This window comes from Oncorhynchus mykiss, chromosome 21 (genome assembly GCF_013265735.2).
Source record: "Oncorhynchus mykiss isolate Arlee chromosome 21, USDA_OmykA_1.1, whole genome shotgun sequence".
In the NCBI taxonomy this organism is placed as follows: Eukaryota; Metazoa; Chordata; class Actinopteri; order Salmoniformes; family Salmonidae; genus Oncorhynchus; species Oncorhynchus mykiss.
Genome location: NC_048585.1, coordinates 38955847 through 39079746, shown reverse-complemented (window position 1 = coordinate 39079746; position 123900 = coordinate 38955847). Strand labels below are relative to the sequence as shown.

At 42.7% G+C, this 123900-nt stretch overlaps 4 protein-coding genes across 16 annotated transcripts; 1 reads left to right on the top strand and 3 right to left on the bottom strand.

The window, feature by feature from the left end:
• The first annotated feature begins 20122 nt into the window (after positions 1 to 20122).
• On the top strand, positions 20123 to 45251 carry LOC110500358 (P2Y purinoceptor 3). 3 transcript variants are annotated; one of them, XM_021577685.2, is made up of 8 exons: positions 20123 to 20673; positions 31816 to 32152; positions 33609 to 33787; positions 35266 to 35359; positions 35512 to 35664; positions 35911 to 36028; positions 36759 to 36835; positions 43091 to 43470. In XM_021577685.2, exons 2-8 carry the CDS (start codon positions 31883 to 31885, stop codon positions 43103 to 43105), a joined length of 906 nt encoding a protein of 301 aa, XP_021433360.1. In that variant the 5' UTR covers positions 20123 to 20673; positions 31816 to 31882; the 3' UTR covers positions 43106 to 43470. The 3 variants fall into 3 exon arrangements, with proteins under 3 accessions (XP_021433360.1, XP_021433359.1, XP_021433358.2); XM_021577684.2 differs by lacking the exon at positions 43091 to 43470 and having other exon boundaries at positions 20129 to 20673; positions 36759 to 38001; XM_021577683.2 differs by lacking the exons at positions 20123 to 20673; positions 31816 to 32152; positions 33609 to 33787; ... (2 more) ...; positions 35911 to 36028; positions 36759 to 36835 and adding an exon at positions 38352 to 38738 and having other exon boundaries at positions 43091 to 45251.
• Positions 45252 to 56882: 11631 nt separating this feature from the next.
• Positions 56883 to 76009, bottom strand: zgc:92664 (uncharacterized protein LOC436695 homolog). Of its 10 annotated transcripts, none has more exons than XR_002470092.2 (7): positions 75670 to 76009; positions 71946 to 72040; positions 71420 to 71521; positions 70813 to 71036; positions 70440 to 70547; positions 67697 to 67858; positions 56883 to 58193 (listed from the first exon to the last, which is right to left on the bottom strand). XR_002470092.2 is itself a non-coding variant. In XM_021577678.2 (6 exons), exons 1-6 carry the CDS (start codon positions 75688 to 75690, stop codon positions 58153 to 58155), a joined length of 591 nt encoding a protein of 196 aa, XP_021433353.2. In that variant the 5' UTR covers positions 75691 to 76009; the 3' UTR covers positions 56883 to 58152. The 10 variants fall into 10 exon arrangements, 6 of the variants coding, with proteins under 6 accessions (XP_021433353.2, XP_021433354.2, XP_036813679.1 ...); XR_002470093.2 differs by having other exon boundaries at positions 70440 to 70544; XR_002470094.2 differs by lacking the exon at positions 71420 to 71521.
• A 17504-nt stretch (positions 76010 to 93513) lies between these two features.
• Positions 93514 to 110364, bottom strand: alox12 (arachidonate 12-lipoxygenase). The gene is made up of 14 exons (XM_021577673.2): positions 109952 to 110364; positions 107148 to 107303; positions 106832 to 107033; positions 104141 to 104222; positions 103872 to 103994; positions 101707 to 101813; positions 99576 to 99748; positions 95963 to 96106; positions 95598 to 95801; positions 95429 to 95515; positions 95071 to 95240; positions 94416 to 94638; positions 94140 to 94310; positions 93514 to 93906 (listed from the first exon to the last, which is right to left on the bottom strand). The coding sequence occupies exons 2-14, from the start codon at positions 107292 to 107294 to the stop codon at positions 93727 to 93729; spliced, it is 2013 nt and encodes a 670-aa protein (XP_021433348.2). The 5' UTR covers positions 107295 to 107303; positions 109952 to 110364; the 3' UTR covers positions 93514 to 93726.
• A 1505-nt stretch (positions 110365 to 111869) lies between these two features.
• Positions 111870 to 123608, bottom strand: LOC110500354 (proline-, glutamic acid- and leucine-rich protein 1-like). 2 transcript variants are annotated; one of them, XM_036957782.1, is made up of 6 exons: positions 123262 to 123608; positions 122899 to 123055; positions 122627 to 122682; positions 121093 to 121319; positions 114384 to 115057; positions 111870 to 114106 (listed from the first exon to the last, which is right to left on the bottom strand). In XM_036957782.1, the coding sequence occupies exons 5-6, from the start codon at positions 115023 to 115025 to the stop codon at positions 114053 to 114055; spliced, it is 696 nt and encodes a 231-aa protein (XP_036813677.1). In that variant the 5' UTR covers positions 115026 to 115057; positions 121093 to 121319; positions 122627 to 122682; positions 122899 to 123055; positions 123262 to 123608; the 3' UTR covers positions 111870 to 114052. The 2 variants fall into 2 exon arrangements, with proteins under 2 accessions (XP_036813677.1, XP_021433349.2); XM_021577674.2 differs by lacking the exons at positions 121093 to 121319; positions 122627 to 122682; positions 122899 to 123055; positions 123262 to 123608 and having other exon boundaries at positions 114384 to 115605.
• Positions 123609 to 123900: the final 292 nt, after the last annotated feature.

Below are 123900 nucleotides of genomic sequence, written 5' to 3'. Positions count from 1 at the left end.
CTAGACCTCATCTGAATCTGGTAATGAATGGTGTGGCTGTTGAACAAGTTGAGGAGACTAAATTACTTGGCGTTACTTTAGATTGAATCTATATGTTTTGACCAATGGTTGTAAAGTTGGGGAGAGGTTTGGCCGTAATAAAAAGATGCTCTGCTATTTTGACACAACACTCCAAAAAGCAAGTTCTGCAGGTTCTAGTTTTATCTAATCTTGATTATTGTCCAGTCGTGTGGTCCAGTGCTGCAAGGAAAGACCTAGTTAAGCAGCAGCTAGCCCAGAACAGAGTGGAACATTTTGCTCTTATTTGTAATCAGAGGGCTGTTTTCTCTGCTACCGCATGGCAAGCGGTACCGGAGCGCCAAAACCTTTTGAGGATCTGGGGACCCATGCCAAATCTTTTCAGTCTCCTGAGGGGGAAAAGTTTTTGTCGTGCCCTCTTCACGACTGTCTTGGTATGTTTGGACCATGATAGTGGACACCAAGGAACTTGAAACTCTCGACCCGCTCCACTACAGCCCCGTCAATGTTAATGGGGGCCTGTTCGGCCTACCTTTTCCTGTAGTCCACAATCAGCTCCTTTGTCTTGCTCACATTGAGGGAGAGGTTGTTGGCCTGGCACCACACTGCCAGTTCTCTGACCTCCTCCCTATAGGCCATCTCATCGTTCTCTGTGATCAGACCTACCACTGTTGTGTCGTCAGCAAACTTAATGATGGTGTTGTAGTAGTGTTTGGCCACGCAATGGAGAATACAGGAGGGGACTAAGTACAGAATCAGCGTGGCAGACGTGCTGTTGCCTACTCTTACCACCTGGGGGAGGCCCGTCAGGAAGTCCAGGATCCAGTTGCAGAGGGAGGTGTTTAGTCCCAGAATCCTTAGCTTAGTGATGAGCTTCGTGGGCACTATGGTGTTGAACGCTGAGCTGTAGTCAATGAACAGCATTCTCACATAAGTGTTCCTTTTGTCCAGGTGGGAAAGGGCAGTGTGGAGTGCGATTGAGATTGCGTCATCTGTGGATCTGTAGGGGCGGTATGCGAATTGGAGTGGGTCTAGGGTGTCTAGGAGGATGCTGGTGATGTGTGCCATGACCAGCCTTTCAAAGCACTTCATGGCTACCGACATGAGTGCCACGGGGCAGTAATCATTTAGGCAGGTTACCTTCGCTTCTTTGGGCACAGGGACTATAGTGGTCCGCTTGAAACTTGTAGGTATTACAGACTCGGTCAGGGAGAGGTTGAAAATGTCAGTGAAGACACTTGACAGTTGGTCCGTGTATGCTTTGAGTACACGTCCTGGTAATCCGTCTGGCCCAGTGTATGCATTGATATGTAGGCTACGTGTTCCTTTTTAAAACATTTATGTAGTTCTGTCCTTGAGCTGTTCTTGTCTATTGATGTTCTGTATTATGTCATTCTGTATTATGTTTCATGTTTAGCGAGGACCCCAGGAAGAGTAGCTGCTGCTTTTGCAACAGCTAATGGGGATCCTAATAAAATACCATCACTCTTCTTCTGGTCAAATACCCGTACACAGCCTGGAGATGTGTTGGGTCATTGTCCGTCCTGTTGAAAAACAAATGATAGTCCCACTAAGCGCAAACCAGATAGGATGGCGTATTGCTGCAGAATGCTGTGGTAGCCATGCTGGTTACGTGTGCCTTGAATTCTAAATAAATCACCAACAGTGTCACCAGCAAAGCACCCCCACACCAGCACATCTCCTCCTCCATGCTTCACGGTGGGAACTACACATGTGGAGATCATCCGTTCAACTACTCTGCATCTCACAAAGACATGCCAGTTGGAACCAAAAATCTCAAATTTGGACTCATCAGACCAAAGGACAGATTTCCACTGGTCTAATCTCCATTGCGTGTGTTTCTTGTCCCAATCAAGTCTCTTCTTATTATTATTGGTGTCCTTTAATAGTGATTTATTTGCAGCAATTCGACCATGAAAGCCTGATTCACACAGTCTCCTCTGAACCAGTGGATTTATTTGGGCTGCAATTGTTAAGGTTGGTAACTCTAATGAGCTTATCCTCTGCAGCAGAGGTAACTCTGGGTCTTCCTTTCCTGTGGCAGTCCTCATGAGAGCAAGTTTCATCATGGCACTTGATGGTTTTTGTGACTGCACTTGAAGAAACTTTCAATGTTCCTGAAATTTTCAAGATTGACTGAACTTCATGTCTTAAAGTAACGATGGACTGTCGTTTCTCTTTGCTTATTTGAGCTGTATTTGACATAATATCGACTTGGTCTTTCACCAAATCGGGCTATCTTCTGTATACCACCCCTACCTTGTCACATCACAACTGATTGGCTCAAACGCATTAAGAAGGAAAGAAATTCCACAAATGAACTTCTAACAAGGCACACCTTTTAATTGAAATGCATTCCAGGTGACTACCTCATGAAGCTGGTTGAGAGAATGCCAAGAGTGTGCAAAGCTGTCGTCAAGGCAAACAGTGGTTACTTTGAAGAATCTCAAATATAAAATATATTTTGATTTGTTTCACACTTTTTTGGTTACTACATGATTCCATGTGTTATTTCATAGTTTTGATGTCTCCACTATTATTCTAAAGTGTAGAAAATAGTAAAAATAATAATAATCTGGAATGAGTAGGTGTGTCCAAAATGTTGACTGATACTGTATATAATCCATGTCTCGATTGTCTCAAGGCTTAAAAAGCCTTCTTGAACCTGTCCAATCCCCTCCAAATACACTGTTTGAAGTGGATTTAATAGGTGACATCGATACAGGATCATAGCTTTCACCTGGATTCATCTGGTCAGTCTATGCCATGGAAAGAGCAGGTTTCCCTAAAGTTTTATACACTCAGTGTAGGGCTGGGCGACATGGCAAATAAATAATCACGATATATAGGTTTTCATTCGATAACGATAATTATCACAATATTAATCAAATAATGTTTAAAAGGTAAACCCTTACAAGTTATGAGCAAGAAATAAAAACATTTAAAATAAAATAGTGCAAGTCAATATGCATTATAACTGTTAGCCTAATGGCACATCACAGTTTATGTTGGGGTAGTTGTTGTCTTACAAGTTACAAGCAAGAAAGACAAGTCTGTCTACTGTCTCTAGCTTTAATTATAATTATCACAATTTTAATCAAATCATGTTTAAAAGGTTCATTTCTGCTTCAGACCCAAGGCTGCCTGAACAAACCAAAGGCTTTAATGTGTCTTATTTATTGTCAGAAGTAGAAGAACTCACAAATAACATTAACTCCACTTGTTTAACACGTTAAACAAGAAATTAAAAAACAAATAGTGCAAGTCAACATACATTATAACTGTTAGACTAATGGTGCATCACAGTTGAAGTTGGGGTAGTTGTCTTACGGTACAAGCAAGAAAGACAAGTCTGTCTACGGTCTTTAAAGCTGCCCTATGGCAGGTCACCATATTGCCACCTGTGCTAAAAACACACTCTGAAAGGGAGCTGGTTGCAGGAATGCACAGGTAGCGCTTTGCCAGGTGGCTGACTTCGGGAAAGTTTTTTTGGTGGATCTTCCACCAGTCCAGTGGATTGGTTTCACTCTCAGCATCAGGAGACTGAAGGTAGCAGCTGAGTCCCTTTTCTACCAGCTGGATTTCAGTAAGACCTGTTGTGGTGGAGCATGGCTTTTTGAAAAAACTGCCCAGTGACTTTCTCTTTTCAGCTGGCAGTTGTGGTGAAGCAGCAGCATCGTCTCCCTGTGCTGGGCTTGGGTTTTCATGTCCCTCTGAGACCGCTCTTGCTTTTATGTGGCCCACCTTCTCCTCTTTGATGTAATGTGTTTTAAACCGAGGGTTGACCAACAAGGCTACGTCCAGGAGGTCATCTGTGGCTAGGTCATCATATTTCTCATTCAGATAGTCCATGACTACCATTTTGATGGTTTGGGTGAGCTCTGTTTCACCATCATCAGGTTTCATGACCTCTGTATTGAACAGGTGTCATACTGTATTCAGGTAAGACACACTGGCACAAGACTCACCAGACAGAGCATCTGTGAATTCGAGGAGTGGGGTCAATGCCTGGTTGATGGACTCAAGAACATCTATATCTGTATAGGCGGGAGCTAAGTGCCGGGGTCTTCTTGTAACTGGACAAGACCTGTGAAATGTCTTTCTCCTGCTCCATTACTCTTTGCACCATCTTTTGATGTGATCCCCACCTGGTAGGCGACTCTGTCACCAACTTGTGCTGGGGTAGGTTGTGTTCTTTTTGAACAACTGCCAGGTCTCTCTTCTTTTTCCACCAATAGGAAAAGGCACCTACCGCTTTCTTACACACTCCAATTGCTCGATCTAGCCGTTTGTCTCTACCTACTCTCTCTTAGAGAAATCAAGAGATTTTTAATAAAATGTTAAAATAACAATAATCGCTTCAGTTATGTACAAATGTAATATTTAACTTAATCAGTTGATGAAAGAAAATGCACATTTAGTTTAATCTAACCAATCACTTCAATATACACAAGTGACAAGGTTACTTACCATTGGCCAAGTGCAGACGATGTCCAAAACAGGTTCGCACCACTACCTGTTGTAATGCTGACGTGTCTGTTTTGACTTGTCAATGAGCCCCTCTGCTATAGCTTCACTCGTGTGGTTGTCGGGAGAGTATGATGTTTGAATGGATTTATTTAGAAGATTCCACTCTTTGTCAATATAGTGGATAGTGACGCTAATATAAGGCTCTGATGTGCGACTAGACCACAGATCGGTAGTAGTAGCAAAATACCTCAAATCTGTCTTGAGCCTTTTCTCAACTTTTTCCCTACACTCGGTGTAGAGTTTAGGCAGTGCGGTGTGAGAGAAATGTTTGTGGCCAGGGAGTACGTACCGGAGGTCAATTAAATTGATAAGCCTCTTGAAACTTTCCTTTTCGACTGTGCTAATTGGTAGCATGGCCTTAGCAATGCAATGCACAATAGCACTTATGTCTTTGTGTTTTTTCGATGTTTGCTTGTAAGGGCATAAACTCTGTCAGTGTTGACTGCTTCTGGCAAACATCCCTAGATTGGCTGGTGCTTGAGGAGCGTTTATCAATAACGTGGCGCAAACTCAAAAATTCTGCACGTTCCAAAGAGTGATTTTGCTTCAAATGGTGAAAAAGGTTTGTCGTATTACTAGACTTGGTAGCCACCTGTCTACGGCACAATTGCTCTGCTCTTTGTTGGACTTCAAAAAGCCAAACCACTTCCAAATAACTGAAACAGTTGAACCCTTTTTATCAATAATTTCTTGGTTGGAAGCTGCTCCTTCTCCATGGCTATCACTGCCACTGTTTTTGCCTACGTCACTCATTTTTCGTGCTTAATAGTGGCTACTCCATCACCCAAGGTGCTAAGTGTTTTTTAGTGGGCGTATACCTCTCCACGTGCATATTGTCACTTCTCCGCGGGTTCCTGCTGCGTCACAGTGGTGAAATGGACTGCTGCACCTAATTATTCTATATCGACATTATCGAAATTGTATACAAACGTTTTTATATCATTATTGAGGGAAGTAATTACCTCGATAATTATTGATATTGATTCAGCGCCCAGCCCTAATTCAGTGTATATTTATTTTGACACAGTGACTGTGTGTGGAGCAAGAGGTAACCCTTTGGCCAACAGCCTTTACAAAAACTGCTGGTTGTCATATACAGTTGAAGTCGGAAGTTTACATACACCTTAGCCAAATACATTTAAACTCAGTTTTTCACAATTCCTGACATTTAATCCAAGTAAAAATTCCCTGTTTTAGGTCAGTTAGGATCACCACTTTATTTTAAGAAAGTGAAATGTCAGAATAATAGAGAGAATTATTTATTTCATCTTTGATTTCTTTCATCACATTCCCAGTGGGTCTGACATTTACATACACTCAATTCGTATTTGATAGCATTGCCTTTAAATTATTTAACTTGGGTCAAACATTTCAGGTAGCCTTCCACAAGCTTCCCACAATAAGTTTGGTGAATTTTGGCCCATTCCTCCTGACAGAGCTGGTGTAACTGAGTCAGGTTTGTAGGCCTCCTTGCTCACACACGCTTTTTCAGTTCTGCCCACAAATTTTCTATAGGGTTGAGGTCAGGGATTTGTGATGGCCACTCCAATACCTTGACTTTGTTGTCATTAAGCCATTTTTCCACAAAGTATGCTTGGGGTCATTGTTCATTTGGAAGACCCATTTGCTATCAAGTTTTAACTTCCTGACTGATGTCTTGAGATGTTGCTTCAATATATCCACATAATTTAACTTCCTCATGATGCCATCTATTTTGTGAAGTACACCAGTCCCTCCTGCAGCAAAGCACCCCCACAACATGATGCTGCTACCCATGCTTCACGGTTGGGATGGTGTTCTTCGGCTTGCAAGCATCCCCCTTTTCCCTCCAAACATAACAATGGTCATTATGGCCAAACAGTTCTATTTTTGTTTCATCAGACCAGAGGACATTTCTCCAAAAAGTATGATCTTTGTCGTTTGCAGCTGCAAACCGTAGCCTGACTTTTTTGTTTTTGGGCAGTGCCTTCTTGCCGTGCGGCCTTTCAGGTTATGTTGATATTGGACTCGTTTTACTGTGGATATAGATATTTTGGTACATGTTTCCTCCAGCATCTTCACAAGGTCCTTTGCTGTTGTTCTGGGATGGATTTGCACTTTTCGTACTTTTCTAAAGTACGTTCATCTCTAGGAGACAGAACGCGTCTCCTTCCTGAGTGGTAGCGTGGTCCCATGGTGTTTATACTTGTGTACTGTTGTTTGTACAGATGAACGTGGTAACTTCAGGTGTTTGGAAATTGCTCCCAAGGATGAACCAGACTTGTGGAGGTCAACAATTTTGTTTTCTGAGGTCTTGGCTGATTCTTTTGATTTTCTCATAATGTCAAGCAAAGAGGCACTGAGTTTGAAGGTAGGCCTTGAAATACATCCACAGGTACACTGCCAATTGACTAAAATTGTCAATTAGCCTATCAGAAGCTTCTAAAGCCATGACATAATTTTCTGGAATTTTCCAAGCTGTTTAAAGGCACAGTCATCTTAGTGTATGTAAACTTCTGACCCACTGGAATTGTCATACAGTGAATTATAAGTGAAATAATCTGTCTGTAAACAATTGTTGGAAAAAAGTTTGTGTCATGCGCAAAGTAGATGTCCTAACCGACTTGCCAAAGCTATAGTTTGTTAACAAGAAATTTGTGGAGTGGTTGAAAAACGAGTTTTAATGACTCCAACCTAAGTGTATGTAAACTTCCAACATCAAATGTTTGTCATGGCACCATCAGGGTATCCCCACAAGAGATAGGAAGCTCACCTGCCTGCTCTTCCCCTTCAGACTTCAGACAGGCCGGCTCGGAAGCAGGAACTACTTCTGTCAGAGTATATTATAATATCTTTGTCAGGAACAAGTCAGTTCTCTGTTTGCCCTGCGAGGTGTGACAGAGTATATACGAAAATTGCATTTACCACTTATTGCTTAGCTAATAAAAAATACATAGCATAGGTGACTCATTGTCATATTTATCCTGATACCAGATTCGATTGACGCAACCCTAACACTAGTCGTAGTGCTAGCTAGCCAGCTAGTAGTAGTGCTAGCTAGACAGCTAGTGCAAGCAAACTTTATTCAGTTGTTGTTGAGTTTGTTCTATTGGCATGCTAACTTCAATAATAAGTTCTGCATCTTAGCTATTTGTATCTTCCTGTCACACACAGACTAAGTCTTTCTTTGTGCTGCCAACCTAGCATGTAAACACACTCCTGTGAATATTATATGAGGAGTTGTGTACTTCCGGGTATGAACAAAACAAAAACATATTTTTTTAAATACTTTTTGTTGTTATTTGTTTTCCATTATTCCATGTCCAATTTTGACAGAATAAATGAGAAAAAAAGTTGTTTTTCAAATTCAGAAACAAAAATAAAAATAGTAGCCGTTTTCCTTTTTGACTCAGAAATCTAAACTTACACGGACCAGTAATGATTTGTAATTTAAGCATTTCCATTTGATTTTTAAAATGTCAGCATTGTACTGGATAGTACCATGGAAATGAAATATCAAACACACTTTGTTATTTATTTTTCAAATTGGCAGACATTATGCATACTCAATTATGAAAATGATATTTTTTTTGCATTTCAATTAGAATTTTGCCACAAAATGCATACCAAATTTAGGGAAACTTGCTATTGATTTTTGATTTGGCCACTTGCATTTCCAATTGAGTTTCGGCAGCAAAATGCTTCCATACACACCATCCTAGTCCAGAGAAACAAATCCAGATGTGATGGGCAGAGCCGAGGTTTAGGAGCTTTACAGCTTTCTCTACCACTGCTTGAAGGAGACAGACAAGTGTGTGACCTGGGGGGTCAGAAGGGTGTACACCCCCCTGAACAACTTACCTAGCAACTGCCCTAGCAACTCATTTGGGCAAGTTCACACAAGTCAGAGAGAGATTGAGAAGATGGTTTATGGTACACCTGGCCTAAAATCTCAGGCTCTTTTTCTGGGGGATGGGGAGTAGAGTGTGCAACTTGAAAGGGTTGTGAGGTAAAGGGAATTCATAATACTCACTCTCCCTCTGTTTCTCTCTCTCTCTCTCTCTCCCTTTCTTTACTTTCACTCTCTCTCCTCTCTCTCTTTCCATCTTACCTGTCATACAGAGTCATATCATATTATATGTATATTATATTGAATCATTCATATATTTACAGAGGATAATTTATCAGGAGAAAATACCAAGTAAATGTCAAAGGCGGTTGTGGTGTATTGGTTTGGCCACAAGAGTGGAGTGTAAGCACACAGAATTGAGTATGACTTCGGGAATTGCCCATATCTTTAGGCATATAAATGGGCTGCACTGTGTGTGTTCCTCTCGTGTCATGTGTGGGTTCACACACACAAAACATTGTAAATCATCTCCATTACCATAGACATGGAAAGTAGAGGTGCTGCACCCTCTGAATAATATATATTTTTTAATGTTTTGTATAATTCTTTCACAATGGTAGTGCACTGTGCCTTTACTAGTCCTGTATTAGTGACCAATATAGCAGTCTATAACAGGCAATTCATTATTTTTAGTGCTTTTTTGTTCAATAAAAAAGTAGTGCACTGGGGCTTTACTAGACTTAATTAGCAGACAGATATACAAATTGATTTGATGAAACATTGAATTTGGCCTTACTGCTATAAGCCCATAGAAACACTTTGAAAAACAGATTCATATGTGGAAAACTAGATAGTCAAAAAATGTGTCAAAAGGAAGTATGTTTTGAAGTGTCTGTCCTATATCTGAGAGATACAAGAAAACTCCCTGTATACCTTTGACGTAGAAATTCCCTATTCACTTCCATTAATTTTTTGGGAGAAAAAAAAAAAACACAGAACACCATCGTGTTTGTGAGAGTCTAATCTTTCCATATATGGGTCATATTAGTGTGTAGCCCAAACCGTTCAGACGTTTTTGTGAGAAGTCCGATTTTCAGGATGACTCCTGGTCTGACAAACACCGCTGTAGCTCTGCCACCTTCCACCGCAGATGAGGAAGGCCAATACTGACAGATGCAGTAGATTGAGATGCAGCCCATGCAAAAACACAGATATCTCTAGCTTATACCGTGTTCATGTGCTAGTCAGAACTAGGAAACACTTGCTAACTGTTTGTAGTTATACACGTGCTATGTACCAGTTAGCATGTCGGAAATTTCAGAATGTCTTTTTTATACTTTTACCCCTTTTTCTCCCCAATTGGTAGTTACAGTCTTGTCCCATCGCTGCAACTCCCCTAAGGACTCGGGAGAGGCGAAGGTCGAGAGCCGTGTGTCCTCCGAAACACAACCCTGCCAAGCCACACTGCTTCTTAACACATTGCTTGCTTAATCCAATGTCAGAGAAAACACCATCCAACTGGAGACCGGAGTCAAATTGCAGGTGCCCAGCCTGCCACAAGGAGTCACTAGAGTGCAATGGGACAAGGAAATCCCAGCCAGCCAAACCCTTCCCTAACCCACCTCATGGGTCTCTCAGTCACAGTCGGCTGTGACACAGCCTGGAATTGAACCCAGGGCTGTATTTTTACGAGCAATGTGGCATATAACAGACAGATTTGTATTTTTTAATTATATTTTTTAATGCTAATTCAATTTTGACCCAATTTTTTTCTGAAATTCATCCAACCCGGCAAAAACTGGTTGAATCAATGTTGTTTCCACATCATTTCAACCAAATAAATCTAAGCGATGTGAATTAACTGATTGGATTTGGAAAAAGTAATCAATGTAAGGACATTTAAAAAAATGCTCACCCAGCTTTCAACCTAAATTAAATGAAATGGTGACATTTGTTGTTGATTTCATGTAGAATTCACGCTAGTTGACAACTCAACCGAATATAAATCAAAACTAGACGTTGAATGGACATTTTTGCCCAGTGGGATACTTATTAATAAAAGGTTAATCAAATACAACCATGGACTGATTCCTTGTTGAGATTCAATTGGGCATTTGCGCTGAGTTGCAATCTTAAAGCAAAAGCAATGAGGAAACAGTAGGTGGTTGTATTTTATTAACGTTTTATCAAAAAGTATGGTTTTTCAGCAAACAAAGAAAGGTACGCAACAGGGGCCAAACATAGGTACAGTAGCTTGCGAAAGTATACACCTCCCCTGGCATTTTTCCTATTTTGTTGCCTGACAAACTGGATTTAGAATGGATTTTTTGGGGGTTTGTATCATTTGACTTACACAAAATGACTACCACTTTGAAGATGCAAAATATTTTTTATTGTGAAACAAACAAGAAATAAGACAAAAAAACAGAACTTGAGCGTGCATAACTATTCACCCCCCAAAGTCAATACTTTGTAGAGCCACCTTTTGCAGCAATTACAGCTGCAAGTCTCTTGGGGGATTTCTCTATAAGCTTGGCACATCTAGCCACTGGGATTTTTTCCCATTCTTCAAGGCAAAACTGCTCCAGCTCCTTCAAGTTGGATGAGTTCCGCTGGTGTACAGCAATATTTAAGTCATACCACAGATTCTCAATTGGATTGAGGTCTGGGCTTTGACTAGGCCATTCCAAGACATTTAAATGTTTCCCCTTAAACCACTCGAGTGTTTAGGTCTCAAATCTCTGGAAGACTGAAACAGGTTTCCCTCAAGGATTTCCCTGTATTTAGCACCGTCCATCATTCCTTCAACTCTGACCAGTTTCCCAGTTCCTGCCGATGTAAAACATCCCCACAGCATGATGCTGCCACCACCATGCTTCACTGTGGAGATGATGTTCTCGGGGTGATGAGAGTTGTTGGATTTGCGCCAGACATAGCGCTTTCCTTGATGGCCAAAAAGCTCAATTTTAGTCTCATCTGACCAGAGTACCTTCTTCCATATGTTTGGGGAGTCTCCCACATGCCTTTAACTAAGCTTGATGCCCTCAATCTCACACAAATTATCAATGAACCTACCAGGTACAACCCCAAATCAGTAAACACGGGCACCCTCATAGATGTCATCCTAACCAATTCGCCCTCCAAATATACCTCTGCTGTTTTCAATCAAGATATCAGCGATCACTGCCTCATTGCCTGCATCCGTAATGGGTCTGCGACCAAACGACCACCCTTCATCACTGTCAAACGCTCCCTGAAACACTTCTGCGAGCAGGCCTTTCAAATCGACCTGGCCGGGGTATCCTGGAATGACATTGACCTCATCCTGTCAGTAGATGATGCCTGGCTATTCTTTAAAAGTGCCTTCCTCGCCATCTTAAATAAGCATGCCCCTCTCAAAACTTATAGAACTAGGAATAGATATAGTCCTTGGTTCACTCCAGACCACTATAATTGAGAATTTCAATAAGCATCTCTCTACGGCTGGCCATGCTTTCCACATGGCTACCCCTACCCCGGTCAACTGCCTGGCACCCTCCACAGCAACCTGCAGAAGCCCCCACCATTTCTCCTTTACCCAAATCCAGATAGCTGATGTTCTGAAAGAGCTGCAAAATCTGGACCCCTACAAATCAGCCGGGCTAGACAATCTGGACCCTCTCTTTCTAAAATGATCTGACGAAATTGTTGCAACCCCTATTACTAGCCTGTTCAACCTCTCTTTCGTATCGTCTGAGATTCCCAAAGACTGGAAAGCTGCCGCGGTCATCCCCCTCTTCAAAGGGGGTGACACTCTAGACCCAAACTGCTACAGACCTATATCTATCCTACCCTGTCTTTCTAAGGTCTTCGAAAGCCAAGTTAAAACAGATTACTGACCATTTCGAATCCCACCATACCTTCTCCGCTATGCAATCTGGTTTCAGAGTTGGTCATGGGTGCACCTCAGCCACGCTCAAGGTTCTAAACGACATCATAACCGCCATCGATAAGAGACATTACTGTGCAGCCGTATTCATCGACCTGGCCAAGGCTTTCGACTCTGTCAATCACAACATTCTTATTGGCAGACTCGACAGCCTTGGTTTCTCAAATGATTGCCTCGCCTAGTTTACCAACTACCTCTCTGATAGAGTTCAGTGTGTCAAATCGGAGAGCCTGTTGTCCGGACCTCTGACAGTCTCTATGGGTGTGCCACAGGGTTCAATTCTCGGGCCGACTTTCTTTTCTGTATAAATCAATGATGTTGCTCTTGCTGCTGGTGATTCTCTGATCCACCTCTACGCAGACGACACCATTCTGTATACCTCTGGCCCCTCCTTGGACACTGTGTTAACTAACTTCCAGACGAGCTTCAATGCCATGCAACTCTCCTTCCGTGGCCTCCAACTGCTCTTAAACGCAAGTAAAACTAAATGCATGCTATTCAATCGATCACTGCCCGCACCTGCTCGACCGTCCAGCATCACTACTCTGGACGGCTACGACTTAGAATATGTGGACAACTACAAATACCTGGGTGTCTGGTTAGACTGTAAACTCTCCTTCCAGACTCACATTAAGCTTCTCCAATCCAAAATTAAATCTAGAATCGGCTTCCTATATTGCAACAAAGCATCCTTCACTCATGCTGCCAAACATACCCTCGTAAAACTGACCATCCTACCGATCCTCGACTTCGGTGATGTCATCTATAAAATAGCCTCCAACACTCTACTCAACAAACTGGATGCAGTCTATCACAGTGCCATCCGTTTTGTCACCAAAGCCCCATACACTACCCACCATTGCGACCTGTACGCTCTCGTTTGTTGGCCCTCGCTTCATACTCGTCGCCAAACCCACTGGCTACAGGTTATGTACAAGTCTCTGCAAGGTAAAGCCCCGCCTTATCTCAGCTCACTGGTCACCATAGCAGCACACACTCGTAGCACGCACTCCAGCAGGTATATCTCACTGGTCACCCACAAAGCCAATTCCTCCTTTGGTCGTCTTTCCTTCCAGTTCTCTGCTGCCCATGACTGGAACGAATTGCAAAAATCTCTGAAGCTGGAGACTCACATCTCCCTCACTAGCTTTAAGCACCAGCTGTCAGAGCAACTTACAGATCACTGCACCTGTACATAGCCCATCTATCTACCTACCTCATCCCCATACTGGTATTTATTTATTTTGCTCCTTTGCACCCCAGTATCTCTACCTGCACATTCACCTTCTCCCAATCTACCATTCCAGTCTTTAATTCCTATATTGTAATTACTTCACCACCATGGCCTATTTATTTCCTTAACTTACCTAATTTGCACTCACTGTATATAGACTTTTTGTTTTCTTTTGTTCTACTGTATTATTGACTGTATGTTTTCTTTATTCCATGTGTAACTCTGTGTTGTGTCAAATTGCTAAGCTTTATCTTGGCCAGGTCGCAGTTGCAAATGAGAACTTGTTCTCAACTATCCTACCTGGTTAAATAAAGGTGAAATAAATAAAATAAACATTTATTTTCTTTAAGCAATGGCTTTTTTTCTGGCCACTCTTCTGTAAAGCCCAGCTCTGTGGAGTGTACGGCTTAAAGTGGTCCTATGGACAGATAGGAGTATCTCCACTGTGGAGCTTTGCAGCTCCTTCAGGGTTATCTTTGGTCTCTTTGTTGCCTCTCTGATGTAGAGGCTTCATAGCAAAGGGGGTGAATACATATGTACGCACCACTTTTCATTTTTGTTTGGTTTTTTTGAATATTTGGAAACAAGTAATTTTTTTCATTTCACTCCACCAATTTGGACTATTTTCTGTATGTCCATTACATGAAATCCAAATAATACTTTTGCAAGACACTGTACATGGTAAGGGCTTAAGAATTTACATTTTTGTAGTATCGACGCATAGCGACTCGAAGGAGAACTCATAGCAAGTCGGAGGTTAATTTCAAAAACTAGATGGAGGCAAACTTTCACAATGCATATGTAATTGTTAATAGTAGGCCTACAGTAAATATCCTACCTAAAATGTCAAACTATTTTGGGGCTACAGTAGGCCTAGGCCATAGCTGTAGTTTCAATATTTTTTTCTGAGTGTGTTGTTGAGTACCTCTGTCAAATATTGAGTGGCGCAGCAGTATAAGGCACTGCATCTCAGTGCAAGAGATATCACTACAGTACCTGGTTCAAATCCAGGCTGTATTACATCTGCCTGTGATTGGGAGTCCCATAGGGCGGCACACAATTGGCCCAGTGTGGTTTGGCTGGAGTAGAATGTCATTGTAAATAACAATTTGTTCTTAACTGACTTTCTAGTTAAATAAATACATATCAATTTGTTGGACTTTCTGGCGTGACTTCTTGATTAGTATTCTGCCACCAGCACAAATTATGACATCATGATGGTAATGAGGAAACCTTCAAAATAAAAACATTGCAAAATAAATATTATTTTAATAAGTGGTGACTTTTAATGTGTCAACAAGAAAAGGCAATAAGTAATTTATGAAAACAATTGTAAAATATGGTTAAGATTTTTTTGGGAAGACCAATAATGACAAAAAACTATGTTGACACTGGTATGTTGAGAATATTGGGCTGTAGAGAGAACCTTTTTAACTGTCTCAGCTGAGTGGGATGGAAAATACTCAGTATGGTCTCTACTAACCAAATATGGTTTGTTTTTGAGAGGGACTGTGTCGCACAGCCTGCTGCTGGCTTTTCACAGGGCCCCTTCATTCCCCACACCCTCCATAGCCCACCAATGCAATACCTTGTAATAGACTGTACATCACAGGAGGCTGCTGGGGGGAGAACGGCCCATAATAATGGCTGGAATGGAGCAAATGGAATGGAAACCATGTGTTTGATATATTTGTTACCATCCCGCCTACTCATTCCAGTCATTACCACCAGCCCGTTCTCCCCAATTAAGGTGCCACCAACCTCCTGTGCTGTACATGGGATACATATTGGCTTGAAGAGAGAAAACGTTTCTACCTGTCTCAGCTAACGTGGGGTGGCAGATACTCAGTAGGGTCTCTACTAACCAAATATGGTTAGTAGAGAGCACCCCCCCTATCCACATCGATGGGACAGTCGTGGAGAGGGTAGTAAGTTAAGTTCCTCGGCGTACACATCACGGACAAACTGAATTGGTCCACCCACACAGACAGCGTCGTGAAGAAGGCGCAGCAGCGCCTCTTCAACCTCAGGAGGCTGAAGTAATTCGGCTTGTCACCAAAAGCTCTCACAAACTTATACAGATGCACAATCGCATCCTGTCGGGCTGTATCACCGCCTAGTAGGGCAACTGCTCCGCCCACTACCGTAAGGCTCTCCAGAGGGTAGTGAGGTCTGCACAACGCATCACCGGGGGCAAACTACCTGCCCTCCAGGACACCGAAACCACCCGATGTCACAGGAAGGCCATAAAGATCATCAAGGACAACAACCACCCGAGCCACTGCCTGTTCACCCCACTATCATCCAGAAGGCGAGGTCAGTACAGGTGCATCAAAGCAGGGACCGAGAGACTGAAAAACAGCTTCTATCTCAAGGCCATCAGACTGTTAAACAGCCACCACTAACATTGAGTGGCTGCTGCCAACACACTGACTCAACTCCAGCCACTTTAATAATGGAAATTGATGTAAAATATATCACTAGCCGCTTTAAACAATGCTACTTAATATAATGTTTAATACCCTACATTACTCATCTCATATGTATATACTGTACTCGATACCATCTACTGCATCTTGCCTATGCCGTTCTGTACCATCACTCATTCATGTATCTTTATGTACATATTCTTTATCCCTTTACACTTGTGTATAAGGTAGTCGTTTCGGAATTGTTAGGTTAGATTACTCGTTGGTTATTACTGCATTGTCGGAACTAGAAATACAAGCATTTCGCTACACTCGCATTAACATCTGCTAACCATGTGTATGTGACAAATACATTTTATTTTGATTTGATTTGGTTTTGGAGGGGGACTGTGTCGAACGGCCTGCTTCCGGCTATATACAGAAGGGCAAAAAAGTATTTAGTCAGCCACCAATTGTGCAAGTTCTCCCACTTAAAAAGATGAGACAGGCCTATAATTTTCATCATAGGTACACTTCAACTATGACAGACAAAAGTAGAAAAAAAATCCAGAAAATCACATTGAAGGATTTTTTATGAATTTATTTGCAAATTATGGTGGAAAATAAGTATTTGGTCAATAACAAAAGTTTCTCAATAGTTTGTTATATACCCTTTGTTGGCAATAACAGAGGTCAAACGTTTTCTGTAAGTCTTCACAAGGTTTTCACACACTGTTGCTGGTATTTTGGCCCATTCCTCCATGCAGATCTCCTCTAGAGCAGTGATGTTTTGGGGCTGTTGCTGGGCAACACGGACTTTCAACTCCCTCCAAAGATGTTCTATGGGGTTGAGATCTGGAGTCTGGCTAGGCCACTCCAGGACCTTGAAATGCTTCTTACGAAGCCACTCCTTCGTTGCCCGGGTGGTGTGTTTGGGATCATTGTCATGCTGAAAGACCCAGCCACGTTTCATCTTCAATGCCCTTGCTGATGGAAGGAGGTTTTCACTCAAAATCTCACGATACATGGCCCCATTCATTCTTTCCTTTACACGGATCAGTCGTCCTGGTCCCTTTGCAGAAAAACAGCCCCAAAGCATGATGTTTCTACCCCCATGCTTCACAGTAGGTATGGTGTTCTTTGGATGCAACTCAGCATTCTTTGTCCTCCAAACACGAGTTGAGTATTTACTAAAAAGTTATATTTTGGTTTCATCTGACCATATGACATTCTCCCAATCTTCTTCTGGATCATCCAAATGCTCTCTAGCAAACTTCAGATGGGCCTGGACATGTACTGGCTTAAGCAGGGGGACACGTCTGGCACTGCAGGATTTGAGTCCCTGGCGGCGTAGTGTGTTACCGATGGTAGGCTTTGTTTCTTAGGTCCCAGCTCTCTGCAGGTCATTCACTAGGTCCCCCTGTGTGGTTCTGGGATTTTTGCTCACCTTTCTTGTGATCATTTTGACCCCATGGGGTGAGATCTTGCATGGAGCCCCAGATCGAGGGAGATTATCAGTGGTCTTGTATGTCTTCAATTTCCTAATAATTGCTCCCACAGTTGATTTCTTCAAACCAAGCTGCTTACCTATTGCAGATTCAGTCTTCCCAGCCTGGTGCAGGTCTACAATTTTGTTTCTGGTGTCCTTTGACAGCTCTTTGGTCTTGGCCATAGTGGAGTTTGGAGTGTGACTGTTTGAGGTTGTGGACAGGAGTCTTTTATACTGATAAGTTCAAACAGGTGCCATTAATAAAGGTAACGAGTGGAGGACAGAGGAGCCTCTTAAAGAAGAAGTTACAGGTCTGTGAGAGCCAGAAATCTTGCTTGTTTGTAGGTGACCAAATACTTATTTTCCACCATAATTTGCAAATAAATTCATTAAAAGTCCTACAAAGTGATTTTCTGGATTTTTTGTCATCAGTGCCCCCATTTAAGAAAACAGTCAGAGGGTAGCAGTTGTGGTGTTTATGAGTGCTTGTTCTCTAAAGCAGGCTTATTAAAGGGAAATTTGAATATGCTTTTTCACAAAGGCAAGGGAGACTATTTTCCCTGAGTTATCGGTGAGGAAATGACTTATTTGAAAGAATTTAAGATTTTAAGCTTGAATGACACAGCAGACTAATCAAATGAATCTATAGGATTAATAATTCAATGATATTTAAATATAAATGTGTTATTCACTTAATGTAGTGGTGGGAACTGATATGGATAGTTAGATATGATATTAATATTGTTTGATATCGATAAGGCATATCATGATATTGGTTTATTCTTCTTAAACTGTGTAAAAAGGCATACATGCCTGTTCCTGCATGCACAAAGCAAACCTCTCACAGAAATTCTCACAGGCTGCTTACCATACTTAAAATTAAAAAACAATTAAAAAAATATATATATATTATATATATATATATATATATATATTTTAAACATGCTGCCTACCATACTTAATTGCCTGCTGGTGGGCCATCAACTGTGGGTGGCCTTCCCATTGTATTAAAACTGGTTATGTAGGTTAATGCCACCAGAACACACCTGGCCCAATGGGAATTCTGCAAGTAGTTGTCTGGACTTTACAGAAAAGTGAACGGTCACACAGTTGCAATGTATATTCTACAAACCGATTTGATTTCAATATCGAATCGAAAAATGCAACTGATATCAAAATGATTGGCACCCTTTATAAAGATGAGCAAAAAAATACTTTTAAAAATAACTAATACAAATAGAGATATATTGTATGGTCAAATGTTTTTGAAAATGATATTTTTTTATTGGGGAATGGTTTAAGATTTCCCCCCAATGTGTTCTCCAATCTCATAAAACATTTTCTAAAAAAAAGTCTCCATTATGCTCGCAAGGTGACGTATTGAAAACAAGTGTCAAAAATGTTGACCCCTATCTTTTTTTGAAGAAAAACAAAATGATCTCTTTATCTGAGCAATTGTATTAGCATAAAATAACTGTCCCATTTATTTTGTATACAATATAGCTCAATATTTGGATTATTTATTTTATTCTTTTTTTGCTAATCTTTATGAAGCGTGACAATACTTTTTGACCTGACTCAACATGTTCCATATCAGTGCCCATCACTCATTTTATGGATTTATTCAATGAGTGATTCAAATGACTGAGTGTATCATAGTGTCAGAGCAGGCATTTTTAATTGACACATTTCATGGAATGGGTGATTGAAATCAATGAATGCATCATAGAGTATGTCAAATGAATTTCTAAGCCGATACATTTCATGAAAAGTGGGGACTGAAATGAATGTATCATAGTGTGTTAGACCTTGAATTAACTGACATTTTATGAAATTGGTGAATGTAGTAAATGAATGTGGTTCAACCTGCACTGTTTATTTTAAGTAGTTGAAATACTTAGGGTTGTTGACAGGGTTAATCTTTACTATTTTCAGACCAATACTTAATATACAGCCCAAAATGTCTTTGGTGATTCAAATACAGTATATTGCATTGTGGCCAATGGAATGGGCGAAGTAGACAGTGCTGCAGGGTATTTAGATCACAGTCCCCCATGAAATAACACCATACATAGATTCTACAGACCCTAATGAGTAATCCCAACCCCACTTTTACCCGGCACATAGAATAGTTTTTTCTCCACAAGCCAATGTGTCTTTTATAGGCCTACAGTGTATTGCATTGGGACCAATGGAATAGGTGGAGTGGAGTGCTGCTGGGTATTTAGACCGCAGTCCAAGAAATAACCCCATATAGATTCTACAGCCTTCACTGAGTATTCCCAGCCCCACTTTTACATCTGCACATAATCATTTTTGCTCTACAACCCAATATTGTGAACATACCAGTCTGAACATAGACTTTTTGATAGTGATCTTAAAATGTTTTTAGAAGCACATTTGTAATTGTTTCCATAAATTATGTATTGCATTTGCTTATAAGCACAATACAAATGGATTCTAATGTAATATCTTTTGAATGAGTTATCCACATTGCAAGGTTTAGAAATGCAGGCTTTTATTTTTAAGGATTACTGATTACCATACAGAGTGACGTTATTATTTGTGCTGCTGGCAGAATACTAGTCCCAAATACTACTAACACAAGGGGGAACATAACTTTATTTAGGCTTACTAACATCGTGAATTGTATTCTTAGTAATCATCTCCCTATCAATCAGAATTAAAACTTACAGAATCAAATCCTACTTTCTTCTACCATTTGAATTTCAGTAGTCTGTTAGAAAACTGAAATATGACACCTGGCAATTTTCGTTACTTATTCAGCCCGTCTCTCTCCACCCCTCCTCTCTGTGTCCCTACTGAAAAGCCGTGAAATTCCTGAAGGTTTACGCTTTTGTTTCGATTGTTTTGGCGCAAGAATTCGTGGATTTCTTGGAGATGCTCGGCTACTAACCAGCTATAACATTAGGCTACTAAAGTACATTTGCCACTGGTTGTAACTTCAAAGCCGCGTAAACAAGCTTCCCATAATCTTGCAGTTCAACACCCTTCTCCCGTTACAGTGAGCGAGAAGTTGAGATAAAGGAACCGGGAATGAAAAAAAGTGTGGAAACTCAGGAAGAAGGAAGAAGAATAAAGAGAAACTAGGAAGAGTTTTCGCTCAAGGAAGAGAGAAAGTTATGTGGACACAAGAATCCTCTCCCCCGGTTTGACAGCGCAAGAAGCTGTGATTTCTACTCCCCTGGGAAATTGGTAAGCGATTCCAAATAGCTATTGGGTTACACGATCAACCACTGACTAACTAAACATTATGCATATAGGCTACAACTATTGATACGTGTCACGTGTTTGTTTTACTTCGCTTCTTCTCTAGGCTACCTCTTGGGCCTATTATCACTATATAGGCTACTGTTATTATAGCGTACATCAATCAGTCTTAAACACTTTTCCCTAACAGCGTTTACGTAACTGTCTTTATTTTCTATTTCAATTATATTCTGCAGTCTGTCTTGATCTATACACATTTCAGAGTGCAGTTTGGATAGCCACACAGATAGACCCACTGGTAACTGAGGCTGTAAGTTACTTACACTGGTACATTAAAATTGAAACGCTCTATAATCTGTTTCCAGGCATTCCATGTGTTACCTTACTGTTTAACAAAAACATAAACTTTCTGAAACTCTCTCCTCTCTTTTGAACTCTTAACTTCAAGTCGTCCCAAAATATAATCATTTGAATAATGTGGATAGCCTCTTTAAAGTAAACTGTTCTCCCTGCATATAATTGAAGTCGAAGGCCTACCAGTGCTTAATTTTAGCCGGAACAGGATCACCTCCGTTTTGGGCTGTTTTATTCCGGAACGTATTTGGCCGGATCCGGTACCTCTTGTGTCATGAAAAATAAGTAACTTTTTGCGATGTAAAACATATAATAAAAGCGTTCAAAGTTCATTCGAGTTCCCTCTTCGTTAATCATAGCGCAAAGGGGTCTGGAGGAGCTGAGGCACTGTCATGTGTCAGTTGTGCAGAGGTGAGGACGGAGTCAGGCGCAGGACACAGAACTGAGTAAAATAACGTACTTTACTCGGCCAAATAAATACATGCAAGGATAACAATCCCTAACACAAAATACTAACACAAGACCAGGAACAATCACGCACAAAACATAATGAGAACCAGAGGGTTAAATAGGGAAATAATAATAACGTAATGGGAACCAGGTGTGTACAATCAAGACATAACAAATTTTAAAAAAGAAACATGGATCTGTGGCAGCGAGAAAGCCGGTGAGGACGACCACCGAACGCCGCCCGAACAAGAAGAGGCACCAACTTCGGCGGAAGTCGTGACAGGCACCCATGATCAGTGGTGTAAAAAGTACCTAGGAAAAAATACTTATAAGTACTATTTAAACTTCTTACGACTGAAATCCCGTTAACAGGATCGATCTGACAATAGCCAGTGAAAGTGCAGGGCGCCAAATTCAAACAACAGAAATCTCATAATTAAAATTCCTCAAACATACATGTATTATACACCATTTAAAAGATAAAGGTGTTGTTAGTCCCAAAAAGGCTTTATGACGAAAGCAAACCATATGATTATGTTAGGTCAGCACCTAGTCACAGAAAAACAGCAATTTTTCCAGCCAAAGAGAAGAGTCACAAAAAGCAGAAATAGAGATGATGTTCATCAGATAACACTCATAGGACTTCATGTTACACAATACATGTATGTTTTGCTCGATAAAGTTCATATTTATATCCAAAAATCTCAGTTTACATTGGAGCGTTATGTTCAGTAATGTTTTGCTTCCAAAACATCCTGTGATTTTGCAGAGAGCCACATTCATTTACAGAAATACTCATAATAAACATTGATAAAAGATACAAGTGTTACACGTGGAATTATAGATATACTTCTTGTTAATGCAATCGCTGTGTCAGATTTCAAAAAAACTTTATGGAAAAAGCCAACACCATGCAATAATCTGAGTATAGCGCTCAGACACAAAAACAAGCCATACAGATACCCACCATGTTGTGGAGTCAACATTAGTCAGAAATAGCATTATAAATATTAATTTACCTTTGATGATCTTCATCAGAATGCACTCGCAGGAATCCCAGTTCCACAATAAATGTTTGTTTTGTAAAGTCCATAATTTATGTCCAAATACCTCCTTTATGTTCGTGCGTTTAGTTCACAAATTCATGACGCATGAGCACTAGGTCCAGACGAAAAGTCAAAAAGTTCCATTACAGTTCGTAGAAACATGTCAAACGATGTATAGAATTAATCTTTAGGATGTTTTTAACATAAATCTTCAATAATGTTCCAACCGGACAATTCCTTTGTTTTTAGAAATGCAATGGAACGCAGGTCGCTCTCACGGGAGCACGCGAGACTGAGCTCATGGCATTCTGCCAGACCTCTGGTTGAAACAGCTCTCATTCTCTCTTCCTTCACAGTAGAAGCCTCAAACAAAGTCCTAAAGACTGTTGACATCTAGTGGAAGCCTTAGGAAGTGCAATCAGACAACATGTATACTATCTTGGATAGGCAAAGAGTTGAAAAACTACAAACCTCAGATTTTCCACTTCCTGGTTGGATTTTTTTCTCAGGTTTTTGCCTGCCATATGAGTTATGTTATACTCACAGACATCATTCAAACCCGTTTTAGAAACTTCAGATTGTCTTCTATCCAACTAATAATATGCATATCTTAGCTTCTGGGCCTGAGTAGCAGGCAGTTTACTCTGGGCACCTTATTCATCCAAGCTACTCAATACTGCCCCCCCCAGCCATAAGAAGTTAAGTAGTTTTTGGAGTATCAGTACTTTACTATGTATATGTTTGACAACCTTTACTTTTACTTCACTGCATTCCTAAAGAAAATAATGTACACATTTTTGCAATTACATTTACTTTTGATACTTAAGTATATTTAAAACCACATACTTTTAGACTTTCACTCAAGTAGTATTTTACTGGGTGACTTTCACTTGAGTCATTTTCTATTAAGGTATCTTTACTTTTACTCAAGTATGACAATTGTGGGATTTTTCCACCACTGCCCCTGATAAATTGAAATACATTTGCCAAAGTTATAGAATAACTGCTGTCTGTTCAATGAAAATAATGAAATAATTCAGAATAGCCTACTACACCATGAAAATGCCCGTCATTTAGCCACAGTGGTCAATAGCGTCTTTTAAAAAATAGCCTAGCTGTGGATTGTGTGTAGCCCAATAACAATACATATGTAACAGTTTTCTTCTGGGGAAAGAGAGGCGGACCAAAACGCAGCGTGGTTAGTTTTGTGCATCTTTAATAAAGATGAAAGTACAACAATCTACAAAACAAGAAAAAACCAAAACAGTCCTATCTGGTGCCACAAACACAAAGACAGGAACAATCACCCACAAAACCCAACACAAAACAGGCTACCTAAATATGGTTCCCAATCAGAGACAATGACTAACACCTGCCTCTGATTGAGAACCATATCAGGCCAAACATAGAAATAGACAAACCAGACACACAACATAGAATGCCCACCCAGCTCACGTCTTGACCAACACTAAAACAAGGAAAACACACACGAACGATGGTCAGAACGTGACAGTACCCCCCCCCCCCCCCCCCCCCCCCCCCCGGATCCTGGCTGAATGGCGGCTCCGGCAGATCCTGGCTGACTGGCGGATCCTGGCTGAATGGCGGATCCTGGCTGACTGGCAGTTCTGGCAGATCCTGGCCGACTGGCGGCTCTGGCAGATCCTGGCTGACTGGCAGTTCTGGCAGATCCTGGCTGACTGGCAGTTCCTGACTGACTGGCGGCACTCGCGGCTCCTGGCTGACTGGCGGCTCCTGGCTGACTGGCGGCTCCTGGCGGCACTGGCGGCGCTGGGCAGACTGGCGGCGCTGGGCAGACTGGCTGCGCTGGGCAGACTGGCGGCACTGGCGGCGCTGGGCAGACTGGCGGCGCTGGGCAGACCGGCGGCGCTGGCGGCGCTGGGCAGACTTGCGGCGCTGGGCAGACTGGCGGCACTGGCGGCTCTGGGCAGACTGCCGGCGCTGGGCAGACTGGCGGCACTGGCGGCTCCTGGCTGACTGGCGGCTCCTGGCAGTGCTGGACTGAGGAGCTCTGGCGCCTCTGGAATGAGGGGCGGGAGCTCTGGCAGCGCCGGACAGGCGGGAGACTCCGGCTGCGCTGGAGAGGAGGAAGGCTCTGGCCGTGCTGGACTGAGGGGCTCTGGCGCCTCTGGACTGAGGGGCTCTGGCGCCTCTGGACTGAGGGGCAGGAGCTCTGGCAGCACCGGACAGGCGGGAGACTGGCAGCGCTGGACAGAGAAGCTCTGGCGCCTCTGGACTGGGGGGCTCTGGCGCCTCTGGACTGGGGGGCGGAAACTCTGGTAGCGCCGGACAGGCGGGAGCACCTGTGTTGATGGGACGGAGAGACAGCCTGGTGCGGGGTGCCGGCACTGGTGGTACCGGGCTGGGGACACACACCTCAGGGCGAATGTCTTGCATACTACGCCAAATCAACTACTCTCTCTCTTCGCACTCCCCCAATTCTATTAACACCTCGAGTGTCTCCTCATCTCCCATCCGTTCACTCTCCTCCATTCTGTCCAATAACTCCTCGACCCTCTCAGACTCAGCCCTCAGCTTCGCCGATAGCTCCGATAACATCCATGGCTCCTTACGGTAAACAGGGGGAGTTGGCTCAGGTCTGGCTCCTGACTCTGCCACACTCTCCCTGTACCCCCCCAATAAATTTTTGGGGGTGCCTCTCGGGATTCCAGCCGCTCTGCCGTGCTAGCTCCTCATAATGCCGCCTCTCTGCTTTCGCTGCCTCCAGCTCGGCTTTGGGGCGGCAATATTCCCCTGGCTCTGCCCAGGGTCCTTTCCCGTCAAGGATCTCCTCCCAAGTCCATTTCTCCAAATGGTGCAGCCTCTCCCACTGCTGCTGCTGCTGCTGCCTCTGTTGCTTCTCCTGCTGCTGCCTTTGCTGCTGCTCCTGCACCTGTCGCTTCTCCTGCTGCTGCTGATGCTGCTGCCTCTGTTTACCACGCCGCTTGGTCCTTGGTTGGTGGGTGATTCTGTAACGGTTTTCTTCTGGGGAAAGCGAGGCGGATCAAAACGCAGCGTGGTTAGTTTTGTGCATCTTTAATAAAGATGAAAGTACAACAATCTACAAAACAAGAACCGTGAAAAAACCAAAACAGTCCTATCTGGTGCCACAAACACAAAGACAGGAACAATCACCCACAAAACCCAACACAAAACAGGCTACCTAAATATGGTTCCCAATCAGAGACAATGACTAACACCTGCCTCTGATTGAGAACCATATCAGGCCAAACATAGAAATAGACAAACCAGACACACAACATAGAATGCCCACCCAGCTCACATCCTGACCAACACTAAAACAAGGAAAACACACACGAACGATGGTCAGAACGTGACAACATAGCCTAGAGTCAGGAACATGCAGCAAATCTGTCAGTGAACAGCATGCAGACAAAACAGGCCTTTCACAATATTTCAAATACATTTGCGGGAAAACAGGTTGGAAACCAAATGGCTCCTGCTGAAAAGAGAAGTCTCTAATCTGTCTGCTCTAGCCTAACAAAATATTTGATAAACTTCCAAATATTGTTTTACAAAGTAAAACGAGTGAGATATACAGTGTATTCGGAAAGTATTCAGACCCCTTGACTTAAAAAATAAATACAATTACGTTACATACTTATTCTAACATTTATTCAATTGTTTTTTCCCTCATCAATCTAACACACAATACCACATAATATTGGGGTGGCAGGTAGCCTAGTGGTTAGAGTGTTGGGCCAGTAACCGGAAGGTTGCTAGATTGAATCCCAGAGCTGACAACTCTGTCGTTCTGCCCCTGAACAAGGCAGTTTGCCAACTGTTCCTAGGCTGTCATTGTAAATAAGAATGTGTTCTTAACTGACTTGCCTAGGTAAATAAAAAAATAATGACAAGGCAAAAACAGGTTTTAGAATATTTTGCAAATGAATTACAAATATAAAATATAAATATCACATTTACATATGTATTCAAACCTTTTACTCAGTACTTTGTTGAACCACCTTTGGCAGCAATTACAGTCTAGAGGCTTCTTGGGTATGACGCTACAAGCTTGGCACACCTGTATTTGGGGAGTTTCTCCCATTCTTCTCTGCAGATCCTTTCAAGCTCTGTCAGGTTGGTTGGGGAGCGTCAGGTCCCTGTGGCAACCCATCATTCATGGCAGGTGGGGCTTGCCTATTTTGCATGTTATTTTGGCATTAGTACGTGTCACATATCAGTTTGCAAACAATGTAAAAAAAATATATATATATATATATATATATATATATATATATATATATATGTATATCATTGAGTTAATAAAGCCGCATACAAACATTGTCTCTTTTTTGTTTTCTTGAGTAAGCAGCTCCAAAATTCAGGTGTTTCAGCCTAGCTCAGTGCTTTCTGTGGTGGTGGGGCAAGCCAGCAGAAAATAGGAGCATTGCGCCATGATTGGCTCAGTGTTCTGTCACTCATGGGGACACTACTTCACAGGCCAAATCTAAGTCCTTAGTAAGGGTAGACATCGAACATTTAAGCCCTTTGGGTCCTGCTAGAGTTACATTAGAAGAGCCCTTCCAAGAAGGCTCAAGGTCATTGGCCACAGCTAAAATTACGTCAAATCACGTTATATGTACAGTGGCTTTGATTGGACTGATCATGTCAAAATCTTACTTTCAAAATCTTAGCTAGCAGTTATCAACATGAATCAAGTCGGCAATCTACTGACAAATCCTTTTTAATCCTTGTCATATGAAGATAAATAATGAAGAGAAATTATAGATAAAATGTATCGGTGCTCATCGGCCATTGGACATATACATTACACAACAAGTTGGAAATTGCAAATTAAACAATAAGTGGTTTGGAAAGAATCAGTGGCTAACTGCAAGCGTTACAAAGCAACCGTCGCTCGCTCATTAATGTCTTAATCGAAATTACGGATTGCCTCTTATCTGCTTGATGTTCCCTTATGCCATAGTTTGTACATTTCAATTGTCAGTAGAAACCACATTTGTTTAAGCACGTCAGCCATATCAGCTATGTTTTATAAATGCAGTAAATGAGGCTGAATTAACTGTTTCACTGCCAGACAAGGCTCCGCTGATAGCCAGGTGTAGCAGTAGGAAGGTGTTGGGACTGCTGCTGGGACTCTGCTGTTGGGACAGCTTTATGTAGGCCCTAACAGTTTGTGGGAACCGTTTGTCACCGTTATAGTGTAATTAATGTATTGTTTAGTGTTGTGTTGTGTAGTGGCTTTGCTGGCATGCATCCCAACATGTTTTTTTTGTTTTGTCCCACCTAAATGTACATGCTAAAATCGCCACTGGTCTCTACAGAGATGTTTGATCAGGTTCAAGTCCAGGTTCTGGCTGGGACACTCAAGGACATTCAGAGACTTGTCTTGACATTCAGAGACTTGTCTCATTGTTTAGCTGTGTTCTTAGGGTCGTTGTCCTGGTGGAAGGTGAACCTTCGCCCCAGTCTGAGGTTCTGAGCACTCTGGGGCAGGTTTTCATCAAGGATCTCTATGTACTTTGTTTTGTTCATCTTTCACCCTCAATCGTGACTACTCTTCCTTCCGGTCCCTGCCACTGAAAAACATCCCCACAGCATGATGATGCCACCACCATGCTTCACCGTAGGGATGGTGCCAGGTTTCCTCCAGATGGTCGTCCTTCTGGAAGTTTCTCCCATCTCCACAGAGGAACTCTGTCACTCTGTCAGAGTGACCATCGGGTTCTTGGTCACCTCCCTGACCAAGGTCCTACTCCCCCAATTGCTCAGTTTAGCCAGGAAGCCAGCTCTAGAAAGAGTCTTGGTGGTTCCCTCCTTCTTCCATTTAAGAATGATGGAAGCCACTGTGTTCTTGGGGACCTTCAATGCTGCAGAAATGCTTTGGTACCCTTCCCCTGATCTGTGTCTCGACACAATCCTGTCTCGGAGCTCTACAGACAATTTCTTCGACATCATGGCTTGGTTTTTGCTCTGACATGCACTGTCAACTGTGGGACCTGATATAGACAGGTGTGTGCATTTCCAAATCATGTCAAATCAATGGAATTAACCACAAGTGGACTCCAATCAAGTTGTTGAAACATGTTAATGATGATCAATGGAAACAGGATGTAACGGTTTTCTTTGGGTGAAGTAGAGTCGGACCAAACGCAGCGTGGTATTCTTGATACATGTTTAATAAAGACGACAACACGATCAATACAATAACAAGAAACGTATCGAGAAAACCTAACAGCCTATACTGGTGCACATACAAACACAGAGATAGAAACAATCACCCACAAACACACAGTGAAACCCAGGCTACCTAAATATGGTTCCCAATCAGAGACAATGACTAACACCTGCCTCTGATTGAGAACCATATCAGGCCAAACATAGAAATAGACAAACCAGACACACAACATAGAATGCCCACCCAGCTCACGTCCTGACCAACACTAAAACAAGGAAAACACACACGAACGATGGTCAGAACGTGACACAGGATGTACCTGACCTCAATTTCCAATCTCATAGCTAAGGCTCTGAATACTTATGTAAATAAGGCATTTCAGTTCTTTATTTTTAATACATTTGCTAAAATCTCTAAAAACCTGTATTCGATTGGTCATTATGGGCTATTGTGTGTAGATTGATGAAGGAAAAAAATGTCTTGTTCAATTTTAGAAAAAGACTGTAACGTAACAAAATGTGGAAAAAGTCAAGGGGTCTGAATACATTCCGAATGCACTGTAGGCTTTTGGCACGAACGCATCGGCCATCACCGGTGAGTGAGCTGCGCATCATTGGGTGAGTAAGTGAAACTGAATAGCATTTTTAGGACTATAATTTCATCCTCATATTGTAGCCTACAATGTGTGTCTCCACACACATAGGCCTATGCTGTTGATCAAATCAAATCAAATTGTATTAGTCAGATGTGCCGAAGTAGACCTTACAGTGAAACGCGTACTTACGAGCCCCTAACCTACAGTGCAATTTAAAACAATATGGATAAGAATAAGAGATAAAAGTAACAAGTAATTAAAGAGAAGCAGTAAAAATAACAATATATACAGGGGGGTGCCCGGTACAGAGTCAATGTGTGGGGGCACCGGTTAGTTGAGATAGTATGTACATGTAGGTAGAGTTAATTAAAGTGACTATGCATAGATGACAACAGAGAATGGCAGTGGTGTAGAGATGGAATGTAAATAATCTGGGTAGCCATTTGACAAGATGTTCAGGAGTCTTATGGCTTGGGGGTAGAAGCTGTTTAGAAGCCTCTTGGACCTAGACTTGGCGCTCCAGCACCGCTTGCCGTGTGATAGTAGAGAGAAGAGTCTATGACTAGGGTGGCTGAAGTCTTTTAACATTTTCAGGGCCTTCCTCTGACACCGTCTGGTATAGAGATCCTGGGTGGCATGAAGCTTGGCCCCAGTGATGTACTGGGCCGTTCGCACTACCCTCTGTAATGCCTTGCGGTCGGAGGCCGAGCAGTTGCCATACCAGGCAGTGATGTATCCAGTCAGGATGCTCTCGATGGTGCAGCTGTAGAACCTTTTGAGGATCTGAGGACCCATGCCAAATCTTTTCAGTCTTCTGAGAGGGAATAGGTTTTGTCGTGCCCGCTTCATGACTGTCATGGTGTGCTTGGACCATGTCAGTTTGTTTGTGATGTGGACGTGTGGTGGTCGTGCTCGGTCCTCCTTTTCCTGCAATCATCTCCTTTGTCTTGATCACATTGAGGGAGAAGTTGTTGTCCTGGCACCACACGGCCAGGTTTCTGACCTCCCTATAGGTTGTCTCGTTGTTGTCGGTGATCATCGGCAAATTTAATGACGGTGTTGGAGTCGTGCATGGCCGTGCAGTCATGAGTGAACCGTGAGTACAGGAGGAGCACAGTGTTGTTACCTACCCTTACCACCTGGGGGCGGCCCGTCAGGAAGTCCAGGATCCAGTTGCAGAAGGAGTTGTTTAGTCCCAGGGTCCTTAACTTATTGATGAACTTTGAGGGCACTATGGTGTTAAACCCTGTAGTCAATGAATAGCATTCTCACATAGGTATTCCTTTTGTCCAGGTGGGAAAGGGCCGTTTGGAGTGCATTAGAGACTGCATCATCTGTGGATCTGTTGGGGCAGTATGCAAATTGGAGTGGGTCTAGGGTTTCTGGGATAATAATGTTGATGTGAGCCATTACCAGCCTTTCAAAGCACTTCGTGGCTACAGATGTGAGTGCTATGGGTCGGTAGTCATTTAGACAGGTTAACTTAGTATTCTTGGGCACAGGCACTATGGTGGTCGGCTTAAAACATGCTGATATTACAGCCTCGGACAGGGAGAGGTTGAAAATGTCAGTGAAGACACTTGCTAGTTGGTCAGGTCATGCTTGCAGTACACGTCCTGGTAATCCGTCTGGCCCTGCGGCCTTGTGAATGTTGACCTGTCTAAAGGTCTTACTCATATCGGCTGCGGAGAGCATGATCACACAGTCTTCCAGTACAGCTGGTGCTCTCATGCATGTTTCAGTGTTATTTGCCTCGAAGCGAGCATAGAAGTAATTTAGCTCGTCCGGTAGGCTCATGTCACTCGCCAGCTCTCAGCTGTGCTTCCCTTTGTAGTCTGTAATGGTTTGCAGACCTGCCACATCCGACGAGTGTCAGAGCCGGTGTGGTACGACTCGATCTTAGTCCTGTATTGACGCTTTGCCTGTTTGATGGTTCGTCTGAGGGCATAGCGGGATTTCGTATAAGCTTCCGGTTCCGCTCCTTGAAGCGGCAGCTCTAGCCTTTAGCTCAGTGCGGATGCTGCCTGTAATCCATGGTTTCTGGTTGGGTTATGTACGTACGGTCACTGTGGGGACGACGTCATCGATGCACTTATTTATGAAGCCAATGACAGATGCTCCTCAATGCCATTAGAGGAATCCCGGGAACATATTCCAGTCTGTGCTAGCAAAACAGTCCTGTAGCTTAGCATCTGCTTCATCTGACCATTCATCTGATGGATTTAAGGTCATTTTTATTGATCTCAGATTCTCAGTTTGTCAGTGTCAAAGTAGACTGTTATTTCGATCATTTGTATGGTTTTTAAAAAATTCTGCAAATGTCTCCAGTCATGTAAAATTATTTAGAATTGCATGAAATGCGTTTAGAAAATACCACATTTTTCCTGGACCCTAGGCGACTACAATGTTCCCCATGTGTGCAACTTCTGTAAGTGCCTCTACTCTACTGCTTTGTGTTAATTATGTATTAATAGACAACTATATCATCTTTATCTTAGACAACCCTCCAACCCAGAGCGCAGTGAAGTCTACCCACACTGGCACTCTCTCCTACTGACACAAGAGATGGAGGGAGAGAAGGAGAGAGAGAGGGAGCAGGGAGAGGAGAAAGAGAGCGACGAGACGGAGGAAGAGGAGAAACAGAGCGACGAGGCTGAAGAGGAAGATGATGAAGAGGATGATGATGAAGATGCGGAGGGAGCTGCGTTGGTGTGGCAGGAGGGGTCATACGGAGAGGATGACCTGGGCCTACCCATAATGCATTGGGAGGCGCTGAGCCTGCGCATCGCAGAGCTGGAGAAACAGGAAGAGGAGAAGAGAGAGAAGAAAACAAAGGTCAGAGGTCACAGTTGAGTGCTGGGGACAGGTGTTTTTGGACAGGTAGTGGAGAGTAGAGGGGGAAGGGGAGAGGAGTGAGAAGAAAGAACAAAGGTAAAGGGTCATAGTTGAATGCTGTCTGTTACTTATGGATGTGGACAGGTGACACAGTTGTCTATTTATGGGAGAGAAGTGTGCATCTGTCAGGGACACAGTGTTGTACAAAAACATGGTGCCTGAATGCAATGTCAGGCACCTGCTCTATTCAGTGGCTAGTTTTGTGTTGAAAGAGACTACACAGCACTGCAAAACAATATGAACTTTAAAAAAAATCCATTATCATTTTAACCTTTATTTATCCAGGAAGTCCCATTGAGGTCAGAATACCTCTTTTACAAGGGAGACCTGGCCAATAAGGCAGCTCATTAAAAAAACAATTAAACTTACACACAGGAGAGGCTCTCCATAACTTGGTCTGTATAACTTGTGCTACCTACAGTCATGTGAAAAAGCAAGTACACCCCCTGGAAAGTTTGACTTTTTAGGAAGTATTTGGACAGATGGATATGTAATATTCACTTCAACACTATTGACAGATAAAGGTAACCTAATTTAACAAATGAAACTGAAAGATTATACTTTGCCATCATTTATTAATCGAAAGTCAACAGAAATGCAATTCCATAGTGTGGGAAAAATAAGTACACCCCTAGCTTCTGTTGTAGATTAGTTTGTGTTTTGGATCATTGTCCTGTTGCAAGATCCATGTTCGATTCAGCAATATTGATTGTAGCAAGAGAGGCCTGTAGATCCCTTGATGTTACCTTGGGGTATTTAGAGACTTCTATGAGCATCTTTCGTTCAGCTCTTGGGGTGAATTTGGTGGGACAACCTGTCCTAGGTGGATTGCCAGTGGTCTGGAATTTTCTCCATTTGTAGATGATCCGTCGGACAGTGGAACTATGTACTTCGAATTGCTGGGAAATGGATTTGTAACCCCTCCCAGACTCACAGGCATCAATCATCTTTCTTCTGGGGGCCTCGGATAGGTATTTGGATCTTTGCATGATGTGTTACAACACCCATATGGTTAAGACCAAACCAGACCAAGTTTATAATCTTTATGGAAGTCTGGTACGGGCACGACAAAACCCAAGGTACTCTCTAACGATTTCCTAATAATTTGCACCTGTTTTGGTGCCTGATCCTAATTTTAGCCATTTTAGGTGAAGGTAAAGGGAGGGGTGTTCACATTTTTTTCTGCATAACGAAACTGCATTTTGGTTTATTTTAATTGCATAACATTTTCAAAGTACATTTGTTGGTGTGCGATTTGTTAAATTGAGTTCCCTTTATCAATGAAAATAACTCAAATATCCATGTGTCCAAATATGTTTAAAAAATGATTCAAAATAGACCACGTTCCAAAGGGTGTACTTACTTTTTCACGACTGTATATCTGATTCATCTCCAGTCTTCCAGTGTCCTTGAACGAGGTAAGAAATTGTCAGCAAGCCGGCCGGAGGAGAGAGAGAGAGGGAAGACGCTGTCCATGAACCGGCCAGGAGACAGGGAGCAAGGGAAGACTAAGGAGAGCTGGGAGGACAGAGGCGAGGAGGACTGCAATAGCCGCGTGACAGCCCTAACCTCGCGGTACGAAGCACGGTGTAGTCTACGTAACATTGTGTTGTGATAGTGTTGTTAATTATGTACTAATAGTATAGTACCCAGGCTGATAGAATCATGAACAAATCCCACTTCTGACACCAGTGTAATGAAACCAAGGGAGAAGCATAATGTTCGAGGCAAGAAGCGAACTCACATCCTTGTGGTCAATAATCCAAGAAAGAATCCAAGAAAGCTAGCTCCAAGAAAGCTAGCTCCCTGGAGGAGTGGTATCAAATAAAAATAGATTGGTCACATACACATGGTTAGCACATGTTATAGCAAAGTGCTTGTGCTTCTAGTTCCGACAGTGCAGCAATATCTAACAAGTAATCTAACAATTCCACAACAGCTACCTAATACACACAAATCTAAATAAGGGAATGGAATAAGAATATATAAATATAAATATATGGATGAGCAATGACCGAGCGGCATAGGCAAGATGCAATAGATGGTATAAAAACAGTACATACATACACTACCGGTCAACAGTTTTAGAACACATATTCATTCGAGGGTTTTTCTTAATTTTTACTATTTTCAATGAAATAACACATATGGAATCATGTAGAACCAAGAAAGGGTTAAATAAATCAAAATGTATTTTATATTTGAGATTATTCAAATAGCCACCCTTTGCCTTGATGACAGCTTTGCACACTCTTGGCATTCTCTCAACCAGCTTCATGAGGTAGTCACCTGGAATGCATTTCAATTAACAGGTGTGCCTTCTTAAAAGTTAATTTGTGGAATTTCTTTCTTTCTTAATGTGTTTGAGCCAATCAGTTGTGTTGTGACAAGGTAAGGGGGTATACAGAAGTCCATATAATGTCAAGAACAGCTCAAATAAGCAAAGAGAAACGACAGTCCATCATTACTTTAAGATATGAAGGTCAGTCAATTGGTTACTACATGATTCCATGGCTGATGGCATTGAGATATAAGCTGTTTTTCAGTCTCTCGGTCCCAGATTTGATGCACTTGTACAGACCTCACCTTCTGGATGGTAGCGGGTTGAAGAAGGCAGTGGCTCGGGTGGTTGTTGTCCTTGATTATCTTTTTGGCCTTCCTGTGATATCGGGTGCTGTAGATGTCCTGGAGGGCAGGTTGTTTGAACCCGGTAATGCATTGTGCAGACCGCACCACCCTCTGGAGAGCCCTGCGGTCGTGGGCGGTGCAGTTGCCGTACCAATCGGTGATACAGCCTGACAGGATGCTCTCAATTGTGCAACTGTAAAAGTTTGTGAGGGTTTTAGGTGACAAGACAAATTTCTTCAGCCTCTTTTGTGCCTTTTTCACCACACTGTCTGTGTGGGTGGACCATTTCAGTTTGTCCGTGATGTGTACACCGTGATGTGTACGCCGAGGAACTTAAAAACTTTCCACCTTCTCTTGTAATCATGTTTATCAATGCCAGGGTCATTTCACTACTTACTAACCCAAAAAATTGTTTTCCTCATCAGTCTTTCGAATCAGATGAACCTCCAGCTGTGCTTCATCAATGACAGCGGAAGCGAAGAAGAAGATGAGGATACTGGCAAAAAAGTTAGTGTGAAGGTAAGCACACACACTCAAAGGGTAAGGCTGGTCATAGAGTGGTACAGCTAGAGTGATGCAGGATATATCATAGAATTATGAAAGACACTTGTTTTCTTGTATTCCAGATCTCAACCATAATGCCGTTTTTGTTTTGTTTCTGTTCTTTCAAGAATTCCAAAATTGTTGGTAAGAGCGGTTCCAGTGTGCAGGTGCGCCAGCAGCCCAAGTCCCCTGCCCCCCCTGCAGCCAAGAGCAAATCATCAGGCTTCAAGGCTGCACTGAGCGCGCTCAGAAACAAGCTGAGGACCGAGCAGAAACAGGAGGTGAGAGCGGGAGGGAAGGAGGGACCTGAATCCCAAGTCAACTCCTAGCCCCTACCCCCTCTGCACTCCTGTAGTTCTGAATGTATAGGATAGGCACTTGCTTCTCCTTGCCATCTGATACAATCCCATCATATCTACAGGAGTGGCTAGAAAGGAGGTTAATAGTGCTGCCCTTGGGGTTGCACAGTGTTTTGTTATTAGGTGTTATCTTACATTCTGTTCTTCACTCTGTCCACTGTGTCTCAGAGCCCAGCTTGTTGTAATCAGCTGTTGAAGAATAGAAGGCTGGACCGAAGTGACCTGCAAGCCTTCAGTCTCAAAGAGCTCAACGCCCACCAAAACTCTCTCAACAAGGCTATACAAGGTGAGTGGTCACTTAGATACTACACAGGATATATTGCATATTTACACTGAGTGTACAAAACATTGCTCTTTCCATGACATAGACTGACCAGGTGAAAGCTATGATCCCTTATTGATGTCATCGGTTAAATCAACCTCAATCAGTGTAGATGAAGGGGAGAAGACAGGTTAAAGACGGATTTTTAAGCCTTGAGACAAGTGAGACATAGATTGTGTATATGGGCCATTCAGAGGGTGAATGGGCAAGACAAAAGACTTAAGTGCCTTTGAACGGGGTATGGTTTGAGTGTCAAGAACTGCAACGCTGCTGGGTTTTTCACACTAAACAGTTTCCAGAGTGTATGAAGAATGGTCCACCACCCAAAGGACATCCAGCCAACTTCACACAACTGTGGGAAGCATTGGAGTCAACATGGGTCAGCATGGAACGCTTTTGACACCTTGTAGAGTTCATGCCCCGACAAATTGAGACTGTTCTGAGGGCAAAAGCAGGTGCAACTCAATATTAGGAAGGTGTTCCTAATGTTTTGTATACTCAGTGTATATTTTAGATATAGGCTACTTTATATTTCACCTTTTTCATTTATAAGTTATACCAACCTTATTATTTTACCTTTATTTCACCTTTGTCAAATGATCTGTACAACTGCATTTGATCTTACATTTTTTATCTGACATTTTGTTTGTGTGCCCGTGCGCATGTGGGTGTGTCTCTGTGCCTCGCCCATCAGACCTTAGCACAGAGCTGGTGGTTCATCTTCAGACTCGGGACCAGCTGAGGACAGAACAGGATGCTATGCTGCTGGAGGTACAGGACATGACATCACTCTGACATATAGAACCCTGACCAAGATGGCTGCCATTATCAGCACAATCTAGAGCTATGCAGGTCTATGACAAGCCACTCTTGTGTATTATACACTCTATGGACGACACTTTCAGAAGGCCCATCACCATAGAATAATTCGAATCATTCTAAGTTCTACGGTCATCGTCTAATAAAATGGAATCCCGGTGTCAGAGATCAGGTCACAATCCGTCAATGACGGACACCGGTGCTTGAAATTAATGGACGAATCAAATCAATGTGAAGAGACTGCATCACTCCTAAATACCTTTTTGGATTGAATTGCACAGCATTTTGTTTTTATTTCCCAGTGAGCAAAACTGGTTGAAATGACGTCATCACACCCAGTTTCACATTTATTATGACATCATATCAACCGGTTTTGCTCTGTGTTTTTTTTGTGTTTTTATAAAGGGAAACGTGTATGTCTGGCCTGTTAATGTTGTTGTATTGTAGGGTTTTAGGGGGAAAATAACGGTAATATTATAAGGGATTAATAAGCTGCTATTGCTACCCATGGATCAGTCTAGTTCAAATGTCCATTGTCATCCACATGTTGAAATGCAATGATCGTTTGGTAGCACATTATTTGAACTATACGTCATACGGTATCATAACAAATGTCATTGAGCGTTACGACGTGGAGTTTGAATAAAGTGTTACCGATTGTTTTTTATTCTTGTTGCCGGGACACGTTTCATTGTTTGTTTTGATTTTATGTTGCCGGGACACAGCTATGTCTTCTATTCTCGGCGATGTTTTAATGTATGCATGATGATCGTTGAATGAGTCAGTCAGAGAAAGGGGCATTACTAACCAAACAGACACACACACAGTGTAATGCGAGCACTGCTCAACTCAATGACTTGGGTCTACTGAAATAGCAGGAAAAGTAAAGGGTATGGAATACTATATTAACCTGCATACTGTTGTAATATGACAACAATGTAACCTACCAGCCGACCGACAAGATGCCTGACCAAGCCTCACTCGTTTGGTACTGTTGTCATAAAACAGCAACACAAGGAGCATTGGGATTTTGTCCGGGTTACATGAGTTTGACGTCACTGTTGACGTTGTTTTATTCTACAATAATTTTGCATGAAATAAACAGGTTGTCAAGGATACATATTGTGTGTAGGTGTGCTAGTGCTGCTTTGTATGTATGTATGTATGTATGTACCTGTATCTAGAGATGGATTAAGTGTACATGTACAGTAGCTAGTTACATAATGTATTTAGCACAGATGTAAATTGTATACATTGCCGTCTGTGTGTGTGTGTGTGTGTGTGTGTGTGTGTGTGTGTGTGTGTGACTTCAGCCCTGGTTAGAGTTTGTCTTAGCCAAATGTCTAGATCAGCAGAATGGGAGGAAGAGAGGGGGACAGGGGGAGGGAGGGAAAGATAGAGGGACAAGAGGAGAGAGAGGGAGGGAGGGAGGGAGGGAGGGAGGGAGGGAGGGACTGTGTCACACCGACAAAGACACGAGGCATACAGGGATGAGTTAGAGGAGCCAAAAACAGGTAGAAAGGAGACAGACCTGAAGGTGACTCATGTCAAGAGAGAGATAGACTTTCCAACACAGAGTTTCTTGATTGGTCATTTTGTTCTTATATATTCACCATTTTACCCGTGGTCTTCACTGGTATCTTCTTGATTGGTCATTTTGTTCTTATATATTCACCATTTTACCCGTGGTCTTCACTGGTATCTTCTTGATTGGTCATTTTGCTCTTATATATTCACCATTTTACCCGTGGTCTTCACTGGTATCTTCAGTCTTTTCGTTTTTGTTGGACTCTTTTTCTAACTTGGAGAACAGGGATAAAGGAAGAGCGTTTTGAACCACAGCTCATTTCAACAGGTATGTCCTTTATTTTGCTTACAAAGCTCACAGATTGCAGGGATTTAGGTATTTATGCTGTTTACATTTATAGATTTATTACAGTTACATTTATTGCCACTCTCTCTATGTGCCATACTTTCTTATGACAACCAGGAGACCAGTCCTGACACACACACAGTACAACCAGGAGACCAGACCTGACACACACACAGTACAACCAGGAGACCAGACCTGACACACACAGTACAACCAGGAGACCAGTCCTGACACACACAGTACAACCAGGAGACCAGACCTGACACACACAGTACAACCAGGAGACCAGACCTGACACACACAGTACAACCAGGAGACCAGACCTGACACACACAGTACAACCAGGAGACCAGTCCTGACACACACACAGTACAACCAGGAGACCAGACCTGACACACACAGTACAACCAGGAGACCAGACCTGACACACACACAGTACAACAAGGAGGCCAGTCCTGACACACACAGTACAACCAGGAGACCAGACCTGACACACACAGTACAACCAGGAGACCAGACCTGACACACACACAGTACAACCAAGAGACCAGACCTGACACACACAGTACAACCAGGAAACCAGTCGTGACACACACAGTACAACCAGGAGACCAGACCTGACACACACACAGTACAACCAGGAGACCAGACCTGACACACACACAGTACAATCAGGAGACCAGTCCTGACACACACAGTACAACCAGGAGACCAGACCTGACAAACACACAGTACAACCAGGAGACCAGACCTGACACACACACAGTACAGCCAGGAGACCAGTCCTGACACACACAGTACAACCAAGAGACCAGACGTGACACACACAGTACAACCAAGAGACCAGACCTGACACACACACAGTACAACCAGGAGGCCAGTCCTGACACACACACAGTACAACCAGGAGACCAGACCTGACACACACACAGTACAACCAGGAGACCAGTCCTGACACACACAGTACAACCAGGAGACCAGACCTGACAAACACACAGTACAACCAAGAGACCAGACCTGACACACACAGTACAACCAAGAGACCAGACCTGACACACACAGTAAAAATATTCCCCATTTATTTGTATTTATTATGGATCCCCGTTAGTTCTTGCCAAGGCAGCTGCTACTCTTCCTGGGGTTCAGCAAAATTAAGACAGTTACATACAATTAAAACCATTACATTACATTTCACAACAGATTTCACAACACATTAAGTGTGTGCCTTCTCTACTACCACATATCTACAACACAAAATCCATATGTACGGGTGTGTATGTTATTATGTGTGTGTGTACGCGTGTGTCTGTCCCTTCACAGTCCCCGCTGTTCCATAAGGCATAGTTTTATCTGTTTTTTTTATCAGTTTTTACTGCTTGTATAAGTTACTTTATGTGGAATAGAGTTCCATGTAGTCGTGGCTCTGTGTAGTACTGTGCGCCTCCCATAGTCTGTTCTGGACTTGGGCACTGTGAAGAGACCTCTGTTGGCATGTCTTGTGTGGTATGCATGGTTGTCCGAGCTGTGTGCCAGTAGTTTAGACAGACAGCTCGGTGCATTCAACATGTCAATACTTCTCACAAATACAAGTACTGATGAAGTCAATCTCACCTCTACTTTGAGCCAGGAGAGATTGACATGGATATTAATGTTAGCTCTCCATGTACATTTAAGGGCCAGCTGTGCTGCCCTGTTCTGGGCCAATTGTAATTTTCCTAAATCCCTCTTTGTGGCACCTGACCGCACGACCGGACAGTAGTCCAGGTGCGACAAAACAAACTAGGGCCTGTAGGACCTGCCTTGTTGATAGCGTTGTTAATGTGCTTCATTATGGGGCTACTGTTCCATCAACATGTTTTGACCATGACTGTTTTACAATCCAAGGTTACACCAAGCAGTTTACTCTTCTCAACTTGCTCAATTTCCACATGATTTATTACAATATTTAGTTGAGGTTTAGGGTTTAGTGAATGATTCGTCCCAAATACAATGCTTTTACTTTTTGAAAGAATTATTGTAATGTCCCAACTCTCTAAATGCATGGCTCTTATCTATTATATTCAACACTCAGATAAATAGAGTAGTCATGAAGAAGGGATTGAGCTAATTATTTTGAATATTTGTCTTTTGCACCTATGGTGTACATAGGACCTATATTTACCTAAATCCTCTACGTTGAATGTGTGAAGTGATGTTGATTGCACACACTCACAGACATACACACATCATGTGTAGCCCACTCTCACCTGCTTGTGTGTGTGTGTGTATTGGGCGGGCGGGGGGGAGGGGGGGGGGGGGGGGGGGGGGGGGGGTGGTAACTGGGCACGTGCAAAGCACTGGACAAGGGGATAGCAATGTGGTGATGGTACAGTATAATGGGATAGTAGGGCTTGGATGAGTTTGAGTTCAGTCGATGGTGGCCAAATGTGAAGCGACCCACATATGTTCACGAATGACGTACAAGACGAAAGAGGAGAAATACAATGACACACAAGTTAATGAATCAAGAGTATGAAAATGAGGGCAAAGAGGAGGTGGGAATGGGTGGGTGGATGCATATGGAGTCACTGTATGGTGGAGGGGAATGAAACGAAAGATGAACGGGGGGGGGGGGTGGACTGATAGGACAAGGGGAAGTGTAGTTACTGATTGTCGAGTTAATGGAGTGAGAAGAGACTGAATCAGCAGCATATAGTCGTACAGGAGGGCAAAACACACACAGGAGGGCAAACAACACTGGAGATTGTGCAAGGGGCTGGGGGGAGTCACCGGTCAGCAAGGGGGAAGGAGGGAGGGAGAGTACCTTGGGAAGACACCTCATGGTGTATGTTGAATGAAAGAAAGAAATTCAAAAGATGACGATGACCGTTTAGAGCCCTCAAACTCAATGCTGGACCTCAAAGCCATTTCCACTGCATTTTTTTCATTGTTCCTCTTTATTCAGGGACTGATTTAGACCTGGAACACCAGGTATGTGCAATTAACTATCCGGTAGAACAGAAAACCAGCAGGCTCTGAACCTTGTAGGGTAAGAGTTGAACACCCCGGGTTTAGAGTATGCTAAAAGTTATATAATTCCAGACTTCCAGGTAACTGACAAAATAAAGAAAATACCAACATAAATGGTCTTAATAGGTTGTCGGGGCACCACGAGCCAGAACAGCTTCAATGCACCTTGGTATAGATTCTACAAGTGTCTGGAACTCTATTGGAGGGATGGGACAACCTTCTTACACAAGAAATTCCATCATTTTGTGTTTTGTTGACGGTGGTGGAAAATGCTGTCCCAGGCGCAGCTCCAGAATCTCCCATAAGTGTTCAATTGGGTTGAGATCTGGTGACTGAGAGGCTCCTGCCCTGTGGATGGGAGCATTGTCATCCAATAGCTTTGGTAGGCAAAATAATGGTCTGCTAGCATTTTTTCCATGACCCTAAGCATGACGGGATGTTAATTGCTTAATTAACTCAGAAACCACACCTGTGTGGTAGCACCTGCTTTCAATATATACTGAACAAAAATATAAACGTAACATGCAACAATTTCAAAGATTTTTCTGTGTTACAGTTCATATAAGGAAATCGGTCAATTGCAATAAAAGAATTAGGCCCCAATCTATGACTGGGCAGGGGCGCAGCCATGGGTGGGCCTGGGAGGGCATAGGCCCACCCACTTGGGAGCCAGGCCCACTCAATAGGGAGCCAGTCCCTGCCAATCAGAATAAGTTTTTCCCCACAAAAGGGCTTTATTCCAGACAGAAATACTCCTCAGCACCCGCCCCCCCTCCCATCAGACGATCCCACAGGTGAAGAAGTCGGGTGTGGAGGTTGTGGGCTGGTGTGGTTACACGTGGTCTGCGGTTGTGAGGCCAGTTGGATATACTGCCAAATTCTCTAAAATGACATTGGAGGTGGCTTATGGTAGAGAAATTAATTTTGAATTCTCTGGCAACAGCTTTGGTGGACATTCCTGCACTCCCCATGACATTTGCACATACCCTCAAAACTTGACACATTTGTGGCATTGTGTTGTGTGTCAAAACTGCATATTTTAGAGTGGCCATTTATTGTCCCCATGCTGTTTAATCAGCAGGTGTAGATGAAGTGGATGTATTATATTGACAAAGGCTAAAATGCCCACTAAAAAGGATGTAAACAAATGTGGGCATGTTGCGCTTGTATTTGTGTTCAATGTATTTTGTATCCCTCATTTACTCAAATGTTTCTGTTATTTTGGCAGTTACCTGTATATCCATATCAAGTCACTGTACAGTGAAGTATACTATGAAAATTCATTAATATGAGTGATTGTAACAACCCTCTCTCTTTCTTTCCAGGTAAACAGAATTTGAATTGTGAAGACAACATAAGTGAACCTGGGAATTGGATATTCAGAAATCAAACAGAGGCAACCAGAAGGAACAGTAGAATGGGAAGATGAGACATAATCTCAACTGACACGGAAACACCCAAACGTCACCATGACAACAACAACGATGGACGCCCCTGCGCTCAATGATGACATTATTGTTGAAGGAGTACACCACCTCCTTAACTCCTTCTCTGTCAATCCCTCGCTCCCTCCCTCCTGCAGCATCGACGAGTCCTACAAGTACATTTTCCTCCCTCTGTGCTACTCCTTTACCTTCCTCTTCTCAATCTCCCTCAACTTTATCATTCTCTGGCGTTCCTTCAGACGCACCAAGCGTTGGAACGCCTCCCTCATATACATGGTCAACCTAGCCTCGACAGACTTCATGTACGGGTTGTCACTCCCCTTCCTGGTGGCTAGCTATGTGATGCGTGACCAATGGATCTTTGGGGACTACATGTGCCGATTGGTCCGCTTTCTGTTCTATTTCAACCTGTATTGTTCTATATTCTTCCTGACGTGTATATCTGTCCATCGCTACCTGGGGATATGTTACCCTATGAGGACCATCACACTGGAGACTAAGAGAGCGGTCAAGGGGACGTGTGTGTTGGTGTGGGGGGTCGTCTTCGCTCTTACGTGCCCCATATTCCGGTTTGCCCAAACGAGCCACGTGATGAGAGGTGTAGGGGGCGAGGCTATGGCGATTACCAGTAATAACACTGGCACCGTTAGTAGTAACGGTACTGGGGAGGTGGAAACATATCAGAACTGTTGGGACGATGCCATCGATAAGGAGTTCCAAGACTATGTTCCATATGGAATCATCCTACATCTTCTAGGGTTCTTTCTCCCGTTCTCAATCATCGCCTGGTGCTACTCACATGTGGTTCTGACAATATTCCGGACCCTGCGCTCCCAGCCCCAGTCACAGCGAGGCAGAGGAGAGGGGGGAGGAGGAGGTGGAGGTGGAATGAGAGGGAATGGAGCTGGAGTTGTGGGAGGAGGAGGACTTCAGGGAGGAGGAGAGGGGATGTCGATAGTTCTCGGCGCCCACTCTCCATATGCCCACCGACGGCGTAAATCCATCAAGACAATCATCACCATCACACTCCTCTTTGCCCTCTGCTTCTTCCCATTTCATGTCACCAGGACTATCTTCCTCGTCCTGAAAGTGAAGAAAGGTGTCCCGTGCCACACCATGACGATGGTATCCATGTGTTATAAGATCACCCGGCCGCTGGCGTCTTTCAATGCCTGGCTCAACGCACTCCTCTACTTCCTCACCAAGGAAAAAGGGGGTGGCGCCCCCTGTTGCCCACCGCCAGACACTACTGCAGCCAACCAGCATCATGGGCTCCTCTGGCCGCTGAGGAAGCTGGGAAGAGCGGGAGACGAGGAGGAGGGGGGCGACAGGGGCGAGAAGGGGGGCATGATCAATAACAAGGGTAACAACAAAGAGACAAATAAAACGGCTGTACATTTATTCAGAGGGATGACCAAATCCAAGGTCCGATATACTGTGGAATAAGTTCAATTAAATTCGATAGACTTTATTCATTCCGAGGGGATCAATGCTGGCAGGCATAGGATGAGTTGTTGTTGGTGGCGGAAGTATTCTGCATTACATGGATTTCATTCAGAAGCAGGCCTTTGTGAACAGTATAAATGGTTGGGTGCAGAATTCAGGATGTGAAAAGGAACGGTTTGGAGACACAAAGGACATTAGATATGATCATTAGAGATGATCTTACTATCATTGGCAGTATTCAAATGTTGATGAGTAGATATGGATGAGGATTGTGATACTGTACCATAACAAAACAATGATGGACTCTGTTATATAGTTTTTTGTAAAAAAAAAAATTCTCCATGAATTTGTTGAGTTGAAGGAAGTTATACCTCAGGAAAACAAAACTCAGAGACAGATTTGGTATCTGTTATTGTATCTTTTGATGACGGCCCTTGATGAGAACTACATTGGTCTATTTCCTGTTCATCTTGTGTCTGACATTTTGGAAATGTATAAAATATGACTGGATTAAACATGTTTAATGTAACGCTACTGTCCAATGAGATTGTGTTGTTGAATTGTGTGTGTGTGTGTGTGCGCCCACAAGGACAGTAAATCAAGGAAGATTCTCCCACGTGGCCACATTTCCCATGTCCCCATAAGGACAAAGGCTATTTTAAGTTTAGGGGTTAGGTTTAGGGTTAGAGGTGCAATTAGGGTTAAGGTTAGAATTAGGGTTAGAGTAAGGAGTTTGGGTTAGGGCTACATGTTAAGGTTAGGGTAAGCGATAGGGTTAGGTTTAGGGAAAATAGGATTTTGAATGGAAATTAATTGTAGGTCCCTCACGAGGATAGAAGAATAAAATGCATGTGTGTGTGTGCATGTGTGTGAAAAAGAGAGAGTAAAAAATGGTCACGCATTTGTAAACAAATTGGATTAGCAATAATGTTAATAATCTCCCTATTCACCTGAACTCAACCCAAAGGTCAACCTAACTAATGTAGTGCTGAGTGTTTAAACACACACACACAGAGAAAATAAATTGTACAACACCCTAAAATCTGAGAAATACTCTCCACTCATTCACAAAAACAACCTACTTTATTTAACATGGAATGGGGTTGTACATTCTAGAATCTAGACTATAGTGATGTCACAAGCACTTGTCAGGAACTATGGATCCTGCAACCTACTCTACTCTGTCCTTCCGTTTGCTCAAATTATGGTGAGGTGAGACTGACGGACCGTAAAGACCTAAGATTGTTGTTGCCTTTAGTTCTGAGCTCTGGGTAAATTATTAAGCTGTCATTTGGGTTGTGTAAGTACAGAGAATCTGCTGTATTGATGGAAAACTACTTGTGTAAACATATTTTTTTTAATAACATAACATTTCCCTATGGAATTTCCTATGTTGCTGACTATCTAGCCCCTCGATCCACTATGTTCACAAATTCACAACCCCTATTCCATCTCTTTGAAACAGATAAACTTATTGTCATTTGACTCATTACAGGGGCATAACATACAGGCTGTTAGAGGTCTTATACAGGAGCATATACAGTATATATTTATCAGACGTGTTTTTATGACATTTATGTTTTCATTGCTCCTAAAATAAACACAACAGTGCAACTCTCTCTCTCTATCCTGCCCTCTCTCTCTCTCCCCCCTCCACTCTCTGATCCTGGAAAAAAGTATCAACATAGGACGAAGAGCTATTTATTGTCCATCAATTGAGGGAGGTATCTAAGAAACAGGAAAATGTAGCAGGCAGGGTGCCAACTGAAAGGCTTAGTTCCATCTTTGTACACACAGAAAGAGAGAGAGAACTTCGTAATGTTAGTAGCTTACACACTTTTAAGACAGCTATTCTTATCTGAAAATATATCTAATGCATATTACATAGCAGTTAAACAAATAGTTTACCATACGAGTCAAAGTTGTTTTATGTCCTCTAGGGCCTAGACCTACTATATCTCTGGCCTAGTTGAGGAGTGAAATGCATAGGCATACATTGGTGAACTCAAGGGGGCGACAAATCCTCCCATTTCACCCTTTCCCGGCTTGGAAATTCAAAACAAAACCGGTTATGTAATTTCCCGTGCTGCTCTACGACTAGAACAATCTTTGACGGTTATTAAAATTGAACAAAAAAAATAAAATTAAATCATAGGAGCAATTTTAAGCAAAAGTGAATAGCAATATGAATTGGGCTAACTATCACACATCTCATGCATTTTGTTAAAAATTAAAATTCGACCGTTGAAATTTATATTTATTTTTTTCCCCTTTTTCTCCGTGTCACCAGTGTGTGTAGAGCTGTCGAGGCGAGGCGTTGGCGCCATTTTCAAACTTCTGCGGCAAGAGAATGAATGTCTTGGTTGAAAAAGATATTTAACGAATTAATTTATATTTTCTGAATTGCATTTACACGGGGATTTGTTTTGTTTGTTGCATGAATGGTCGTTTCTTCATGGGACTAGGACGTATTTTCTCGTGGTAAGCATTTTTAGCATGCCTTGTTTTACAGGCTAGATAACATTAGTTTCATTTAGCTAATGGTAGCTAAAAAGAAACATGAAAGTTAACTAGCTAACTTACGTTTTCGACTTTTGTGGGCTGTTAGCCAGGAAATATAGCTAACTACATTTAACAATTTCAACCTTCGTCATGTATTTCAAAACACTTTCACTCAATCTCAAAATAGATTAGTAGCTAACCTTATATAGGATGACTAGAAACTCGGCTAAGTTAACAAGCTAGTTAGTTACTACGTTCCTTTGGTGGAATAGCCACGTTTAGTTGACGTCGCTAGCTCGTTTTGAAAGCTTTATGGCAGTTTAACACTGCAGTAAGATTTAGGCGACTTAAAAGTGAATCTCTTTTAACGTTAGCAAAGTACCTTCAGCGATGTAGTTAGCTAAAGTAAATTGATTTAAGGTTACTGTAATCTAACGTTAGCTGCTAACTATTTAATGGTTAGGACAGAGTTATGCTACGTCGGTGTCACACCCCCGTTTCAGTGCGAGTGCCATAGGTTTGCTTCGTGAACCCCTCCCCCAAATCCGTTCATGCAACCCCCCCTCGACAATCTACTCCACCCCCATATGTTCATATCAAATATTCGCTGAACGTTAAAATAAACATAAAACTGATTTGTAAAGTTACAAAATGTTAGCAAACGGTTGAATAAATCGTTTTAAATTGAATTAAGTCTGTAGGGTAAACGGTCAACTGTGGGGGAAATCGCAACGACATTGTCTGAATCAGCATTTTTTTTTGTTGGTCGACCCAACCCCCGTACTGTGCCATCTAGCTAAACACGATACATCATATGAATAGATGAACAGAAAAACATCGACAAATGTTATCTAACGTTACAAAGTTGCATTGACCGATTGTAGATAACTTGAACCATTGTGACTTTTTTTGGTGTGCAATTTATACTAAGTAGCTAACTAGTTCCCTGTAGCTGACTGCCTGTCTTGCTCCTTGCCCTTTAGCTATGTTGCCAAAGTTGATAGCCATCGCGTTACTTTTAGCTAAGATTGCTCTCTGATAAACGATGCTGTTCAACCATCAAGTTTAGTTAAAACCGGAAATAATGTATTAATCGGTGAATAAATAGTACAATTTCTACATCTCACCCTATTCTTGCCATAAGTTCACAATCTAAATATTTTAATGTATTGGTTGATTGATACATTTAGTTTAATTTGTTTAATGAAATGTCTCCAAAATATTTAGAATAATGCATAGGACGAGATGTTGAATAGGTCAATGTAAAAAGATTCATTGAATTGTTACTAGTGAAAACCAGAGACCACCATATCGAACCTTGCATTTGTAACTGCGTCATCGTTGATGCCACGTATTGCACTTGCCACTGTACAATAAAAATGTTTCCTTTGCTCCTTTTCAGAACATCATATAGACCCATTCATTCAACTGCAATCTAGTATAGATTCATATTGTGTGGAGCAAATCATTCATATACTTTCAATGTATTTTCTGGTGCAATTTATGGTAAATAAAAATGAATGCATGTAAATTAATATAAAAATAAGTAATAATATAGTGACCCCAAACTAGGCGCCTAGGTTTTGAAAAAGCATTTACTTCACAATATGCCACCGATTTTGCTGAATGACACACCCTGACCCTACCAAACTTTTTAACCTAAACTCTATTCATGCATATGAGGCATATAAGGCTGATCTAGAATCTGGTATCTGATCAGTAATATTTGCTAAGTGAGGCTCAGATTTCTGTGTACTATAGCTAAAACATCTGCCATCTTCTAACTAGTATGTGTGTGTCATTTTAGCACACAACCTACAGAAATGTACAATCTGACTCATTTGACTTCTGCTAATAAACCACAATATATTCAGTCTATCATGTGGTACTGCTATGAAACAGGTGTTCTTTCAAATAAAGGTTGACTTTTAAATGCATAAAACATTCTATGTATGCAGTGAATGTCTCATATTTTAACATGGCCTCATTTTGAGTTAAGGAAGTCAGACGGTAAAAGACAGCGCATTGCTGTATCATGGCCCCTGTTTAATACACACTTTATTCCCTGGTGAATGTCTAAATAGTTGTAGGTGTCTTTCTCTGAAGCATCTGTCACAGTACATTTTGTCAGGTTTGTGTGCATCATATTTTAAGCTATTTTCATGTTTGAGTGGATTTGGATTGTGTGCTTGGCATGCTGTGGGAAGGATTTTAGACTTTTTCTGAGGTTGGATATAGTGGCTATTATCTGCTTAGCTTACACCCTGTGGCATATACTGGTAGGCTAATAATGACTTTATGTGACTGGATTCATTTGTGCTTGCCAGTTAAATGTGTGGTATTCTTTTAGACTCTATAATGCAGTGTTTCCCAAACTTGGTCCTCGGGGCTCCAAGGGGGTGCATGTTTTTGTTTTTGCCCTAGCGCTACACAGTCTATTAAAATAATCCAAGCTTGATGGTTAGTTGATTATTTGAATCAGCTGTGTAGTGATTGGGCAAAAAACAAAAGTGCACCCCTTGGGGCCCAGAGGACCGAGTTTGGGAAACACTGCTATAATGTAATGATTAAGCTTTTGTACTGGTCCGGGTTGTCTACAGTTACCAGAATAACCAGACAGACGTGCCTATTTAGAGATAGTTGGGCTTTGCCAAGTCAACTTTGAGATGTTTTACTTTAAAATCAGAATGTCTGAATTGTGTGTTAAGTCTAAACATTTATGATGATGGCATTCTAGCTCTTTGTCTTTATTTTCGTGTGTGTGCGAGCGTGTTTGTACGTGCACTCATTTGTGTGGGTGTGTGGGGATGGTTGAGGCCTTCTGTCCCTGGTAAATCTATCTGTAGATCCAAAACTCAATTTTCTCTACTTTGTGTGCTTGCTCTCTTCCTTCTACTCCTCACACTGAACCCAGTCAAATTATTTGATTGCAGCTTTTCTGTTCGAACGATGATGTTGGCCAGAGACCCCAAAGGATTGGAGAGACTCGGATATGCAATTTTTTTGTATTTTTCCCCTGCGTGCTCGTCCTTTTCTTTTCTGTTAATGAGAAATGGCACTCGGGCCAAGCTTGGAAAGTATCGTATCTTATTTTTTTTGTTCGGCTCGGCGACGTTCATTTGTGGTTTGTGGCTAATGCCTTTTTGCTGCGAAAACTCTGAATTGTCGCTGTGGCAAAAACCACCACACAAACGCGCAACGACACTTTCCTTAATTTTTATTTCCCTCGCTCTCTGTGCTTTTCTGCAGTCTAGCCTGTTCCTTCTTTTGCCCCCCACCCCTCCCTTTCTCTCTCCCTCCCTCTCTTTCTCCCTCCGTTGGCGGAGTGAAAGCCTTGGCAAGACAACAAAAAATCGAAGCGAGTGGCGGCTGCTGCTGCTCGCACTGGTGCAGCCCAGACTAGACAAACGTACCCTCGCAAATTAATTTTTTCCCGCCGGGCCTTAACCCCCACAAGCCCCAAAATTCACACCCATCACCCCCGATACCTTGACGACCCCCTGCTTTTTTTCCAGATTTTTCGCACGCTCCGAAAATGACAATTTTTATTGTAGAAAGTGATGCTGAGGGAAAAAGAGTAACGGCTCCCCTTGCCTTTTTATGCCTACTAAGTTCCCCAAGCCTCCTCACTAGCTTCAGCGTAGAGCCGAGAGAGACTGCACACACAGCACAGCACAGCACAGGAGCCTGCCTTGGGGCCTGGTGGAGGTGAATAAGGGGGGAGGGTGGGTAACTGGGACTATGGCTTGGGGTGTAGTAGGCATTTTCTTTTTTTTTTATTTAACCTTTATCCAAAAAGTCCCATTGAGGTCAGAAGACCTCTTTTTACAAGGGAGACCTGAGTGTGGCGTAGGAAGAGATACTGGTGTACTAGGGGGACAAAAGTTTTTTGGGGCAAATTTTAGGACCTGGTTCAGAATACCTCCCCATTAGGAAAGGGAGCACCCAAAGCTTCTTTGACATTTTTTGTTCTTCTTAAATTAGGCTATGTTGTTATTCCCCAAGTGATCATTTCCTTGAGTGATTTTAGTCTCTTTTTTTCTCTTTTTTTTAAAAATTTATTTATTGAGTTATGGGTGAAGTTTAAGCTTGTGTGTGTAGAGAGAGAGAGGGTGTAGAGAGTACATTGGCCTTCAGAGGTGCATCAATATAAGGAGAAATATGCTACTACACACAAGGTGTGGGCTAGATTTAATTTGAAGAGGGTGTTTACATTCTGTTATTGGCCCCTAACCATTCCCCCCTTTTCCCATTATTTTGAACAAGGACCCAAGGTAAGTGAATCCTTTCTTCTTTATTTTCTCCTCTGTTTCAGGTCTTTTAAAATGGCCTCTGGTTTGAATGGAGAGAGACAAGCCTATCCATGTCAGAGAGAAACACTGAAAATGATTTTCTACTACCTCGTATGTCTGTCGCTCTTCCTGCCTCACATTTTCTCATTCTCTCTCCCTTACCCTCCCTCGCTCTTTCTGTCCCTCTGCAACCACTCTTTCTGCCTCGCTCTTTTTCGTTCGTTCTCTCTTGCCCCCCTCCCTCTCTCCCTCCTTACTCATTTTGAATGAGCCTATCTGGCAATATAGAGTAAGAGAGAGAACAAATGCTTGCTGCCTGAGTTCTGACGTGATCATTGGCTTTTTAAAATCTCTAATGAGCTACTCATAATGTCATCCTGCTTTTCCTGAATGAATAATAATAATATCAATGTGGTCGTGTGGCACTCGTCTGAAATAGGCTAGTAGGCTATGTCATTATCTTCTAGTCTTTCCATTGTTTTAATTTTATGAAAATGGTGAATTAGATTGGCATTAATCAATATTGGCTTGGTTTTAGTCTGGTCCTACTAGGACAAATGCTGATTGACCTTGAAATGTTTTTTTCTCTCTTCCACATTGTAGGGTTAAAGTGGTGGTTTTGTTTAAAGTCTTAAAGTATGGCCAATTGGTGTTCATTCTGTTAATATGAATTCATATCAATAATACATTGGTGAAAGGTTTAATTTTGGTCTACTTTATGCCTTGGAAATCCAACTTTTCTAAGTCTAAAAAGTTTATGCGAGACCCCCCCCCCCCCTCTCCTAAAAAACAAATATTGTTCTTACTTGATACAACAACTATCGCAATTTTTACATATTCGTTCATATTTCAGTAATTGGCTTCACTGTCTGTTCCTATTTTGTCTCTTGACTTTCTTTTCACAGATCACAAAACGGATTCCAAATATGCAGGTCTTAATAAAACTAAACCTATTGTCATTTATGTATGAGTTTTCTCTTATCTGTGTTCTGCAACTGGAATCGTGTTAGCATAGCCAGATTTGAGGGCCACATCAGTTCTATTTAAACGGTCAAGTGACTTTTCTGTATCTTGATAACACAAAAAATGTATTTCTTGTCTCAAATGTAAATTCAACTAAACACGTTGTGTGTAAGATTAGCCTTATTTGAGGGCCACATCAGTTCTATTTCAACTGCTAGTGCCAAGAACGGACCCCTTGTAGTCATACAGTCAAGAGGCCTCTTGTGCCTCTTCCCCCTATTTTCATTCCCCTCTCCCTCCTCTCTGAGATGTGTGTGTGTGTGTGTCTTGTGGTTGCTATGTTAGCTGGAGCTCAGGTGCATCGCTGCTCGTGAATGTCAAGGTCACACCTTCTATGGGGGTTCTTTCGCCCTCTTTTTCCTCTATCTTCTATATCTCCCTCCTTTTCCTCTTCTTTTTTTCTCCCTCCTTTCCCATTCTCTCTCCCTCTTTTTCCTCTATCTTCTATATCTCCCTCCTTTTCCTCTTCTTTTTTTCTCCCTCCTTTCCCATTCTCTCTCCCTCTTTTTCCTCTATCTTCTATATCTCCCTCTTTTTCCTCTTCTTTTTTTCTCCCTCCTTTCCCATTCTCTCTCCCTCTTTTCCTTCATTTTCTTTTCACAAACTCTCTCACACACACACACCCGCACAGTCATGTGTGAAGATAATCTTGTCTTGATGACAGTGAGATCCAACAAGTCCCAAATGTTCGATTGGTTACTGCTGCATATAGGGTGATTTATTGTGGTGATGTCTAATTTCTATGATTAGAGTATAATGACATGAATTATTATTTGTTTTAACTGGCCTTTTTTTCTGTTCTGTCAAATCTTTTTTTTTTATGAACTCCTATTCCTGTTTTTACTATTGGGACAGATTTTTAGATGTGGGGAAGTTGTCTTGATGAGAATAACTGACTCCTCATGCTCTATGGTTTAGAATGGGCACTGTTTTCAAAATGGCACAATTTATAACTGTCATTCTACATATTGAGGTAATTGTGTTAATTTCAGCACATTATTTTTGGGGATTCAGTTTGGCAATCTGCAGCACATAATGTATTTTGTTTCGGGGGGTGGGGGGGGGGGATTGTTATTGTTGGCAAAGGGGAAATAAACATTTATATTTTATTTAGTAACCAAAAACCATTTCAAATCATCAGAATTATTTTCAATGTATGAGGATGTTGTCCTGTTTGGCCGTCTTGTATAAATTGTTCTTCTGCGTGAAGCATATCAGTATACCACCTGTAAAACCTAGAAAAGGGGTCAAACAGGCAAAAGGGACAGGCTTTAAATTAAGACTAAGTATTATACCAATAGTTATTTTTATTAAGTATATTTTTACAGACTAGGTTTCTAACATTCTGATACAATGTAGTGTTTGAATAGATACATTTATGCACCTGGTGTAGTTAGTGAACTGTTCAGAAAGTGTCCTCTCTCTACCCCAACTTCTCTTTTTTTCATCATCATCCACCATTTTGTCCACTTGCCCACCATCCATTTTGTGGTCTCAAATACGTGAAGTATATCAAGTTGTATTATAATTGCAGTTTAATTTAAATTCCTATGAATTACATAGAATTGACTTGGTATTGCATTTGCCAAGAAAATCATTTCACCATCTGTCTCTTATTGTTTTCTTAAGAAAGCATAACTATTGTTGTACTACTCACAACTCATGTTTCTAAAACTCTAGAAGCAATTTGCCACCAGAGTGTAAAAATCACATATCTTTAAAATGTTATAGGCCTATATGTAATATCTTGGTTTTGTGTTATTTAAAGAATCTCTTCCACTGAAGTATGAGAGAGAGCGAATCTTGTCAGATTGTTATGTTAATGATCTGTTTTCTTCTTTATCTCCACAGCTCTATACCATGGAGAATCCTCTCTGTCTCGCCATCTCTCCGGGGTACCCTTTAGCAGCACATCATGTTTTGCAGGTATCTAAAAGCAACTCCAAATCATTATGTGCTGCCGCTGGGAGCCCTTGGAATCACTGCAATTCCAAAAGAACACTTCTGCCAGTTCTGCCATTCCGTTTCCAATTCTGACTATCAATGTTCCATTCTGAAGGAGAACTCTCCTTATCTGCACTGGCAGTTTTCAGTGTTAGTTTAACCTGTAATGTTGTCAGCTTATCACTTTTACTGTTGGCTCAATGTCATGTTTTTTGCCCATTTTACAGTGCCAACAGAAAGTATTCATACCCATTGACTTATTCCACATTTTGTTACAGCCTGAATTCATAATGAATTCAATTGATTCTCACCCATCGACACATAGTACCCCATAATGACAGTGAAAGCATGTTTTTAGAAATTTTACCACTTTTAGGGACAATGTCATACAGAAATAGCTAATTTATGTAACTATTCACACCCCTGAGTCAATACATTTTAAAATCACCTTTTGCAGCAATTACAGCTGTCAGTCTTTCTGGGTACGTCTAAGAGCTTTGTACACCTGGATTGTACAAGATTTGCACATTATTCTTAAAAACAAAAAAATGGCTCTCTCAAGTTGGTTGTTGATTGTCATCTTGGTAAGCAACTCCAGTGTATGTTTGGCCTTGTGTTTTAGGTTATTGTCCTGCTGAAAGGTGAATATGTCTCCCAGTGTCTGTTGGAAACTAGGTTTTCCTATTTTCAAGGTTTTGCCTGTGCTAAGCTCTGTTTCTTTTTATCAACAAAAGAAAACTCCTTAGTCTTTGCCAATGACAAGCATGGTGCTTGCAACGCCAGGGCTGGGGGTTCGATTCCCACGGGGACCAGTACAAAAATGTATGCACTCACTACTGTTAGTCGTCCTGGACAGAGTGTCTGCTAAATGATGTAAATGTAACATGATGCAGCCACCACCATGCATGAAAATATGAGGAGTGGTACTTGTTGTTGTTGGATTTATCCCAATCATAATTCTTTGCCACACTTTTTGCAGTTTTACTTTAGTGCCTTATTGCAAACAGGATGCATGTTTTGGAATATTTTTTTCTTCTGTACAGGCTTCCTTCTTTTCAATATCTCATTTAAATTAGTACTGTGGAGTAACTACAATGTTGTTGATCGTCCTCACCTATCACAGCCATTAAGCTCTGTAACCCCACGAAATCTTGAGCGGTTTCCTTCCTCTCCGGCAACTGAGTTTGGAAGGACGCCTGTTTCTTTGTAGTGACTGGTCGTATCACTGCACCACCCAAAGTTCACAATGTTCAAAGGGATATTGCCTGCTTTACTTTTTATTTTTTTTACTCATCTACCAGTGGGTGTGCTTCCTCCCTGGTCTTTGTGGTTGAATCTGTGTTTGAAATTCACCGCTCGACTGGGGGACCTTACATTTATCTGTATGTATGGGTTACAGAGATGAGGTAGTCATTAAAAAAATCACGTTAACACAATTATCCATGCAACTCGTGACTTGTTAAGCACATTTTTACTCCTGAACTTATTTGGGCTTGCCATAAAAGGGGTTTGAACACTTATTGACTCAAGACATTTCAGCTTTTCACTTTGAATGAATAAAAAATAAATAATTATCATTCCACTTTGACATTGCATGGACTCACTGTGTGCAATAGGTGTTTTTTTTTATGACTACCTCATCTCTGTACCCCACACTAAATTATCTGTAAGGTCTCTGTCGAGCAGTGCGTTTGTGTGTAAGCTACTGACGCACAATCTCAATTTGATCCATTTTTAATTCTGGCTGTAACACAACAAAATGTGGAGAAAGTCAAGTGGTGTGAATACTTTCTGAAGCTTTTGGTTTGTTTAATAGTTGCTAGCTTCTTTTGAATATATCACTGAAGGGGGAATTCTTTGTGGTGGGGAGTGAAACGTGTAAAAATATGGCGCCATAAAACACATAAAATGACGGTAAAGACGTAACTTTCAGTTGTCGCAAGCACTTCAACAGTGTGGACGCCAGTCCAGACGGGTGTCTCTTCCTAATGTTGGAGCGAGGCCTTTGGCGTCAGCCAGAAGAGCCTGATGGTCCTACTGACCAGCCAGGCTGTTAGTCTGTAGCCAAGCATACTGTAGGAGGGACCAAGGGGTTTTGGTCTGCCTGGTGGTCCTTCCAATGCGGTGTCTGTGTGACTGAGGCCTGTCAGTCTGCATGGAGGGCTGTCTCCAGACTAAGGCCGAGTGGTCGACCTGGCTGGCCTCCCCTCTAAGTGTGTGTCAGTTGGCCTGGCTGTTGAGCTCTCCTTTAGTCAGCCTGATGGTCTCTCCTCTCCCCAGTGTGTCTGGCGTTAGCAGCACATCATTACTGGTAGCTGCCCCTTCTCTGGGCTGCCAGTATGGCTTGTGCTGCTCCAGTCAGCCACACACTTGTCTACAATACATCTTTATCTACTCCTCAACCTGGAGCTAAAATGGCATCAATTCCTGTTGTGTTCATATTCTGCCATTTTTATTTTACTCAGTTATGTTTTATCAGAAGAAGCCCTGTGTTAGTGCTATTACAGTGGCATATTTTTACTATGTCCATGGCTGTCCCTCATTATGTGTACTATTGAGGGTTGGTGATAATTTGAATATATTACTTCGTTTTATAAAGTTGGGGATATTGTGTAAGCATAAATGGCTGGAAATTGGCCTGATTTCACAGCCCTAGTATTTAATCACTCTAGCAGTTCGAGCTTTGAGCCAGTAACCAAAAGGTTGCTGGTTCAAATACCTAAACCAACAAGGTGAAAAATCTCTGTGCCCTAGTGCAAAGGCACTTAATCCTAATTTGCTCCAGGGGTGTGAGCCATACTAATATGGCTGACACTAAAACATCACTGCACCTATTTGGTGGTTTTTATTTTTACACTTACTGTGCCCACCAGTGTTTAATTGTATAAAATCTAATTTCAATAAAGACTACACATTGAGTGACATGACTCCTGAAAGTTAAATTCTAGTTGGTAATTTGTCAATTTATTCAACATAATTCAGCAAATCGCACAGTTCATTTGATTGTCTTTAGAGTAAGCCTCTATATAAAACTACAAATGTTTGTCAGTAACTTACTGAGAAATATTTCCCCCCAAAATTACATGGGTCATGTTTTGAACAATAAAATAATCCCACTGTTTCAAACAGAAAACGTCACTAAACTAATTCCTGTCCTTTGACACAATTGTGTTCATCTATATTATCCAGTATGCTTTTCAAATACCAGTTTAATTTACTGGTGAGCTCAACACTGGGTTCACAAGTACATGATTCCGGAAACAAGTTTGCAGTTGCATCATTGTCAAATGGGAATTTGCAGGGCCACCTATCCCACATATAGTTGACATAAACCAAGATGACAAAATCTACACACTGTAGTCCTTGGCCATGCAGCTCTGCACATTAGCTTTTTGTGTAGTACAAATCAATCATGTATGAATAAATAAAAATACCATTATTTACATCCAACACATTCCTCATGCAAGAGAAATTTGCACCCCTCATAGGCCTTGGCTAAAAAAAGCAGGGAATAAGGTGCCATTTCAGATGCACCCAGAGATCCGCCAAATCAAATCTGAAGGATCTCGGCTGTTGTCCATAGATGTCGGGGGCTGCGTCTCAAATTGCACTCTAATCCCTATTTAGTGGATTACATTTGACCAGGGTCCATAAGGCTCCAGTCAAAAGTAGTGCACTATGTAGGAAATAGGGTGCTAATGAAAACATCTTGGTCAACGAGAGAGGGGCGGCAGGTCACGAGTTCATAATGAAGCTGGAGTCGAGGTTCAGGTTGTCTGAGAGGAGCAAAGAAAAACATTTTAGTTGGGAAAAAATTGTGGATCTTTCTGGCAAGATTATAGAACTGACTTTCCACAAACTCAGTTATAGCATATTTTCTACAAGATCTAAGGTATATCTTCTTGATCAATTTATGGCATGTTTATTTAGACTTTTCCTATGCAGTTTTTAATTTAGCAGACAAAACTTCATTTAGAATACCTTCCTCACAGGGACAAATATTTTTTCCCCACCTAGTGGGCTTTGGAATTCGAACCAGCAACCTTTCAGTTATTGGCCCAACACTCTTAACTGCTAAGCTACATATGCTGCCCCTCATATAGTAATAGCTTCAAATCCAATTTTATTGGTCACATACACATTTAGCAGATGTTATTGTGGGTGTAGCAAAATGCTTATGCTCCTAACTCCAACAGTGCAGTAGTATCTAAAAACTAATCACAATACACACATCTAAAAGTAAAATAATGTAATTAAGAAATATAAATATTAGATTGGGCAATGTCAGTGGCATTGACTAAAATACAGTACAATATAATACAGTATATACATGAGATGAGTAAAGCAGTATTTAAACATTAAATTGACATGTGTCCCATTAAAGTGGCTAGTGGATTCCAAGTCTATGTATAGGGCAGCAGCCTTTAAGGTGCAGGGCTGTGTAACCGTGTGGAAGCCGGCTAGTGATGGCTATTTAACAGTTGAAGGTTGAAAATCTGCTTCTGTCTTGGTCCCAGCTTTGATGCACCTGTACTGACCTCGCCTTCTGGATGATAGCGGGGTGAACATGCAGTAGCTCGGGTGGTTGATGTCCTTCATGATCTTTTTGGCCTTCCTGTGACATCGGGTACTGTAGGTGTCCTGGAGGGCAGGTAGTTTGCACCCGGTGATGCGTTGGGCAGACCGCACCAACCTCTAGAGAGCGGTGCAGTTGCCATACCAGGTCGTAATACAGCTTGACAGGATGCTCTCAATTGTGCATCTTAAAGTTTGATGGTTTTAGAGGCCAAGCCAAATTTTCTTCAGCCTCCTGAGGTTGAAGAGGCGCTGTTGCGCCTTCACTACATTGTCCGTCTGGGTGGACCATTTCAGATAGTGAGTGATGTGTACGCCGAGGAACTTGAAGCTTTCCAGAGGTGTTTCCTACCATCACCACCTGGGGGCAGCCCGTCAGGGCCCGAGCTTAATGATAAGCTTGGAGTGTACTATGGTGTTGAATGCTGAGTTATAGTCAATGAACAGCATTCTTACATAGGAATTCCTCTTGTTCAGATGGGATAGGGCAGTGCGATTGCATCGTCTGTGGATCTATTGGGGTGGTAAGCAAATTGAAGTTGTTCTAGGGTGTCAGGTAAGGTAGAGGTGATATGATCCTGAACTAGCCTCAAAGCACTTCATGATGACAAGTGAGTGCTATGGTGCGATAACTAAATTACTAAGTTAGCTTTGCTTTTTTTGGGTACAGGAACAGTGGTGGACATCTTGAAGCAAGTGGGGACAGAATGGGATAGGGAGGGATTGAAATTGTCCGTAAACACTAGGGATGCACAATAAAAATAAACAATGATCATATCGGAAATCGGCCGATGTGCAAAGCTGATGTGCATACCTATATAACGTAGGTACATGTAATGACGCCACGTGAAATTTGCCGCTATACGTGCAACACAGCATTCCTAAACTAGCTCACAATGTCTGCTGTGTGGATCGAGCAGTCATTTGAAAGAGTAAGACATTTTCAGCGAGGCAACTCCAATGTGAAATCCATCTACCTACCTCATCCCCATACATTATTTATTTATCTTGCTCCTTTGCACCCCAGTATCTCTACTTGCACATTCATCTTCTGCACATCTACCATTCGTGTTTAATTGCTATATTGTAATTACTTCTCCACCATGGCCTATTTATTGCCTTAACTCCCTTATCTTACCTCATTTGCACTCACTGTATATAGACTTTTTGTTTTCTTTTCTACTGTATTATTGACTTTTGTTTCTTCCATGTGTAACTCTGTGTTGTGGTATGTGTCAAATTGCTATGCTTTATCTTGGCCAGGTCACCGATGCAAATGAGAACTTGTTCTCAACTAGCCTACCTGGTTAAATAAAGGTGAAATAAATGAATAAAGCCAAGATAATGGAATTCATTGCCCTTGACAATCAACAGTTCTCTGTCGTGGGTGATGTTGGCTTTCGCCGACTGGTCGAGCACCGGTACACACTACCAAGCACGCTATTTTTTCAGATGTTGCCCTACTGGAGTTATGCGGTAATAGCGTCACGACATACATACTATGGAAGGTCGTTTGGGTTTTTGTGTGTCAAAAGACTAGCACTGTCAAAGCTGTACAAAAGTCTCCAAACAATCAAATACCGGCCACGAATGATGAGTTTACAATACCGCGTTGGTAACAAAGCATAATTTGCTCAACCGCAACTTCTGGGGTAGCTAGCACCAATACAACCAGCCTGAAAACAATGTTTCATTATTCTTAGCAATGATTTAGGAATCCTTGTAAGTATTAGCTAGGTTGCCACTTGTTGTTTACCTATTTAAATTGAACTTCTGTTCATGAAAATAAATAGCTAGTCAGCAACTTAACCCTGTTGCCCAAAACTAACGTTATAAAGCAGCCAGCTAGCTTCATTTGGCTAGTGAGGCTCGACCGCACCGGGTTGTGACGCTAGCCACATTAGTGGAATGAGGTTTGTCTTCAAAATAAAAGTAATTGACAGTAATGCAAATGAATGCAAATAAATAAAAGTATGGCATAATTATACTAAGGCTAACCGCAAAGTCCACTATTGCAGCTAATCCTTATTGTTGCTAGCTTCACATAGATATCCAGCCACCATTAATCAAATAAGAACTCTTATAAATTAGGGTTATTTTAGACGACACCTAGCTACTGAAACCGATGTCATATCTTTTTTGACACGCAAAGACCCAAACGGCATTCCATAGAAATGCTGGTTGAGAATGAAACGACTAAACAAAAGCAGAGCAAGTAAGTGAAAGAAATAGGTTTCGAGTATGTTTTACTGGTAATGGGGATATACGTAAATGCCAACAAAATAACTTTTTGGTCAGTGTGGTGTGCGTGTAACCTTTATTTAACTAGGCAAGTCAGTTAAGAAATTCTTATTTACAATGACGACGCTGGCAATTGTGCGCCGCACTATGGGACTCCCAATCACGGCCGGATGTGATACAGCCTGGATTCGAACCAGGGACTGTAGTGACACCTCTTGCACTGAGATGCAGTGCCTTAGACCGCTGCGTCCATGTATGTGTGTTAAATAGTTATTCTATAACTTTCTTCAAAGTAATGACTTGGGACGTCAGGTTTGAAATGAAAGCTTCTTTTAGTAATACTACTTGTTCGTGTTACATTAAACAACTTTAGATTCTACAAAACAAAAGAAAGTTGCTAGCGAAAGTCAGGAGAATCACTTGTACATAACTGGCGCGATCTCTCTCTACTTCCTGTCACAAGGCATTCTGGAACTTGCAGTCAAAGCGTAAACCAATACCACAAAAATATGTATGTAGTTGTCTCAATCACCAACACACATTCTAATACAATTACATATGTAAACTGTAAAGAAAAAGTTTAGATACAGCTCAATGAATTAACTTAAACATTAACTCTGTAACCCATTAACGTTAGAACATCCCCCCCCCCCCCCCCGATGACCAACTGTGTTCATCTAAATCTCTAGGCAGTATATCAACTGAATAGGGCTCAACAAAGTCCCTGAAGTAGTACGAACTGAACATGACCTAACTAGGCCATCTCGGCCTGGAAACAGTTCCTCAATCTTTCCTTGTGTTCAGGTTTGTCTGGGTGTGTCATCTTCTCCAATGAGTACGTCGTCACCCACTTTCAGTGGGGTGGGCTGTGGTGTGTCACAGCGGTGTGCTGACTTTAGATCCAGCAAGTAGTCTCTTCGCCAACTGTTCCAGAAGCTGGTCACAAGTCTCTGCCTGTACTTCCATCTGCGTGTCATTTCCTCCTTTGTTTAGCGTTGGGTGTGGAGTGTCAGCTGGAAATGGCTTGGGCGTCAAAGAGGTTAGTATTTTACCCATCAGGAAGTGTGCTGAGGTCAGGGGTTGTGGTTCATCCACTTCATTGTGCATGAAGGTCAGAGGCATAGAATTTAGGATAGCTTCAACCTCTGTCAGGACTGTGCATATCTCTTCAAAGTTGAGTGAAGCTCTCCCAAGAACCTTTCTCAGGGATGTTCTCTGACCTGACGAGTCTTTCCCAGAATCCGCCCCACCAGGCTGCTCGCTCGGCGATGAATCTCCAGGTGATGCCCATTTCTGAGAAGAACGCCAAGAGTTGGGGCTCTTCGATTGCCTTTCCACAGCTCTTTCAAGCCCTGATCAGCTCTCTTGAATGTTTTTGCATAGTCTGAGTAGATTACCTTGCATAATCCTCTCCTTGTGATTCATATTTTTAGAGCTAACAGGAATGTCTCTGACTGATCTGAGACCAGTTCCAAATACACTGCTCTGGTTACAGCACAAGTGAACAGTGCAATGTAGGACTTCTTCACATAACCATTTTCTTTCACAGAGCGGTCCTGCAAAATCCACACCTGTGACTTCGAATGGTGGGGATTCAGTTATTGTCTTTTGGTAAAGGCGCAGTGACCTGCTGTCTGGCTCAGGCATTGAAACTCTTGCCACTGTGCTCTTGACTAGCTGCCTAGCACGCAAGATCCAGTATCGCTCTGATTTGTACTTGAGTGTCTCTTGCTCCAGAATGCATCACCTTCTCATGGTGGTACTGTATCAGCATTTCTGAGTATCTGTACTTGTTGGGCAGAACCCATGGGTGCTGCTCTCTGAATGTGAAGTTGGACTGTTGCAGTCTTCCTCCTACACTGAGTAGTTCGTGTTCGTCCAAGAACGGTTTCAGTTCTCTGATTTTACAGTCATTATTTAGGCTTTTTCCTGCCTTCAGTAGTTTGATCTCCTGTCCGAAACTCTGTTGTTGTGTTACCATGATCCAGTACTTTCTGCATCGAACAGTTCATCAGCAGTCAGTTCACCTTGCATCTTTGTTTGTACGAGCATTGGCTATGAATCTCTTTATCCAGGAGGTGACTCTGAACACTCTTTTCAGTTTGCTGTACCTTTCAAGCTCCAACACAAGTTCAGTGATGTCTGTGCTGTTTGCTGCGAGTTGTACAGTAACCTGGCGACTGGACTTGAGTTCTGTATTTACCTCTTCTGGAACCTTGTTATCATCAAGTCTCCTCGGACTGATTGGGTGATGTCAGAATTCTGGGTCCATTAAACCATAGCTGGCTCTGTGTCAAGTTTCAAACAGTTTGTCATCTTGTAGGGAGGTCGGCTGGATTAGTTTTCCCTTCAATATGTGACAATGACTCTGGATTGGTCAAGGACTGGATCTCTGTCACTCTGTTCGACAAACGGTTTCCATTTCTGAGCTGAGCTGCAAATCCAATGCAGCACAATCATCGAGTCTGTCCACATTTTGATCTGTTTTTCTTCCATTTTCAGTGTGGTCATCAGGTTGTTTGCTAGTCTCACTCCAAATCACAGCTCCCATGAGCTCCAGGCGTGGCAGTGTCATTTTCTTGAGTGGGGCTACCCTGGACTTGGATGCGACTAGACTTGTCGTTGTTTCCCGGTCTTGTGATTCACCTTGCAAGTAAGCTACTGCACCGTAAGCCCTTTCACTTGCATCACAGAACACGTGTAGTTTCAAGGTGTGGCTGTTCTGTGGCCGCATGTCTGTTCTGTACCAACTTGGTATGGCGAGCTGGTGTAACTGGGGTAGTTCTGGACACCACTGTTGCCATTCTCGTGTCAGATCAGGTGGTAATTCTTCGTCCCCTCTCCCACATTTCCTGGAACATGCATTTGATCCTGATGGTGAAGGGGGTCAGAAAACCAAGAGGGTCGAAGATACGTGCAGACAACTGCAGAACACGTTTTCTCTTTTCTTTAGAATGCTCAGTAGCGGCCTGAGGTCAAACAAAGTAATCGGTTTCCGGTCTCCATACTAAACCTAAAACCTTCAGCACTACTTGTTTCTAGCGTCAACGGGTGGTCAGTTGTTGTACTCTTCTCCCATTTTGTTTTCAGTTCAGGAGAGTTGGTCATCCACTTGCAGAGGTCCATGCCTGCAATCGACAGCATTCGCTTTGCAGTTGATGTCACAAGGTAAACCTCTTCAACATTGCGTGAACTTGCAATGAAGTCATCTACATAGTGATTCTCTCAATATCTCTGCAACTTATGGTTGTTCTGTTTCATATTGTTTCAGGTGCTTCCTGATTGTAGCTGCCAGCAAGAATGGATTTGGGGAAGCTCCAAATACCACTTTTCATCCTCAGCACGCGCAGCTCCTCTTCATTTTCTCCCCTTGGTGGGCCTGTGAGCCATAGGAATCTCACGGCGTCTCTCTGCTAGGGATATCCGCAGGAAAGCCTTCTTGATGTCTGCCATGAATGCGATCTCATGTAGTCTGAACTTTATCAGAATGCTGAGCAGATCCGGATTCAGGTTAGGTCCTGTGAGTACAGTCATTGAGGGATGGACAGCCATCTTCATGGGACGAGGAATCAAACACCACTGTTTTGTCATCACCTAATCTTCTCGGAGTACTGCATAGTGAGGTAAGTAGTATTTTACGTTGTCTGCGCTTGATGTGTTGTCTTTGGGAACGTCCTCTGCCATATCCTGTTGTAAGTAGTTCTCTACTACTTCATTGTATCTGCTGTACAACGTCACATCCTTCTTCAGTCTTTTCTTCAGACCGTTTCTTGGCGATTCTATAGTTGTCTTGGAGTACTGGCATTTCTCGTTTCCATGGCAACTCCGCGTGATATCGTCCATCTTTGAAGGCGGTCGTTTCCTCAAACCTCTGTAGAGCCTCGTTTCCCTCTGGGTTCTGTGTTTTCTCGCTTATAATATCCAGACCCAGAATGCATGCAGTTGTTTGGAGACTAGTTTGTCTTCAAGTGGGATGAACATCATGTTGCCTCAGCAACACTTGACATGGACACTGGTCCCTGCACCAACCAACCAAATGTGCTCTCTAAAGCAACCAGCGTCTAAGTCAGTCGCTCCACTCTGCCTGATACTATCTGCCAGTAGTAGTCTGCTCCTATCAGGACAGAGAGTTCAGGATCAGTCATCTCCTGGAAAGTCTGCAAGCTGCAGTCCCTTTCTATTGAGCTCATGTTGAATCTGTTCACCAGGAACCTTCATCACAGCTGTGCACACTTGTGGGGTTTCAATTGCCTCTCTCTTCTGCGGTTTCTTCCAGACATACTCCAAGATTACTTTCACTGTGTTGCGTTGGGACGTTGCTAGAGCAGAGGAGCCAAACGTGTGATGAGTGAGTGAGTGCCTCGTCTGATTACTGGTAGCTTCAAGCCCTTCACAAGGTTTTCATGTATGAAGCTTCTGACTGCCTCCATCTAGTAAGCAACGAGCTATCTTCCTGCCCGATGGGCCTTCTACTCATGCCCTTGCCATTTGTAGCAACAGTGTTCTGTCCATCTGGTTTCATATTCACTGAATGGGGAATAACTGAGGAAACAACAGCATCTGCAGAAACAGTAGGGGGTTGCACCTCACTCTTACCGGTACACACAGCAATGTGATGTCTGCTTCCACATGACACATCTTTGACTTTACAGAACTTTGCTATGCGTTTCTGTCCTAAACATACAAAGAATCTTCCCATTTTCTTTAGTTTCTCTTTTACGTGTAGCAATATTGTGGTCAGGGCAGTTTTCTGATTTGTGTTCTGCACTGTCACAGAATAGACAGTTTTGTTCCTTCTGGCTGGCTGTGTGCATTGCCGCAGCAGATGGCATGTTGGGTCTTTTTGTTTATTTCATCGGAGGAGCATGACTTGTTCCATGGTTTGCCCTCTTTCTGTTGGTTGCATGATCTTGTCATTTGTAGTGCTCTCTCCCTGCTCTGAACCTCCTTCTGACGATCTCAGCCACTTCCGACGATCTCAGCCACTTTCCATTCATCATCTACTCCCCTCTGACGACTATATTCAAGAGCTATGTCCTCTGGAATCATCTGCAGTAAGATTGGGCATAGTAGGCTTCCATAGGTTTCTGACACTACACCCAGTGATTCCAAGCTTCTAATCTGAATTTCACATTCATCTTATAGCTGCCTCAATGCATTTTAGGTCAGGATTTCTTCACAGGAGTGAGATTCAGCAACTTTGACATGTGAGCACTAATCACAAGAGCTTTCCTTCCAAATCTGCTCGAGCAGAGCGATTGCATCATCATAGTTACTGTCTGTTAGCATCAGTCCTGCTATTGCCTTTGCAGCTGGTCCAGTGAGATAGGTAAACTTCTCTTTATTACACAGTGAATCATTGTTGTGAATAGCGGGCTCCAACTCCTGCCACATACTGACATCTCCATAGTATTTCTCAATAATCAACTTTGGTAGCCTTACTGATTGTCTCTGATCTGTTTGAGTTAGCGTCACCCACCCGTGCTGGTAGTGGATTGAGGTCCTGTTTTTTCTTGATCACTCGTTATGCACGGCTCTTCAGCATGATAACGCGCTCTTTGTAATCCTCCGTGCATGCAATCTTCGCTTCCAATCCGTCCAATGGCGTTAACTGTTCAATTCCACGATCAAGATCAAACAAGCTGTCCTCCTTAGCCGATAGAAATTTCAACAATGTACTCAAGTGATCGGTATCCAAATTTGACTGGGTTATTTCCACATCAATCTGATTCAAAATTCGTGTTGTGGCACCTCAAAATGGTACCCCGCTTTCGTCTCATTCTTTCTGCTTCATGCCTCCTCAGCCGCTTCATCCCTACAATCTTTGTCGCAGCTCATACTTTTCCCGGGTTTCGGCACCAAAATATAGAATAACTATCTTCAAAGTAATGACTCGGGACGTCGGGTTTGAAATGAAAGCTTCTTTTAGTAATACTACTTGTTTGCGTTAAATTTAACAACATTAGATTCTACGAAACAATAACAGAAAGTTGCTAGCGAAAGTCAGGATAATCACTTGTACATAACTTGCGCGTTCTCTCTACTTCCTGTCGCAAGGCATTCTGGAACTTGCAGTAAAAGCGTAATCCAATACAACAAAAATATGTATGTAGTTCTCTCAATCGCACAAATTCTAATACAATTACATATGTAAGCTGTAAAGAAAATATCTTTAGATACAGCTCAATTAATTAACTTAAACATTAACTCTGTAACCCATTATAGTTACAATAGTTAACTGTACTAGAATGCTTAAAAGGCCACAAATTGTAAATATTGGTATTGTTTTTTTTTTTTGGCAAGGAAAATATTGGATATCGGTATCGGCCAAAAATGTCATTGGTGTATCACTAGTACAAACACTCCAGCCAGCTGGTCTGTGTGTGCTCTGAGGACGCGGCTAGGGATGCCGTCTGGGGCGGCAGCCTTGCGAGGGTTAACACGCTTAAAATGTCTTACTCACGTCGGCCACAGGGAAGGAGAGCCCACAGTCCTTGGTAACGGGCCGTGTAGGTGGCACTGTTTTATCCTCAAAGCGGGCGAAGGTGTTTAGCTTGACCGGAAACAAGACGATGTCCGCGACATGGCTGGTTTTTCCTTTGTAGTCCGTGATTGTCTGTAGACCCTGCCACATACAGTTGAAGTCTGAAGTTTACATACACCTTGGCCAAATACATTTATACTCAGTTTTTCACAATTTCTGACATTTAATCCTAGTAAAAACTCTGTTTTAGGTCAGTTAGGATCACCACTTTATTTTAAGAAAGTGAAATGTCAGAATAATAGAATTCAGAATTCATTTCAGCTTTTATTTCTTTCATCACCTTCCCAGTGGGTCATACGTTTATATACCCTCAATTCGTTTTTGGTAGCATTGCCCTTAAATTGTTTAACTTGGGTCAAACATTCCAGGTACCCTTCCACAAGCTTCCCACAATAATTTGGGTGAATGTTGGCCCATTCCTCCTGACAGAGCTGGTGTAACTGAGTCAGGTTTGTAGGCCTCCTTGCTAGCACATGCTTTTCCAGTTCTGCCCACAAATGTTCTATAGGACTGAGGTCAGAGCTTTGTGATGCCATTCCAATACCTTGACTTTGTTGTCATTACGCCATTTTTCCACAAAGTATGCTTGGAAGTATGCTTGGGGTCATTGTCCATTTGGACGACCCATTTGCAACCAAGCTTGAACTTCCTGACTCTTGAGATGTTGCTTCAATATATCCACATAATTTAACTTCCTCATGATGCCATCTATTTTGTGAAGTGCACCAGTCCCCTCTGCAGCAAAGCACCCCCACAACATGATGCTGCCACCCCCGTGCTTCACAGTTGGGATGGTGTTCTTCAGTTTGCAAGCATCCCCCCTTTTCCTCCAAACATAACAATGGTCTATATGGCCAAACCATTCTGTTTTTGTTTCATCAGACCAGATGACATTTCTCCAAAAAGTACGATCTTTGTCCCCATGTGCAGTTGCAAACCATAGTCTGGCTTTTTTAATGGTTGATTTGGAGCAATGGCTTCTTCCTTGCTGAGCGGCCTTTCAGGTTATGTCGATATAGGACTCGTTTTACTGTGGATATAGATACTTTTGTACCTGTTGTCTCCCGCATCTTCACAAGGTCTTTTGCTGTTGTTCTGGGATTGATTCGCACTTTTCACACCAAAGTACGTTCATCTCTAGGAGACAGAACGCGTCTCCTTCCTGAGCGGTATGACATCTGCGTGGTCCCATGGTGTTTATACGTGCGTACTATTGTTTGTACAGATGAACGTGGTACCTTCAGGCATTTGGAAATTGCTCCCGAGGATGAACCAGACTTGTGGAGGTCTACAATATTTTTTCTGAGATCTTGGCTGATTTATTTTGATTTTCTCATGATGTCAAGCAGAGGCACTGAGTTTGAAGGTAGGGCTTGAAATACATCCACATCTCCAATTGACTCAAACGATGTCAATTAGTCTATCAGAAGCTTCTAAAGCCATGACATTTTCTGGAATTTTCCAACGTGTTTAAAGGCAGTCAACTTAGTGTATGTTAACTTCTGCCCAACTGGAATTGTGATACAGTGAATTAAGTGAAATAATCTGTCTAAACAATAGTTGGAAAAATTACTTGTCATGCACAAAGTAGATGTCCTAACCGACTTGCCAAAACTATAGTTTGTTAACAAGAATTTTGTTGAGTGGTTGATAAATGAGCTGTAATGAGTCCAATCTAAGTGTATGTAAACTTCCGACTTCAACTGTACGTCTCATTTCTGAGCCGTTGAATTGAGACTCCACTTTGTCTCTGTACTGACGTTTTGCCTGTTTGCCTTACATTTTCCCAGTCACTTGCCATGGTTAAATGCTGTGGTTCGCACTTTCAGTTCTGTGCGAATGCTGCCATCCATCCAGTTTCTGGTTTGAGTAGGTTTTAAGTCACAGTGGGTACAATATCTCCTATACACTTCCTAATGAACTCCGTCATGGTTATCCGTGTATCCGTCAATGTTATTCTCAGAGGCTACCCGGAACATATCCTAGTCCACGTGATCAAAACAATCTTGAAGCATGGATTCCGATTGTTGAATAGACCTTAACACGGGTACTTCTTGCTTGAGTTTCTACCTATAGGAAGGGAGGAGCAAAATGGAGTCGTGATCAGATTTGCCGAAGAATGTGTGGGGGAGGGCCTTGTAGGCATTTCGAAAAGTTGAGTGACAGTGGTCCAAAGTTTTACCAGCGCAAATACTGCAGTCAATGGTCAATGTGTTAGCAAATTTGAGGAAAACGCTACCCAAGTTTGACCAGCGTTTTCCTAAAATTTGCTTTGTTAAAATCACCAGCTACAATAAATATAGTTTCCAGTTTGCATAAAGTCCAGTGTAGTTATTTTAGGACCATTGTGGCATCAGCTTGAGGGGGAATATACAGGGCTGTGATTATGACAGAAGAGAATTCTCTTGGGAGGTAATACGGTCGGCATTTGATTGTAGTATTCTAGGTCGGGTGAACAAAAGGACTTTAGTTTCTGTATGTTAATCACAATCACACCATGAGTGTTTGATCATGAAACATACACCCCCACCTTTCTTCTTCCCGGAGAGTTCTTGATTCCTGTCTTGAAGACCAATAATTATTGGTTTCCCCTCATTCGGGCAATAGCAAAGGCTGTGCATTATCACTAGATAGTAGTCAAAATAAGCCCGTTCTCTCTCACCCTGATCGAAGTTGAGTTTCTTGGAGTTGGATCCCTCTCCCAGTCCCTCTATGTCTACCAGGTCAGAGTTGACGTCAGAGTCATTCAGAGCACTCAGAGTCACATCTGCTGGAACACACAGGCAGGAAGAGCTAAGTATTTTTCTTTATCCTATTGTTTGAAATATAGACAGACTACATATTCACAGTTAAAACTATTCAATTTGATCTGCAAGGACTTGTCTAATTGCATTGCACATATTTTGTTGAGAAATAATCCTTTCAATATTGAGGTAAAAAAAAAAAGCTGAAGGTGGGACTGATTAGAAATCATTACCAAGATGGCAACTACAAAATGTATTGATTGATTCCTTCCTTCATCCATCCCCACTCACCTGCAGACTTCTGTTTCTTCATGGTGGGAATGGCCAGAGTCACATTTCCCTGGACACCTGCCTTCATGACAACCTGTGAGGTCGGCACAGCAATGACAGTTGGGGTTGCCGTGGTGGCCATGGTAACAGCAGTCTTCTTGGCGGTCTTTTTTGGGGAGTCGGTGGAAATGGGCATCCCAGTCTCGTCATAGAGCTTCCTCTTCACTGTACTTTTAATCTGGACCCTTTGGAAAGAGACAAGGTAGGATGAGGTTAGCGGTGGTAATTAAACCAGTAACCTGTCAATTTTTTTTTTTTTAAGTAAACCATCATGAATTGATAGATCTTTAGCACTAGCAGGTGGATAGTACAATGCATGTGTGAGTAAATAGATCTGAATGCGATATTTTAGATCTAGTGATGGTTTAGCTCATCAGGGCTTGTGTCACTGATAGACTATCTTTCTATTGCTTTAGAGCTACCTCTGAAAACATCTCATTGGACACGTCACCCAGACGCGAATGGAGCGAAGTAGAGAGATACAAGGGGTAAGAGACCAAGACCGGGTGAAGGACTACAATGATAGAGGGCCATTAGGAATGAAAAGAGACCGGGGGGGGTGCCTTACACGGTGCGTTCCTTGATAACAGTGCTGAGGGAGTTCAGGTCATCACCAAACCTCACCACGGCCGATCTCAGCTGCCCAATCTCAGTGTCCGTCCACTTAGCTCTGCAACGACACACAGGGCGTTTCAGATCCACTAGACTACATTGCAGTTGCACAGATCTACAAATGACCTAGCGTCCTAAATAATGACACATTATGAATTTGTAGATTAGTCTGGTCAGTTGGTGATCAGCGATTGATGTCCTTGAACGCGGCCAGAGACGAAAAGAGAGTGGACATGGCGTGGGCGGGTGACGAGTGCTTTCTGGTAATAATGACGCAACAGCGTTTCCTCAGAATGACTTCTTGGCAGGGATATTCAAGATGGAGCACATATCATTGTAATGTGTACAGTGTGCTACAAGTGACACAAGCCCAGAAATTAAAGTCATGATCAGTAGACTTCCAAGTTTAGTCTGATTTTAGAACTCTACATAATCGATTCAGATATTTATCTCTATCTGTAACTTGGTGTGTGTATTCTCACCCTGCGGGACTGGAGTCAGCTACGGGGTGCAGTTGCATGGTCAGCTCCCCTAACTTGGTGAAAGCAGCTCCTGCTGCTGAGAAGATCTCCCCAACCTTGAAAATTAAAGCAGAAAACACATAAATCAATACCTTTGAATTATCCTATTTTCTTTTGAGACAGTAGCTAAGGTCTTTCCACATTGTTACGTTAGCCTTATTCCTCATTGTACACACAATACCCCATAATGACAAAGCAAAGACAGGATTAGACATTTTATTTTTTAATAATAACATTTACATACGTATTCAGACCCTTCACACAGTACTTTAGTAAAGCACCTTTGGCAGCGATTACAGCCGAGTCTTCTTGGGTTTGACGCTACAAGCTGTAGTCGAGTTTATCCCATTCTTCTTTGCAGATCCTCTCAAGCACTGTCAGGTTGGATGGTGAGTGTTGCTGCACAGCTATTTTCAGGACTCTCCAGAGATGTTTGGGTTCAAGTCCGGGCTCTGGCTGGTTCACTGAAGGACATTCAGAGACTTGTCCAGAAGCCACTTCTGCGTCTTCGCTGTGTGCTTAGGGTTGTTGTCCTGTTGAAAGGTGAACCGTCACCCCAGTCAGAGGTCCTGAGCAGGTTTTCATCAAGGATCTCTCTGTACTTTGCTCTGTTAATCTTTCCCTCGATCCCGACTAGTCTCCCAGTCCCTGCCGCTGAGAAACATCCCCACAGCATGATGCTGCCACCACCGTGATTCACCGTAGGGATGGTGCCAGGTCTCCTTCAGACGTGACGCTTGGGATTCAGGCCAAATAGTTCAATCATCAGACCAGAGAATCCGGTTTCTCATGGTCTGAGAGTCCTTTAGGTGCCTTTTGGCAAACTCCAAGCGGGCTGTTGTGCCTTTTACTGAAGAGTGGCTTCCGTCTGGCCACTCTTAACAAAGGCCTGGTAGATCCAAACTATTTCCATTTAAGAATGGAGGCCACTGTGTTCATGGGGACCTTCAATGCTGCAGAAATGTTAGAGTACCATTCCCCAGATCTGTGCCAACACAATCCTGTCTTTGAGCTCTACAGACAATTCCTTCGAACTCATGGCTTGGTTTCTTCTCTGACATGCACGGTCAACTGTGGGATCTTATATAGACGGGTGTGTGCCTTTCCAAATCATGTCCAATCAATTGAATTTACCACAGGTGGACATCAATCAAGTTGTAGAAACATCCCAAGGATGATCAATGGAAACAGGATGCACCTGAGGTCAATTTCGAGTCTCATAGCTAAGGGTCTGATTACCTATGTAAATAAAATGGGTTTAAACATTAATTTGCTTTTAAACATTTTTTATATATTTTTTTACTTAACGCTGTATCATTATGGGTTGTGTGTAGATTGATTTTATTTAATCAATTTTAGAATAAGGCTGTAAAGAAACCCAAATGCACTGTATGATCAACTGTATTACAAGGCAATGCCTTGTTGAAAACTTTTACGGACTACAAAGGGAAACCCAGACGCGAGCAGCCCAGTGTACCAGACGAGCTAAATGTCTTATCCTTGCGTCGAGGCCAGCAACACTGAAGCATGCAGAGTGCACCTGTGTGATAACGCTCTCGGTAGCCGATGTGTGCAAAACCGTTAAAAACAGGTCAAGATTCACAAATCCGTGGGGCCAGACGGATTACCAGGATGTGCACTCAATCCATGCGCATACCAACTGAGGTCGACTGATTAATCGGAATGGCCGATTAATTAGGGCCGATTTCAAGTTTTCATAACAATAGGCAAGTCAGTTAAGAACACATTCTTATTTTCAATGACGGCCTAGGAACGGTGGGTTAACCTTGTCAGCTCGGGGGATCCAATCTTGCAACCTTACAGTTAACTAGTCCAACACAATAACGACCTGCCTCTCTCATTGCACTCCACAAGGAGGCCTGTTACGCAAATGCAGTAAGCCAAGGTAAGTTGCTAGCTAGCATTAAACTCATCTTATAAAAAACAATCAATCATAATCACTAGTTAACTACACATGGTTGATGATATTACTAGATATTATCTAGCGTGTCCTGTGTTGCATATAATCTGACTGAGCATACAAGCATACAGTGAGGCAAAAAAGTATTTAGTCAGCCACCAATTGTGCAAGTTCTCCCACTTAAAAAGATGAGGCCTGTAATTTTCATCATAGGTACACTTCAACTATGACAGACAAAATGAGAAAAAAAAAGTCAGAAAATCACATTGTAGGATTTTTAATGCATTTATTTGCAAATTATGTTGGAAAATAAGTAATAACTACCATCAGTAACACACTATGCACTTTTACGTTCTTCTCCAACACTTTGTTTTTGAATTATTTAAACCAAATTGAACATGTTTCATTATCTACTTGAGGCTAAATTGATTTTATTGATGTATTATATTAAGTTAAAATAAGTGTTAATTCAGTATTGTTGTAATTGTCATTATTACAAATAAATGTTTAAAATTTTAATTAAAAAAAATATAAACATATTTTTTTTAATTGGCCGATTAATCGGTATCGGCTGTTTTGGTCCTCCAATAATCGGTATTGGTGTTGAAAAATCATAATTGGTCAACCCCTAGTCCAAACACACCAAGACAGTCTTGAAGAGGGAACAACAAAACGTTTTCCCCCTCAGGCGACTGAATAGATTTGGCATGAGTCCCCAGCTGTAGAACCTTTTGACTGTACCATTGAGAGCATCCTGACCGGTTGCATCACCGCCTGGTATGGCAACTGCTTGGCATCTGACCGCAAGGCCCTAGAGGGTAGTGCATATGGCCCAGTACATCATATGACCCAGTACATCCAGGACCTATATAATAGGCGGTGTCAGAGGAAAGCCCATAAAATTGTCAGACTCCAGTCACAGACTTTTCTCTGCCACCGCACGTCAAGCGATACCAGAGCACCAAGTCCAGAACAAAAAAGCTCCTTAACAGCTTCTACCCCCCAAGCCATAAAACTACTGAACAATTAATCAAATTGTTTTGTACAATGCTGCTACTCACTGTTTATCTATGCATAGTCACTTCACCCCTACCTACCTACCTACCTACCTACATGTACAAATTACCTCAACTAACCCCCACACACTGACTCAGTACCGGTACCCCCTGTATATAGCAGCCTCGTTATTGTTTTGTTGTTACTTTAGTTTGTTTTCTTAGCTCTTCTTGAACTGCACAGTTGGTTAAGGGCGTGTAAGCATTTCACGGTAAGGTCTACGCATGTGACAAAGATTGATTTGTTGGAATAATATCAAAACAGGATTAGTCCATTTTATCCAGCATTGGTGTTTTGTACGGTTGCAATGCCGTAATCTTTATTTTAAGAGATCATTAATGAGGGGTTTTCCTTCATGCAGACAGCGCCTTCGTGTGGTAGCTTCCATACAAAGTAAGTACACATGGAAGTGAGAAAAGTTCATGCATGACATTGACAACATTCAGCCACGTCCTGGGTGCTTGACTTATAACACGAATAATGTTTTTTTTCTTCCTTCAAAAAGTTCAGTTGCCTGGTATAGGAAAGACAGTAAAATGCAAATGTATCTTTGGAATAACCCATGTGAGCTTAAATAGCGGTTACATGGCTGCCATTCGAATTCGCTTGTTAGCTGACGACGTTAGGTAGCTAACATGAGCTAGATTTGTGCAGGACCTAGCTAACAGCAAAATATACGGCTAAAATCAAAACGTGAGAATAACCTACCTTCGTTGAGGCTGAAGTCATTTTTATTTTTGTAGTTGCTGAACAGATGCAGATTTTCCTGTGAATAATGCCGTTTAGAGAAGCTAGGCTTCAGCTACGCTTCAGGTTAGTTAGCCTGCTTGCACTGCAGGCTCAGCGGTTAATACAAATACCAACTTCGTCCACGTCTTACAATATTTATATTTTTGTCTGCAGTCCTCAATTGTTTTCAGTGAGCCTGTGAATTGTGTTAAAACGGATCTTATGTTTTTGTTGTTGCAATAATCAGAAATGTGTAGCTAAAAATAAATGACGTACACAAATGACAATGTGGACAAACGCAAGATTTAACGTGCGCTAATAAATCCCAAATGCTGATTGGTCCAAAATTCACACCACGTGTTTGTGATTCTTCTTTGGTATCACGACGCACATTTTGTTTGTGCATACCACCACCTACTGTGCGGGATTGTGTGGTCGAACATGTTACATATATTTGTTATTCTTCAAAGTAGCCACTCTTTGCCTTGATGACAGCTTTGCACACTCTTGGTATTCTCCCAACCAGCTACACGAGGAATGCTTTTCCAACAGTCTTGAAGGTGTTCCCACAAATCACATTTGAATTGTCACATGCTCACTTACAAGCCCTTAACCAACAAGGCTTTGAGAAGTTAAGTAAAAATAAGTGGGTAGTAAAAAATGGAAATTCAAATTACAAATAATTAAACAGCAGAAGTAAAATAACAATAGTGAGGCTATATACAGGGGGTACCGGTACAGAGTCAATGTGTGCGGGGGCATCGGTTAGTCAAGGTAATTGAGGTAATATGTACATGTAGGTAGAGTTAAAGTGACTATGCACTGATAATGAACAGATAGTAGCAGCAGTGTAAAAAAGGGGTCTGGGTAGCCCTTTGATTTGCTGTTCAGGAGTCTTATGGCTTGGGGGTAGAATCTGTTAAGAAGCCTTTTGGACCTAGACTTGGCGCTCCGGTACCTAGGCCGTGCTGTAGCAAGGAGAACAGTCTATGGCTGGGGTCTTTGACAATTTTTAGGGCCATCCTCCGACACCGCCTGGTATAGAGGTCCTAGGTGGCAGGAAGCTTGGCCCCAGTGATGTACTGGGCAGTACGCACAACCCCCTGTAGTGCCTTGCGGTCGGAGGCCGGGCAGTTGCCATACCAGGCAGTGATGGAACCAGTCAGGATGCTCTCGATGGTGCAGCTGTAGAATCTTTTGAGGATTTGAGGACCCATGCCAAATCTTTTTAGTCTCCTGAGGGGGAATAGATTTTGTCGTGCTCTCTTCATGACTGTCTTAGTGTGTTTGGACCATGATAGTTTGTTGGAGATGTGGACACCAAGGAACTTGAAGGTCTTAGCCCCGTCGATGAGAATGGGGGCGTGCTCGATCCTCTTTTTCCTGTAGTCCACAATCATCTCCTTTGTCTTGATCACGTTGAGGGAGAGGTTGTTGTCCTGGCATCACACGGCCAGGTCTCTGACCTCCTCCCTATAGGCTGTCTCATCGTTGTCGGTGATCAGGCCTACCACTGTTGTGTCATCAGCAAACTTGATGATGGTGTTGGAGTTGTGTTTGGCCATGCAGTCATGAGTGAACAGGGAGTACAGGATGGGACTGAGCACCCACCCCTGAGGGACCCCTGTGTTGAGGATCAGCATGGCGGATGTGTTGTTATCTTCCTCAGAAAGTTCAGAATCCAGTTGCAGAGAGAGTTGTTTTGTCCCATGTTCCTTCAATTAGTGATTAGCTTTGAGGGCACTTTGGTGTTGAACGCTGAGCTGTAGTCAATGAATAACATTTTCACATAGATGTTTCTTTTGTCAAGGTGGGAAAGGGCAGTGTGGAGTGCAATAGAGATTGCGTCATCTGTGGATCTGTTGGTGCGGTATGCAAATTGGAGTGGGTTTAGTGTTTCTGGGATAATGGTGTTGATGTGAGCCATGACCAGCCTTTCATACCTACAGATGTGAGTGCTACGGGTCGGTAGTCATTTAGGCAGGTTATCTTAGTGTTCTTGGGCACAGGGACTATGGTGGTCTGCATGAAACATATTTGGTATTACAGACTCACAGGGAGAGGGTGAAAATGTCAGTGAAGACACCTGCCAGCTGGTCAGCACATGCCCGGAGCACATGTCCTGGTAATCCGCCTGGCCCCGCAGCCTTGTGTATGTTGACCTGTGTAAAGGTCTTACTCACGTCGGCTACGGAGAGCGTGATCACACAGTCGTCCGGAACAGCTGACGCTCTCATGCATGCCTCAGTGTTGCTTGCCTTGAAGCGAGCATAGAAGTGATTTAGCTCTGTTACAGGTGTTTGTTATCAAAGGAAATCTCATTGTGAGGTTTAATTTCCCTTTAGGCTTTTGTTCTGCTCATCACATCCATGTTTGTTTTAGAATAGTCATGTCATCACAGTAAGTCATTTGCAACCTAGCAATAATCAGATTCTCTCCTTAGGCAATGTTAGGTATTTTCTTCACTACACATTCTGCTGTGCTGATAGAGGATGTGCCTTTCAATGAGGAAGACATGCACAACGAGTGAGTGCACACACACACACACTGACTCACAGTGAAAGAATAACTTCAGAAATGTCACACACACGAGATGGAGACATGCACATGGGTGTAATGTAACATAGGGAGGGGAGGATATTTTTAATTTAACTCGGCAAGTCAATTAAGAACAAATTCTTATTTACAATGACGGCCTACTGGGGAACAGTGGGTTATCTTCCTTGTTCAGGGCAGAAGGACATTTTAACTTGTCAGCTCGGGGATTCGATCCAGCAACCTTCCGGTTACTGGCCCAAAGCTCTAGGCTACCTGCTGCCCCAATAGGAGTCAGTCTATGTCTATACAGTAGGGGATGTAGAAAAGAGGGCTCGTCTTTCCTTGATTTCTCACCTCCTGCTCATAACTCATTGGAGAAGGTCAGAGAGGAGGACCAAAAATGTTGAAAAGGACAAGAGGCGAGGAATCAGCGGATGGCGTTTATTGTCATGAATCTTGACCCATAGCAGAACTGAGCATTTTCCGCAATCTTGGCCAGCAGCAGTCAAAATTGGCTCTATAGTAAAAATGTATTAAAACAAAAGTTTGTGCATAAAACTATTCTAACCCTAACTTTTAATTTAAGGTCAGGGTTAGCAGTGTGGTTATGTTTAAAATCTGATTTTATACATTTTTGGCTGTGCCAGCTAGTGACCACTCTGCAGAGCTGCCTCCAGGGAAAGATTCATTACAACAAATGCCAACCTGTGAGGAATCATGGAAAGACAAGTTGAGGTAGAGCCCTACTCTTTTATTTTCTCACCATTTTTCTCCCTCGCAGTCAAAACCCTCCACATATCATCTACGACCTGTACAACCAAGTTGGCTATAACTGTTTCATCGCAGCTGGTTGCAGCTCTCTTTCTGCCAGATCAAACTAAACAAGCGCAAGGAGTTCATGGTGCACTAATATCACCTGCTGGACTGGGCATGCTACTTCTGCAACACAGCAAAACACTGTCTGGAGAAGAAGAGTGGCTTTTTCCGTAAATGTTCTATACTGAGTCTGAATGAATGGTAGCTGTTGTTATTGTCTGGCTGTGTCCTGATTCTCCACACTTATCCCAAAGTGTTCACTTGTACACTCTCCATCATGGATTTAAAAGCATTGGGATTGAGGTGGCAGGTAGCCTAGGAGTTAGAGCGTTGGGCCAGTAACCAGAAGGTTGGTAAATCAAACCCCTGAGTTGACAAGGTACAAATCTGTTGTTCTGCCCCTGAACAAGGAAGTTAACCCACTGTTCCTAGGCAGTCATTGTAAATAAGAATGTGTTCTTAACTGACTTGCCTAGTTAAATAAAACATCTAAGCATTGGCTGGAGGGAGTATCCACTGTTATTAAATCTATGAGAGGGAGTGTGCAAGTGCACACTTTTGGAGAAGGGTGGAGAATCAGGAGACTTTGTCTGTGTATGATTAACAAATCCCTAACACCTTGCTATTATTTATCTACGCAAATTAAATCACCAGTTGTATTATTTCCTAGCTAATGTCTTCAGAACTGGGAATGATAACTACCCTGTTAATTCGCTGTGCCTGTCTTCCCCTCAGGTAAAAAACAAAAATCTCTGTAGAAATGTATCAAATGACAGTTGTATTTGTTTGAAACCAGTTTGAGGCCTTAGCTTGTGTAGTAGATGCAAGGAAGTTTCGTTAGTGTTTTAGAACTTATACTGGCAGCTGTGGCTGTATTGTTTTTTTTTCTACGTTCTTGCCCATTGTGCTGTTGTCCGTGCCCAATAATGTTTGTACCGTGTTTAATGCTGTTACCATGCTTTGTTGTCACGTGTTGATGCCTTGATATGTCTTAGGTCTGTCTTTATGTAGTGTTGTCTCTCTTGTCTTGTCGTGTTTTGTCTCATTTAAAAAAAATCTCATCCCCCGCCCCCGCAGGAGGCCTCTTGGTAGGGCGTCATTGTAAATAAGAATTTGTTCTTAACTGACTTGTCTAGTTGTAAAAAATAAAAATAAATAGTTGAGCGAAGACGAACTGCTGCACAAACACTACAGAAGCTATAGTCTAGAGCAGCGTTCCTTAAAGTGTGGGTCTGGTCGCGGAACTGTTAATTGTGGGTCTTGACGTAAATGTATAATTATTTCATTAATTGGATTAATTTGGCCAAGTGCAACTGCGCTCTCGGTTCTGTGCGCTCTCTGCTCAGTTTGGAGAAGAGGTTGTAGAGGGAGATGCCCATGTGCTTCGCGGTTTACCTGATCTTTTTTCTGCGGTGTTCTTGAAGATCACTCCGCGACCCACACGCTGCAGCGCTGTGGTTCAAACCACTGATTTATTATTCCCGCTCGCCATCACTCACCTCCGTCATGAAATGGACTCATGCTAGCCACAAGTTTTGACTGAGCTCAATCGTCATGAAACGCAAATACCGTGACTGTCTCGTTCATACACACTTTGAGAAATAACGAGGAGCGGGAAAAACAATGTGTTTTGTGTGGGGAAGTGCTTTGTAATGAGTCTCTCGAAACGAGCAAATTAATTAAACGACACGTCCTGACCAAACATCCAGGCACAACATGACCGTAAACACAGGGAGTTATTTCAGAAGAGGGCAGAATGCTTCAGGAAACAGTGCTTCGAAAGTGGAAAAGTCAATTAGCAAGGCATTGTCATTTTATAACCGGCGATAAGCAGAACTGAGGGAGTGCGATCTCTCATAGTAGATGTGTAACGGATGTGAAACGGCTAGCTAGTTAGCGGTGGTGCGCGCTAAATAGCGTTTCAATTGGTGACGTCACTTGCTCTGAGACCTTGAAGTAGTGGTTCCCCTTGCTTTGCAAGGGCCGCGGCTTTTGTGGACCAATGGGTAATGATGCTTTGTGGGTAACTGGTTCGAGCCCGGGTATGGGCGAGGGGACGGACTAAAGTTATACTGTTACAGATGCGAGTTTCACTTTCAAACAATGAACTGGCCTTGTAACGTTACACAGGTAATATCTAACGTTAGCCAAAGCAAGCTAACTAACGTAAACTCGTACATCGCCTTGGTCTGTACAATTGCCCTTATTTTAGCGCCCCAAAAACGTAATACTTCCAGATCAACTGTAATGTCAATACCATTGTAAAAGCACAATTTCTCCCCTTTCCAACAAAATCAATTACATGACCTAAACGCTGCCGTTTCTGCATAAGTCAAGCAGGCAATGAGCCCCGTCGTGTCTTTTTAAAAATGGCGGGTGGGGAAGCGAAACTAATGCGTGATAGTGAGAAGGAGAGGAGATGTGTGGGAACTACTTTTTTTCACTCGATCTGTCCAGCCAATCACCTTGTCGCCTCTAAAATGTAAATACAACTTTAAAGAGTTTATATAATGTGTCATTACATACCTATTTGAAAGTTTGTGTCGAATTTGAATCAGGTTTTTAGGGCGGTGCTAAAGTGATCTTAGAAGTAAACAGCGGCTTTGAGAATGATGATCGCATGCAATGATGACGGAAAAAATGACTATCCCCCCTTACCCAGTCACTGTCCATTTCTTGTTTTTAAAGGATGATAGAAGTGCTACACCTGGTGTAGAGAGATTGTAAGACATAAATAGTTGCATTATGCGTGCTGTACGTTACGAGATGGCACGCCACGATGTAACGGAGGGTCCGTTTTTTCAACTTTTCTCCAATACTATAGTGCCATTACCATGTCGATCAACGCTTGAATAGAAACCTAGTTCACACCCCCGATTTTGACGTCAACACAGTCGCTACAATCCCATCAGTTTTCTTTGTAGCCTCGTTTGAATGTTGCAGTTGCACACATTTGTACGGAATGGGGTGACTTTACGTTAGCTACTGATAGTGCAACCCTAAGAAACAGTACAGATGAAAAATTCAGGCCTACAGTACATTTTACTGTAGAAATTATTATTGCTGTCACAAGTAATACTTTTTATTCTGAACTGGAATAAATTGATTGAAGCAAGATGCTTTTTGAGACAAATACTCGCAGTTCTGATTTGCTGATCTGCAGCAGGAAGCAGTCTCCTGCCTGACTGAGAAAGCAGTAAGATGTTCAGACCCAGTTTGGCACCTCATACCTATATGCAGGTCAGGGTTCTCAAGTACAGAAACGGTGTCAATGCTGAGCATCACCTCAGTGTTGCACTGTCAAAAACTGAGCCCAGAATAGACATGCTTGTTGAAAACTTCAACCAGCCACACACCTCTCATTAGGACTGTGTATATGTGTGTGTTTTCTGGTCTGCATCTTTTGTGATCAATCAGTTTATTCCAGTTCAGAATAAAGAAATAAGTATTTTAATTAAGAGCAACAGTTCCAACCTAGATTTTCTATCAACAATAATTTATATAGTAAGATGTACAGTAGGCCAGGTTTAAAAAAAATCTGTACTGTTACTTAGGGTTGCACGATCAAAAGGCCTGTGTGTGTGTATTCTGTTATTTTTATTTTATTTCACCTTTATTTAACCAGGTAGGCTAGTTGAGAACAAGTTCTCATTTACAACTGCGACCTGGCCAAGATAAAGCATAGCAGTGTGAACAGACAACAACACAGAGTTACACATGGAGTAAACAATAAACAAGTCAATAACACAGTAGAAAAAAAGAAAAAAGAGAGTCTATATACATTGTGTGCAAAAGGCATGAGGGAGGCGAATAATTACAATTTAGCAGATTAACACTGGAGTGATAAATGATCAGATGGTCATGTGCAGGTAGAGATACTGGTGTGCAAAAGAGCAGAAAAGTAAATAAATAAAAACAGTATGGGGATGAAGTAGGTCAATTGGGTGGGCTATTTACCGATGGACTATGTACAGCTGCAGCGATCGGTTAGCTGCTCAGATAGCAGATGTTTAAAGTTGGTGAGGGAGATAAAAGTCTCCAACTTCAGCGATTTTTGCAATTCGTTCCAGTCACAGGCAGCAGAGAACTGGAAGGAAAGGCGGCCAAATGAGGTGTTGGCTTTGGGGATGATCAGTGAGATACACACTGCTGGAGCGCGTGTTGCCATCATGACCAGTGAACTGAGACAAGGCGGAGCTTTACCTAGCATGGACTTGTAGATGACCTGGAGCCAGTGGGTCTGGCGACAAATATGTAGCGAGGGCCAGCCGACTAGAGCATACAGGTCGCAGTGGTGGGTGATATAAGGTGCTTTAGTAACAAAACGGATGGCACTGTGATAAACTGCATCCAGTTTGCTGAGTAGAGTATTGGAAGCTATTTTGTAGATGACATCGCCGAAGTCGAGGATCGGTAGGATAGTCAGTTTTACTAGGGTAAGTTTGGCGGTGTGAGTGAAGGAGGCTTTGTTGCGGAATAGAAAGCCGACTCTAGATTTGATTTTAGATTGGAGAGTTTACAGTCTAGCCAGACACCTAGGTACTTATAGATGTCCACATATTCTAGGTTGGAACCATCCAGGGTGATGATGCTAGTCGAGCGTGCGGGTGCAGGCAGCGAATGGTTGAAAAGCATGCATTTGGTTTTACTAGCATTTAAGAGCAGTTGGAGGCCACGGAAGGAGTGTTGTATGGCATTGAAGCTCGTTTGGAGGTTAGATAGCACAGTGTCCAAGGAAGGGCCAGAAGTATACAGAATGGTGTCATCTGCGTAGAGGTGGATCAGGGAATCGCCCGCAGCAAGAGCAACATTACTGACATATACAGAGAAAAGAGTCGGCCCGAGAATTGAACCCTGTGGCACCCCCATAGAGACTGCCAGAGGACCGGACAACATGCCCTCCGATTTGACACACTGAACTCTGTCTGCAAAGTAGTTGGTGAACCAGGCAAGGCAGTCATTAGATAAACCGAGTCTCCAATTATACATCTGTGTGACGTGATCAATCTGTTTATTCCAGTTCAGAATGAAATTATTTTTGTATTTTAACAGCAACAGTTCCAACCTAGACATGTAAGAGTGTTTTTAATGGGGGAAAATAAACACATACATTTGTGGTTATTTCATTGTTATTTGTTTTTGTATATATTGCATTTTTTTTAGGCATAAGGGCAATGAAATGTTCCAATATTTACGTATAGTTGCATATTTTCCTAAATTTGGGTCCCAGGAAAACACGGAATTTCTCATTTGGGTCCCAGGCTGAAAAAGCTGATGATTATTCAGTCCAAAAAAAGTGTTGTGTTTCCTTTTTCTATTGGCAATCTAACACAAACATTATGGCAGAAGATTTGTTGATAAATGGCTACCTCATGTTCTTAGTTATCGACAAGTATATGTAGTCTACCCAAGTTCGTTGTGGTTTGTCTTTTAGAAGATTGCAAATGGTACACGTCGCCACGGTTATTTTCCCAGTTCCATTGATTTCTATTCTATATCGATGTGAGTGATTTAATTTGCATGCGCTATTGATTACAGTAGAATTAGCTCTTCAATAGCCCTTATTCACATTCCATGATCGAACGATCTAAACACACCAACACATTTGACCATGATGACAGTGTCTCACAGGAGATGTTTAACAAGGTCCCTGGAAGTGGAGACCGTGTCAATGTTTTATCTTATCAATAGATAGATGTTAATGATGGGTCCCAATCTCAATTTATAATTGCCCACTTAACAGGTTATTTGATGAAGATCTGTTGATGCAGTGTTTGGTAATTGTGTTACTGAGACACAATGTATTCCTGTATAGTTAAATGAGCCCCTAGTTAAGAAGACTAGACACTACTATGTTTATTGTTGTTTATGAGTTAATCGATATCCATTAAAAAAATGCACCTGAAAAGTGTTCAGCCTTTGTAACAGTAAATCATTGTTAATTAGGGTGTGAAGCCAGGTCCAGTTGATGGGATAGAGTTCCGTAAACCTACTAACTCGTGTGCTGGTGGAATAAGGTAAGTTGGAGGTTCCCTGAATGAAAAAATGTTATTGTGATTTTTTTATGTTGTATCCAGATAAGCCTTTACAGTGGCATCTTTACAATGTAATGACAAATGTTTGGGACGAAGACAGGGGGGAAATATAGAATCTATAAATCTGTATATGTTAATCCATTTTATTCTTTACTCTTACCTCCCTCAGTAGCTTTAAGCACCAGCTGTCAAGAGCAGCTCACAGATCACTGCACCTGTACATAGCTCATCTGTAAATAGCCCATTCAATCTACCTCATCCCAATACTGTATTTATGTATTTATCTTGCTCCTTTGCACCCCAGTATCTCAACTTGTACATTCATCCTCTGCACACCCTACCATTCCAGTGTTTAATTGCTATATTGTAATTACTTTGCCACCATGGCCTATTTATTGCCTTTACCTCTCTTATCCTACTTCATTTGCACAGGCTGTATATAGATTTTCTTACTGCATTATTGATTGTATGTTTGATTATTCCATGTGTATTTGTCAAACTTCTTTGCTTTATCTTGGCCATGTCGCAGTTGCAAATGAGATCTTGTTCTCAACCAGCCTACCTGGTTAAATAAAGGTGAAAAAAAGATTTGAACTTTCGGGCTTGTGCTGTTTCTGTAAAAGTTACATTAGTATTTGTCATAGTAATCTCTCCAACCTGATGTTAAGGTTTTAAAATGTTTTGCAGAAGTTCTCTCTACAAAGCACTCAATGGATACATGCCTGACATGGGCCTTTTCCGCATCTCAGAAACGTATGCCAACTTTTCTCCACTTACTGCCCCTCTTGTGACAACAATGGAAATGTCAGCTGACGTGCCCTCGTTGAGTCCGCCTTTGGGCCAGTGCAAGCTGGCAGTGTGCTGTCCTATCAACTTCCACAGCCAAAGACCCGTGAAATTGTGAAGATTGCCGATGCCCCTTCTCCACCAATACTTCCATTACTTCCACAGGCTTCAGTCTTCACAGTGTGCTTACGTCCTTAGCCATCAGGAGAAGTTCCACGTCAAGGCATTAGAGACAACCTACGAGATGTTACACAAAGTCGAGGTTGCTACAAGGGAGCAGAGCAGCAGCTCTGAATGGCATCAGCTCAGGAAAATGAGAATAACATCCTCTCGTTTCCGAGAGGTTTGCCATATCCAGGGAGAGATCTCAGCTGACCGCCTAGCTGTTCAAGGGATCTGGTATGCAGACCATGGAGATGAAGAGGGGGCTAGCCATGGAGCCAGTGGCTGTACAGGACTACTGCACACTGGAGAATGTTAACTTCTTTCCGTGTGGCTTCGTAGTGCACCCAGATGCCCTGTGGTTAGGATCCTCTCCAGATGGCATCATATTTGATTCCAGTGTGAGACCACACTTTGGACTCTGAGGTCAAGTGCCAAAATGTACCAAGTTATGTTGACTGCCCTTACCTGAAGATACAGAATGAAGAGCTGATGTCCTTACCTGAAGATACAAAATGGAGAGATGATGTCCTTACCTGACGATGCAGAATGGAGAGCTGAAGTTGAAGAGATCTCATGCTTTCTACTGGCAGGTGTAAGGTCAAATCCTTCTCACAGATTGTAGCTGGTGTGACTTTGTCTGTGCACAGGAGGACATGCTAGTTGAAAGGATATATAAAGATCTACAGGTTTCAAAAACTATAAGAGAGAACGTTGACCACTTGTATTTTTACCACTACTTGCATCAGTGTCTATCTCGCACCTGAATGGATCCCCTGCACGGGTGCAACGTTTAGTGGCTTCATGAAAAATAAGTATTGATGTTCTTGTGAAGAAAACTACAGTAGAATAGATTTGTTTAAACAGTTCAGTTAATCAATTACACATCTCTAACATTGTATTCAATTTTGCATTGTGGCTATTCTGTGTTTACTTGATTTCTTTCCCCTAAACTCATTGCCTAATTAAAGCCAATACAAGCTCTACACAAACTGATATTCGCCACAACACAAATGATTGATACATGTCGTAGATTAACAAATTATTTTGCTGCTAGCAAATAAACACATTTACATTGGCTTGGCCCATGCTCTGACCAAAGGTCCGTTTTGATAGTTGACTAACAGGCACGCCACTGCAAATAATTGGTTGATGGTTCCTGAGATGGTCAGGGGGATGACTCTCAAACAACTTGTGCTCCTTTACTCTGCGAATCATTCTGTCAACATGCACTCTCATCCTGGCAATGGATTGGGTCTCCCCAACCTCATGCGCTGGCATCTGTGAGTGTCTTGACAGAAAGGCTGGCCGGTAGACCTTGCACGGAACAATATCATCTACGAGAAAGCCCTTATCCACCATAATGGCCCTGTCAGGGTTGAGTAAGGAAATAATTAGACTGCTTGACGATCTCCTTGTCACTCACAGATCCAGCATACAACGATGACACAAAAGTGACAGCTCCAAGTTGGCACGACATACTGCCACCAACAACCTTTTTCTGAGCTCTACATCGACCGGGAAACTATGGAAGCTCACAATACCATTACATTTGGAAGGAACTGAACACAGGCACTGAACAATGTTCATTTAGAGTGGCCGCTTGGTAAATGGTGTGTGCATTTTATAAGGTACTTATTTATCAAAATACAAAAATGATCTGAGCATGTGTGACTTTTTTTTAACTAGGCAAGTCAGTGAAGAACAAATTCTTATTTTCAATGATGGCCTAGGAACAGTAGGTTAACTGCCTTGTTTAGGGGTATAACAACAGATTTGGGATTTGATCTTGCAACCTTTCGGTTACTAGTCCAACGCTCTAACCGCTAGGCTACCTGCCACCCCCGACATGTAGGCCTTTGTGTAGGGAGTACTTTATGTTTGGTCTTAAATATTTCAACCAATCTTCAGCATATTGATTATGAACTTAGACATTTGAACTGGTGTTTTGACACTGAGCTATAAGTAAAAAGTTGATGACAACAGGAAGCAGCAACAGTATTTCAAATTATGTTTTAGGAATATCCATTATAGCCATCTTTTAACATTATTTTTCAAAAGTATTCTACTTTATCGCGTAAAAACTGAACGAGGCCAAAAACGTGTTTGATTTATTGATTGTGATGTTATAACTGAAATCGTGAAAATATGTTTCTCTTTGAAACCCATTTGACTTCTCTCCGAATCTAGTGTGCCTTTTTGGACAGTGTTCTTTCGCTCTGCCTTTCCGTGGACCAACTGTTGGTCGGCCATGATACTTTTTTCTCATGTTATAAAATGTGATTGTAAAGAAGTTGATTTGATGAGTTTCTTTACTGCAAAGATGTGATGTAGGCAGTAGTAGCCTACTCGGATCATGTGCATCACTGTATGAAATAGTTTCAGTAAAATTACAACGTTTACAGTAGGCTACAACCATATTATATAAATCTATAGGACAAAGTATGAAGTCCTAGTTACAGAACACATCTTATTACATTATTATAAATAGTACAGGACCCGAATCGCAGTATATTCCCTTGTATTGACCAATCTCTGATGATTTCTATTCTAACTATTGGGGTGCACACCACATTGAGGTCAAATGAGAAGACACCACTCAAGACTACTATTGGGGTGAACCCAACACGTTGAGGTCAAGGGAGAGGAAGCCACTGCAGACTATTGGCATGCACCCAATACTCTGATAGGCCTAAAGGTTAGAGTCATGTAATCTCTCGTTGATATATTATTACGGCCCGGCTCCGCTAGGGAGTTTAGCCCTCTCAGTACAAACTTCAGCACTCCCCGTTTAATTTTATGTTACTATATAAAATGATTGAGTGTCAGGTGGTGTAAAAAAAATATCTCCGCTGTGCTGTGTCCGCACATTGGACGGAGCGCGACGTGTGAAGGGGAGCTATGGAAATCCATTGGGCGGTTAGGTATGACTCCTTTGGATTTCCATAAAAAGCGGGGAAAAACTCAACGGTTCCTACAACACAGGACTAAGACGCGAGGCTACAGGGTTGCACAGAACCCTTTGTCTTCTCTAGCCTCCAAACAAATAGATGCGTTAGCTGACAACATCACGGAAACGATGTGATTCTGGATGTCTTGTCCAGATTGCTAGCAAGAATGCCAAGAAACTGCCATGTGGGGAATCGTAATGGGCTCGTTTCATGTTTTGATACCACGTCTTGCTTGTAGGTGTTTTGACTAATTTCATGTCAATGATGCTAATATGGTTAGAATTCGCTTGCTAGCTAACCAACAACTGTAAGGATGTAGTTGAGAGACAACAAGTGCTCGTTGTGATAATGTGTACATTTATTTTTTAAATAAACATTGCAGAGGAAATATAGCTAATGTAAACCTACATGTTGTCAAAAGTCTAAGCCAAACCCTCCTGTTCTTCCCCGTAGTTGCGCAAGCGTCGCAAAAGCAACGGACCGTCTTTACACCGGAGTCAAAGTGGTCTGCAGTGCGTCGAGAAGTTGAGGTGCGACAGCGAGTTCGAAGCCATTTGGGCGCAGTGTCAGTGGCACGCACCAGGTTCAAGCAAACGAAGACGTTATGTAAGTACAAATCTCCAGCAATAGGTAGTGACCAGTACAGTAGGACAGATGAGAAGAGACTGAGTGTAAACAATTTTCTTCAGCACGTTGTAGTTGGATGCTGTCATTGGTGAAATGTCAGAACGATTCAGCGAGTGCAACAGCCAACTGGCGGAGGCTCTGTGTGCCCTTGACCCAGAGAGCCATGACTTTTTAGATGTGAAAAAGATTAAACCAATGCTGGATCTAAGCAAAACTGATTTGGTGGAAGCTGAGTTTAGTGCCGCTTGCCAGTTTTTGAAGAATGAAATCGCCTGCTCTGGCTCCAATGAGAACAAATGGACCCCACTTGATATCCTGCAATGATTCTCTGGGCCTCTCTCCGCTATGCCGACTGTGCTTGCTGCACTGAAACATGGACTGACTTTTGGGGCGTCCAACTAATTTTCCACTTTTGACAAACGTGTTCAGTAACCTCAGAAGAAGCATGCTACATCCGAGGAAAGCTCAACTCACCCAACTGGCATTTGAGGGGATCATACAAGAAGATTTCGGGGAGAATGGAATGATCGATTACTCAGGAAGTTCCACAGAGCATCAAGGAAGCTGCAACTCTTTTGAAAAGGTAAGATTGAAACAATCGAGTTATAAAAAAAATATCTTAATCTTGCTTTAGTGTGTAGGGCGCTGTCCATGGTGCTGATAGAGCGCTGCGAGATTTCGTGGCATTGAACCTGTCACTGCTTGGTCAAAAACATGTTTTAAACGTTTGAGTTTGTGGTATAGCGTGAAATTAGCAATGCAAGAACCCAAAATGACGCCCCTGGGTATAGCTACCTACCAGTATGTGTCATCATAGAAATAAATATGCTACATTCTATTATGGTTTTCTTGGTTTCCTATTGGTTTTCGTTGATGTATGTAGAACTGTAGGTATTGGAAACGTGTTTATGTTACATGCTGACCAGACCGGACACGTCGCGTGCGCAAGCGTCGCAAAATACATTTAGAAATCCATGTTATTCAATTATTGCACCCACACTGCTCACGGCCAACAAGCGTCTGCGATGCCAAGGGCTAAAATAGAACTCCTTTCTATTTCTGACGTAGATCGTGCTGCAAGTCCTGCCTCTCCCATCTCCTCATTGGTTTATAGAAGGAGGTACCCACGTGGTTATACCCACAGGGTAATTGAAAGACAAACTGTTTTGCCGGTTGTCGTGATAATACTATGAAAGTGTAGATGGATCAAAGATGAAAAAGCCTGGAAGGAGGAGAGATGACTAGAAACGATTCGGTTGGCCGTTTTTATGTGTGGAGGACCTTGTGCATTTCAGGTAAAATAACAACTCAATGTTTATCTCAGGACAAATTAGCTAGTAACAGCAAGCTAGCTAAATAGGACAAATTAGCTAGCAAGTGCAAGCTAACTAGCTAAATTGCCATACATGTTAAATTATTTTTGACCTGTCCCCACATTGTCATTGGTTCAGAGTTTTGCGCACAGCCAGTTTGGGTTCCGTGTTAGGCTGGCATTGTTTAATTAATTACGTGGGTCGGGTTTTATTCACAGAAGTGTATTGTGCCATATCACAACGTGTTGCTGAACTCATGAGCGAGCGGCATGCTGTTCCATGTTTAAAGCGGGCCTATTTATTTGGCAAGACAGCTGGCTGGATCTCACTGTAGTAGGCTATGTTTTGGTTATTTGGATATCCATTCTGATTTTGTTCACTGTTAATGTAACTCGCCTAAATCTGGATTGTTTCATGCCTTTATCGATCTGATATTTTGTTTACCTACCGGTACCGCTGTTTTGTTCTGTTCCATTCTTTCAAATTCACAGTTATGTCGGTATTCTAAGCCAAACTGGTATTCAGTATTTTTGTTTGCATGCATGAAAAACTAGTTTGCATGATTTTGGTAAGACAGCTGTGTGTAAGGCTGCATTCATATAAGGCAATTCACATATTACAAACAGCCTATCTATCTTGTAGCTTATATTCATGACCAAAATGGCCTAGTTGTAGGGCGCTGTCCATTGTGCTGATACAGCACAGCAGAGATTGGCTATTTCAAAAGCACTCAAAGATCTCAGAGCATCTGCATTTGAACTTTGTTTATTGTGGTATAGAATAATTATATATAAGCAGAATTCAATATAATTCCAATGCAAGAATCCCCCCAAAATGTATCCCCCTCACCGATTTCAACTGCTCCCTTAGTCCTGGTGCACAATCTGGATTTAGGTTGAGATAAAGGTTAAGGCAGTGTTTGCTGGAGAACTATAATTGATGGCCTATCCACTGGGCAAAAACATTGAATCAATGTAGTTTCCACATAATTTCAACCCCAAAAATCAATGTGATGACGTGGAAAATGAATTGGATTTGCAAAAAGCGATCAATGTAACGGCATTTAGTCTTTTTTTCACCCAACGTTTAACCTAACTCCAATGACATGGTGAATTTTTGTTGTTGATTTCACGTTGAATTCACGTTAGTTGAGAACTCAACCAATGTACAGAACCAGTCAAAAGTTTGCACACACTTATTCATTCAAGGGTTTTTCTTTATTTTATTTACTATTTTCTACATTGTAGAATAATAGTGAAGACATCAACACTATGAAATAACACATGAAATCTTGTAGTAACCAAAAAAAAGTTAAATAAATCAATATGTTTTATATGAGATTCTTCAAATTAGCCACCCTTTGCCTTGATGATAGCTTTACACACTCTTGACATTCTCTCAACCAGTTTCATGAGGAATGCTTTTCCAACAGTCTTGAAGGAGTTCCCACATATGCTGAGCACTTGTTGGCTGCTTTTTCTTCACTCCAACTCATCCTAAACCATCGTAATTGGGTTGAGGTCGGGTGTTTGTGGAGGCCCGGTTATCTGATGCACCACTCCATCAATCTCATTCTTGGTCAAATAGCCCATACAAAGCCTGGAGGTGTGTTATAGATCATTGTCCTGATAAACAAATTATAGTTCCACTAAGCACAAACCAGATGGGATGGTGTATAGCTGCAGTATGCTGTGGTAGCCATGCTGGTTAAATGTGCCTTGAATTCTAAATAAATCACAGACAGTGTCACCAGTAAAGCACCCCCACACCATCACTCCTCCATGCTTCATGGTGGGAACCACACATGCGGAGATCATCCATTCACCTACTCTGCATCTCACAAAGACATGGCGGTTGGAACCAAAAATCTCAAATTTGGACTCATCAGACCAAAGGACAGATTTCCACTGGTCTAATGTCCATTGCTTGTGTTTCTTGGCCCATGCAAGTCTCTAATTCTCATTGGTGTCCTATAGTGCTGTTTTATTTTGGTAGTAAAATCGACCATGAAGGCCTGATTCACGCAGTCTTCTCTGAACAGTTGCTATTGAGATGCATCTGTTACTTGAACTCTGAAGCATTTATTTGGGCTGCAATTTCTGAGGCTGGTAACTCTAATGAACTTATCCTCTGCAGCAGAGGTAACTGTGTAACTGTGGGTCTTCCTTTCCTGTGGCGGTCTTCATGAGAGCCAGTTTCATCATAACGCTTGATGGTTTTTGCGACTGTACAAACCTTTATGCCGTTTCTCTTTGCTTATTTAAGCTGTTCTTGCCATGATATGGAATTGGTCTTTTACCAAATAGAGCTACCTTCTGTATACCACCCATACCTTGTCACAACACAACTGATTGTCTCAAACACATTAAGAAAGATAGAAATTCCACAGATTAACTTTTAAGAAGGTACACCTGTTAATTGAAATGCATCCCAGGTGACTACCTTATGAAGCTGGTTGAGAGAATGCCAAGAGTGTGCAAAGCTGTCATCAAGGCAAAGGGTTGCTACTTTGAAGTATTTGTTTAACACTTTGTTGGTTACTACATGAATCCATATGTGTTATTTCATAGTTTTTATGTATTTACTATTATTCTACAATGTAGAAAATAGTCAAAGTAAAGAAAAGCCCTTGAATGAGTATGTGTGTCCAAACTTTTGACTGGAACTGTATATCAAAACTAGAAGTTGAACTGATGTCTGTGCCCAGTGGGATGCTCCTCAGCAGGGCCCCGGGGCCCCAAATGCGATTGTCCGGCCCTGCTCCTCAGTTAGTAAAAAAGTAATGGTGATAAGACATTCGGGTCTAATCTATATAGTAATGCTGTTCTCGATGCGACTGGGCAGGAGGAAGAGGTAAGGTAGCTCCAGTCCCTGGTTCTGGCTCAGGATGTGTTCCTCTATATCCTTCAGTTCCTTTCTGAACCTGTCAATCACCTCCTGGGCCTGTGGCTCAGTGAAGTACTGCTCTGGATACTGACCCAATGGGACCTGGAGCAGAGAGGGGGATAGCGGGAGAGACAGAGCGGGAGAGAAAGAACGAAAGGAGGTGTTAGACAAGGGTTTCATTCAGTTGGAGCAAACGGGAGAAAGCGTTTTGAAATGGAACCAAAAATGTATGTTGAGGTGGTACCACCCCCACTTAAAATAATATGCGTAACTACTCACAAGTTTGACTGGAATTCTATGGGCTCGGCTAGCGTCAGCGTAACCCTTTAACTTACTGCATCAGGTTGTGGCCGCCCCAGGTGCCATGTGATCGCCATCTCCAAACATGTTTGGCTGACATCAGGCAGGCTGTCCATTATCATCTCCATGGTAACAGCATCCTTGTCGGTTGGCGTGGGGTGACGCATGGTGCACGGGGTGTTGGGTACCCAAGCACACCAGTCAAACTATGTTAAAGAGAGCGGAGTGAGTTCATAGAAATGTGCGCGCATGTGTGCTTGCTTGTTCGCGTGCCTGGTGTGTGTGTGTGTGTGTGTGTGTTTGTGAAGTACCTGTCCATTGTTGGTGGCTGCGTGCTGTGCTGTGCTCGTGAAGATGGCTACACTCAGCAAGGTAACCAGCTCTGCTTTGTTTTTGAGTTCGTTGGACAAGCCAAACGTGGGGACATCGACAAAGCCCTCCTCAGCGATGTCCTTTATCCAGGTCTGTAGCTCAGGGTCCTCCACCACATCACTGTCACATTGGTAGTACACAGATATCATCCCTGAGACAAAACTATGGAGGGGCGGAGAGAGAGGGAGGGAGGGAGGGGGGGGGGTGTAAACAAACAGTGAGGTAGAAATAAAGATGGAGAGTAAGAGAAGGCTAATTAAAGGAGTTAATACTGCACAACGATGAGAACGTCTTATTTTCCCCAATATGAATTTCAGCGTGTCCATATTTCAGGCCTAAGAGCATGTCCCCTCCTTGCTTTCCGCTTACAACCTAATAAACAATGTGTCTGTGGTCATAAAGAAGTGGTCACACGGGTATTGCACCTGTGTATGGCGTCCCACGGCATCAGACTGTGTTCCATGTAGAAGTAGTCTCTGAGCTTAGTGGCTCTGCACCCTATTCCCCCATTTAGTGCACTGCTGTTGACCAGGGCCTATAGGGAATAAGATGCCATTTCGACGACAGCCGCAGAGGGGTAAAATAAGTAAAAACCTGTGTATGGCGTCCCACAGCATGAGGCTGTGCTCCCTGTAGAAGTAGTCTTTGAGCGTGGTGGCTCCGCGCTGTTGGAAGTCCCAGCAGGGCTGGAGAGAGCGGTAGGTCAGGACCTTGTACTCTCTCTGGGACAGGACGAGCAGGCCCTCCCCTCCTGTAGACACCACCTGGAGGAAGAGAGCAGGAGGATGCTGTCAGCTTAGACCGCAATGGTGGGAAATCGAACCACTGGTCCACCACTTTCAAAGCTGTCCTATCTGTGTCCCTATATGACATTTCGCACGTTCGGGGGGGAGTTACAAAATATGGTGAAATGGGGAAAATGAATCGTCAAAGAAGAGAATAGTGAGCTGACCCTTTTGAAGATGCCGTCAGCGGAGACGAGCTGAGTCCGTCCCCTGCAGTTGATCTCCAGAGTGTAGCGCAGGTGGGGGGCCAGGAGCTAAAGACAAGAGAGGGGGATGAGACAGCAACACACGCACACACGTTCGCGCTCGCGCACATACACGCACACACGCTCCTACCTTGTATACAGGGTGTACAGCGGGAAGTTGACGTAACGTAGCCACACAGAACACTTCTACCAACAGGTGCGTTCTCAACAGGTGTGACAGCAACTGGAACACCTGGAACTCTGAGTGACGGACCCAAATCTTAGCCAATAGCCAGGCCAGGGGGGGGTCATTAGGCAGGAAGATGGGGGTGTCCAAGCCAGGAGTCTGTCCTAGCTGGAGAAGAGAAGGGATTAATAAAGTGTGTGTGTGTGTGTGTGTGTGTGTGTGTGTGTGTGTGTGTGTGTGTGTGTGTGTGTGTGTGTGTGTGTGTGTGTGTGTGTGTGTGTGTGTGTGTGTGTGTGTGTGTGTGTGTGTGTGTGTGTGTTCAGTCCTACCTGTATGGCAATGGGTATGAGTCCCTGGTCAGGGTGCTCATATAGTAGACACAGAGGTGCAGCGATGTACTGTGGTTTCCCCCTGATTACATTGGTGGGAACACCATCCATAATGGCATAGTCAATCAAGTAGATGTTACCAGCCTAGAGATGAAGGGAGGAGAGCGGAAAATCTGTAGAGGCAGCTGAGGCTAGGGATAAGATAGTCTCTTTTTTAGGGGGTAGATCAGCTTTAATATTGCAGTTCTGTCAATGTAATCAACTGCATCATTTCCAAATCCCATATATATTTTTTTGTAAATGTATATATATATATATACAGTACCAGTCAAAAGTTTGGACACACCTACTCATTCAAGGGTTTTTGTTTATTTTGACTATTTTCTACATTGTAGAATAATGGTGAAGAAATCAAAACTATGAAATTACACATGGAATCATGTAGTAACTAAAGAAGTGTTAAACAAATCTAAATCTATTTTAGATTTTTCAAAGTAGCCACCCTATGCCTTGATGACAGCTTTGCAGATTCTTGGCATTCTCTCAACCAGCTTTATGAGGTAGTCACCTGGAATGCATTTCAATTAACAGGTGTGCCTTCTTAAAAGGTGCACCGGAATGTATTTCCTTAATGCGTATGAGCCAATCAGTTGTGTTGTGACAAGGTAGGGGTGGTGTACAGACAATAGCCCTATTTGGTAAAAGACCAATTCCATATTATGGCAAGAACAGCTCAAATAAGCAAAGAGAAACGACAGTCCATCATTACTTTAAGACATGAAGGTCAGTCAATCCGCAACATTTCAGGAACTTGAATGTTTCTTCAAGTGCAATCGCAAAAACCATCAAGCGCTGATGAAATTGGCTCTCATGAGGACCGCCACAGGAATGGAAGACCCAGAGTTACCTCTGCTGCAGAAGATAAGTTAATTAGAGTTAAAAGCCTCAGAAATTGCAGCCCAGCCTCCCGGGTGGCGCAGTGGTTAAGGGCGCTGTACTGCAGCGCCAGCTGTGCCATCAGAGTCTGGGTCCGCGCCCAGGCTCTGTCGTAACCGGCCGCGACCGGGAGGTCCGTGGGGCGACGCACAATTGGCCTAGCGTCGCCCGGGTTAGGGAGGGCTTGGTCGGTAGGGGTGTCCTTGTCTCATCGCGCACCAGCGACTCCTGTGGCGGGCTGGGCGCAGTGTGCGCTAACCAAGGTGGCCAGGTGCACGGTGTTTCCTCCGGCGCATTGGTGCGGCTGGCTTCCGGGTTGGATGCGCGCTGTGTTAAGAAGCAGTGCGGCTTGGTTGGGTTGTGTATCGGAGGACGCACGACTTTCAACCTTCGTCTCTCCCGAGCCCGTACGGGAGTTGTAGCGATGAGACAAGATAGTAGCTACTACAACAATTGGATACCACGAAATTGGGGAGAAAAAGGGGTAAAAAATAAAAATGTAAAAAAAAAGAAAAAAAAAAAAGAAAAATTGCAGCCCAAATATATGCTTCACAGAGTTCAAGGAACAGACACATTTGTGAAGTGCACCAGTCCCTCCTGCAGCAAAGCACCCCCACTACATGATGTTGCCACCCCCGTGCTTCATGGTTGGGATGGTGTTCTTCGGCTTGCAAGCCTCCCCCTTTTTCCTCCAAACATAACGACGATGGTCATTATGGCCAAAAAGTTATATTTTTGTTTCATCAGACCAGAGGACATTTCTCCAAAAAGTACGATCTTTGTCCCCATGTGCAGTTGCAAACCGTAGTCTGGCTTTTTTTATGGCAGTTTTGGAGCAGCAGCCTTTCAGGTTATGTCAATATAGGACTCGTTTTACTGTGGATATAGATACTTTTGTACCGGTTTCCTCCAGCATCTTCACAAGGTCCTTTGCTGTTGTTCTGGGATTGATTTGTACTTTTCGCACCAAAGTACGTTCATCTCTAGGAGACAGAACGCACCTCCTTCCTGAGCGGTATGATGGCTGCGTGGTCTCATGGTGTTTATACTTGCGTGCTATTGTTTGTACAGATGAACGTGGTACCTTCAGGTGTTTGGAAATTGCTCCCAAGGATAAACCAGACTTGTGGAGGTCTACAATTTTTGATGATGATGTCAAGCGAAGAGGCACTGAGTTTGAAGGTAGACCTTGAAATACATCCACAGGTACACCTCCAATTGACTCAAATGATGTCAGAAGCTTCTAAAGCCATGACATCATTTTCTGGAATTTTCCAAGCTGTTTAAAGGCCCAGTCTACTTAGTTTATGTAAACTTCTGACCCACTGGAATTGTGATTCAGTGAATTATAAGTGAAATAATCTGTCTGTAAACAATTGTTGGGAAAATTGCACAAAGTAGATGTCCTAACCGACAAAACTATATCGCCAAAACTATAGATTGTTAACAAGAAATGTGTGGAGTGGTTGAAAAACGAGTTTTAATGACTCCAACCTAAGTGTATGTAAACTTCCTACTTCAACTGTATTAGATGTTCGTAGTGACACTTCAAAATACATAAATATTTACCAACTTGCTCACAAAATTTCTCCAAAATGTTTGCAGACAGACCACCATGTGGCCATCCTGGACAGGGGTGCAATCCCATCACCTGGTGGTATTTGTAGGGTTGTAGCCTAAGGCACCTTCATTCTACAGTCTTTTAAAGTGTGTGTTTCGGGAGTGACATCAAAAGGTGTTTAAAAATAACCCAAACAAATAATTAGATCAGTATACTGAATGTAATAATAGAACAACTCAAGATGTTCTATTGAAATGAAAGTGTAATATTATTTTCAAACATGAAGTTTAGGAAATCAGGGTTTGGGACAGGTGTATAAACGGTTACTTTGTACTATATTAACTTATGTTTGTTATTGCCTTGGATTCAATAAGAACATATCATGATGTAAATAAATGTCCTAAGTTTGGAGACATAATTGTTTAAAAAAAAAAAATTCTGGTGTGGGACAGCAATTTACACCACTTCTGTAGAGTCACCCATATAGAGAAAAGGCTCTGGTCAAAAGTAGTGCACTATATAGGGAATAGAGCTCTGTTTAAAAGTAGTGCACTATATAGGGAATAGAGCTCTGTTTAAAAGTAGTGCACTATATAGGGAATAGAGCTCTGTTTAAAAGTAGTGCACTATATAGGGAATAGAGCTCTGTTTAAAAGTAGTGCACTATATAGGGAATAGAGCTCTGTTTAAAAGTAGTGCACTATATAGGGAATAGAGCTCTGTTTAAAAGTAGTGCACTAGGGAAAATATCTCTGGTGAAAAGTAATGCACTATATACATTATTAGAAAAAAAGTGTTCTCTAGAACCTACAACGGTTCTTTAGGTGTCCCCATAGAATAACCCTTAGAAGAACCCTTTTTTGCTCCAGGTAGAACATTTTTGGGTTCCACGTAGAACCCTTTCCACAGAGGGACAGCCAAGGAACCCTTTTGGAACCCTTTTTTCTAAGAGTGTAGGGAATAGGGCTCCGGACAAAAGTACACTATTTTGCAATTAGAGCTCTGGTGAAAAGTAGGGCACAATTTTTGGGAATAGGGTGCTATTTTGGTACATACACAGAAGGACAGGTAGATGGACCCTAGGGGGGGTCAAAGAGATAGATAGATGGGCCCCACCTTGAGCTCCTTGTCCAGGGTGGTCCTGGGTGCCAGCGACCCCTGCACCATGTCCCCAGACACGGGGAAGTTTCCTGGAAGCTCCTTGCAGCGCTGGATCATGCGGGGGTTTGAACCATTCAGACACTGGTACCCAAAGAACCAATCTTCCTTCCAGTGCTCCATACAGTACTCTGGAACCATAGGGATAATCAATCAAATGAACAGAATGAAAAAGTACTGTCTGAATGTATCAATAATAATTTCTTAATATAATAATCTACACTACCGGTCAAAAGTTTTAGAACACTCATTCAAGGGTTTTTCTGTATTTTCACTATTTTCTACATTGTTGAATAATAGTGAAGACATCAAAACTATGAAATAACACATATGGAATCATGTAATAATCAAATTCTTCAAATAGCCACCCTTTGCCTTGATGACAGCTTTGCACACTCTTGGCATTCTCTCTACCAGCTGCATGAGATAGTCACCAGGAATGCATTTCAATTAACAGGTGTGTTTTCTTAAAAGTTCATTTGTGTAATATCTTTCCTTCTTAATGCGTTTGAGCCAATCAGTTGTGTTGTGACAAGGTAGGGGTGGTATACAGAAGGTAGCTCTATTTGGTAAAAGACCAAGTCCATATTATGGCAAGAACAGCTCAAATAAGCAAAGAGAAACTACAGTCCATCATTACTTTAAGACATGAAGGTCAGTCAATACAGAACATTTCAAGAACTGTAAAAGTTTCTTCAAGTGTAGTTGCAAAAAACATCAAGCGCTATGATGAAACTGGCTCTCATGAGGACCGCCACAGGAAAGGAAGACCCAGAGTTACCTCTGCTGCAGAAGATAAGTTCATTAGAGTTACCAGCCTCAGAAATTGCAGCCCAAATAAATACTTCACAGAGTTCAAGTAACAGACACATCTCAACATCAACTGTTCAGAGGAGATTGTGTGAATCAGGCCATCATGGTTGAATTGCTGCAAAGAAACCACTACTAAAGGACACCAATAATAAGAAGAGACTTGCTTGGGCCAAGAAACACGAGCAACTACGTACAATACAATACTGGACACATGTTTAGTTTATAGGGGATGTATTTCTTTCTTGTTTTGGACTTTTTGGATGATTTGCGTAGTGGTATTGTATTACTGCACTGTAGGAGCTAGAAACACAAGCATTTCACTGCACCTGCTGTAACATCTGCTAATCTGTGTACGCAACCAATAAACTTTCATTTGTTACATACAGTACATCTCTGATCATGCGAATATCAGATAAAAATGTTTTTAAAAACTTGCTATGAAGTAAAATCATAAGCAATCATCATAGTAGTACATTTGAGTATATATACTTATGTTTCTACTTTACAGACATACTGTACATTTGAATTAGTTCTCAAAATCTGTAGTAGACGAACCAGTTCTATAGGTTTACCAAAACGTTTAGGTGATCATCAAGAGGCGTCGGATTAAGTAATAGTAAAATGTATTTGAAGAAAAAAGAGAATCATATCAAAAGTAAATGTGAGCATTGCATTGTGAAAGGCCACGACGAAACGGTAGATGAAACGCTGACTAAGTTTGGTGACTGTATGTGACTGTATGATTTTGTGTGTTGTACTTAAGTCACTTGAACATGTGCTTAGAGTTTTGAAACCACTTCCTGTTTGATGATGTGTTTTGAGTTTTGTACTAAGAATTGTAAAAAGGTACAAAATACTTGTGAAAAAAGCACCAAAGCAATACAAAAACTGTAATATATGATATACTGTATAATAATAGGACTGAGAGAGTAAATATAGAGAAGTGTTATACGTAATGTGGGGAAATTAATTGACCATATATGAAACAATTATTTAATCAATTCTTTAAAATATTCTAAATTGACCTAATTACTTTATATGAACATATATTGCAATGTGAAACACTAGATGAAACACTGATTAAGTTTGGTGAAAACTGTTGTTGCATTACTCCGAGGCCTCCCTTCCTAAATGTCTGTGATTAGGAACAGGAAGAGACTGGCAATAAAAAAAGTGTCGGCCTGTACTCTACAACCAATAACACCTCTGATGCAGATGGGAGGGAGGGCTAAAGCACTGAATGTAAATATTGTATATTTGTTTTACTGTACTCTACCAGCTATGGGGCTTTTGAGTTTCCAGAAGCATCGTTTAAAGTCCTCCAGATCATCCCATGACTTTCCAAACCTGATGGCTAGTTTCTTCAGAGACAGCTCTAGAATACTTGGAGAGAGAAGAAGGGAGGGAGGGAGAGATGGGTGAGAGAGGGTAGAGAGAGGGGGCGATGGGTGCGAGAGAGAGTAGAGCGAGGGGGTGATGGGTGTGAGAGAGAGGGGGTGATGGGTGTGAGAGAGAGGGGGTGATGGGTGTGAGAGAGAGGGGGTGATGGGTGCGAGAGAGAGGGGGCGATGGGTGCGAGAGAGAGGGGGCGATGGGTGCGAGAGGGGGGTAGAGAAAGAGATCGAGGGGGTGAGGTGGGGTAAGGAGAAAGAAATGGAACATATTTTTTTAAGAAAGGGGGAAGTTGAGACACATAATGTGGGTAAGACATACAGTGCCTTGCGAAAATATTCGGCCCCCTTGAACTTTGCAACCTTTTGCCACATTTCAGGCTTCAAACATAAAGATATAAAACTGTATTTTTTTGTGAAGAATCAACAACAAGTGGGACACAATCATGAAGTGGAACAACATTTATTGGATATTTCAAACTTTTTTAACAAATCAAAAACTGAAAAATTGGGCGTGCAAAATTATTCAGCCCCTTTACTTTCAGTGCAGCAAACTCTCTCCAGAAGTTCAGTGAGGATCTCTGAATGATCCAATGTTGACCTAAATGACTAATGATGATAAATACAATCCACCTGTGTGTAATCAAGTCTCCGTATAAATGCACCTGCACTGTGATAGTCTCAGAGGTCCGTCAAAAGCGCAGAGAGCATCATGAAGAACAAGGAACACACCAGGCAGGTCCGAGATACTGTTGTGAAGAAGTTTAAAGCCGGATTTGGATACAAAAAGATTTCCCAAGCTTTAAACATCCCAAGGAGCACTGTGCAAGCAATAATATTGAAATGGAAGGAGTATCAGACCACTGCAAATCTACCAAGACCTGGCCGTCCCTCTAAACTTTCAGCTCATACAAGGAGAAGACTGATCAGAGATGCAGCCAAGAGGCCCATGATCACTCTGGATGAACTGCAGAGATCTACAGCTGAGGTGGGAGACTCTGTCCATAGGACAACAATCAGTCGTATATTGCACAAATCTGGCCTTTATGGAAGAGTGGCAAGAAGAAAGATTTCTTAAAGATATCCATAAAAAGTGTTGTTTAAAGTTTGCCACAAGCCACCTGGGAGACACACCAAACATGTGGAAGAAGGTGCTCTGGTCAGATGAAACCAAAATGTAACTTTTTGGCAACAATGCAAAACGTTATGTTTGGCGTAAAAGCAACACAGCTGAACACACCATCCCCACTGTCAAACATGGTGGTGGCAGCATCATGGTTTGGGCCTGCTTTTCTTCAGCAGGGACAGGGAAGATGGTTACAATTGATGGGAAGATGGATGGAGCCAAATACAGGACCATTCTGGAAGAAAACCTGATGGAGTCTGCAAAAGACCTGAGACTGGGACGGAGATTTGTCTTCCAACAAGACAATGATCCAAAACATAAAGCAAAATCTACAATGGAATGGTTCAAAAATAAACATATCCAGGTGTTAGAATGGCCAAGTCAAAGTCCAGACCTGAATCCAATCGAGAATCTGTGGAAAGAACTGAAAACTGCTGTTCACAAATGCTCTCCATCCAACCTCACTGAGCTCGAGCTGTTTTGCAAGGAGGAATGGGAAAAAATGTCAGTCTCTCGATGTGCAAAACTGATAGAGACATACCCCAAGCGACTTACAGCTGTAATCGCAGCAAAAGGTGGCACTACAAAGTATTAACTTAAGGGGGCTGAATAATTTTGCACGCCCAATTTTTCAGTTTTTGATTTGTTAAAGTTTGAAATATCCAATAAATGTCGTTCCACTTCATGATTGTGTCCCACTTGTTGTTGATTCTTCACAAAAAAATACAGTTTTATATATTCATGTTTGAAGCCTGAAATGTGGCAAAAGGTCGCAAAGTTCAAGGGGGCCGAATACTTTTGCAAGGCACTGTATGTCTGAGCAAGTGAGGGACATTTTACATTATATTTAGGGGAAATTTGACCAGCATGTGTGAATGTCAATGCGTAAGAATAACATCACACAGAAAAATGTGTGTAACTCACGCATAGTGTAAGGAACCCTCAAAGTCGCTCCTTTTCTCGCTGTCAAAACGTACGTCCTGATGCAGGTCTGCTTCGGTCTTGGCATCGATACACTTGGGAATCCCAGAAGCCCATGCAGTCCATCTGGATAAGCAAACATAACTGTAAGAACTAGGCTCTCTTTCTGGAGCGATTGGAATTGGGACGCGTGTGTGCATTCGTATTTCTGTGACTGTGTACATAAATAGGTGTGTGTGTGTGTGTAACAACATTTCTGTAATCTTACTGACCTGTATATCGTTTGTCTCTCCTGCAGTTCTGCTTTTCTGTGAGCCAATAGCTGAGGAGAGGTATCTTCACAGAGTCTCTTCGCTAAAGGAGGGAGAGAGACAGCGAGAGAGTGGGATGACTCACTCACACATACAGGTAACTGCCAAAGTAAAGGGAACACTTGAGTAAATGAGGGATACAAATTATATTGAACGCAGGTGCTTCCACACAAATCAAATCCAAATTGTATTTGTCACATGCGCCAAATACAACAGGACCTTACAGTGAAATGCTTACTTACAAAGCCCTTAACCAACAATGCAGTTAAGAACATTTCCCCAAAAAATGTAAGAGATAAGAATAACAAATAATTAAATAGCAGCAGTAAATAACAATATCGGGGCTATATACAGAGGGTACCGATACAGAGTCATTGTGCAGGGGGCACCGGTGTCGAGGTAACTGAGGTAATATGTACATGTAGGTAGAGTTATTAAAGTGACTATGCATAGAAAATAAGAGATTAGCAGCAGCATGGAAGGGGGGGGGGGGGGGTAATGCAAATAATCTGGGTAGCTATTTGATTAGCTGTTCAGGAGTCTTATCGCTTGGGGGTAGAAGCTGTTTTAGAAGCCTCTTTGACCTAGACTTGGCGCTCCAGTACCGCTTGCCATGCAGTAGCAGGGAGAACAGTCTATGACTAGAGTGGCTGGAGTCTTTGACCATTTTTAGGGCCTTCCACTGACACCACCTGGTATAGAGGTCCTGGATGGCAGAAAGCTTGGCCCCAGTGATGAACTGGGCCATTCACACTACCCTCTATAGTGCCTTGTGGTCAGAGGCTGAGCAGTTGCCTTACCAGGAAGTGATGCAACCCGTCAGGATGCTCTCGATGGTGCAGCTATAAAACCTTTTGAGGATCTGAGGACCCATGCCAAATCTTTTCAGTCTTCTAAGGGGGAATAGGTTTTGTCGTGCCCTCTTCACAACTGTCTTGGTGGACCATGCTAGTTTGTTGGTGATGTGGACACCAAGGAACTTGAAGCTCTCAACCTGCTCCACTGCAGCCCCGTCGATGAGAATGAGGGCATGCTCGGTCCTCCTTTTCCTGTAGTCCACAATCATCTCCTTTGTCTTGATCACGTTGAGGGAGAGGTTGTTGCCCTTGCATCACACGGTCAGGTCTCTGACCTCCTCCCTATAGGTTGTCTCGTCGTTTTCGGTGATCAGGCCTACCACTGTTGTGTCATCAGAAAATGATGGTGTTGGAGTTGTGCCTGGCCGTGCAGTCATGAGTGAACAGGGATTACCCTGAGGGGATCAGTGTGGCGGATGTGTTGTTACCTACCCTCACCACCTGGGGGTGTCAGGAAGTCCAGGATCCAGTTGCAGAGGGAGGTGTTTTGTTCCAGGGTCCTTAGCTTAGTGATGAGCTTTGTGGACACTATGGTGTTGAACGCTGAGCTGTAGTCAATGAACAAAATTCTCACATGGATGTTCCTTTTGTCCAGGTGGGAAAGGGCAGTGTAGAGTGCAATAGAGATTGCGTCATCTGTGGATCTGTTGGTGCGGTATGCAAATTGGAGTGGGTCTAGGGTTTCCGGGATAATGGTGTTGATGTGAGCCATGACCAGCCTTTCAAAGCATTTCATGGCTACAGATGTGAGTGCTACAGGTCGGTAGTCATTTAGGCAGGTTACCTTAGCGTTCTTGGGCACAGGGATTATGGTGGTCTGCTTGAAACATGTTGGTGTTACAGACTCGGACAGGGAGAGGTTGAAAATGTCAGTGAAGACACTTGCCAGTTGGTCAGCGCATGCTCAGAGTCCACGTCCTGTTAATCCGTCTGGCCCAGCGGCCTTGTGAATGTTGACCTGTTTAAAGGTCTTACTCACATCGGCTGCAGAGAGCGTGATCACACAGTCATCCAGAACAGCTGATGCTCTCATGCATGTTTCAGTGTTACCTGCCTCGAAGCGAGCATAGAATTTATTTAGCTCGTCTGGTAGGCTCCTGTCACTGGGCAGCTCTCGGCTGTGCTTCCCTTTGTGGTCTGTAATAGTTTGACGAGCGAGAGTTCTTCTTCAATTTGAGGTGAGTAATCCCAGTTCTGATGTCCAGAATATGTATTTTCGGTCATAAGAGACAGTAGCAGCAACAATGTGTACAAAACAAGTTACGAACAACGCGAAATAACAAAACAAAATAGCATGGTTGGTTAAGAGCTGATGAAACGGCAGCCCTCCCCTCCGGCGTCATTTTGCACAGGTGTGGTTCCAGAGTTAATTAAGCAATTAATATCCCATCATGCTTAGAGTCATGTATAAAAATGCCCAGTTGCTCATTATTTTGGCTACCATGGCTAGAAGAAGAGATCTCAGTGACTTTGAAAGAGGGGTGTCAAAGGAGCAGAGGGGTTTTTGAAAGGTGTGTGAGTGTGAACACTTATGGGAATTTTCGGAGCAGCCCCTGAGACAGCGTTTTGCACCACCAACAACTAAACATCAAATGATGGAATTTCTATGCCAAGGTGCATTGAAGCTATTCTGGTGACTCGTGCCCTTTGTTTGACCAAATCTAGGACACAGATCTAGGATCTGCTTTCTCACCCCAAAACATTAACCTTTAACACGAAAGGGAAAAAAACGCAAACTGACTTGAGAGCAGTATATTGAGGGGCAACTTCTTTCCTTTACCAATTAATTAATTACCTGTGCCTTCTCGTATCTCCACCTTGACGTCTCCTATGAGCCAGCGGTAGCAGGGGAAGGTGAGGGCTATACCACCACCTGGTGGCTCCACGGTGACATAGCGACAGAACCAGTTATCCTCAACCCAGTAACGCTGCTTCTCCAGACGAACCAGGAGGAGAGGACCCAGAGGGGCTGGGCTACACACCTTGTACTCATCCACCTGGGGGGGTAGGGAGGGAGAGACACACACACTTGATATGAACCTACCTAAAAATGACGCACACATACACCTTGTACTCCTCTTGGATCACACGCACAACACAGCCCTACTTACCGCTCCTCTACAGAAGTCCAGTCCAGGGTTGTCCAGGATTGTTCTCTCACTCTGTCCATTCTCTCCAACCAGGGTGACATATATGTAGTTATTGGTGCCGGAATACTCTGATGTGCCTGTGGCAACTGTCACCTTATATTCCTCCATCGAAAAACACTGGTACATGCATGCACACACACACACACACACACACACACACCACACACACACACACACACACACATACACACACACACACACACACACATACACACACACAAGGCTGAGATTGTTGGCTCTATGTCAGAACATTTCTGAGTGTGATGCATAGGGGCTGAGGAGTCTGGTGTGTCCTCAAACACTGATCTCAGGTCAGTTTAATGTTTATCCTCTTATGGTTCAGGTTAAGACTTGAGGAGGGTAACCTGATCCTATATCTGTGCCTAAAGGTAGACCAGCTGGCAGGCAATTTCATGGTCATTTTCAATCTCTCCTTATCGCAGTCTATAATCCCGACATGTCTCAAGCTGACCACCATCATTCCTGCTCTCAGGAGCTCTAAGGCTACCTGCGACATAGACTACCTCTCTGTAGCACTAAAATCTGTAATCATGAAGTGCTTTGAAATGCTGGTCATGGCATTCATAACCTCCATCATCCCAGACACCATAGACCAGGTGTCTCCAACCTTTTCTAGCAGGAGAGCTACTTAATTTTTTTTATTTAAATGAAACTGCTATATATATTGTTTTCGAGCTTTCAAATTCTTCTTTTCACATTCTTCTTTTCTCCTCTCCCCTGCAACTCTTCCCCCAGGTCCTTAGTGTACCAGAGAAGGTAGTGCTTTCTGTCAATATACCTGGTAAAATAATGGTTATTATAAACTGGGTGGTTCAAGCCCTGAATGCTGATTGGCTGACAGCTGTGGTATATCAGACCGTATACCACGGGTATGACAAAACATGCTCCAATTACATTGTTAACCGGTTTATAATAGCAATAAGGCACCTCAGGGGTTTGTGGTATATGGTCAATATATCACGGCTAAGGGCTGTATCCAGGCATGCATTGCGTTGTGCGTAACTCTAAGGGTTAAGCACTATGATATCAGTTTAGTATTTTCCCCAAACAAAATGATCTGGGACATTGTTCCTAGTTTTAGATTATTATTTGCACTAGAAATTACAATTGTTCATAGATAAACAACGAATTTGGATGTTGTGAGTCCATGTCATGCTTAAATCACACCAAAATACCATTTTTTTTTTTAGGTCTGGCAAAAAAACGAACAAATAGATTTTTGAGTGTAATTCCCCTTTGTTTGCCATCTGGCCCTTTAGTTGCACATCTAGCGAGTGAAGAATGTGTCATCTAATGTGCCGGTCTAGCAATGGTTCTGTACTGCTGCTGCTCATCTCATGGCAAAGTTAGCAAATAACAATACAAAAAAATAGATACAAATTATTGATTAACTTGACAGGTAAGCCTACTTTGCAGTTAACATTTAGGCCTAATTGAGAACTTTTTGGGGAAAGTTTTTCTGTCAACCCACAAGACTGTTATCACATCAACTGGTACACACAGAGAGATAGACAAACGCACGCACCACACAGACAGCTGGGCAATATTGCTGGAAATGAATTGCCAGATATTGTGTTAGGTTTGGCTTTTTGGCCCGGTTTGCATGCATATCCTACTAGCAGTCACTTTTTATGTATAAACCCACCTGAACCGCACCAGTAGCCCTGCACATTGAATAAGGTACTGGCACTGACCTGTATATACTTGCATTCTAATGTTACTTTAACTCTTATTGTAGTTCATGTGTTTTTTAAAATTGTATATTATATTTTCCATTATTATCTATATTATCACTGCATTGTTGGGAAAGAGCTCTCAAGGGGAGAATTGAACTCGACTGTTTTACCTGTTGTATCCTGTACGTGGCGAATAAACGTTTGAAACTTTGCATGGATTAATAGCCTAGTCAGGCACACAGTTATCGGTACACACCCAATAGGTACGGCACCCCTCGCTCTAAAACAATGGAGAGACTGTGAGCTGAGAAAAACGCACCCAAGACTCAAAACTTAAAGCTAATGTTTGCACTTGTGCTTTTATCTGTTTTTTTTTTTTTTTTTACAGCGTGTAGCCGGTCCAGCCCTTTCCCTATGGCAATATCACTTATTAACTTTGCCTGCCTTCCAAATGGCACCCTATGCATTCGGGCAGGGAGCGTTCTCCTGGCATCCGCCAAACCCAGATTTTTCAGTCGACACCTTGGCATTGCACATGGTAATCTTAGGCTTGTGTGCGGCTGCTCGGCCATGGAAACTCATTTCATGAAGCTCCCGACAAAACAGTTCTTGTGCTGACGTTGCTTCCAGAGGCAGTTTGGAACTCGGTAGTGAGTGTTCACAACCAAGGACAGACGACTTTTATGCTCTACGCGTTTCAGCCGTCGGCGGTCACAGAACGGGAGCTTGTGTGGCCTACCACTTCACGGCTGAGCCGTTTTTGCTCCTAGACGTTTCCAACTTCGCAATAACAGTGCTTAACGTTGACCGGAAGAGCTCCAGCAGGGCAGAAATTTGACAAACTAACTTGTTGGAAACAAGTACTTTTCTACTTTGCATTTCAGTACTTTTCTACCTTGTATTTAAGTACTTTTCTACTTTACATTTCAGTACTTTTCTACCTTGCATTCCTATAGCATTCCCTTAGGTATGTAATCTATTGCAGACTAAATGCATTAATTCATATCCATTCAGAATGTGTGTACAGTTTGTTCATCAGACAGTATAACAGCAAAAGGAAGAACTTACCTCACTGCTGTTAGGGAAAGATAGAACATTCACTGTTAGGCTCCGGACACTTTTCTCTACACCTCTTTCTCTCTCCTGTTTATTTCCGTGTACCTAACTCTTCCCCCGTCCCCATTTCCTCTTCCCTCACTCTCTCTCTTTCTTTGTGTAGAGTGCAAATTTTCTTCACTCCAGAGCAACCCTCTCTCTCTCTCTCCTCTTCCCCCTCTCCTCTCTTCCCTCTCTCTGAAATCTCACTCAGAAAGTTAGTCAGTCCACTCCACTGTCAACCGGTTCAGTCATCCACCAGCAGTCTGCTACACTTCAAAATACACTTTAAAAAAAATCCTCTTTCATTCACACCCTCTCACTACCTGTCCACGTTTCCAAGCTAATGACTTGGCTTCTCTCTCTCCCCCTCCCTCTATCACTTTATGTCTACATGCCCTCCTCCCCCTGGCACCTCTCCCCTTCCCTCTCTCTCTTTCTCTCTCTAGCACAAGGAAATGAGAAGTACACCAACCTCTATGAGCACATACAGAGAGATAAGGCATACAAAAGACCACTGAGGCATCATGCAAAAACCTAGTCTAAAAATATGTAACCAACACAACAAGCACCTCTCCTGAACTTACTGTGTAATCGTTTACACACTGTTATATACTATATATATATATATATATATATACACTATATAATTAGTGTCATATCTGATGTTCTCTTCAGACAACCCCTACAGAGAAGCACAATACTGAGTCAAAAAATAAATAAAATGAAATGTATTCAGAGAAAATAGGACTTCACAAATTCAAATGAGGTTCTCGCACATGTCAACATGCATAATGTCACTCTGCGTATAGCTTTTACACATCTAAGAGATGCGGTCTGAGTAGACCTTACTTCTATCTGCAAAACGGGAGTTGCCTTAGAGACTGCCCTATTGTGTTTCGTCCAAGAGGGATAGATTGTGAGCGTTAGTGTGGAATGTGTAGACGGTGACAGGATCTGCTGCTTCATCCCGTGGGCTAGAATCATGCTGGTTCTAAACGTGTCATCTTTGGGCAAAAACTTAACCGACAGGTCCCCGTCACAAAACTTTGTTAAAAACGCTCAGTCAAGATGCCCCAGGATTCAACCTAGATTCGACACAGTATTTCAAATAAAATTGTATTTTGTCACGTGCTTTCGAGCACAACCTTACTGTAAAACGCTTACTTATAAAGCCCTTAACCAACAATGCAGTTCAAGAAATGGAGTTATGAAATAAATATTTATGCTTAGTTATGTGAAATCCATAGATTAGGGCCTAATACATTTATTTCAATTGACTGATTTCCTTATGTGATCTGTAACTCAGTAAAATCTTTGCAGCTGTTACATTTCCATTTAGGTCTTTCTTTCATTGATCCCTATAATTCTGCACTCGTTCGCTCAATGGATTCTAGTGAGTCTGTTGACTAAATTCTAATTGAAAAGGTACACCTTATTTAAAAGGGATGACTTATAGATCAATTTAATGAAAACTCAAAGAGGAAATCCGTTGGCCAGCAAGTGGGAGGGTTTTCAGCGGTTTAATTCAATTCTGCGTATTCAGCGTGCGCATGGAAACCACGCCTGCAAAGCCCGTTACCCACCTGCATCAAGTAAGTCTGAATACCAACTTCTGAGAAGTGTAGGAAAGGCGTACATTTCCTAAGTGGAGAACATTTGGTATTGCAAAACAGTTTTTAGCAGTAAAGTTGTTTGGGTGTATGTAGGATGAAGGAACAACTTCAAAACCTTCACAGAATGTCTGCATACACTTACGCCTCTAAATTAAGCATTGACAAGGCGGGTTCACACCCTCAACACAGCATAAAAACCCAAGTTGACTCATTCCCAAAGTGAACACACAAACTGAAACGGCTCCTGAGACAAGACAATAGAGACTTAGCAGTTATCCGTTTCAACAGGTTTGCATTTGACGTTTATTTTGTAAGAAAAGACGTGAGAACAAAAAGAACAGAAGTCATATACTGTCTATAAAGATCCAAAAACACGTGACTACTCCACTCAGTAACACAGCACACACCAGTACGAGCTGCAAAGTCTTTATGTTTTGATGTAAAATAATTGAAGCGTTTTTTAAATAATAATAGCCCAGAGAGTTGTATAACAAATGCATCTACTGTCCTGCATTCAAGACGAAACGTGATCGTTTAAGACCGATCTAATTCCAACCTCTATGGCTGGCTGTGTTTACACAGGCAGCCCAGTTCTGATATTTATTTCACTAAATCCGTCTTTTGAACAATTAGATCAGCTCTGAAAAAGATCTGATGTGATTGGTCAAAAGACCAATTAGTGAGAGGCCTCCCGAGTGGCACAGTGGTCTAAGGCTCTGCATCGCAGTGCTAAGCTGTGCCACTAGAGATTCTGGGTTCGAGTCCAGGCTCTGTCGCAGCCGACCGCGACCGGGAGACCCATGGGATGGCGCACAGTTGGCCCAGCGTCGTCCAGGTTAGGGGAGGGTTTGGCCGGCAGGGATGTCCTCATCCCATTGAGCACTAGAGACTCCACGCTGACACGGTCACCAGGTGTACAGTGTTTCCTCCGACACATTGGTACGGCTGGCTTTCCAGGTTAAGTGGGCATTGTGTCAAGAAGCAGTTGAGTCGTTGAGTCGTGTTTCGGAGGACACACAGCTCTCGAACTTCACCTCTCCCGAGTCCGTACGGGAGTTGCAGCGATGAGACAAGACCAATTGGATACCATGAAATTGGGAAGAAAAAGGGGTGTAAAAAATAAAATAAAAATAAAACAGACAAATTAGTGGAAAAAATATCAGAATTGGGGTGCCAATTCTAAACCCAGCCTCAATGTGTTGAACATTGTCTTAGCAGTATGTTGATAATGAAAGAATGTGTGAGACTAGGGGCTAAAAATCGAGTTGTTCTGAAGGTATTGTGATGGAGCCGTGCCTGGCCTTGTTTAGGATGGGCAGAGGGCACATTTTCTACATTGTCTGGAGGGCAGGCTACGATGTCGGCTAGCATGGACGCCATCGCTTCTTCATCCAACTGAGAGAGAGTGTGGGTTGTTAGATAACTCTTGTTGGCCAATTCTGTGGCAGAGGAAATGCACAACGGTCATTAACCAACATCATTTGTATATCTGCAAAGTATTCCCCCTAAGCCATGTCCATGTAACACATGGGAAATGTGTGGGTTGTACAGTATAAAAAGCCTGAGTGGTGTAATGGTTATATGGACACATTTCGAACAGTGTGTTTGAGAGTCTTTTTCTTACATTTTTCTTCTCTGTTCCTGTCCTGTTCCTTCCTCCTTTCTCTCTCTCTTCATCCCTCTCCCATCCTCTCCTTCTTTCTCTCGTTCAGGCCCCTCTCCCTTGCTCTCCCTCGGAGCTGTTGATGACCTCATATCCTGTCCGGTATTGTCGCCGCCCTGTTTGGATATTTCTCCCTCCTGATTGGATGGCTGATCGTCACCGTCCACCCTCACTTCCGGTGCAGGCTCCGCCTCCTGTTGGTGTTGAGCAGCAGGACCGTCTTCAGAAGAGGACGTTCCCTCCAGCCGATTGCCTCCCTTCTGCTCCCATGACCTCACTTTCTGCCCATGCCCGGCCCCTTCCTCATCTAGCTCTGCCTGAGCTAGCTCTCTCTCAGAGCTCCGCCCGTCACACACAGAATCTGAGGCATGGTCGGATCATTCATTCCTTCATTGGCATCCTCGTCTCCCTCTCTCTCTTCCTCCAGCACTCTGATGCGCTCTACCTCCTGAGCCTTTATCCCTCCTTCCCCCTTGCTCTCCACTCGGAATCCTCCTATCCCTCCCTCCCCCTCGCTCTCCACTCGGAATCCTCCTATCCCTCCCTCCTCCACCTACCCTCTGAGCACCTCTCCTTCCTCTCGTCCTCCCATCCCGCCTCTCCTCCCTTCTCCGTCCAACAGCCGAATCTCTCCCTCTTCTTCATCCTCCATCTCCCCCCTCTTCCGCCTCATAATCATCAAGGTCTTCATCATCAAATATCCTCATCTGGGAAATCGCTCTCTTCCTCTTCCAGCTCATCCTCTTCTTCATCAGAGCGGTTGATATGAATGACAGTGTGATCTTCGTCAACGGATTAATGTTGCTGCTGTAGGGCTCTGCTGGACTGGGCTAACTGGTTCTGGTGAACCTGTAGAGTTTGAGAATTGTATTTAAAAGGCGCAATACGTAGAAATAGCCATTTCCTGGTTTCTAAAATTCATATTTTTTTGGCCTGATTTCAGTTTGTGACAAAACAAGCTATGTGTAGTGTAGATAATCATTGTACCATCCATACCTTTGTGAAATGTATTTTCAATAACCCAAAATATTGTATTTTCAGCTGGCGTACAAAATCAAAAGATAAATGACACACAAGTGAAATTTAATGACAGAACATTTAAGTGAAAATTAAGTGATTTTTGTACCTGTATGGGGAGATCCAGTGCTGTAGGTTGACCTGGTGCTGGAGGCTGGCCCTGGAGCAACATCTGCTGGAGCTGGGCTCCAGGCAGGGAGTCAGTCCCGACTCCTAACCCCACAGAGGGTTCCCCGAGTTGGGCCACACCGGTGGAGTTGAGAGGGGGAACCAGAGAGACTAGCGGAGCTGGAGGGAACAAGTTGACGGTGTAGTTTGGGGTGGAGGAGGGGAGGTGAGGGAGGGAGGTAGAGGGAAGGTCGTTGGAAAGGGGGAGGGAGATGTCCCCACCCGGGTCGCCCCTTGGACAGGGCATGGGGAGTGTGACGCCACCTGGTGCTAAGGAAGACCCGGGAAGAGTGGCCGCAGCGCTGGTGCCATCTTGGCTTTCCAACATCAGCATCCTCTGTGGCACGATTAACACGCCATCGTCCGAATCGCTGTCTAGCGAAATCTCCACATCCGATGCCTCTTCTTTGTCGTAGAGGATGAAAACGGGTCTCTGGCCGCCGGAGAGCCCTGGAAGAACCAGAGGTAGGTGGTTGTCCAGGGAGCTGGGGAAGGGAGGTCCTGGGGTGGGCCCCCCTAGGAGGTTGGATGCCTGGGGGGGTTTGAGGGTGAGGGGGTGTGCGGATGGAGGAGGGAGTTGCATATGGTCAGGGCCTCTGTACAGAAGGAGGATACCTGGAGAAAGATGGGGAGAGATGGGGATAAAGAGAAACAGATTCAGGAAGCAAATGTATTCCAAAAAGGTGGCTTGCCAGTCTAGTACATATCACTAAGGATACAAATTTGCCTGAGCTAACCAAAAGCAGAAAACAACAGCACACATGGAAAACACTCCTACGCTATAAACAAATCTTCCCAGAGTATTACACCTCTCTAAACCAGTCTAAATAGTCCTCAACAGCACAAGGGTAAAATTACACCACTGAACACACTCAGGTGTTCGTCCAGTAGCTTTATCACCTGAGCTTCAGCTAAGAGACGATGACTGAAATGCATGTAATTACGGTCGCATCCTTCACACGCCTCAGAACAAACTGCACAATCAACTCTAGAAAATGAATCCGCTGTTGTAAATGCTTTCATTGGACATGTTCATAAGGTTACACTATAAGGGTGGCTACTTTGAACAATCTCAAATAGAAAATATATTTTGATTTGTTTAAAAAATTTTTTGGTTACATGATTCCATATGTGTTATTTCATCGGTTTTGATGTCTTCACTATTATTCTGCAATGTAGAAAATAGTCAAAATAAAGAAAAACCCTGGAATGAGTAGGTGTGTCCAAACCTTTGACTGGTACTGCACATACACACACACACACACACACACACACACACACACACACACAAACAGTGCATGTATGTGTTGTTGAAATTGTTCCATGTTGTGTTTATATTTTTGTTCAGTATGCAGTAGATATATCAAATAGGGGGGAGTGAGGCTATGGGGGTTTTATAAATAAGTATCAACCAGTGGGTCTTGCGACGTATACAGAGATGACCAGTTTACAGAGGAGTATGGAGGGCAATGATATGTCCTATGAGGCACATTGGTGGCAAATCTGATGGCCGAATGGTAAAGAACATCTAGCCGCTCGAGAGCATCCTTACCTGCCGATCTATGAATTATGTCTCCGTAATCTAGCATGGGTAGGATGGTCATCTGAATCAGGGTTAGTTTGGCAGTTGGGGTGAAAGAGGAGCGATTACGATAGAGGAAACCAAGTCTAGATTTAACCTTAGCCTGCAGCTTTGATATGTGCTGAGAGAAGGACGGTGCCATACTCCCAAATACTTGTATGCAGTGACTACCTCAAGCTCTAAACCCCTAGAGGTAGTAATCACACCTGTGGGAAGAGGGGCATTCTTCTTACCAAACCACATGACCTTTGTTTTTGGAGGTGTTCAGAACAAGGTTAAGGGTAGAGAAAGCTTATTGGACACTAAGAAAGCTTTGTTGTAGAGCACAACATCCAGGGAGGGGCCAGCTGAGTAAAAGACTATCATCTGCATCTGCATATAAATGGATGAGAGAGCTTTCTACTGCCTGAGCTATGTTGTTGATGTAAATTGAGAAGAGTGTGGGGCCTAGGATTGACCCTTGGGGTACTCCCTTGGTGACAGGCAGTGGCTAAGACAGCAGATTTTCTGACTTAATACACTGCACTCTTAACAAACCAGGCCAAAGACCCCTCAGAGACACCAATACTCCTTAGCCGGCCCACAAGAATGGAATGGTCTACCGTATCAAAAGCTGTGGCCAAGTCAATAAAAATAGAAGCACAATATTGCTTAGAATCAAGGACAATGGTGACATCATTGAGGACCTTTAAGGTTGCAGTGACATCCATAACCTGAGCGGAAACCGGATTGCATACCAGAGACATCAAGAAACCCAGTCAGTTGATTATTGACAAGTTTGTCCAACACTTTTGATAAACAAGGCAAAATAGAAATAGGCCTATAACAGTTAGGATCAGCTTGATCACCCCCTTAATGAAATGAAGGACTGTGGCTGCCTTCCAAGCAATGGGAACCTCCCCAGAAAGGTTAAAAAGGTCGGAGATGGGCTTGGCGATGATAGGGGCAGCAACCTTAAATAAGGGTCTAAACCATCTGACCCAGATGTTTTTTTTGGGGTCAAGTTTAAGGAGCTCCTTTAGCACCTCGGACTCAGTAACTGCCTGCAGGGAGAAACTTTGTAGTGGGACAGGGGGAAAAACAGGGAGAAGCATCGGGGATAGTCGCATTAGAAGGGGTGGGAGATGAGGAAATGTTGGACGGACAAGGAGGCATAGCTGAGTCAAATAGGAATCCTGACTTAATGAACTGGTGATCTACCTCTGGTACTGTCTCCCATATGTCATGAAGATTAGGGATACTGAGGCCTTTGTTCCTCCAGGCTCTCTCTATCTCAGTGACACCACCCACATCTTATCTATGGAATGCCAGCTGTAGGTTTTTACCTAGCCATCACTTAGTTGCCAGCCCCAGTTTAAAAAACTCCTCTCAGTTCACTCAGAATGAAGGAAATACATTTCTTACTACAGTATTAGTTAAGTCAATAATTGCTAACTACTCATCTCAAACAAATAAGGTGAATACATAATTTTCTCCTCACACGCTACAAGCTTGGCACACCTGTATTTTGGGAGTTTCTCCCATTCTTCCCTGCAGATCCTATCAAGCTCTGTCAGTGTGGATGGGGAGAGTCGCTGCACAGCTATTTTCAGGTCTCTCCAGAAATATTAGATCGGGCTCTGGCTGGGCCACTCAAGAACATTCAGAGACTTGTCCCGAAGCCACTCCTGCGTTGTCTTGGCTGTGTGCTTAGGGACGTTGTCCAGTTGGAAGGTGAAACCCAGTCTGTCCTGAGCAGGTTTTCATCAAGGATCTCTGTACTTTGCTCTGTTCATCTTTGCCTCGTTCCTGACTAGTCTCCCAGTGCCCGCCACTGAAAAACATCCCCCAGCATTTTGCTGCTACCACCATGCTTCACCGTAGGGATGGTGCCAGGTTTCCTCCAGACGTGACGCTTGGCATTCAGGCCATCAGACCAGATAATCATGTTTCTCATGGTCTGAGTCTTTAGGTGCCTTTTGGGAAACTCCAAGCGGGCTGTCATGTGCCTTTTACTGAGGAGTGGCTTCTGTCTGGCCATTCTACCATAAAGGCCTGATTGGTGGAGTGCTGCAGAGATGGTTGTCCTTCTGGATGGTTCTCCCATCTCCAAGAGGAACTCTAGAGCTCTGTCAGAGTGACCATCGGGTTCTTGGTCACCTCCCTAACCAAGGCCCTTCTCCCCCCGATTGCTCAGTTTGGCAGGGAGGACAGCTCTAGGAAGAGTCTTGGTGGTTCCAAACTTCTTCCATTTAAGAATGATGGAGGCCACTGTGTTCTTGAGGACCGTCAATGCTGCACACATTTTTTGGTACCCTTCCCCAGATCTGTGCCTCGACACAATCCTGTCTCGGAGCTCTACGGACAATTCCTTCGACCTCATGGCTTGTTTTTTTGCTCTGACATGCACTGTCAACTATGGGACCATATATTTTATTTTATTTATTTATTTTACCTTTATTTAACCAGGTAGGCAAGTTGAGAACAAGTTCTCATTTACAATTGCGACCTGGCCAAGATAAAGCAAAGCAGTTCGACAGATACAACGACACAGAGTTACACATGGAGTAAAACAAACATACAGTCAATAATACAGTATAAACAAGTCTATATACAACGTGAGCAAATGAGGTGAGAAGGGAGGTAAAGGCAAAAAAGGCCATGGTGGCAAGGTAAATACAATATAGCAAGTAAAACACTGGAATGGTAGTTTTGCAATGGAAGAATGTGCAAAGTAGAAATAAAAATAATGGGGTGCAAAGGAGCAAAATAAATTAATTAAATACAGTTGGGAAAGAGGTAGTTGTTTGGGCTAAATTATAGGTGGGCTATGTACAGGTGCAGTAATCTGTGCGCTGCTCTGACAGTTGGTGCTTAAAGCTAGTGAGGGAGATAAGTGTTTCCAGTTTCAGAGATTTTTGTAGTTCGTTCCAGTCATTGGCAGCAGAGAACTGGAAAGAGAGGCGGCCAAAGAAAGAATTGGTTTTGGGGGTGACTAGAGAGATATACCTGCTGGAGCGTGTGCTACAGGTGGGAGATGCTATGGTGACCAGCGAGCTGAGATAAGGGGGGACTTTACCTAGCAGGGTCTTGTAGATGACATGGAGCCAGTGGGTTTGGCGACGAGTATGAAGCGAGGGCCAGCCAACGAGAGCGTACAGGTCGCAATGGTGGGTAGTATATGGGGCTTTGGTGACAAAACGGATTGCACTGTGATAGACTGCATCCAATTTGTTGAGTAGGGTATTGGAGGCTATTTTGTAAATGACATCGCCAAAGTCGAGGATTGGTAGGATGGTCAGTTTTACAAGGGTATGTTTGGCAGCATGAGTGAAGGATGCTTTGTTGCGGAATAGGAAGCCAATTCTAGATTTAACTTTGGATTGGAGATGTTTGATATGGGTCTGGAAGGAGAGTTTACAGTCTAACCAGACACCTAAGTATTTGTAGTTGTCCACGTATTCTAAGTCAGAGCCGTCCAGAGTAGTGATGTTGGACAGGCGGGTAGGTGCAGGTAGCGATCGGTTGAAGAGCATGCATTTAGTTTTACTTGTATTTAAGAGCAATTGGAGGCCACGGAAGGAGAGTTGTATGGCATTGAAGCTTGCCTGGAGGGTTGTTAACACAGTGTCCAAAGAAGGGCCGGAAGTATACAGAATGGTGTCGTCTGCGTAGAGGTGGATCAGAGACTCACCAGCAGCAAGAGCGACCTCATTGATGTATACAGAGAAGAGAGTCGGTCCAAGAATTGAACCCTGTGGCACCCCCATAGAGACTGCCAGAGGTCCGGACAACAGACCCTCCGATTTGACACACTGAACTCTATCAGAGAAGTAGTTGGTGAACCAGGCGAGGCAATTATTTGAGAAACCAAGGCTGTCGAGTCTGCCGATGAGGATGTGGTGATTGACAGAGTCGAAAGCCTTGGCCAGATCAATGAATACGGCTGCACAGTAATGTTTCTTATCGATGGCGGTTAAGATATCGTTTAGGACCTTGAGCGTGGCTGAGGTGCACCCATGACCAGATCTGAAACCAGATTGCATAGCAGAGAAGGTATGGTGAGATTCGAAATGGTCGGTAATCTGTTTGTTGACTTGGCTTTCGAAAACCTTAGAAAGGCATGGTAGGATAGATATAGGTCTGTAGCAGTTTGGGTCAAGAGTGTCCCCCCCTTTGAAGAGGGGGATGACCGCAGCTGCTTTCCAATCTTTGGGAATCTCAGACAACACGAAAGAGAAGTTGAACAGGCTAATATAGAATCAAATCAAATGTATTTATATAGCCCTTCGTGCATCAGCTGATATCTCAAAGTACTGTACAGAACTGTCATATAGACAGTTGTGTCTTTCCAAATCATGTCCAATCAATTGAATTTACCACAGGTGAACTCCAATCAAGTTGTAGAAACATCTCAAGTATGATCAATGGAAACAGGATGCACCTGAGCTCAATTTCGAGTCTCAAAGCAAAAGGTCTGAATACTTAAGTAAATAAGGTATTTCAGTTTTTATTTTTAATACATTTGCAAAAATTTCAACAAACGTGTTTCCGCTTTGTCATTGTGGGATATTGTGTGTTGATTGCTGAGGAATATAATTTTTTTAATCCATTTTAGAATAAGGCTGTGGAAAAAGTCAAGTGGTCTGAATACTTTCCGAAGGCACTGTATGTATGCATGTATAGATATATCTGTGTGTGTGTTCTATACGTGTACTTGTGTTTGTGCATGTGTTGATTGTGTGCTTGCAGTGTATGAGTTGGTGAGTGTGTGTGTGTATATGTTCTTATTTAAAGTGGAACGGAAGAGGCAGAATCATGTTTACTTGGTTGCTTAAACACAGACCACCAAACCAAAACACGACAGTGTGCTAGTCACAGCCCCCAAATAACCCTTTAGTCCCCCTCCCTGAGTGTGTGTGTGTGTATGTACTTTCAGGTTGCAGTCCCTCTGTGTGTAGGTCAGGTTCCTGCATGTGTGTGTGTGTGTGTGTGTGTGTGTGCATGCATGTCTATTAGTGTGTGTGTGTGTGTGTGTGTGTGTGTGTACGCATGCGTGTGTGGTCCCTGTGGGTATATTACCCCCTACCTTCAGACTCCTATCCCTCCTCCCGTGGCTGAGCATGGGCACAGTAAAGTTGAGGGGTGGGGGCACTAAGACCAGAGCCAGTTGCAGACGGTACAGCTCCCTACGGGGTGGGGGTGGGTGCACTGCCATACTGGCCACTCACCCCCCCCAGCCCCGCTGTCACTCCAATTAGCACCATGCTGTTGCTGCAGACACACACACAGGGGGAGGACGACATCGTGGACACGCTAGGGGGAGAGGGATACAGGGTTAACATACACAGCGATCACATAGATACACAAAGGGGCAGGAGAGAGAGGGGGGGGGGGGGGGGGAAGAGAGAGCGGGGAGGAAAGGAGCACACGCATAAAGAAACATGATCACAAACATGACCAAAATTATTGGCACCCTTGGTAAAGTAGAGTAAAAAAAAGACTATTTTATGCAAATACTGAACCATATTGTACGCTCCATAAAATGGAAACTATACTAATACAACTGCTCAGAGAAAGATTTTGTTAATATTTTCACACTCAAAAACACACCGGTCAAAATTATTGGCACCCTTGTTTTCAATTACTCCGGCACTGAGCCTTTTTCTAAAATGTTTTATGAGACTGGAGAACACATTGGGGGGGATCTTAGACTTCATCCATACAGAATCTTTCCAGAACCTTGATATCCTTCGTCTGCCTTCTTCAATTCAAACCACAGGTTTTCAATGGGGTTCAAGTCCGGAGACTAAAATGGCCATTGCAAAATGTTGATTTTGTGGTCAATTAACCATTTCTTTGTGGAATTTGCTGTTTGCTTGGGGTTATTGTCTTACTGAAAAATCTACTCCACTTGTCAAGTTTCAGCTTCCTAGCAGAGGCAACCGGGTTTTTGGCTAAAATGTCCTGGTATTGGGTAAAGTTCATAATGCTGTTGACCTTAACAAGGGCCCCAGGACCAGTAGAAGCAAAATTGGCCCATAATATCAGCGATCCAACCACCACCATATTTTACAGTAGGTATGGGGTTCATCTCTGCTTATCACAACTTATTTCAAACACCAAACCCACCACTGGTGTGCGTGGCCAAATAGTTTTCATTGTCATGTCATCTTACAAATGTAGATGCTTGGAGTTTGCTAAACGGCATTGGCAATTGGATCGGAACCGGTGCTATGGCCAGAAGACAGCAAAATAGAGCTCTTTGGCCGCGCACACCAGTAGTAGGTTTGGCGTTGAAAGCAGGATGTAATAAGCAGAAAACAACCCCATACCTACTGTAAAATATGGTGGAGATCTTTGATATAATCATTTTGAAACCTTATTTTTTAAGATAATTTTTTTATTACTTGTTAAACAAAATATGGGGTTCAATTGTATTAGTATAAAATCATTTCACAAACAAATTAGCATACAATATAGCTCAGTACTTGTATTATTATTTATTCTATACAGTCTTTTTTTTTTTTGCTCGTCTTTATCAAGGGTGCCAATAATGTCGTTCATAGCTGTATTACAAGGAAGGTAATACAACACACATATGAGACACACACACAACTGACCTAGTGTATATTTTCCTTCAGTAGAGATCCACTGGTCAGTATGACTTGTCTCAATGCTGCAAAGAGAGAGACAAGTCATATGCTGTATTACTATACTCATCACAGCTCGTCAAGATATCATTGACCTGTGATTGATTGTAAATGCTAAAAATACACTATGAAAGGGATTGGTCATTCATTGGCAACATGGACTGGAAAATGTATACATTTGTTTTGCTTACCCACATCTCCAATAATCAACAAATGTCAGCACACTAGATAAACCCCCTCACCTCTGAGTGCAGACAGGCAGGTGTCCTGATTGGCCAGCGAGACTCCTTTCCTCTGGAAAGAGGCGCCGCCCCTGTCGCTCACAGCCAATCCAGGCTTCCGGCTTTTAGTGCAGGGCTTTTTGGAAACCAGATCACGGAGCTGAGGAGAGCTGGTGGGCTGGAGAGGAGGAGGAAAAAGAGAGGAGAGGGGGATGGTGTTAGACTTAAGTGGAGCGTGAGTAAATATCGTGCAATGGCACCCTATTCCCTATGTAGTGCACTACTATTGACCAAAATCTTTTGACCAGAAATAGTGCACTACATAGCCATAGTAATGACCATCCTAAGCTTCTCGTTGGCAATATACCAATCAGATCCTCTTACCCTAACAGAGTCCGCCAAGGGTGTGTTGTCACCCAGCAGGTGGGCCAGTAGGCGCTCGGAGTGGGTGTCGCTTCCCTGCAAGACACTGGCTGAGGCTCCTCCCACTCTTACCTAGAGTTCTATGGTACGGTACAAGGACACACGCACTGCACTATGGGTCAAAAGGAGAGAGATTATGAACATACGAATACAAATAAAGGAGGTTTGGAGTGTGTGTAGTTCGCCAGTGTGTGTCAGTGGAGGCTGCTGAGGGGAGGACGGCTGAGGGGAGGACATCCACTAGATGTCAACAGTATTTAGAACCTGTTTTGAGGATTCTACTCTAAAGGAGGGGCTCATAAGGGCTCTTTGAGTGAGTGGTTTGGCAGAGTGCCACAGCTTAGGTCTGGCGCGCTCACGTGAAAGGTAACTACGTTCCACTTCATTTGTACAAACAAAGGAATTGTCCGGTTGGAACATAAATGTAGTTTTATGTTAAAAACATCCTAAAGATTGATTCCATATTTAGGTTGGCATGTTTCTACAGGCTGTAACGGAACTTTTTGAACTTTTCGTCCGACGTTCGGCGCAACCTGAACACGCTTTTGGATTTGTTTACCAAACGCCCTAACAAAAGAAGATATTTGAACATAACTGATG

Coding starts and splice junctions, on each gene's coding strand:
- LOC110500358 (XM_021577683.2), top strand. CDS start 43,235: ATGACAACAACAACGATGGACGCCCCTGCGCTCAATGATGACATTATT.
- zgc:92664 (XM_021577678.2), bottom strand. CDS start 75,690: ATGACTTCAGCCTCAACGAAG. Junction 72,041..75,669: donor TGACTTCAGCCTCAACGAAG/GTAGGTTATTCT, acceptor TTAATTTTCAAG/GTTGGGGAGATCTTCTCAGC. Junction 58,194..70,439: donor GAAACTCAACTTCGATCAGG/GTGAGAGAGAAC, acceptor TGCTCCTCTCAG/ACAACCTGAACCTCGACTCC.
- alox12 (XM_021577673.2), bottom strand. CDS start 107,294: ATGGAGGAATATAAGGTGACAGTTGCCACAGGCACATCAGAGTATTCC. Junction 99,749..101,706: donor ACTCAAAAGCCCCATAGCTG/GTAGAGTACAGT, acceptor CTATGGTTCCAG/AGTACTGTATGGAGCACTGG. Junction 95,802..95,962: donor TCATACCCATTGCCATACAG/GTAGGACTGAAC, acceptor TCTCTTCTCCAG/CTAGGACAGACTCCTGGCTT.
- LOC110500354 (XM_036957782.1), bottom strand. CDS start 115,025: ATGCAACTCCCTCCTCCATCCGCACACCCCCTCACCCTCAAACCCCCC. Junction 114,107..114,383: donor CACTGGATCTCCCCATACAG/GTACAAAAATCA, acceptor CAAACTCTACAG/GTTCACCAGAACCAGTTAGC.